The 121,896-nt window shown below is 43.4% G+C and overlaps 1 protein-coding gene across 5 annotated transcripts; it reads left to right on the forward strand.

Moving 5' to 3' along the window:
* Window positions 1-63,462: 63,462 nt before the first annotated feature.
* SPTLC1 (serine palmitoyltransferase long chain base subunit 1) lies at window positions 63,463-120,965 on the forward strand. 5 transcript variants are annotated; one of them, XR_014787726.1, is made up of 17 exons: window positions 63,463-63,545; window positions 69,746-69,853; window positions 71,971-72,065; window positions 76,386-76,479; window positions 77,353-77,425; window positions 81,139-81,271; window positions 84,776-84,905; window positions 85,600-85,689; window positions 88,888-88,995; window positions 90,726-90,821; window positions 91,671-91,767; window positions 96,893-96,947; window positions 105,955-106,072; window positions 107,524-107,597; window positions 108,863-108,998; window positions 113,475-113,526; window positions 117,110-120,965. XR_014787726.1 is itself a non-coding variant. In XM_084834026.1 (16 exons), exons 1-15 carry the CDS (start codon window positions 63,480-63,482, stop codon window positions 108,954-108,956), a joined length of 1,431 nt encoding a protein of 476 aa, XP_084690152.1. In that variant the 5' UTR covers window positions 63,463-63,479; the 3' UTR covers window positions 108,957-108,998; window positions 117,110-117,311. The 5 variants fall into 5 exon arrangements, 3 of the variants coding, with proteins under 3 accessions (XP_084690152.1, XP_084690153.1, XP_084690151.1); XR_014787725.1 differs by having other exon boundaries at window positions 113,480-113,526; window positions 117,110-120,188; XM_084834026.1 differs by lacking the exon at window positions 113,475-113,526 and having other exon boundaries at window positions 117,110-117,311.
* Window positions 120,966-121,896: the final 931 nt, after the last annotated feature.

Consider the following 121,896-nt stretch of genomic DNA (forward strand, 5'->3'; position numbering starts at 1 on the left):
TATATATAACATGCCACACCCTCCTCCAACAATGGCATATTGAACATTGCCCTGAAAATATACATAATACAAGTGTGTGTGTGTGTGTGTCCTGCTAGAAACTCTGCATATAAAAATATGTGGCTTTTGACATAAGTACACATTTGAAACCATCCTTCCTTCTAAAAAGCAAGGATATTTGCCATTTAGGTCGGACAGGCTGTCTCCTGTTCCTTCCCTTGTCTCTGCTCTAATTATTGGCCTACCCCTAACTAATCTAGCAAATTTGTATTGCTGATGGAGAGTCAGGTGAATTATTTGTGAACTGGGAGAGGACGACTGGCAGAGAATTTATTCACAAAGTGTCTTTCCTCTCCTCTCTATTGGCCACCTCCTGTTTTATTTCCACTAAAGTCTGGAAAACAGATGTGCACAGATGACTGCAAAGGGACCCCTAACCAGATGTATGGGGTTCCACTTTACAAACTTAGCCTTCTTTTCTCCAAGAAAATTGGTGCTTTCTTCTACGTAGTACTGCTTCTAAGCACAAAGAGTCTGCTTCCAGACAGAAGGAAAACCTTGCATCCAGCTTCGTCTCCAAAGGTCAAGTTTGTGTCCAAAAGTTATGGGGAGGATGAAGATTGCTTTCATTTCTTTCATGACTATTTTCTAGCTCAAACCTCCCTTTTCCATAGCCTGCCTCACCATAATTTCCTGGCAAAGCTTTTCTCCATTATGAGAGAGCTGTTCAAGTCATGATGACCCTGTCTGGAAGCACATTTGAAGCTCTGCTTCAGCTGACTTTTCCATATTAATTGGTACTGCTGCAGCGTGGGAAGAATATGGCACTGTGATAGCATGTGTCTACCCAAAATACCCCAAACTGTTATTATTTTTATGAATGATAAGCAGGCAAGTGATTGGCTGGGGTATTTTGTACCTTAGCAACTGCGCACCTGGGCTTGATTATTATTATTTTTTAAACCAACAAACAACTTTTTATTCAAGAATACCTATGGCACCCTTCCCCGACTTGCTGTCTTCCAGATGCTTTTGGATTTCAGCTCCCATCAGCCCCTGCCAGCCTTGACAATAGTTAGGAATGCTGGGAGTTGTAGTCCAAAACATGCAGAGGGCACCAAGCTGTGGAAGGCTGACCTATGGTCTTTTAAAGCCCTACTTTTTGTGAAAGTGAGATAAAAGCCACAGTGCAGATCAGGGGTGCTGAACCTCTTTCAGAGGGGAATGAAATGCCAGAAATACAGATTGTGATAATTATGTTAAACTTCAACAGTTTCACACCAGCATATTTTGGTCACTACTCAGAATTAAGTCCCATTGATGTAACCTGTAAGTCCCATTAAGTAAAAGTGAACGTCCCAGTGAGTTAAAGATAAAAATGTAGGATTACAACCTGAATTACTCTTGCATAGATCACCGTCAACACCACAAATTGCTCTGCTGCTTGGGCACGTAAATATTCCTAACGGAAATTAGTAATGCCAGTAATACTTAATTGACAATATAACTTTTTTCCCCAAAAGAAAGGGATCATGTTTAAAAATAACATTCCACTTTCTAAATGGTGACCTCACTAAATGTACCTCTAGAGGGAGCTGCAACTTCAACGTTCAGCATGCTACAATTTGAAATTCAACTCTCCCCCCCCCACACACATACACTTGGCAGGGGGCATGGGGGGGGGATTCTAAGCTTCCCCTTTTAAACTTGAGCGAATGGTGATCCGAAAGGTTGACCAAAAGAGCTTGCCCCACCTTGCATTTGGAAAAGATTCAGTTGCGAAGAGAAAGCAGATTTTCTTGCTAATGTTTCCTTGGAAAATGTTAGTCGGATTCATTACGTAACACAGATCTCTGAAGTGTTTGATGTGCAGCCAATTATTGCAGGCAATGGAGGGTACCTCAGAAACATAGGAGCTTCAGGTGAAAATAAGAGAAATTCCAATAGGTTGTGACTGGTCCAAATCATTACACTTAATGTTTTATTACTTTCAATTTAAGACAAAAACATAATCCAGGAAAAAAAATCCTTGCATTTACTGGTTTTACATATCCCCAGTCTCCATGGCAAGCTGTTTCTTTTCCATCAGGATTTCACACTTGACATCATAATTTGCGGGGCTTGACTCCATTGGTTGAAATAACACAGTGTGGATTTTTATGAAATTTGGCAGCTATGGCAATCACACGAGCCTAATACAAAACATGTGTCCTGAGATTTGTAGAGCTTAAATTCAAAATTGAATTGCATGCTTTTGTTCAAGAGGCCATTCTGTATCACGCCACATAGAGGGCCTTTCTCACAGCAAAATTCTGTCTCCTCTTATAAAAAGAAACAAGCTTTTCAGAGACGGAGTCAGCCTGAGATGTGAATGTGACGAAACATGGCAATACACAGCCACAGCTATTGATCACCTGCAGGAATCTGGACGCAGATGCTGGTATCCATTTTGCCAGTCCTTCATCAAACACACATGTTGGCCCTTGAGTTTACATTTTTAGCATTGGGGATTGTTGAAACAGTCTTGAGTCCTCATCTCTCCTTCATATTTACTTATTTATTTGTGATATTTACATATTGCTAAATCGAATACAATCCCTATGTGGTTTACATATAAATATTAAAATCACATTTAAAATACAATATTAAAACACAACAGTAAAAACAATTCCAATTACAATAAAAGCAATACAAGGCATAGCAAGATGAACGGAATTACAACCCAGAGAAAAACGGGGTGAACAAGTATGTTTTCAGGAGGTGTTTGAAAGATGCCACATTTGTTGTTGTTGTTCAGTCGTTCAGTCGTGTCCGACTCTTCGTGACCCCATGGACCATAGCACGCCAGGCCTTCCTGTTCTGCGCTCTCTCCCGGAGTGTGCTCAAGTTCATATTCATTGCATCGGTGATGCTATCCAGACATCTCATCCTCTGTCGTTCCCTTCTCCTTTTGCCTTCAGTCTTTCCCAGCATCAGGGTCTTTTCCAGAGAGTTTTCTCTTCGCATTAGGTGGCCAAAATATTTCAGCTTCAGCTTCAGTATCTGTCCTTCCAATGAGCACTCAGGGTTGATTTCCTTTAGGATGGACTGATTTGACCTCCTTGCAGTCCAGGGCACTCGTAAGAGTCTTCTCCAGCACCACACTTCAAAAGCATCAATTCTTCGGCGCTCAGCCTTCCTTATAGTCCAGCTCTCACAGCCATACATTACTACTGGGAAAACCATAGCTTTGATTAGACGGACCTTTGTCGGCAAGGTGATGTCTCTGCTTCTTACTATGCTGTCTAGGTTTGCCATAGCTTTCCTCCCAAGGAGCAAGCGTCTTTTAATTTCATGGCTACAGTCACCGTCTGCGGTGATCTTGGAGCCCAAGAAAGTAAAATCTGTCACTGCTTCCATTTCTTCCCCTTCTATATGCCAGGAAGTGATGGGGCCAGATGCCATGATCTTTGTTTTTTTAATGTTGAGTTTCAAACCAGCTTTTGCACTCTCCACTTTCACCCTCAACAAGAGGATCTTTAGATCCTCTTCGCTTTCTGCCATTAGGGTGGTATCGTCTGCATATCGGAGGTTGTTGATAATTCTCCCGGCAATCTTAATTCCGACCTATGATTCATCCAACCCGGCGTTTCTCATGATGTACTCTGCATATAAGTTAAATAAGCAGGGTGACAATATGCAGCCTTGTCGTACTCCTTTCCCAATTTTGAACCACTCGGTTGTTCCATCTCTGGTTCTTACTGTTGCTTCTTGACCCACGTACAGGTTTCTCAGGAGACAGGTAAGGTGGTCTGGTACTCCCATCACGTTAAGAATTTGCCACAGTTTGTTGTGATCCACACAATCAAAGGCTTTAGCGTAGTCAATGAAGCAGAAAGAGACGTTTTTCTGGAGTTCTCTTGCTTTCTCCATGATGCAGCGAATGTTGGTGATTTGATCTCTAGTTCCTCTGCCTCTTCGAAACCCAGCTTGTACTTCCGGTAGTTCTCAGTTCACATACTGCTGAAGCCTAGCTTGTAGGATTTTGAGCATCACCTTGCTGGCATGTGAAATGAGCGCAATTGTGCGGTAGTTTGAACACTCTTTGGCGTTGCCCTTCTTTGGAATTGGAATGTAAACTGACCTTTTCCAGTCTTGCGGCCATTGTTGAGTGTTCCAAATTTGTTGGCATATGGAATGCAGCACTTTAACAGCATCATCTTTTAAGATTTTAAATAGCTCAGCTGGAAGACTGTCATCTCTGCTAGCTTTGTTGTTACTAATGCTTCCTAAGGCCCACTTGACTTCACTCTCGAGGATGTCCGGCTCAAGTTCAGTGACCGCACTATCATGGCTATCAGGGACATTCAGATCTTTCCTGTATAGTTCTTCTGTGTATTCTTTCCACCTCTTCTTAATCTCATCTGCTTCTGATAGGTCCCTGCCTTCTTTGTCCTTTATCATGCCCGTCTTTGCACAAAACGTTCCCTTGAGATCTCCAATTTTCTTGAAGAGATCTCTAGTCTTTCCCATTCTGTTGTTTTCCTCGATTTCTTTGCATTGTTCATTTAAGAAGGCCTTCTTGTCTCTCCTTGCTATTCTCTGGAACTCTGCATTCAGTTGGATATATCTTCCCCTTTCTCCCTTGCTTTTTGCTTCCATTCTTTCCTCAGCTACTTGTAAAGCCTCATCAGACAGCCACTTGGCTTTCTTGCATTTCTTTTTCTTTGGGATGGATTTCGTTGCTGCCTCCTGAACAATGTTACGGACCTCCGTCCATAGTTCCTCAGGCACTCTGTCTATCAGGTCTAATCCCTGAAATCTATTCCTCACCTCCACTGTATATTCATCAGGGATATGATTGAGGTCATACCTGAATGGTTTAGTGGTTTTCCCTAAGTTCTTCAATTTAAGCTGAAATTTTGCAATAAGAAGCTCATGATCTGAGCCACAGTCAGCTCCAGGTCTTGTTTTTACTGACTGTATAGAGCTTCTCCATCTTTGACTGCAAAGGACATAATCAATCTGATTTCGATATTGACCATCTGGTGATTTCCATGTGTAGAGTCGCCTCTTGTGCTGTTGGAAAAGAGTGTTTGCTATGATCAGTGTGTTCTCTTGGCAAAGCTCTATTAGCTTTTGTCCTGCTTCATTTTGTGCACCAAGGCCATGCCTGCCTGTTATCCCGGTGATTTCTTGACTTCCTACTTTAGCATTCCAATCCCCTATGATGAAGAGGACATCTTTTTTGGGTGTTAGTTCTAGAAGGTGTTGTAGGTCTTCATAGAACCGATCAACCTCAGCTTCTTCGGCATCAGTGGTTTGGGCATAGACTTGAATTACTGTGATGTTGAATGATTTGCCTTGGATTCGTACTGAGATCATTCTATCGTTTTTAAGATTGTACCCCAGTACTGCTTTTCCCACCCTTTTGTTGACTATGAGTGCTACTCCATTTCTTCTAAGGGATTCTTGCCCACAGTAGTAGATATGATGGTCACCTGAATTAAATTCGTCCATGCCTGTCTATTTGAGTTCGCTGATTCCCAAGATGTCGATGTTCAATCTTGCCATCTCATGTTTGACCACCTCTAGCTTACCTTGATTCATTGATCTGACATTCCAGGTTCCTAAACAATATTGTTCTTTACAGCATCGGATTTTCTTTTCACCACCAGACACATCCACAGCTGAGTGTCCTTTCGGCTTTGGCCCAGCCGCTTCACTCTTTCTGGCGCTACTTGGAAATTCCCTCTGCTCTTCCCCAGTAGTATATTGGACACCTTCCGACCTGAGGGGCTCATCTTCCGGCGTCATCTCTTTTAGCCTTGTGATATGTTCCATGGGGTTTTCTTGGCAAGAATACTGGAGTGGGTTGCCATTTCCTTCTCCAGTGGACCACATTTTGTCAGAACTCTCTGCCATGACCTGTCTGTCTTGGGTGGCCCTGCACGGCATAGCTTATGGCTTCACTGAGTTACGCAAGCCCCTTCACCACAACAAGGCAGTGATCCATGAAGGGGATGCCACATTTCCCGCTGCCCAAACTGCATGGGGGAGGATTTCGCAAAGGGTGAGTGCCGCTACTGGGAAGGCCCGCCGTTGAGATATTGCATGGCAACATTCCACTCATTTCAGAGTGACCAGCAAGGCTTCCTCTGATGATCTTAAAGGTCAGCTGGGTATATATAAGGGAAGGTGGCCTGCTAGCTATCCTGGTCCCAAGTTGCTTAGGGTTTTGTATGACAATAACATAACCTTGTTATGGGTTTGGTAACTAACCGGCAGCCAGTGCAGTTCTTTTAGCACAGATGTGATGTGAGCATCGCTGGGTGTCCCGGTGAACACTCTAGCTGCTACCTTCTGCACCAGCTGCAGTTTCTGAACCACACACAAGGGTTTTTCTGAACCACGCCCTATGCAGAGCACATTGCAGTAGTCTAATCATGAGGTTACCTGTGCATGGATCACCATAGCTAGGCTATCTCTATCCAGGAATTAAAGTTGGTAGTGGGTGCTCAGGGCCACTGAGGTCATCTGGGCCTCCAATGACAAAGATGGATCCAGGAACATCCCCAAACTACGTACCTGCTCCTTCAGAGGGAGTGCAACCCTATCCAGAACAGGGAAACAGCCCAATTCCCAGACTGGGGAGCTGCCAACTCATAGGGTCTCTGTCTTATTGGGATTCAGCTGCAGTTCATTAGCCCTCATCCAAGCCATAACTGCATCCAGTTCAGAATGTGCACCGCCTCTCCCACTTCAGATACCACAGAGAAATAGAGCTGGGTATCATCAGCATACTGGTGACACCTTGCCCAAAATCTCCTGATGACTGCTCCCAATGGCTTCATATAGATAGTAAATAACACTGGAGACAGGATGGTGCCATGCGGCACCCCACAGTTCAACTGTCATGAGACTGAGCTGCAGTCACCCAATGCTATTCTTTGGAACCAAAGCGGAAAGTATGAGTCAAACCACTGTAGAACAGTACCTCCAACTCCCAACTCATGGAGACGGTCCAGGAGGATACCGTGGTCATCAGTAGCAAAAGCCACTGAGAGATCAAGAAGAAGTAACAAGGTCACACTCCCCCTGACCCCCTCCCAAAGAAGGTCATCCATCAGGGCAACCAAGACCAATTCCAGGCCTGAATCCAAACTGGAATGGATCCAGATAATCAGTTCCATTCAAGAGCACTTGCAGCTAAGATGCCACCACCCTGCAAGCACCTTACTCAGAAACAGAGGGTTTGTGATCGGATGATAGCATAGATCTCTGAATCCAAGGAGGGTTTTTTCAGGACTTTTTACACAAGCCTGTGATGAACTAAAGCTAAGTCCCTGGTAGGGTTCTGGAAGCTCTAACTCTATCAGCTCTCAGTTGGAATTTGGGAGTTGTTGGCAATAACGCCTTACCTCAGCTTCCAGTGCCTTGTACTCTTGTTTTGTTGAGCCTGCCTTGTTTTTGGACCTCCATGCTACTGACCCATCGACACCTGCCTGACTCTGTTTTGGAGCTGTGTTTTCATTTGACTGGACTCCTGGATTTTTTGACCTTGGCTGCACCTCAGACTTCGCTTCTGGAAACCACCTACTTGCCTGATAAAACTGTGCCTTTGACTTTTTGCCTGTTTATTGACCTGCCTTTGGATTTTCCCCTCAATTACCTTAATGCTGAGCCTGACACAGCCTGAGCGGGGATTGACTGCATCATTGTGTGATGGGGTGGTGGTGCGACCACTCCTAAAAAGGTCAAATAAGCCATGGAGGGCAAGGGTCGAGAGATCGTGTGGTGCATCATACAGATACAAGTGCCTTATCCACATCCTCAAGCTCTAAAAACTGAAATTGATCCCACAAAACAGGATAGGACAATGCACTGGACACCTCAACAGACACTGCATCAATAGCAGCGTTCAAGTCAGCATGAAGGTGAGCGGTTTTATCCTCGAAGTGTCTTGCAAACTCATCACAGTGGGCTCCTGAGGGTTCTAGTACTGGGATGACTAGGTTTAATGAAAACAACCCCTGAACTACTCAGAAAAGCTCAGGTAGAGGGCTACTCAAGCATGCAATGGAGGTGGCAAAGTAAGCTTTCTTTGCTGTTTTCACTGCTACGCAGTAAGCGCAATTATACAGTCTTACACATGCTCGATCACCTTCATGATGAGTCTTACGCCACTTGCACTCCAGCTGACCTGTTTCATTGTCCGGAGCTCCCCAGTAAACCAGGGACAAGGACCTCAATAGATCTGCTGTTTCTGGCTACTGAAAAATCCCACGTAGCATTCAGGAATTGCTTGGATTCCATAAGTCAGACCATCTTAATGGTTCCCCCACCCTAGCAGGGAGGTACTTGCACCGTGACACCAAATTTTACCGGGGCCCAATCTACACTGGAGATTTACTGCAGTGTGACTGGTCCTCGCACACTGGTGTGACACATGACATTTACTCCTCTTTGCAGCAACTGCAGATTTTCCTGCTGTAAAAGCTGCATTTTTAGAAAGAGGTTTTGTGACGGTTTTTCTCTGTCGCAGTTTCCACACGGTTCTGTCTGAGTGTGCCCCATATCCCTAAAGTGAATGCACATTAGTGGGTGTGGCTAGGGGTGTGTCTGTGCCTCAACACTGCAGGGTTTTGATGTTGCATCACCATAAGTTGTTGTTGTTGTTGTTGTTGTTCAGTCGTTCAGTCGTGTCCGACTCTTCGTGACCCCATGGACCATAGCACGCCAGGCCTTCCTGTCCTGCGCTCTCTCCCGGAGTGTGCTCAAGTTCATATTCATTGCATCGGTGATGCATGCTATCTAGCCATCTCATCCTCTGTCATCCCCTTCTCCTTTTGCCTTCAGTCTTTCCCAGCATCAGGGTCTTTTCCAGAGAGTTTTCTCTTCGCATTAGGTGGCCAAAATATTTCAGCTTCAGCTTCAGTATCTGTCCTTCCAATGAGCACTCAGGGTTGATTTCCTTTAGGATGGACTGACTGGACCTCCTTGCAGTCCAGGGGACTCAGAAGAGTCTTCTCCAGCACCACAGTTCAAAAGCATCAATTCTTCGGCGCTCAGCCTTTCTTATAGTCCAGCTCTCACAGCCATACATTACTACTGGGAAAACCATAGCTTTGATTAGACGGACCTTTGTCGGCAAGGTGATGTCTCTGCTTCTTACTATGCTGTCTAGGTTTGCCATAGCTTTCCTCCCAAGGAGTAAGCGTCTTTTAATTTCATGGCTACAGTCACCGTCTGCGGTGATCTTGGAGCCCAAGAAAGTAAAATCTGTCACTGCTTCCATTTCTTCCCCTTCTATATGCCAGGAGGTGATGGGGCCAGATGCCATGATCTTAGTTTTTCTAATGTTGAGTTTCAAACCAGCTTTTGCACTCTCCACTTTCACCCTCAACAAGAGGATCTTTAGATCCTCTTCGCTTTCTGCCATTAGGGTGGTATCGTCTGCATATCGGAGGTTGTTGATAATTCTCCCGGCAATCTTTATTCCGACCTGTGATTCATCCATCCCCGGGGTTTCTCATGATGTACTCTGCATATAAGTTAAATAAGCAGGGTGACAATATGCAGCCTTGTCGTACTCCTTTCCCAGTTTTGAACCACTCAGTTGTTCCATGTCTGGTTCTTACTGTTGCTTCTTGACCCTTGTACAGGTTTCTCAGGAGACAGGTAAGGTGGTATGGTACTCCCATCACTTTAAGAATTTGCCACAATTTGTTGTGATCCACACAAAGGCTTTAGTGTAGTCAATGAAGCAGAAATAGACATTTTTCTGGAATTCTCTTACTTTCTCCATGATCCAGAGAACGTTGGCGATTTGATCTCTAGTTCCTCTGCCTCTTTGAAACCCAGCTTGTACTTCCGGTAGTTCTCGGTTCGCATACTGCTGAAGCCTATCTTGTAGGATTTTGAGCATCACCATAAGTGGGGTGTCCCTTTTTATTATTTTTTCCTGCGTCAGCCTGTGCAGCTCCACTTCTCCACTGCACAGCACCCCTTCGGAGCTTCTGTCTGCCATTTATCATTTCGCAAGAGTTCCTATGATTCCACCCAAAATGACCCCCCCCCCATGTCAAAGAGATTGAGGATTAAGTATTTTCCCAGAAACACTACGCTTGCTCGCTGAATCTCCTACCGTCATTATACAAAGCCACAAAAGGGTGGATAGAACCTTCGTAGAACCTGATCTTGGTCCGCGGAGGGTGGACGCTACCACAGACTGCTTGCTTCTCTGGGCTGTGGCCACAGCAAGGAGAGGAAAGGAGATGCAAGAGTGGCGTCAGCTATTATAGTAATAATAATACTACTACTAGTAGTAGTATTGCTGCTGCTGCTCAGACATTCACTGCCAGGACCAGAGTAGCTCCCCAGCTTTCACCGCAGAACTACTGCAATGTCACTGGGAGGAAATGCATGTGAGAGAGGGGTGTGGAATTTCAAATTGCTTTTGGGATGACTTTTTTTTTTTTAAAGCATGGATAGCCTCTGTCTACTTGTAAGTAAATCACATTGTCTTCAATTGCACTTACTCTTTCTCCCCCTGCCTTCCCAATTCTCTCCTTTACTGGATACTTGTTGATGATGTGTCGTTCAGTCGTGGGACTCTGCCCACATATGTACAAAATAATGTGGTTTCTCCTGCTGATGTCTGCCTGATGACAGTGGTTTTTCCCCAGGTATACACTGCATTAGCTGGTAATATGTCCATGGGGAGAGCAAGTCCGAAATGATGAAAATCCAGTTTTAAACTGAATTGCCTTAGAAAGCATCTCCATGTAGATGGGGCCTAGGAAGCCTTCTGACCATGACATCCCCCCCAATATCCAGACCACCCCCTCAAACCCGGAGGCAAAGCCCAGATCAAGGGTCTGCCCTGCCCTATGAATTGGGCCAGCTACAAACTGAGACAGCCCCATGGTTGTCATGGAGGACATGAAGTCCCATGCTGGCCCTGTTAAGGCAGCCTCAGCATGGATGTTGAAGTCTCCGAAAGCTAGAGCCCTAGGGTTCTCCAACACCACATCCAAGATGCTTCAGCCAGCTTAGTCAGGAAATCCACTGGGTAGCAGGGTAGGCGGTACACCAACAGTATCCCCAATCTTTCTCTTTGGCCCAGCTGAATGTACAGGCCCTCACAGCCTGTCCCAGGGCAGAGTGAGATGGCTGAGTGAGACTGAACTTTAATGGATCATGACAACTCCCCACTCCACCTCACCCTGCCCTCCAGCCTGGGCTGGTGCTGCACCGAGTAACTAATGGGCAAAGCTGGGTCATGTCTACTGCCCAGCAAATCCACCCAGGTCTCCATGATGCACACCAGGCCCACTCCCTCATCCACAGCCATATCATGGATGAGCGGGGTCTTGTTATGAACCAACGTGGCATCCACCAACACCACAACCAGGCCAGAGGGCACAGTAGCAAGACCATCAGGGACCTGCAAGATGGGGAGAGGATCAGAGAGGGAAATGGCTTGTAGCCATATGGGTTTCCCATGACTGCAATGACATTTCCTCCCCATGATACCATTTCCTGAAATGACATTTCCTCCCCATCATACTGTCCCTTACCCATGACAACAGTTATGGGGTACCCTCTACCTCCATATCACACTCCCTTCCACCTCGACACATCCTGGCTTATAACCACTACTTTCCCGAGAAATTAGCAAGAAGAGAAGAGAGAGAGAAGAAAAAGAGAAGGAAGAAAAGAAAGGAATGAAAGAGAAAGTGGGAAAATAAGTGCCACAGGGCAAGCAGTAATAATAACACATATGCCTAAAGCGACAGAATTCTAAAATAATGAAGCCATATAAATTACCACATGTATACTGTCCTACTGTATACCTTAATGCTGTGTTAAAATCAGCATAAAGGTAAATCCAAAGGCAGGGGAAAATCCAAAGGCAGGTCAATAAACAGGCAAAAGTCAAAGGCACAGTTTTATCAGGCAAGTAGGTAGTTTCCAGAAGCAAGGTCTGAGGCACAGCCAAGGTCAAAATCCAGGAGTCCAGTCAAGTGAAAACACAGCCCAAAAGCAGAGTCAGGCAGGCATCCATGGGTCAGTAACGTGGAGGTCCAAAAACAAGGCAGGCTCGAGGAAACAAGAGTACAGGCACTGGAAGCTGAGGTAAGCCATTGTTGCCAACAATTCCCAAGTTCCAACTGAGAGCTGACAGAGCCAGAGGTTCCAGAACCCCACCTGGGGTTCAGCTGAAGTTCATCATGGGCTTGTGTAAAACGTTGTCTTCATGAGGAGTCCAGTTGCTGTGGCTTTTGAGGCGTGAGCTTCACCTCTGTGTGGTGGCCTGTGCCTCTACCTTCTGGCACTGGCACATTCTAGGGCTAGGTGGGTGCTTGGCATCCTCAGATTCTATGGGGTATGTATTGTCCTCAGGGGCATCATCCCGGGGTTCCTCAGTGTCCACTAGTACTAGAGGACCTGGTGTGACTTCACTGGAGGTGCTAGCAAGTGCCAGTGTCAGGATGATGCACGGGATCACTGGACTCCGCGATCCCAGAATCCTCCTCCTCCATTGAGTCATCCTGGCCTGGGTCAGGCATGACAGCCAGGAACCTGACAGATACGCATTCACCAGAATGAGGTGGGAATGAGGTGGCAAAGTCTGTGTGTTTTATTCTGTATTTTGATTTCTTTTCTCTTTTTATTGTTCACCACCCAGGAATCTTGCCTAATATAGATGGGTCTATAAATTTTGTAAATAAAATAAATAAAGTAAGTAAGTAAGTAAGTCCTGATGTAGTAGAATAAACTGGACCACTTTGGACTGCAGCTGATAATATCATTTCTGAATGAGCCCCCATGTTGTTGTTGTTAATCCTCTGCAAGTAAAAATCTAGCACATCAGGAAGGAAGTTCAAATTCAGTCTGATGCGCATGTGTTTTACTTATAGGGAATTTTTTTTTTAAACACCCATAACATATGAGAGCATATACTGTAAAAATGGCACTACTCACCTGCAGTCTGAAGTGGTACAAAGCACGTTACCACCTCAGCACTGCGCTCACTCACAGCTCTGCATGTGTAGAGAAGACGTTAGAGTAGCACCTGGGACTATTGAGATACAGTGCTTTCACTTCTGACAGTGCCTGGTCCAAGTGGAATCAGTTCTAAAGTAGAACGCAAATAAGAAACAATACTACGAGAATCTAGTGATTAGACTTGGACTGGGGAGAACTGGGTTTGAACCTTCACTCAGGCCCTGAAGCTATAAAATAAATCAAAGAAGTGTACCAGGCAGGATGCAAGTAAACTTACTTTCTAGTATGCTGGGAGTTACTGAGTTCCATGCATTTATATGTATGTATGTATGTATGTATTCTGTGCCAAAATAAACTGTCATTTTTTTCCCCTGGAAGCCAAGTAAACAAGTAAGAGGAAGTCTTTCTGTCATGTTTTAACAGCAGTTGATGTTGAAGGATATATGTGTCAGGAGCGCCCTGGCGGCCTCTTTTAGTCTACTCCAATAGCTAACTCAATACACAGACAAAAGGATTCTTTTCAAGGCTTTAATCCTTTTACAACTTAATGACTCTTTCAGATGCTAATCACCAGTGACTAAGCAAGGAACAGCAGAGTAGCCTATACTCCAGGTTAGGCAGCTGGTCCTTGTTTGAAGGAGAATCACGGGAAGACCCTGAACTTATGGGCTAGGGAGCGTTCCTCCCCCTTCCCCTAGGGTCCTAGGGACACGACCGTTGCTTGCGCGCCAAACGAGTGCTACGCCTCCTTTCCACGCCCTCCAGCTGTTGTCGCTCCCGGCGTCGGTGATGAGCGTCCAGCAAGCCCCCCTCCTGCACTCTCTCACTGCCAGGGTCACTATCTCTCCCAGGAATGCTGGCAGGAGGAATCTCTGCCAGCTGCTGTGCCTGTGAGAGATGAGTGAGTTCCTCTCCCATGGATTGCTGTTCCTCCTCAGAATCAGAACTGCTCGAGGGTTCTATCGGCTCAGTTTCCACCCTGACAATATGCTTCCTCTGTCTTTGATTTGGTAACTATAGAAGTAATGCCTTCTGTTTAAATTCAGAAGACTTCTGGGGAACATGAACATGAGCACCTGCTTTACTTTTGGTCTACTGTTGCCAGCTTTTCTACTTGCAGCTTGAAGAACAGACATTAACACAGGCATGGGCAACTTGTAGGCCAAAACATCTGGAGGTCCTGCAACCCCCATCATCCCTAGCCAGGATAGCCAGTTGTGAGGGATCATGGGAGTTAGAGTCATAGAATCATAGAATAGTAGGGTTGGAAGGGGACTATAAGACCATCGAGTCCAACCCCCTGCTCAATGCAGGAATACAAATCAGAGCATCCCTGACAGATGGCTGTCCAGCCTGATCTGGAATGCCTCCAGTGTGGGAGAGCCCACCACCTCCCTAGGTAATTGGTTCCATTGTCATGTTGCTCTAACAGTCAGGACATTTTTCCTGATGTTCAGCCGGAATCTGGCTTCCTGTAACTTGAGCTCATTATTCCATATGTTGCACTCTGGGAGGATTGAGAAGACATCCTGGCCTTCCTCTTTGACAACCTTTCAAGCACTTGAAGAGCGCTATCCTATCTCCCCTCAGTGTTCTTTTCTCAAGGCTAAACATGTCCAGTTCTTTCTGTCTCCCCTCATAGGGCTTTGTTTCCAGTCCCCTGATCATCTTCATTGCCCTCCTCTGAACCCTCTCCAATTTGTCTGCATCCTTCTTAAAGAGCGGAGCCCAAAACTGCATACAGTACTCCAGATGAGGCCTAAACAGGGCTGAGTGGAGGGGAACTAATACTTTACATGATTTGGAAACTATACTTCTATTAATGTAGCCCAAAATAGCATTTGCCTTTTTTGCAGCCACATCACATTCTTGGCTCATATCAGCTTGTGATTTACAACAATTCCAAGTCCTTCTCGCTTGTACTATTTTTGAGCCAAGTATTGCCCATCTTGTAACTGGGCATTTGGTTTCTTTTTCCTAGGTGCAGAACTTGGCATTTATCCCTATTAAATGTCATTCTGTTGTTTTCTGCCCAGCGCTCCAACCTCTCAAGATCACTTTGAATTCTGTTTCTGTCTTCCAGTGTATCCGCTATCCCACCTGATTTTGTGTCATCTGCAAATCTGATCAGCATTCCCTGCACCTCCTCCTCCAAGTCATTCATAAAAATGTTGAAGAGCACTGGACCCAGGACTGAGCCCTGCAGTACTCCGCTCGTTACCTCTCCCCAGTTTGAGAGAAGCTCATTGATAAGCACTCTTTGAGTCCGATCCTGTAGCCAACTGTGGATCCACCTGATCGTTGTTTCATCTAGCCCACTTTGAGCTAGTTTGCTCATCAGGATATCATGGGGCACTTTGTCCAAAGCTTTGCTGAAGTCAAGGTATATGATGTCCATAGCATTCTCACAGTCCACAAGGGAGGTTATCTGACCAAAAAATGAGATCAGATTCATCTGGCAGGATTTGTTCTTGACAAATCCATGTTGGCCTCAATTAATCACTGCATTGTTTTTAAGGTGCTTCCAGATGGATTGCTTTATAATCTGATCCAGAATTTTCCCAGGGATTGATGTCAGACTGACTGGTCTGTAGTTCCCAGGTTCTTCCTTTTTGCCCTTTTTGAAGATAGGGACAATATTAGCCCTCCTCCAGTCATCTGGCACTTCCCCCGTCCTCCATGATTTCTCAAAGAGAATAGACAGTGGTTCTGAGAGTTCTTCTGCCAGTTCCTTTATTACTCTAGGCTGTAGTTCATCTGGCCCTGGAGATTTGAACTCATTCAAAGTAATTAGGTGTTCCTTGACCATATGTCTATTGATCTCAAGCTGCAATCCTGCCCCTTCAGCCTGTACTTCACCTTTGCTAGGAGGGTCATAGACCCTCTTTCGGGAGAAGACTGAGCCAAAGTAGGAATGGAGCACCTCTACCTTTTCCTTGTCATCTGTTATCGTTTTGCCATCCTTATTTAATAGCTGAACAACCATTTCTTTCCTCTCTCTTTTACTATGCATGTATCTGAAGAAAACCTTGTTGTTGCTTTTAGCATCCCTCGCTAACCTCAGCTCGTTCTCAGTTTTAGCCTCCCTGACACCATCCCTGCAATTCTGTGCTACCTGACTGTACTCTTCCTTTGTAGCTTGGCCTTCCTTCCACTTCCTGCATGTGTGCTTATTTGTTTTCAGGTCATCTCTATGCTTTTTGTGAAGCCACATTGGCTTCTTCTCTTGTCTTCCGCCTTTTTTTCTTGTTCGAATTGTTTGTAATTATGACTTTAGAATTTCCTTTTTTAAAAAACTCCCACCCATTTTGGACTCCTTTTCTCATTAGAGTCGCTTGCCATGGGACCTTACTGATCATTGTTCTATTAAAATGGGCTTTCCTAAAATCCAGGGTACACGTTTGGCTACACTTGGCTTTTGCTTCCTTTAGAACCAAGAACTCAAGTATAACATGGTCACTTTCCCCCAGAGTTCCTGTAACTGCTACTTTATCCACTAAGTCATCTCTGTTCGTTAGGATCAAGTCAAGGATAGCCGATCCTCTAGTTCCTTCCTCTACTTTCTGTAGGAGGAAATTATCAACAACACAAGTCAGAAATCTCTTGGAGGGGCCGCATTTTGCAGAATTTGTCTCCCAACAAATATTGGGGAAATTGAAGTCCCCCATTACTACATCATGCTTCCTTGAAAGACTGACAATTTGCTTTCCAAAAGTTTCATCCTTATCTTCTCCTTGATTGGGTGGCCGGTAGTAGACTCCGACCACCATGTTCCTTTTATTCTTTGCTCCATTTATTTTAACCCAGATGCTCTCCATGGGGCTACCATGCTCGTCCTCCTGTATTTCTGTGCAGAGATATGTATTTTTCACATACAGTGCAACCCCACCCCCCTTTCTGTTCCTCCTGTTCTTTTTGAACAAGTTGTATCCTTCAATTGCTGTATTCCAGTCATGGGAGTCATCCCATCAAGTTTCAGTTACACCTATCAAGTCATAATTTCCCTCCTGCATTAAGAGTTCAAGTTTGTTCTGTTTGTTTCCCATACTCTGGGCATTAGTGTATAGAAATTGAAAACCATGTGCTTTGTAGTCTGGCTTTCTTCCTACATGTTTCTGAAGACTATTATTGGGCACTATTAGAGCTGTTCTCTCCGTTGCGGTGCATGAGCCTTCATCCATTGTTACTCCCAACTTTACCTCTCCCACCCCCGTAGGATTCAGTTTAAAGCCCTCCTGATGAAGTTCTTCATGCTGTGGCCAAACACAGTCTTCCCAGCTTTGTGAGGTGCAACCCATCCCTTGCCAACAGTCCATCTTCCAGGAAGTATAGCCTGTGGTCCCAGAATCCAAATCTGTCTCGCTAGCACCACCTTCATAGCCAATCATTCACCTGGAGTATTTTTCTTTCCTTCTCTATCCCTCTTCTAACTACTGGAAGGATGGATGAGAAAACTATCTGGGCCCCAAAGTTCTTGAGTTTCCTTCCCAAAGCTTCAAAGTCTGACGTGATTTCTTCGTAGCTCTGTTTGGCGGTATCATTTGTTCCCACATGGATGAGAAGAAAGAGATACCTGTCAGTGGGCTTTATCAGTGTAGGCAACCCTTCAGTCACATCTCTAATCCATCCTCCTGGGAGACAGCATACCTGGCGAGTCCACGGGTCTTCGTGACATACTTGGGTTTCAATCCCACGCAGCAACGAGTCTTCCACTATTACTACTGTTCTCTTCTTGTTGTTGTAGGCCTTGGTTTCATCACCTCTGCTTGACTGACCTTCAGCCTCTTGCTTGCTCTCATGCAGGTTCCCCTGTAATTCTTCCTCTGCAGGCTGTCCTCCAGTCTCATCCTCAAGTACCTGAAAACGGTTCCATCGTTCCAATGCTTCCACTGGTGTAGAGTGGCTTCTAGTAGTTCTGCTCCTAACTGTCACCCTTTTCCAAGGAGTATCCTCAACTTCATTTTTCCTCACCTCAGCATTTTCCTCTTCTGCCTCAGCTTGCTGTTGCTCTTCTAGCTTCTGTTCTTCACTTTGCTGCTGTAGTTCCACCATTCTGTCCAAGAACTCTTTGTGTTCTCTTATTTCCTGAAGGGTCGACACTAACTGCTCCAGTCCTCTTACTTTTTCTTCCAACAGTGTGATCAACTTGCAGGTGTTGCACATGTAGGCCATGTTGTTCTCAGGCAAGAAAGCAAACATTGCACACACCTTGCAGGTCACCACCACTGGAGAGTGTTCTCCTTCCACAGTCTCAATTCCTTTTATGCTTCTAGCTTTCTGATTGTACTGGAATAGCCTGTGCTTTGTCCTCTGTTCACTGGAGGTTAAAAACACAGTCCCACTGGTATGGAAGTGTGTGTTACAAGAAAAAGAAATGAAAAAAGAAATGAAAAAAATGTTAGGGGTCTCCCCCTTGACCTCCCCTGCTGAACTCCCCTGGCAAACTCCTGTTTGCTCTCCCTGTTTGCTCGCTATCACTCACTCTCTGGGAGCTTGCTTCCTTGTATAGCCCCTAGACCAGCTGGAACAGCTTCCTTTGCTCTGCTCAGCTAGGAGACAGGAAACAGACTGAAACTTCCTGCCCACACAGCTGCTGGGAGTCCTCAGGCCATGCCCCTTCAATTCATTTGAAGCTCTCAGGAGCACGTGGTGAGCACATGGCAACTCAGAATGGAAAGTCCCCTGGGCTTATGCCAGCCCTCTCACTGCTTTGCCTTTGTCTCCCTTTCCACTGCAACTCCCCTGGCAAACTCCTGTTTGCTCGCTCTGATCACTCGCTGTCTGGGAGCTTGCTTCCTTGTATAGCCCCTAGACCAACTGGAGCAGCTTCGTCTGCTCTGCTCAGCTAGGAGACAGGAGCAGCTGTAGGCTCTTGTAGGCCAAAAAATCTGGAGGGCTACTGTTTGCCCATCCCTGCATTAACATGTGAGAATGTACACCTCCTGGCTGTGAAAGGGTTGACTTTGGCACATGAAGCTGCTGTTCAGTCACAACAGTAGGCCAGGCACGTCTTATTTTCCTTGCCAGTTGGCAACACTCCTGTGGCCTGATCATGCTTTCTCATCATGCCCCTTGAAGAGCTTTTCGTGTAATTCTAGGGTAGCCACTTATGCATCGTCAAAAAAGAGGACAAAAGAAGACACCGATTTGCATAAATTTTTCTTGTGCTAATTTATATGTATAGCTGCAATTTTGGAAAAAATTATTATAATTTTAGTAGACATAAAATACATCTCACCATAGCGGGGAAGACTGAGACCAGGTGACCTGTGTGCCTGCACAGCTTGTTGTCAAGGTGCTAATTTTTGATGGGCAACTTCAAGGGCGTGTTTCCACACTATTGGCTTCACTTTGTTTGCAACTTTGTTGCAATGTTTCCCCAATCGCATCTTCTCCTTCTCCTGTTTCCACAACCTTTAAAGACCCGGCTTATCATCGCTGTAGCCTGGGCCTCTGTGCTGTTTCCACTGAGCTCTAATCAAATTATTTTCTTGATGGCTAAGTGGAGTCTGGGTTGGGTCTGGTTACCTCATCCATGTTCCCGCCTCCTTGGCCATGTTTCCAGGACAACGGAAGGAGAAGCTAATGGAGGAGTACCGAATTTTTAAAAAGGAATCAGCTTTGCTGTGAAGAGAGGCTTCCCCCCTCTCTCCTTTCCCCTGAAAGTCCAGATGCACCTGCATTTCAGAAGCAAGCCTCATTGAGCACAATGGGAGTTACTTCTGAGTAGACACACACAAGCTTGTGCTGGGAAAGGGGGGGTCACAAAGAGAGAAACCAGCCTCCATTTTAACCCAGAGGACCTCATTGACCCCAACGGGAGTTACTTCTGACGAGACAGTAATGGGTTTGTTGAGGGAAAGAGAGCAGTAAAAACAAAGACAGAAACCACCCCCCATTGTAACCCACAGGATATCTATAAGGAAGCTGTGAAGTGCTTTCTTCCTAAGGCAATTCATCGGAGCCTCATAATCCTGTAACCCTGCTTGGTCGCTTAATTGCACTTAAGGAATTGGGCTTTAACGTGTGCCATTTCAATTGAGCGGGAATCTCTGTAAGGCTGAGGTGCTCCATCCCTCCCCCCCCAAATTCTGGCCGGCGGGGGAGGCGCTCCGTCTCTCCACCCTCGAATCCTGGCTGGCCGGACCACAAATGGCGGCGGCCATAGCCGCCGCCGTTTGCGTCCCTGCAGTCAGCTGTGATAGGTTATGTAAATGTTTACGTAGCCTAACACGGCTGAGTAAAAAAAAAAAAAAAAGCACGTACACAAATGGCAGCGCCCATGGGCGCCGCCATTTGCGTTCCTTATTTTGGCACGTCTAGTCTACGTAAACATTTACGTAGACTACGGCAAAAATAAGGGGAATGCAAATAGCGTAGACGCTACGCTATTTGCGTTCCCCTTATTTTCGCCGTAGTCTACGTAAATGTTTACGTAGACTAGACGTGCCAAAATAAGGAACGCAAATGGTGGCGCCCATGGGCGCCGCCATTTGCGTACACACTTTTTTTTTTTTACTCAGCCGTAATAGGCTACGTAAACATTTACGTAGCCTATCACGGTATTTTTAAAAAATCTAGCCGTGATAAGCTACGTAAATCTTTACGTAGCCTATCATGGTTGTTTTTTTTTTTTACTGGAAATGGTGGCAGCGGCAGCCGGTCAGAAGACCGGCTGCCGCAGCCGCTGCCACCGAACCGCCGCCGGAGCCGCCGCCACCAGGAGGATTCGCCCAAGGTAAGTCCCGTCCCGGGGGGGCTGGGGGGGCAGACCGTTTCGCCACCAATTTCGGGGGGCCGAATGTGCTGGCATTCGGCCTCCCCGAGATTCGTGGCGAAATTCTCTGACATCTCTACTTCCTATGATTCTTTGTCTTTATGCTAGGCTTAGATTGGGCAGCCCTTCAAATAAAGGACACCTTCAAACAAAGAACTGTCCTTGGACAACCTTTCAAATAGAGAACTCTCCTCTTTAAAGTAGAATCCATGGACTCCCTTTGTCATTTGCACCCACACTCCATTTAGAGGACAAGAAGGAAGAGGGCCTATGAAGTATCTGTCACTGCCAAGCAGTGACCAAACAGGGGGCAAAGGTGTGGTGCCCATTGATAACAGATGACAAAAAAAAGGCAGAGATGCTCAATTCCTACTTTGGCTCAGTCTTCTCCCAAAAGAGGGTCTATGACCCCCCTGGCAAAGGTGAAATACAGGCTGAAAGGGCAGGATTGCAGCTTGAGATTGATAGGCATATGGTCAAGGAACACCTAATTACTGCATCCTAGAGTAATAAAGGCACTGGCAGAAGAACTCTCAGAACCACTGTCTATTCTCTTTGAACAATCATGGAGGATGGGTGAAGTGCCAGATGACTGGAGGAGGGCTAATGTCCCTATCTTCAAAAAGGATAAAAAGGAGGAACCTGGGAACTACAGACCAGTCAGTCTGACATCAATTCCTAGGAAAATTCTGGATCAGATTATAAAGCAATCCATCTGTAAGCACCTTGAAAACAATGCAGTGATTACTTGAGGCCAACATGAATCTTTATTACTGCCAGATGAATCTTATCAATGAGTGCTTATCAATGGGGCCTTCTCAAACTGGGGAGAGGTAACGAGTGGGGTACTGCAGGGCTCAGTCCTGGGCCCAGTGCTCTTCAACATTTTTATGAACGACTTGGAGGAGGAGGTGCAGGGAATGCTGATCAAATTTGCAGATGATACAAAATTGGGCGGGATAGCTAATAGTTTGGAAGACAGAAACAAAATTCAAAGTGATCTTGATAGACTGGAGCGCTTGGCAGAAAACAATAGAATGACATTTAATAGGGATAAATGCCAAGTTCTGCACCTAGGAAAAAGGAACCAAATGCACAGTTACAAGATGGGGGATACGTGGCTCAACAACACTACAAGCGAGAAGGATCTTGGAATTGTTGTCGATCACAAGCTGAATGAGAGCCAACAATGTGATGTGGCTACAAAAAAGGCAAATGCTCTTTTGGGCTGCATTAATAGAAGCATAGCTTCCAAATCCCGGGAAGTACTAGTTCCCCTCTACTCAGCAGTGGTTAAGTCTCATCTGGAGTACTGTGTCCAGTTCTGGGCACCACATTTTAAGAAGGATGCAGACAAACTGGAGAGGGTCAGAGGAGGACAACAAGGATGATCAGGGGACTGGAAACAAAGCCCTATGAAGAGAGACTGAAAGAACTGGGCATGGTTAGCCTTGAGAAGAGAAGACTGAGGGGAGATATGATAGCGCTCTTCAAGTACTTGAAAGGTTGTCACAGAGAGGAAAGCCAGGATCTCTTCTCTATCCTCCCAGAGTGGAGGACACAGAATCATGGGCTCAAGTTACAGGAAGCTAGATTCCGGCTGAACATCAGGAAAAATGTCCTGACTGTTAGAGCAATACGACAATGGAACCAATTACCTAAGGAGGTGGTGGGCTCTCCCACACTAAAGGCATTCAAGATGAGGCTGGACAGCCATCTGTCAAGGATGCTCTGACTTGGATTCCTGCATTGAGCAGGAGGTTGGACTCGATGGCCTTGTAGGCCCCTTCCAACCCTACTATTCTATGATTCTATGTTTCTGTGTTGTGACACTGCACCTGTGCAAAGGTCTATATAGGCCTACACAGACTGATTACATCATCCATCCTCTTGCAGAGTAGAAGAGGGCCTCCATAAGACTTTGCACAAGCTCAGCTCTGCAGCATGCGTGCCACATGAACTGAGCTGTCCCTCCATTCTAAGTCACCATGCACTAGTGCCAACCGGTAGGGGCACAGAGGCCCTTTTGGTTCATCACTTGGCATGGAGCAGGGGGAGTGCAGCATGCTCCCCAGCCCAGGCCGTTATAGGAACATGAGCCGAAGGGGAAGGACAATCTATGATAAAGAGTTGCTGCCACCACCATTGGATACAGGCCACGGGAGGAAAATCAAGAGGAGTGCAATTACTCCAGGAAGCGAAGCGAAGCAATTAGAAGCGAAGAAGATAGAGACCCCCTCAGTCTGTTATTAAACTACAGAAAGTCAAGAGGGAGCCTTTGGAAGGTTTTGCCATTCATGGCTTAAGATGCAGTGATTTGGCATGGTACATTTAGCCAACAAACAAATCAACAGAAATCTCGAATGGAAGTCCAGTGTTTAAATCTCAGCTCAGCCTTGGACTTCATGGGTGGTCTTCAGGCAAGCAATAGTTTCCCAGACTGCTATTTGTAATGTGAGGCTGATAATACTAGCTTATATTATAGGGTTGTTGTTGTAAAGGTTGGCAGTGATTTTGGAAGGGCCTTTTCCATAGCAGTGGAATCCCTTCCCCCTGGTTTTCCCCCATGCTGCAGGCCTCTCGTGGGATTCTCAAGACTCTGCTATTTGGCTGGGCTTTTGATTTGGTTGTTGTTGCCTTGCCATGTTTTACGGACCTGTGGGGTTTTTTGTTTTGTTTTTTTGCTGTTGCTGGTGTTCCATTTTATTATAGCATTTTAATTGTTGATTATAGTTTTATCTGCTAGCTGCCTTGGTGGCCTTTGGCTTTCAGGCAGAAAGGCAGCATCTGCAATTTTAAATAAACGAATAACATCAAAAAGCACACATGAACTTTAACTGTGTTCAAGAGTAGGTCCAAAATAAGAAAAGACTGGCTTGGGTTAGATCTGTACTACCGCTTTTTATCGGTATTGAAGTGCCCTGAAAGCTGTTGGGGCACATTACGTATTCCGTATATCACTTTTCTAGCATTATTTCCCGCTTTTTATTCCGTATCATCCAAAATACCACAGCAGATGTCACTGTGCATGCTATGAGACAGAAAAGCGCAAGAGGGATATCGCATCACCAGGATGAGGTCGTATCGATATGACATGAGGTGTAGATCTGGCTTAGGTGTCTGTGTTAAAATAGGTGAGTGACAGTGTTACCAAGCAACAGCAAAACGCTGGATTTGTAGCTGTACACCAAATTGCCTGTTAGTGCTGGTTTAGTGGTTCATTTAGTAGCTCAGCAGAGTTTTGGATAGTTTTTTCAATTTCACTCAAGGTGGTGACACATGACAGACAAGACGTTCTGAACTGTGGTGGATGTGGTTTTGACAGCTATTTGCTACACTCTGAAACATTCATTTTCAGAGCGGAGAATGCATGTCAAAACCACTTCCAGCACACATTAAAATGTATGTTGGTCCCCACCCTCAGTTAAGTGGTAATTGCATATATTCCATTGCAGAGGGCTGGGGAAACTGTGGCCCTCCAGATCTGCTTGGACATCAACTCCCATCATCACCCCTAACCATTGGCCATGCAGCTGGGGCTGATGGGAGTTGGAGTCTAACAAAATTTGGAGGGCCACAGGTTCCCCCCTCTGCCATAAGAAAACAACAAAATAGCAATTGGTCAGTTATGATGGTTTCAGCATGCTCTGTAACAAGGCTGTGGAATTTGAATGGAGGGGAAAGACAAGCTGTGGAATGAATCTTGTGTTCAGGATGAGTATTAGATGTGTTGATATTTCCAGCATACTTTGCTTGATCAACAAAAAGAAGCATCATTCTAAGCTCTGTCATGAGTTAAAGACTATCAAGGGGGACTTGTGTTAGCTTGACATGGTTTAAGGCACATTTCAAGTCAGCAATACTGCAATCAATTTTAAAAGTTACATTTTTGCTAAGCTATAAAAAGTCTGGTAATTTATTTTCACAGCTGGTTGAAACCTTAAAAAAATTATTTCATAGTCTCTAACTCTTCTCTGCCTTATTAGAACCAAGGCCAAATGGAGATTCTTGTACACCACACTGTGGTGAACATTCAGTGTAGATGGTAGAAGATGAGTAATGCGAAGTTGATTGCTGGGTGTGGAAGGCTGGGGAGAGGACAGCAAGGCCAAGTCATCATTACAATATTTTTTGCTGAAACAGCTGAGAATTGCCATTTGCCCTCAGTAGTCATTTAAAAACAAAACACTTCTCCGTATTTGGAATACTCTTTAAAAATTCGCTCTTTATTTTTTTTTGTACTTTTATCAGCCCAATACTGTGCATGTTTACTCTGAAGTAAGTCCTACTATGTTCAATGTGGCTTTCTCTCAGATAAATGTGTATAGGGTTGTATTTTGGGGTTGCTTCCACGCAGCCAGTCTGGAGTTATCTTTTGTTAACTCTCTTTTTACAGAGAATCTAGACAACGGCTGAATCTACACACAGCAGTTATACCATTATCATACCGTTATCATAAGTGTTGGTACACATGACACCAATGGGCACCAACAGTTATGATAACGGTATAACTGCTATGTGTAGATTCAGCCAACATTGATACCAACCCATTGCATACCAGTATTGTCCTTCCATCTTCTTTCAGACATGATTTATGGCCATTTTCCTTTTAAAACTCAGTCATAGTGCCAGTCTGTCCAATGTGAACTGACAAAGTACTACTGAGGCTTTTCAGAGCTACTGAGTCCTTAATTAGAAGCTTCCTTCTTGCAGTTTCTGCTTCCTGTTAAGTGCGGCTAATGAATTGCCCCTTGATTAGTCAGTTCCTTTTCCCATCGTTGAGTGGGCTTTTACTAGCTTTCTTTCTTTGTTTTAAATTTGTAGAATACTGCTATTTCTAGATAGAAAAGCAAAGAAAAATTAATAAATGAAACCACTAATTATAGCCCCCCACCAGAGGAACAGAAATTGACACATTAAGGGACAGCAAAATGTAATTCATTGGCCATGCTGAACAGGAAGTAAAGAGGAAGGGATCACAAGGGGGAAGCTTCTAATTAAAATGGCAAGGGACCTTTGCTGTACAGGACTTATTTCTGAGTAAATATTATGCAAGATTCTTAGCCATGGGGATGGTGATTGCTGGATAGTAAGTGCCATGTGGAACCACCATTTTAATTCCACTTCCATCTGATTGCAGAAAAGCAATGCTTCAGCAGCATTAAGTGCCCTAGCATGAAAGCAAGCCAAGTCTTGTATCTTCTTCAATGACTCAGAACTCAGTATCTGCCATCAGTGATGTGTCTTTTCTTCTTTCATTTGGGCATGATATTTCTGACCCATTGTAATGGAAAAACATGAAGCCTACTTAAACAGAGCCACGCCAAACCACCACACTGCTGTATCTGTCTGTAACGTGTGTGTGTGTGTGTGTGTGTGTGTATAGATCACTAACATAATCACATTTTCTGGGACTGCAGCAGTTACTTATTTCAAGCATGCATGAGGTCTTAGAGCCAATATTTTAGACATTTTCTTGGTGGTGTTATGCAAAGTCATTGATTTGCTTTTGTTCTACATGAAGCACACTTACTGCTACAGCTCTTCCACAAAATAGCATCCATCCCATTTTATAGACTGAAATACAAATCAGTAGCATCTTAAATGTGCAGAATTTGAAAATAAATAACTTCAAATTTAATTGAGATGACGCACACACACACACACACACGCCCAAGAGCACAAATAATAAGAATACTGTGCTATTGAACTAGATTATATGTTTTCTGTAAATTAGATATGTTGACAAGAACACAATGAAAGAGAAGGTGGTCTCTTTGCATATTGAACATCATTATTTATAGGGGAAACCTATCATCTGAAGCAAGCCTTATGGCTTCCAAAACAGTATCTGTGAGCTAGCTTAGATATTCTGCACATGGCAGGGCTTTTCCTGGGTTGCACCACTTATGTCTGCAAGTTGGGGAGGGTGCATGTCTGAATGTTGGGGAGGGTGCATGTTTGAATGCAGCCCCTTGGGGGGGAAATCTTTGCTCATAGAAAAAAGCATTACATATGGATGTGCCATGGTGGGAAAGGAACCAGTTGGATTCTGAAGAGCTTATTTACACACACACACACACACACACACACTCACTCACTCACTCACTGTACTGAATAGATTTACTCGAACGGTAAATCTAGGGTAGCCAGTCATCTTTTTGAATGGCTGCCAGAGGACCATCCTCTTCAGGGCTTGGCAAATTGTGGCCCTCCAGGTGCTGTTGGATTGCAACTCCCATCAACTCTCACCATTAGCTTTGCCAGCTAGAGCTGATGGAAAATGCAGTCCAACAACATCTGGAGGAGCACAAGTTGCCCACCCCTGCTCTGTTGGAAGGGCTGTGCAGTCCAAGACCAGCTTCAAAATCAAGAGCCATAAGAAGAGAGAGCAGCAGGGAGCTTCAAGTTACCCGTCACCTGGGAAGCCAGGCAGACTGAGCAGGCAGGCACAGAGGTCACCTTGTCACAATCTCCCCCACTATGGTGAGACATATTGTATTTCTAATTAAATTATGGTCATTATTTCTCAATGTGTACAAATTCATTGGGCAGACTCCAACAGGGCACTTGCACCCCAATTCTTTTTGGTCCCACCGATTCCCTTCCACAAGCAGTGGGCCCTGCTGACTGCATTACACAAGCGGGACTCACCACTTATGCACAGGAGATTTAACGCTTCCTAGGGGAAGCCCCCAAATAAGCAGAAACTCTTGCTTCTGGAATGAGGCATGTTGGTCGAGCTCCCTTATGCAAGCTCTGCCAACTTGCCTCCTTCCAGAAACTAGCGTTTCCCCTGGTTTTGAGTTGCCTTGGACCCAAAATCACTGTTGCACAAGCAGTGGGGGCCACTTATGCAATGCAGTCCGTGGGGCAGAAGAGAATTGGCAGAGGTGTAAGCGCCCCCATTGGATTCTGCCCATATAAATCAGCATATGCAGTTTTATGCAAATCTGTGTCCTCTTTTGCCCTGTTTTTTGTCATGCATTTCCACTTTGGGGGGCAATGCGTAAGTGGCCACCTGAATCAGGGACAGCCGGGCACAGCAGCACTGCTGGTAGTTCTCTGTTTCTGGCTGCAAAAATGAGAGAAATGTCATGCTTCCAAATGTTTGTAGCTTCCAGTTCTAGTTCGGGGGGTGGGGGTTAAAACTGAAGAATAGGGCCCCAAAATATAAAATTGATCCCCCCTTCTTAAATTGAGAATAACTCAAAATAAATATCCCAGTTCTATTATTCAACAAATAAAACCCTCTGGAAAGTTTCTAGGATCAATGTTTATATGAGCATTGATACAATCAAAGTTTTCATCACCACAATCTTCAGCACTTCCCAAAACTGGGATGGTTGCGCACGGTCCGCAGTTTCTCTGAAAATTTTAATGCTGAGGTTTCTGGGCTGCAGTGTTCTGGAAGGTCTAGGCCAATAGAGAGAATCTGTAAAGCTTTCCAATATAATCACTGGTACAAACACGCTCTGGGGCCTGGCAGATTTTGGGAGGAAGTGTCTGCATTTCTGAGTCATTCCTGCCCCACTGCATCATCTGTGATTTTCAAGATATTTGCTTTGTTTATTTTTAAATGTATCCCCCACTTCTTTGTCCTCTAGGGGTTCTCTCAATGTAGCTTAGGTCATAAAACAATAAAAACATAATTGTGACCACTTAAAAAGCATTTTAGCTAACTAACCTAAACTGGTTGCCAGATGAAACATAAGCAACTGGTTCCTAGATCTCAAAAGCATAGCAGGTGATGGGAGTCTATTTTTCTAAAAGCCCTGTTAGAACTAGTTTGTCAGGCAGGACCGTTGCAATACATTTTGCTGCCTGAGGCGGAGCAGCAATAGGTGTCCTACAGCCTTCCCCTCAAAGACAAAGACCCGGTTCGCACGATTGCAGCATGGTTAGAAAGCCACCATGGCTTGTTAACCCTGATGCTCATGCCAGTCACATGCTGGCCAATTTCTCTAATTACCCTTGCTTGCTGTGCCCAAACCCAGGTAGCATGGCTTGTTTGAGGGAGCACCAACCCTCAATAACCCATGGGCTGTTGTTGGGTTATTTGAGGGTTGCTGCCCCCCACCCCCAACAAGCCATGTTGCCTAGGTTCAGACAACACAGCAAGCCTTGCCAGTGAGGGTAATTAGGGAAATCCAGCTGGCATGCAACTGGGATGCGCAGTGGGGGAAATAATGCACTGTAGCTTATTTCCTTTGCTGCAATCCTGCAAACCAGCCCAAAGTCAAGGTGCACAGTATTCATACTGAAGGCTGGTCAAGTATTTTGGCAGCTGAGCCAGAAAATTGGACAAGCACATATCCCCATCCCTGGTAGTAAAACTACATAATAATAAACTTAATAACTAACAGCTTGCTGCCCTTTCATTACACTGAAAATTGGCTATCCGGGATGACTGCCTCTCCCTGCCTAATGGTAGGGCCATGTGAAGGAAGCTCCACAAAAGGGAAGAAGCTCAATTTCCAATGCCAGCAAATCTTGCTTCTGGTGGCAGTAACACCTGAAATGGGACACCATTTGCAGACACCATCAGGGTTGTTTGTGCGCACACAGATATGAGACAGAGTTAGAAGCAGGCATTCCCTAAGGTACCCTGATCCCAGACCTTTTAGAAATTCATGGTTGAAATCCTATGCCCCCTTACCTTGGCATTTACTGTGAAGCTAAGGGTTCTTCCAGACAAGGCTTTTATCATGCAATCTCACTGACTCATTCATGGAATTTTACCGGGGGTCCAAATGACATCATCTTCATCTTGGAACCCTCCTGTGTTTCCCTACCATTTTTTCCATCTTTTTTCTTTCCATAAAAAAGAACTGTTAAGGAAGAAAAGGCAGAATAGCTTCACAATGACTTTTGAAGGGTAGTGCCAGGAGACCTCCTTCTAGAAGCAACCTAAGTGTCAAACACAAGAGCTTGTAGTATTGGTACAATACACTTCCTGCAGCTAATGCAAGCCCAAAGCCCTGCTGCCTTATTCTGGAATCTTCCATACATCTACAAGGGCAGCTCCACATGGAGGTAATTACAGAAACTATGTTAAGAGGTTACTAAGAGATGTAAGACAGCAGCTAGATCATTATGTGAATGATGGTCCTCTTTCCTTCTGGATCAGAGGGCCAAAGGCTGAAGCATAGGCAGTACACAGTTGTTTCCTGATGCTTCTATCCTCTGAGGTGGGTTTTCTCCTCAGCTTTCTGTCTTGGTTCCAGACATTCCCTCTCTATGTAGACAAGCCCTTGAACACACACACATGCATAGTGAAAAATAAATAATTCTAAAAATCAGATTTGTTTTGCATAAATAAATTTCTGGAAATATGTGAGAATCAAACCATAATACAGTATTGGGTTTGTCACACTTCATGCCAGTACATTATTGGTAGTGAAGCCATGACAATGCTGAGGAGAAGGTAGAAAACAGCTGCTAAACAACATACAGTGTCTACTGTGCAGACCAAACATCAGTAAAGAGGACAAGAACTGTCTGCTGTTGTGTTTGATCCAATCATTTGGGTACAGCTAAGCTCAAACTGCTCAAAGCACCACCGATGATCAATCAATATGGGCCCCTAAATGCCTTTAGTGGTTGGAAACATATGCAGCATGGTTAATAATCCTAATGTCATGCTGTGTAGTGGAAGCTTGTGACTCATCAGTGTAGTCCAAGAGTGCAAGGATTTTTTGTTTTCCTCTTGGAGGTTGAGATAACATTTGGTTTGCAAGTCAACGCTTCAGTAAAATAAAAAAGGATTTTTAAAAAAATCCCTGAAGGAAAGACAATAAGTATATTGACAATTGAGTGGAACTCTATGTAAGAGATGACAATTTCTGTAAAGACAGAGCATGCTCCAACCCATTTGATTAAGCTCTAATTGAATACTCGGGACATTACCTCACTAATAACTGCAAAAAGACAAGATTCAGATACAGTTTGGCCTCCCTTCTAGCAGCAATGTAGACTAGAATACTGCCAAACTAAACACATTTATTTGGCTAGTGCGCACCTCACCTAAGGAGGAAAGAGGCCTGCTCAGTTACTACATTACTAACACAGAAAGGCATTTTTGCAACTATGTACATAGGAAAAAGCCAGAGGATACAATAAAGAATTTAATCATCTGTAAATTTGGCAATAATTGCTCCCAAACTACTTAAAGGCAGTGATATTTGGGATTCATTAATCCCCCTCTGATTGATCCAGATGTCTAGGTATCTAACTGCACTCCTATGCATGTCTACTCAGAAATAAGTCCCAGTAATTTCAAGGATTTATTCCCAGGTGTGTATAGGATTGCAGCCTAAAAGACCTAAAAGATAACCAGGCTGATCTGAAAGATTTTATAGAGGCAGCTGAGGGAAAATATTGGACTAGCCATTCCTTATAAAAATCAGTTTATCCACATGCTGAGTGGACCCATATGCTAAATTCCATTACTCTTAATTGCAGTATACACATGGTACTCTGGGGCTGAATTAATCTTTCTTCAGTATCCGCAGTGAAACGTGGACTCCCATGTATTTCCTTTTAAGAGTGTCAGCTGCACAGTTTGCTGACGTGGCAGGCCTAGGCTGCCTGCTTTCGTCCAGAGTGCTGCTAATAGGACGTTGCTGTTGCTCTTGCTACTTATTTGCTCAGGATATTAGGACGTTGCTATTGTTGCTGCTGCTGCTGCTACTTCTTTGTGCAAAGTTGTTGTTGCAGTTGTTTTTGTGCAAAGTGCTGTTTTTGCTGTTGTTACTTATTTGTACAAAGATCAAGTTCATAAGTCTGGGAAGGAAGGGAATAATGAGACCTTTGCCAGTGTCTGAAGCTCAGACTATGGGATAGTTCACACGGCACAACAGCCCACCATGGGTTATTTAACCCACAGCGAGGCTGTGGTACATAAGGGGTGTGTGCAGCCACCATTTTGTGTATGTACCGCCCGCTCGGGGGGATAAAACAGACCATGGGTTGTCTAGACCTCACATAACCCATGCTTGCTGGGTTCACATGACACCACAATCTCTGAGCAGCAGCTGGTTATGTAAAGTGGCACCCATGGGCATCACAGCTCATCACGGGTTAAATAACCCATGACGAACCATGCTGTGACATGCAAATCAGGTATATATGTTATGGAGGTCCCATATGTTTTCCCCCATATGTTTTTCTTTAAAAAAAATCTAAATCAGCTTGGGAAGGCTATGGGTTGGGGTATAGAAACAACAGACAAGAGAAGCCACTTAACCCTTCCCTATTCGATCATTTTCCAACTTACAGTCATCCCCCACCTGCTTTTTCACCTGTGGAGGAAAAGATGGGGTCCCTCCCTGTAACTTTCCCCCTGCAGGTTGCCGACCAAAGAACTAGATCAGACACAGCCAATTGGCAGCCTGTTTAGCCCCCAAAAGTTGGGCACTGTCAGGGGCATCATTAGAAAAGGCCCACTTGGGCACGGGCCCTGGATCTTTTTTGAGCTGTGCCCTGGATCTTTTGAGCTGTCCTAATTGCCATTTTTTTACATTTTTCCATTGACTTGCATTGGAAAACAGAAACGTCCATAACTTTTTTTAGTTTCTGTGATAAATATATGAAATTTTGAGACCTGTCAGCCCCATGGAGCTGATTGAACCTGCCAATTTTCAGACAGTTAGGTCCAGTGGCTTTTGTGCTAGCCATGCGTAAAGTTTCCTTTTCTCAAAGACTAAAACAAAAAGTAAAAACTGCCAAGCCCCACAGGGGATTAGAGATCCTAATCAGAAGGTATTTAAGGTGACCATTAGGAGGTCACTATCCCTAATCTCTAGTGCAGGGGGGGGTTTGTTTTTTGAGGTGCAGAAAACCTCTCGCCCCCTACTTTTCTGCTCTTACATGCCCACTGTTGGGAGCTTGCTTGCAATGAAATTTTGAAGAGGGAGAAGGAAGGGAAGAAAGAGCTCCATGTGAAATACTGGTATTTCACACAGCACCTGATTTTACTGCCCCAAAGTGGAACCTTTGGCTTCTGAAGAAATTTAGTAGCTTCAGTACAGCAAAGGATCCAATCAGCCTCCTCAAACTTCTTTCTCCCCCACCACTTTAATTGCTCCAAAATAGCTGTAGGATTCAAATTATTCCAAAGGGAGGGTTAGGACTATGTGGTGTCATGATCGAGGAACTGCTAAGGCTTTTAAACAGGTTCTACAGTTTTAAAGAAGTTAGAAAAAGCCCTCAACCACCTCACCTCATAAAGTTCATTTAAGTACGTGCAATCCTTACAAACCTTCCACAGCCTCCTAAATTCCTCTGAAGTACTACCTCTCTGAAAGGAGCCACTTGGCCTAGGGAATTCTCTCTACCCCCCCGCCCCCGCATTTCCAATCACCATTGTTCTTTTCTTCTTTCCTCCCCTATCCTGTTCTTTCTTTTTCTTCTTTATTCCACCCAGAACATAACTTGGGGAATTCTTAAACAGAATTGTCTTCAGTGGGCAAGAGAAGTTCTGAACTGTATTTGACTTTATACAAGCAGACAAGTGGGTTGGTTCTTCTCCTTCTCACTCAAGTCTTTGAGAAGAATAGGTTCACATGGTTGCAGAGAAACATTAGGGATGTGAGAATCCATCCCAGCTCGGGTTCTCCAGGCATCCGTCAAAGCGAGTTGCCCAGATTCACCACAAGCTTGGCGAGTTGCCAAAAATCCTGTTTGGTGAGCACCCAGCATTTTCCCGCCTTTGTTGTGTGTGCAAAAAGGAAGATTAAAAATGTGCATGTTTAATTATGTGCAGTTTGGGGTCTGGGAGAGCTTAATATATGCAATATTAGAGGCGGTATGCCTCTAATATTACACACATTAAGCTTTCCTGGCCCCAAACGGCGCATATTTAAATATGCACGTTTTTAACTTCCTTTTTGCACACACAACAAAGGTGGGGAAACGGCGGGCACTCACCGAACGGGATCCTGGTGAGTCCTGGAGGACGCAAGCGGGGTGCGAGCGGGCGCAAGCGGGGGCGAGTGAGGACAGTGTCTCAGCGGGCGCAGGCAGGGGGTCGCAGGCGGGGGGGGTCCTGACAGACTCCCAGACCCAGTTGGGTGCCTGCGCCATCCCTAGAAACAAATCTGGAGCTGTTTTGTTTGTCAGTTGCCATTATCCAGCAACAGGAAGGGCTGTAGCTCAGTGGCAGAGCACCTGCTTTGCATGCAGAAGGTCCCAGGTTCAATCCCCAGCATCTCCACGTAGGGCTAGGAAAGAATCCTGCCTGAAACTTTGGAGAGCCATTGCTGCCAGTCAGGGTCTACAATACTGGCCTAGATGGACCCAGAGTCTGACTCAGAATAAGGCAGCTTCCTCGGTCCTATGAACATAAAACTTTACTAAAAATAGGAGTTTTGGGTTTGTTTTTTAAGTGCAGGGGAGATAAATACTGCTTATTTATTGGAATGCCAAAGCAGGAAGTCAAGAAATCACGGGGATAACAGGCAAGCATGGCCTTGGTGTACAAAATGAAGCAGGACAAAGGCTAATAGAGTTTTGCCAAGAGAACACACTGATCATAGCAAACACTCTTTTCCAACAGCACAAGAGGTGACTCTACACATGGACATCACCAGATGGTCAATATCGAAATCAGATTGATTATGTCCTTTGCAGCCAAAGATGGAGAAGCTCTATACAGTCAGCAAAAACAAGACCTGGAGCTGACTGTGGCTCAGATCATGAGCTTCTTGTTGCAAAATTTTGGTTGAAATTGAAGAACGTAGGGAAAACCACTAAACCATTCAGTTATGACCTCAATCAGATCCCTTATGAATATACAGTGGAGGTGAGGAATAGATTTAAGGGATTAGACCTGATAGACGGAGTGCCTGAGGAACTATGGACGGAGGTCCGTAACATTGTTCAGGAGGCAGCAACGGAATCCATCCCAAAGAAAAAGAAATGCAAGAAAGCCAAGTGGCTGTCTGAGGAGGCTTTACAAGTAGCTGAGGAAAGAAGGGAAGCGAAAAGCAAAGGAGAAAGGAGAAGATATATACAACTGAATGCAGAGTTCCAGAGAATAGCAAGGAGAGACAAAAAGGCCTTCTTAAATGAACAATGCAAAGAAATCGAGGAAAACAATAGAATGGGAAAGACTAGAGATCTTTTTACGAAAATCGGAGATCTCAAGGGAATGTTTTGTGCAAATTCGGGCATGATAAAGGACAAAGAAGGCAGGGACCTCACAGAAGCAGATGAGATTAAGAAGAGGTGGAAAGAATACACAGAAGAACTACACAGGAAAGATCTTAATGTCCCTGATAGCCATGATAGTGCACTCACTGAACATGAGCCGGACATCCTTGAGAGTGAAGTCAAGTGGGCCTTAGGAAGCATTACTAACAACAAAGCTAGCAGAGATGATAGTCTTCCAGCTGAGCTATTTAAAATCCTAAAAGATGATGCTGTTAAAGTGCTGCACTCAATATGCCAACAAATTTGGAACACTCAGCAGTGGCCACAAGACTGGAAAGGGTCAGTTTACATTCCAATTCCAAAGAAGGGCAATGCCAAAGAGTGTTCAAACTACCGTACAATTGCGCTCATTTCACATGTCAGCAAAGTTATGCTCAAAATCCTACAAGCTAGGCTTCAGCAGTATGTGAACCGAGAACTACCGGATGTACAAGCTGGGTTCCGAAGAGGCAGAGGAACTAGAGATCAAATCGCCAACATTCGCTGCATCATGAAGAAAGCAAGAGAATTCCAGAAAAACGTCTATTTCTTATTCATTGACTACGCTAAAGCCTTTGATTGTGTGGATCACAACAAACTCTGACAAATTCTTAAAGAAATGGGAGTACCAGACCACCTTACCTGTCTCCTGAGAAACCTGTACGAGGGTCAAGAAGCAACAGTAAGAACCGGACATGGAACGACCGATTGGTTCAAAATTGGGAAAGCAGAACGACAAGGCTGCATATTGTCGCCCTGCTTATTTAACTTATATGCAGAGTACATCATGAGAAACGCCGGGTTGGATGAATCACAGGTCGGAATAAAGATTGCCGGGAGAATTATCAACGACCTCAGATACGCAGACAATACCACCCTAATGGCAGAAAGCGAAGAGGATCTAAAGAGCCTCTTGTTGAGGGTGAAAATGGAGAGTGCAAAAGCTGGTTTGAAACTCAACATTAAAAAAACTAAGATCATGGCATCTGGCCCTATCACTTCCTGGCATATAGAAGGGGAAGAAATGGAAGCACTGACAGATTTTACTTTCTTGGGCTCCAAGATCACCGCAGACGGTGACTAGCCATGAAATTAAAAGACGCTTGCTCCTTGGGAGGAAAGCTATGGCAAACCTAGACAGCATAGTAAGAAGCAGAGACATCACCTTGCCAACAAAGGTCCGTCTAATCAAAGCTATGGTTTTCCCAGTAGTAATGTATGGCTGTGAGAGCTGGACTATAAGGAAGGCTGAGCGCCGAAGAATTGATGCTTTTGAACTGTGGTGCTGGAGAAGACTCTTCTGAGTCCCCTGGACTGCAAGGAGGTCAAATCAGTCAATCCTAAAGGAAATCAACCCTGAGTGCTCATTGGAAGGACAGATACTGAAGCTGAAGCTCAAATATTTTGGCCACCAAATGCGAAAAGAAAAGTCACTGGAAAAGACCCTGATGCTGGGAAGGATTGAAGGCAAAAGGAGAAGGGGATGGCAGAGGATGAGATGGCTAGAGAGCATCACCGATGCAATGAATATGAACTTGAGCACACTTCAGGAGAGAGCGGGGGACAGGAAGGCCTGGCGTGCTATGGTCCATGGGGTCACGAAGAGGTAACGACTGAACAACAAATGTATGCCTACTCAGAAGCCCCATTATGTTTAATGAGGCTTACCTTCAGGAAAGCGTGCATAGGATTCCAGCACGAGTTACTTTTGCAGGGAGGTTTGCACCTTGATGTTATGCATGTTTATTCAGAAATAAGTCCTGAGTTGTGAGCATGGTATTGCAGGCTTAATACAGTGCCTACCCAATTCCATCTAATGAATTGACTACCCTTTCAGCTCAGTCCTATGCATGTTTTGTCATTTGTGTATTTTTTTCATTTTGCATGAACTCCAGCTTCAGTGGTGAGGGAAAGGCTCTTAGTACATGCTCAGAGTTTCTCCATAGCTTAGCCCTAGTTTTGAAAACAAATTCATTGGCTGAATCCTGGTGAAGTTTTGGCACAAATGAAGTTATGGGAGGAATATACAATGAGAGCTTGTGCATAACAAGGAGGATGTAGAGGAGAGTTGCACAAAACAAGACATCTGTTTTGATGAAGAGTTGCTGGAGGGATGGTTGCATGGAGGGGAATAGAACTGGTAGGGGGAGAATGCTCAGTGGTGAAGAAAAGCATTCTGCATATGTTTAGAGGCACTCTATATTTAAGAATATAAGAGGAGCCATGCTGCATCAGACCAAGGTCCATCTAGTCCAGTATTCTGTTCAAACAGTGGCCAACCAGATGCCCACAGGAAACCCACAAGCATGACATGATAGCACCGTGCCACCCATGTGCCCCTGCTGCTAACATTGATGAAATGTAAATAAATTCTAGTAATTCTAAATTGGCATGCATGTATATCCTTCAAGAACTTTGCAGGTTTGCATTTTCTTACAAATTTACCCAAAATCTAGGGTGGGGGGGTGAAGAGAAAGTAAATCACTCCCTCCCCTAAATTGGAGAATGCCCCTTCCACATGAACAGCTGCACCTATCAGTCTGAAACTTTGCTGGTTTCTTACTTAGGGACACCTCTAGACTGTCTGTAATTTTCAGGACAATGGTCCACAAGGAACATAGGGAGATAAGTATGTCCTCTTTTGGAGACCTCAAAATGTCAAGGCTACCCTTGCACAAAACCCCTGTGGCTATCATTCTGAAATTTGGCAGACAGGCTCTCCTTTGATGGGGCAATGAATCCCGAATTTTTTCCCCAATTCTTCCAAGGAATAACAATGTTATTGGCAGTTCCCTTTAAAAGAAAATCAAAATATAAACCCTGCAGCTATTTTTCTGACATTCATAGAATCATAGAATCATAGACTCATAGAACAGTGGGGTTGGAAGGGGCCTACAAAGCCATCGAGTCCAACCCCCATTGGGCACGTGTAATCCCCTTCTAGGGGGCTACTATGCCTGAAACTATCATCCAGTTCTGATCAAGAGAAAAAAGTTAGTTTTTTTCTAATTTCCCATGGTAATCAACAGGAAGCATAAAGACTCATTTTTCGAAACCTTGACTCAGGTTTGGTACTGAGCTGAAGTGGACTGACTACAAATTGGCCTGAGCAGAAGCGGGATGCTTTCCAAAATGCTGAATCAAGGTCTGAGTTGAAGGGGGGTGCACACTTCTTATGTATGTATGTAATCTATACGTGCACATGCGCACACACAATCACACTGCATGCATGCGAACACGCACACACATATTAGAGCTGCGCTTAGACTCGGACATATGCACATGCAAATCTGTGTTATGGGCCTGTGCCCCAGATCTTTTAAGAACCTAGCAACAACCCTGGTGACGGCAGCACTCTGGGTTCTCCTAGCTGGCACCAGGAGCCACAACCATATACCCCTCTGTTGCCTGGAAGACCGTGCATGGAGCAGCAGGCCAACGCCTAGCTCTGAGGGGTTCTCAGAGCAAGACATTGGCCTTCCCAGTTCTCTGGAGAGCTGCGCCAGCCACTCTCATGCTGGAGAATGCCCAGCTCTGCTCTCCAGAGCGCCACCCACCTCTAACTCTGAGAACCATGCCTAACTCTGGGAATGATGCCTAGCTCTGGGAACATGGAGTGAGACAGGCTCTCAGGGAAGCCCCACCAGCTGCTTCCCTCCTGCAACAAATTCCGTAGTAGCAAAGCAGCCCGCAAGGCTCTTCAGAGAGCCCACCTGGCCGCAGCAGCCCAACTACCTCAGTGTGAGGGGTCCTTCCTCATACTGAGGTATTGAGGTGGTCTTAGAAGCTGCCTGTGTCACAGCAGCACAGGCAATCTTCAGGGCCTTGCCAGTTAGGACTCTTCACAGCAAGGGAGGCACCCAGGCAGCAGCCAGGGGGAAGCAGGAAGAGTGGTGGTGGCCGGAGAGGATGGGGAGAAGGGAAAGAGAGGAGGTGGCGGTGGTGGCAACCAAGGGGGATGTATGGGGAAGGGAAAGCGAAGAAGAGGTGAGGAGACGGCAACAGTGGTAGTGGTGACCAGGAGGGAGGTGGAAGTGGCGGTGGAAGCTGGGTGGACAAAGCAAAGAAGAGGAAGGTAGTGGTGGCAGCGGTAATGGTGGCAGCTGCCATTTGGGGTGGAGGCAAGAGAGAAGAGAAAGCATATGGGGTGCCAAAAAAAACACCTTGCCCAGGGCAGCAAAGTAGATCAAGACAGTCCTGGTGGATGCATTTTGTGAAGAGGCCTTTCCTGTCCTTATCTCTCTCCCCATCCTGCATTAGGACCAAAGGTCAAGTTTGGAGTTTTTGTTTTGCTTCTCCTCCCCCCTGAATTTTAAAAGCTGACCAGACTGTTTCTTTCTTGTTTCTTGTTCTACAGAACCCGTGTTGTTCTGCTCCTGTTACAAAGGTCATCCTCTGCCCTGTTTGAAACACCAATAGGACAGTGAACAATGTGAAATGTAAGCAAAATGTATACTGGGTGATAGCCAGCTGAGCAGCGCCTTCCCTTTGTTGAAGGATCGTTTGGCCATCCCAAGGGGGTTCCCATTCTTGTTTCCATTCCAATGAAAGCAAGAGCTGTGATTCCACATCCTGAGACTCTGTACACTCTGCAGGAATTGTATCAGCATTTAGTTAATCACAAAAGCCAGCACTGACCCTTTTAGGAATACTCTTGTACCTTTAACATCTGGTTGGCAGTGAGAGGTTTGACAGCTGCAGTTACTCCTATCACCTGATAGAGCTGAGTTGGGAGACATTGCATCCCCACACATTTCTCCAGGTGCCTATTAAAGGAACAGGTGTCTCCATTTAGGTCAACCTCAATATTAATTTTTTGCCAGGATTTCATTTCAGTGAGCCCTTTCAATTTCTCATTATTTTTCAATAATATTTTATTAATCAGCTAGATTACAAGTCTGGTGTATTACGATCTGCCAGTCACCCGTTCACCTAGGGTGAATAGCAGTTGCCTCTGGGTAAGCCTTAAAGGCGCAAACAGCAGCTGTCTTACTGACAGGCACTCTATCAAGATCCATGAGTTTAAGATCCACATCATAGCATTAAGTTAACATGGGGCAAAAGCAGTAATACATACAGTTTCTTGTCTATTTCAGGACAGTAAGTTAGAAGAGGTACCACAACCATGTTGGCTGCACAGGCAATTTGAATTGTGCTTTTGGCCTTTCAAAGCAACCTTTTGAGACTAGAAGAGGAAGAACGAGAGGGAAACTACACATAACTGTGGCAGGCCCATTTGAGTCTGCTCGCATTATACATTAAGCCAAAGGACTGTCCAATTTTTAGAACAGAAAGCAAGCAGGGGTGAGTGACCCCGCTCCTCTTTTACTTGCAATGTACTTCTCACCAGCTCCTCTCCCTTCTCCACAGCAGTGTACTTCTCCAGCTACTTTTCTCCCAGCAGAGCTCCCTTCAGTATTGGAGCTCAGCTGAGGAGAAAAATACCAGGGATGGGTGGATTTAATATGTTGACTCTATCTGTCATTGGGGCAGGGCCAGTTTAAAAAAAAGAGGCCTGTCAACATTATGCCTAGGTTGGTACAGAGCCACACCTGTGCTGACACTGCCCCCTTGTGTTGGTGACTATGAGCCTGTTTGCATGTAACAGCAGCAAATCGTGGGTTAATTAACACACGATTTTCCGAGTTGCATGCCCAGCGCATGCCACCGCCATTTTGAATATGCAATCTCTGATAATTTGATCGGAGATTATTTCATGACATGCAAACCTGTCTGTTAATTGTATGTTAAACAACCCATGACTAGCCTTAGAACGAATTGTAGTTTAACTGTGGGTTGTTTAACCCACAATTACCCCATGGTGTCCAGGATTGCATGTGAAGAAATAACCTCCAATCAGGCTGATCAGAGGATGCATATTCAAAATGGCGGCAGCACACAACCCCAGCAAATTGTGTGTGAACCAGGTCACTGTCATGAACCAGGATGCGGGCAGCATTATTGAAAAGACTGAGCCCAAGTCCAGTTTCAGAAAGAGCTAAAGTTACTTTACATCTGTTTCTAGCTGCTATGTCTTTATAAATAAAATTCTCTACAGTAGGCAAAGGGGGCTCAATCCAAACCTTTAAACCCTTTCCCCCGTCCCCCATTCTAGAGTCCCAGTACAGATTGGGGGCCCTGTGCCTACTCTAGAGTGAAAATGAAAAAGCATGTCACTGCTAGATACAGATCTAAAGTAATATCTGTTTTGGCCCAGAGATACATATTCAGAGCAGGCCAAGATTTAAGACCTGGCTGGGAGGCCTGATTGGGAAACTGCCTCACCAAAGAGGATGTGGGTTGTGGGAGACTACCCAGTATGTGGGAGATGAGTTTGAGGAGACAGAAGGGAAAACAGGCCAGGGACTGGAGGATGCAAACAAGAAAAACCCAAGCATGGGCGCAAACAGACAGGAGTCAGGGAAGAACAAAGGTTGCAGTCCAGAGAATTACATGCAGGGATATTTGTTATACATGTGACAGAAACTATAGAGAAAGCAGAACTTAAGGTTAGCCAATTAAGCACTCCTGGGGATGGCAAGAAAGAGAAGGTAATATAATTCATGAGCTTCTCTTTAACTATTGTACTGTTCCGGTCCAATTGGGAAAGGTTTAGACTAGAGTTGCCAACACAATTTTCTAAGAAAACTCCTGTGACTGTCACAGCTGCACAGTGGTGTAGTGGAAAATTTTGAAGTGGAGGCCTTCACTGTGACAGTCCCATAACTACATCCCCAAAGACAGTCCAAAAATGCAGGAAGTTGTGTTGATCCATATCAGTAAACCAGGTTCTAGCAGTCTTGTCTCCACTAGGAGTAGATCTTTTGTAAAGCTAATGGGTCTTAATTGCCCAGTCAAGTCCAAGCCCCCCTGCCCCCCCAATCCGGCAAAATACTTTGTATTACAACAGGGAACGATATATTGTTCCTGGGAAAATTTATTTCCCCCAGCTATTGTGAGGATTACACAGCTCAGAGGGAAAAGGGAATTCTGATGGGGGTGGCAGATGACATCAGCATCCTGGCTTATAAAAAAAGTGCCAGTGCTGCGTCCCTGCAAGTCCTGGCTCCACTGCAACACTGCAGCTATATGACAAGCAGAAATTCAATTGATTAAACTTGTCCCGGCCTGAACGAACTTCACCTGTTGAATTTGCTCCTGTAATGCAGCAATTACAGGCATTGGAGCCTTGCTGGAAAAAAATTGTTTGCAGCCCTACATTCCAGGGACCCCTGATTTAAGGGTAATGGGAATTTACAATAGCATGTGCACATAGTTACTTGTAATAATGATGGACTTCTACTCCCAGGTATATGGTCCTTTCAAAACTAAAAAATTTAGCCCTTGATAGTGTTCTCATATTCAGTGGTTTATGAATATATTGGTAGAGGCTAACTGGCTTTCATGAATGTTAATGAAACAATATCTTTATCAGATATGTCCTCAGAAATACATTCCATTTATTAATGTAATAAATTTGCCTCATATCTCTAGAACATTTGAACTCTAAATGTGTGTTTGGAATGTTAGGAAGAAAGGTTAACTGTCCTGAAAATAATTAGTTTTTGGATTATCTGCTCAAATGCACATAACCTACAATACTAAAAAAAAGAAAAGAAGTTGTTCCAGGTCTAATTAGGTTTTTGATTGGCAGCGGCGGGGGGGGGGGGTTGCCATAAGAAGTGCTTCATGTGTCGCAACCTTGGAAGGTAGGACCTACTGGCAGCTTTCCAAAGGTTTGAAGCTTTATAATTTGCAAGTATTGTTGTACTTAGTGCAGAACTGCTCTCTAGTGGAAAAGACTGACCACTACAGATTATATCTGGGCCTAGCTGTGACATTCTGAAACCAGTTAAGCATTTTGCCTTCACAGACAATCTCTAGCTGAATTTCTTTTCATATTTATTTATTCTGGGTGGGATGTTGCTGCTAGATTAGTTTCTGTGAAACATGCAATTCTGGAAACTGGCAAAGCTAGAATTTCACTGGGTTGGATCCAGCTACTTTTCCACCAGCAGGAATGTTCCCTGACCAGAGTTCTACTTGGAGGGTGTCTCCACAAGTGATTTACTGCAAGTTTGCTGCATTTGGAGGTCATTCAGGGCACATGATGTCATGGCCATCCCACAGCCACTCTGGAGTTTTGCACCAAAAAACCCATTTTTCTGAGACTACTTTTAGTCCAATTGTTTTCCTTAATTCAGCTTGCCTGCACTTCTGCTGCGGTGTGCATCATAGAATCATAGAATAGTAGAATTATAGAATAGTAGAATTATAGAATAGTAGGGTTGGAAGGGGCCTACAAGGCCATCGAGTCCAACCCCCTGCTCAAGGCAGGAATCCAAGTCAGAGCATCCCTGACAGATGGCTGTCCAGCCTCGTCTTGAACGCCTCCAGTGTGGGAGAGCCCACCACCTCCCTAGGGAATTGGTTCCATTGTCGTATTGCTCTAACAGTCAGGAAGTTTTTCCTGATGTTCAGCCGGAATCTGGCTTCCTGTAACTTGAGCCCATTATTCCGTGTCCTGCCCTCTGCGATAATCGAGAAGAGATCCTGGCTTTCCTCTCTGTGACAACCTTTCAAGTACTTGAAGAGCGCTATCATAACTCCCCTCAGTCTTCTCAAGGCGAAACATGCCCAGTTCTTTCAGTCTCTCTTCATAGGGCTTTGTTTCCAGTCCCCTGATCATCTTTGTTGTCCTCCTCTGAACCCTCTCCAGTTTGTCTGCGTCCTTCTTAAAGTGTGGTGCCCAGAACTGGACACAGTACTCCAGACGAGGCCTAACCAGTGCTGAGTAGAGGGGAACTAGTACTTCCCGGGATTTGGAAGCTATGCTTCTATTAGAATCTGCCTTTTTTTGCAGCCAATTCCAAGATCCTTCTCGCTTGTAGTGTTGTTGAGCCACGTATCCCCCATCTTGTAACTATGCATTTGGTTTCTTTTTCCTAGGTGCAGAACTTGGCATTTATCCCTATTAAATGTCATTCTGTTGTTTTCTGCCCAGCGCTCCAGTCTATCAAGATCACTTTGAATTTTGTTTCTGTCTTCCAAGCTCCAGTCTATCAAGATCACTTTGAATTTTGTTTCTGTTTAGCTATCCCGCCCAATTTTGTATGATCTGCAAATTTGATCAGCATTCCCTGCACCTCCTCCTCCAAGTCATTCATAAAAATGTTGAAGAGCACTGGGCCCAGGACTGAGCCCTGCGGTACCCCACTCGTTACCTCTCCCCAGTTTGAGAAGGTCCCATTGATAAGCACTCTTTGAGTCCGATTCTGTAGCCAACTGTGGAGCCACCGGATCGTTATTTCATCTAGCCCACTTTGTGCTAGTTTCCTCATCAGGATATCATGGGGCACTTTTTCCAAAGCTTTGCTGAAGTCGAGGTATATGATGTCTACAGCATTCCCACGGTCCACAAAATTCTGCTCCAGAATTTTCCCAGGGATTGGTGTCAGACTGACTGGTCTGTAGTTTCCAGGTTCCTCCTTTTTACCCTTTTTGAAGATAGGGACAACATTAGCCCTCTTCCAGTCATCTGGCACTTTACGTGTTCTCCATGATTTCTCAAAGAGAATAGACAGCGGTTCTGAGAGTTCGTCTGCCAGTTCCTTTATTAGTCTAGGATGCAGTTCATCTGGCCCTGGAGATTTGAACTCATTCAAAGTAATTAGGTGTTCCTTGACCATATGCCTATCGATCTCAAGCTGCAATCCTGCCCCTTCAGCCTGTACTTCGACTTTGCCAGGGGGGTCATAGACCCTCTTTTAGGAGAAGACTGAGCCAAAGTAGGAATTGAGCACCTCTGCCTTTTCTTTGTCATCTGTTATCGTTTTGCCATCCTTATTTAATAGCTGAACAACCATTTCTTTCCTCTGCCTTTTACTATGCACGTAGCTAAAGAAAGCCTTTTTGTTGTTTTTAGCATCCCTTGCTAACCTCAGCTCGTTCTCAGCTTTATCCTTCCTGACACCATCCCTGCAATTCTGTGCTACCTGCCTGTACTCTTCCTTTGTTACTTGGCCTTCTTTCCACTTCCTATATGTGTCCTTTTTTGTTTTCAGGTCATCTCCAAGCTTTTTGTGAAGCCACATTGGCTTCTTCTGTTGTCTTCCACCTTCTCTTCTTGTTGGAATTGTTTGTAATTGTGCCTTGAGAATTCCCTTTTTTAAAAGCTCCCACCCATCTTGGACTCCTTTTCTCATTAGTGTCACTTGCCATGGGACCTTACTGATCATTGTTCTGATTTTATTAAAATCAGCTTTCCTAAAATCCAGGGCACGTGTTTGACTACACTCGGCTTTTGCTTCCCTTAGAACCAAGAACTCAAGTACAACATGGTCGCTTTCCCCCAGAGTTCCTGTAACTGCTACTTGATCCACTAAGTCATCTCTGTTGGTTAGGATCAAGTCAAGGATATCCGATCCTCTAGTTCCTTCCTCTACTTTCTGTAGGAGGAAGTTATCCACCACACAAGTCAGGAATTTCCTGGAGGGGCCATATTTTGCAGAATTTGTCTCCCAACAAATATCGGGGAAATTGAAGTCCCCCATTACTACTACATCATGCTTCCTTGAAACACTGGCTATTTGCTTTTCAAAAGTTTCATCCTTGTCTTCTCCTTGATTGGGTAGCCGGTAGTAGACTCCGACTACCAGGTTCCTTTTATTCTTTGCTCCATTTATTTTGATCCAGATGCTCTCAATGGGGCTACCAAGCTCATCCTCCTGTATTTCTGTGCAGAGATATGTATTTTTCACATACAGTGCAACCCCACCTCCCTTTCTGTTCCTCCTGTTCTTTTTGAACAACTTATATCCTTCAATTGCTGTATTCCAGTCATGAGAGTCATCCCACCAAGTCTCAGTTATACCTATCGAGTCATAATTTCCCTCTTGTATTAAGAGTTCAAGTTCGTTCTGTTTGTTTCCCATACTCTGGGCATTAGTATATAGACATCGGAGACCATGTGCTTCATAGTCTGGCTTTCTTCCTACATGTTTCTGAAGACTATTATTGGGCGCTATCAGAGCTCTGCGTTGCAGTGCATGTGCCTACGTCCATTGTTACCCCCAAAATTACATCTCCCTTCCCCGTAGGATTCAGTTTAAAGCCCTCCTGATGAAGTTCTTCATGCTGTGGCCAAACACATTCTTCCCATCCTTTGTGAGGTGCAACCCGTCCCTTGCCAACAGCCTCCGCATTTACTCTGGCATGAATGCCCTGTCCAGGGATGTGTCTTTCTCCTGGCCGTGACCTCATTGAACCCGGTCAAGGAGTGTTTCCCCAATGTTCTCCCCGCCTGTGTTTCCCCGATCTTTATGCTGTTTCGCACATTGAACAGGAGTAGCTATACCCCTACAGCACTACAGCACTATTGCAAAATAGCTCCTTTGAACAGATGTATTTATACCCCCTATAGCAGTGTACCACTATCGCGAAATAGCGCATTTGAATGGGAGAAACTATACCTGCTATTGCGCTACTGCAGTTTTAGAGGGGCAGTAATAAAAAAAATGGGGGGGTATCGGGCATAGGTCGTGGAGGAAAGCACAAACACACATTGGCCAGAAAACGCAGAAAGGGTGGTACAAGGTGAGAGTAGGTGGGAGTGGGTTGGAGGGAACAGGCTCTCTAGGTGATGATGTGGATGAGACTCCACCCGGTAGCCACCCAGCCACAGCCACGCCCCTTCTAAGATTGTACAACCTTGTATGATATACAGCCTTCAACTGGGATCCAAAAACAGTGCAGCTGAGAGTAAGGCAGTGGCATTTCAATTGGACGTCTGAGAAAAAATGCAGGGGTGTTAATCTTTTTCACTCACTCACACACAAACATTTTAGGTTTTCAAAATATGATACTCTATGGAAGCTTCAGCCTCTCAACTCAGCCCTCATGGACAGATCCCTTCTCATTTAAACAACCCCCTTGCACACGCCCTTAGCACCCCAACATTACCCATTAGCCTTTCCTAAGCTCCTTCGTTACATCTCTCCCATCTCGCAACAAAAATATCCACACACCCAGCTGGATTGAACCACACACACACACACACCTACCTTCTTTCTCCTCTCCCCCCAACTGATATGTTTCTGTTTCCCTTCCCTCCACCAGGGTTTGTTTGCCCAGATACATGACAACCTTGTACCAAAAAGTGTAGCTGACAGAGCAGGTCGCATTTGGGAATTCCGCTTACTGTAGAAATTAATGTTCAAGAATTAACAGTGCGGTCCAATGTGTGTTTATTTCAAATTAAATTTACAGAGATCTTGGGAAGGCAGCTAAGGCTACAGTCCTATGTACACTTACCAGGGAGAAAGCCCAATTGGCAATTGAACATAGTGGGACTGACGTCTGAGTAAACATGCATAGGATTGTGTGATAAATCCTAAAAACTGGCACAAACTAGCCACCTGCCCTGCCCCATAAGTAAATAAATAATGGTGGCAGCACACCCCCCCCCCGCGCTGCTGCTGTGGCCCGTATGTCCCCAGACAGAGCAGATCTGACTCCAGTAAAAACCGCAGCAAAGTGGAGAGTGAACTAGACCTGTCGCTGTGGAGATACCCCCTCAGAATACTCTTGTCAGTAGAAAGGGGTGGGAGGTGATCTTTGCCAATGTCCCCCTTCCTCTGCAGCCCCCAGTGCCACTTTCCCCGCAGTACAAATCTCCCCAGAGATGACTGGAGAGGGAGTGGTCTTAGGGGATTGCCAGGAGAGGGGCTAATCAACAGAGATAACTTTTCCCCTTTCCCCCAGTGGGATTTCTCAGAAGCTTCCCATGGATGGAAGAAACTCTTTTGACCCTGGAAGGCTTCTCCTAGATCAACCTTATGACTTTAATCATCTAAAAGTTGGTTGCAATGCTATTGGATTAATTCACACACCATGGCTTCCTAATAATATTTAAACAAGGGACAGGCAACCTGGTGCCTTCCAGATGTTTTGGATTAGAACTCCCATAATTCCTGACCACTGGCTATGCTGGCTGGAGCATATGGAAGTTGAACTCCAAACATTTGGAGGGCACTAGGTTGCCTCCACCAGATCTAAAAATAAGGTTCTGTAAATACGTATTTTAATATGTTTTAACCTAGTTTACAAGGTCTTCCAGACACAGTCTGTTTAAAACATAGGGTGCTTCCAGATGACGCTTTTATTGCATCACCGCCCTCCCTCGTTCACAGGATTTTACAGGAGGTTCAGCCAATGTCATCTTCCATTTGTAACCCTCCCAAGTTTTCCCACCACTTTTTCCATCTTTTTTTTCTTACTGCATAAAATCTATTAAAGACAAAAACCATGGGATAGCTGCATAATGTCTTCTAATTGGTAGTGTTAGAAGCCCGCTGTCTGGAAGCACTGATGGTCTATTTATTTTAGACCCTGGAAAGTTCATTGCTGGGGAAACTGTTCTTTTTACAATGTTATATTGAAACAATATCATTACGTGCACAGCAGTGAGAATTTCAAGCATTGAACTGCTGAGCCCAAGTTTGGAATGACGTCACTGCATGCTGATTGGGGTTTTCTATTTATTTACAAAAGTACAGGTTGAGCATAGGTGGAGGCTCACAGTTTAACACTCCAAGAGACACTCTAAAGACCACTGTACCCACATCAGAACTTCCAGAACTTTGCCCTGAGATGCTCCAAATCAATTCTCTAACTTGTTCTCATCTCTCTCTGACTCAAACTGCTTTCTTTTATATCAAAGGTGGGCAATTTGGGAGGGCCTGGGGGCAATTTCTGCCATTGGAACCCACCAGAGGCCACCCTGCCCCTGGCACTACCACTGCTGAAACTGTTCTTTTTACAATGTTATATTGAAACTATATCATTACATGCACAGCAGTGAGAATTTCAAGCATTGAACTGCTTAGCCCAAGTTTGGAATGATATCACTGCATGCTGATTGGTGTTTTGGGGTTTGCCTCCAAATTTTGGCAGCAATTCGACAGCAAGAAAAAAAGCCTCATTTTCACTTTAAAACAAGACACATGGAGGAACCCATGCCCCCTTTTTAATGCAAACATGCTCCTTGAAGCCCCAGGGAGCATGGAGCCATTTGATCTCGGGTGAGGGTTCTTCTTTAATATTAAATCTTATTGTGTATACAAGTGCAATATCAAGGTGCATCTTGGAAGCTGTAGTCTGAAATTGCAAAGTGCATCATGGCGTCATGTATCTCCACATTCTGTGGCACCTTTCTGATTGGTTGTTTTCACATGGCCTGCCTGCATGATGATGTCATGTGAAGTTTACTCACCGTTGCTGATCACCAGTATGAAGATGGACTTGCAGAATCCTCTTCCTCCTTGGAGCCAGAGCTGTGGTGGTGACAGCCGTGAGGGCATCAGCGAATAAGTTTTTGATGGGTCTAAGTGGTAGGACAACTGAAAATTTAGTGTGGGGAATCTGTGTACTACTTTACTGCACATGTTCCAAAGCTTGCAATCAATTCCAAACTTAATAACAATTCATAATACATCAATCCAGGCTCACTACAACGGTGAGCATTACAAACGGATTCCCTGGTATGCAAGCTAGATGGGCTGAGAATCTCCACAAAGGTGGGGGAAAAAACATTAAATTTGTGCAAATCTCCCTGAAGGTGGGAAAAAATGTTGCTGACTAGCGAAGTGATGAATTGGGGGAGTAAATAGACTAGTGTTATCTCAAGACATAACAGAGAGGGAATATTGTTAGCAACATCATGAGGAGCGACCTGCTTTTGCCAGGCAGCTCTGTAGCCCTTTCCAACCAGCCACACACAAGCCATCGTGCTGGGGTCACATGATACGACAAGCCACTCTGAAACAAGCCACCTTGAACAACCCAAAAAACTATGAGTTCTCAGGCTGTCTTGTGTATAGTTAACAAACCATGCTGAGGAAACTGTGCCGGGTTCAGACATCACAACAAGCCACCCTGAAACAAACAAGGCTGACAACTCACTGTGGGTAGTCGTGTCGTGCAAACCAGGTAAATGCCTTAAACCTTTATTTCCATTTTCATAAAGCTGCCTTATGGCAGGCTTTGGATATTCAAAAACTCAACTAGGCTTGCATTTCCTGATTAAATTTGTGTCCTAAAAAGTCTAACCACTATTTATTTATTTTTTTGGCTATGCCTTTTCAGTTCAAGAAAACTGATCTACAGTACAAGGCATAAGGACTGCAACCCACAAATAAATAAATAAATAAATAAATAACCAACCAACCGGTTATTTCATGCTGCAGTGATTCGTTTGACCATTGCAGGAGCTTCTTCGGGTGTGCTGTTTTCTCCCTTGTAGCAAAATTTTGTTACAGTACTAAGTTGCTTCAAGTGATCGAGGGAGTGTGAAATCAACAATAGGACATGCTCTCAGTACATGTGTGCACATGAAGGATACTTCTACACATGGAGATAAAGCTTCATCCTGTTCTAACCACAAGATTACTGCTTCTCCCTTTTCCCAAGAGGAGGAGGAAGAAATGGGCTATTTCTTGTAGTTATGGTAGGAAAAGCTCCAGTGGATTAACCTGTTAGGTCTGCTTTGACTAATAGATGACATAAACAAATGTGTGTGGCAGACTTCTTTTCCAGTGTAAACGTTTCATAGGAGCTAAATTGAAAAATAGTAAATGCCCTATGCTGGTGAGGAATGTTGTGGGAAAACTGTTCAGATATGAACTTCATAAGGCAATTCACAAGCCACTCCTTTCTTTTATCTTTTTTATTTCAGATGTATTATTGTGGATTTACAGAGATGATGCTGAGGTCAGAAACTGGCCTATAAGCCTAACATTTTGAGTAGAATGAAGGGGATATTGATGACACCACTTATTTATGGCTACAGTTTGTACATTGTTTATTACAGGCCTACTGATGCTAATAAGGCTTCTCTGAAACAAGCAGACTATGATTTTTAACCTAATTTTTACTTGCTACCCAAGTTTGCTAAGTAGTCCTGTTTTCTATTTATGTGCCACCCGCACAAAAAAGAAACAAATTGCAATCTACAGTGGTGGAAATGCTAGGGTGGCCAAGTGTTCTACTTTACAGAGGACAGTGCTCTATTTGAAGGGCTGGCCAGTCCAAGTCTGTTTTAAAGATAAAGAACCATAAAGAGAGAGAGCACCCAGGGGCCTTGAAGATGCCCATCAACAGCTAGCACCTGGACAGCAGACTGAACAGGCACACTGGTCACATGGTCAGTTGTCTCCACTATGGTGAGATGGGAATTCATGTCCATTCAAATTATAGTAATCATTTGCACATTTGCATCTATACATATAAATTAACATATGCAATTGTTATGAAATCTGTGTCCTCTTTTTTGATGTTGTGTAAGTGGCTACCCTAAGAACTCCTTTAGATAAAACAGATAAAAAATCAAAAAGGGCAAGAACTGAGAAGTACAGAGTACTATCTAAAAACTCTGGAAATCCATCAAAACATTTTGCCCACATTCGTCACTGTGTTTAAAAAATCAGCAAAGGATTATGGGAGTTGCAGAAAACATGCAATCCATTTTTATCACTGAATTACAAAAAAGTTTCCTCTTTATAATGTAATTAGTAGCTGTAGACAGAAATGTCCTTCATCATTTGACGTGCAGTAGGGGTGGTTCCAAAGCCACATTTGCTTCTACCAGAGTGTTTTTGGCATTATTCTTATACTCATGTAGAACTCATGTAGAAAATGTCAGGTAGCCATCTTTGTGGGTTTTTTATTAGGAAAGATGTGCGTGCTAAATTGCTGACAGCCGGTGTGGAAATTTCCTGGTGGATATTCTTAAATTCGTGCAGATAACCAATTCTGAGCTAACACTGCCCACAGGTTTTACTCCATACGCGGTATTCCAAAAGATGCACATGCGGTGCCTTTTATCAGCTCAGGTTGGTATCCCAGCTATGGCAATATTTAGACATGGATAACTTGACTTCAGTGATCCATGCTTGGCTCACCTCCTGTTTGGATTACTGTGATCCATTGTGCATGGGACTGCCTTTGAAGACAGTCTGGAAAGTTCAGCTGGTGCAGAACATGGCAGGGAGAATTTTAACCAGGGTCAGGCATATTGGGCCAGATCTTTCTTGCCTTCACTGGCTTCTGATTTGTTTCCAGGCCCAATTCAAAATGCTGGTTTTGACTAGTGCTGTGCCGAATATTTTGATTCTTTCATTTCAGCAGTTTCTGAGGGTTAGGAAGTGAAGACTCCAGCAAAAGGAGATGGGAAGGGGGAGAATTTCAAAGAATTTTCTTATTGGGGAGATGTTCTGTTTACGTTTTAAGGTAAAAAGGTGTAGGAGGTGGCTGAGGAGTCTTCTTTCAATTTTTTGATCTACATGTTTTACTTGTTCTTGCTTGCCAAAGGCCACGTCTTAAAAAGGTAAATGGAATCCCTACCTCCGTTCCCCAATGAGAAAATTATTTTAAATTCTCCCCCTCCCTGTGAAAGAGGCAGAAAAAGCAATGCCTCTTTTGCAGGGAGCAAAGAATTTCACAAAGTAGGGGGAAGGGTTCAGTATGGCATTAGTTTTGACCTCTAATTGCTTGGGACTTTGGTACTGTCAGGAGCACCCTAGCTGCCTCTTACAGTCCCCTCCAATAGCCAACTCAGGACACAGACGACGAAAATTCTTTCCAAGGCTTTATTCATTTATTACTTTATGACTCTTACAGATACTAATCACTAGCGACTAAGCAAGGAACTGCACTGGGGATAGATAGCAGAGTAGCCTAAGCTCCAGGTAAGGCAGTTGGTTCCCATTTAAAGGAGAACTGCGGGAAGACTCTGAACTTATGGGCTATGGAGAGATCCTCCCTCTTACCCTTGGGACATGACCGTTGTTTTAGTGCCAAACGAGCAGAGCGCCTCTTTTCTGCGCCCTCCATCTGTCGCCTCTCCCTGCGTCTGCGCTGAGCATCCAGCAAGCCCCCCTCCAGCGCTCTCTCACTGCCAGGGTCACTATCTCTCTCAGGAATGCTGGCAGGAGGAATCTCTGCCAGCTGCTGTGCTTGTGAGAGATGAGCGAACTCCTCTCCCACGGATTGCTGTTCTTCCTTAGAATCAGAATTGCTCTGGGGCTCTATGGGCTCAGTTTCCACCCTGACAGGTACCTGAACAGTACCCTATTTCAGCCCACACACACCCCATCTGAAATTCAGAGGGTGGTTATGAAGGAGAGGGCATTTTCAGTTCCGCACCCATTTGTGGAATACTCTCCTTAGAGTAAGCTGACCATATTTCCTTGAGACAAAAACGGGATATTGGGATGACAAAAACAGGACGGGGTTATGTAATATTCCGTATTCATGAAAAACAACCTAAACTTACTGCAAAAGAACATGGAAAGGGGCACAAATAAATAACACTAATTTATTGCATATACACAAAAAACCCCTCATAAATATACATATATAAAATACTTATAAAATACCACATGACCAGTAAACAAATCTGTATGGCACTGAACACTCTAATGCAGGACTGCAGTGGCCAGACTGCAAAAAATCATAAAACATACAGCAAAAAGAGAAAGAAAAAATGAATGAACACCCCAACTGCTATCACAAGCCGGTATATGCTAATGTCCCACCGGAGAGTTCCGCTGTAATAAAAAAATAGCTAACAGTCTGTTGAACCGAAATATGAGTCTGAAAAGTCCGAATCAAACTGAATGTTGGGCAGAAAGAATCTCTATGGGCGGAATGATGGTAAAAATAACAGTAAGACTCACTCTCCTGGCTCCCAAGCGCTGAATGAGGCTTAGCAATCGCCTCTTGAATTCCCCGCCACTGCAGACAAGCAAGGGGGCGGCATCTGATCGTTGCTAGCTCAAGAAGCCTGGCCCAGACTGGATAACGTAAATGGAACTTCCTCTTTCATCACACTAGTAGTTTTACTGCACACATTGATTAGCATAGAGCCTTATGATAAACGCATTCAGTTTATTACAAGAAGTTAAAAACGGGACAAAATTGACATTTATATTAAAATGATGGGATGGTCGGGAAATATGAAAGAAACGGTACTGTCCCGTTTAAAACGGTACGTATGGTCAGCCTACCTTAGAGAGACTTGCCTGGTATCTTCAATAATGTTTTTCCGGCACCAGACAAAGAGGTTTTTTTTTAAAAAAAATCTCCCAGTTCTTTTAAGTCTTTTAACATCATTTTAATATCACTTGAACATTGCTTTATTTTCTTTAAAGATTAATACTAATACAGTCTCTGCTGACTGATAGTGGTTGCTTGTAGTTTTTGAGGGTTTTTTTTAAAGCACTTTATATGTATTGTGTGTTTTTTTAAAAAAAAAATCTTGTGTGCTGTCTTTGGTTCTAAGTGTGCAATTTCATTATATTATGTTCAAGTTTTAAAAACTTGTTATATATTTAATGGATAGAGCAGGGGTAGGCAATGTGGTGCCCATGGGCACGAATACACCTCCACTGGACACCTTTCTTGGTACCCACAAATGTGCTCTGCCCTTCCCACTTTTTGAAAAAATTAACACATTTTCTTTCTAGCAGCTAGGATTGCTGTGAAATAAGTTTCTGTTGGTGCTGAATACTGCGAGTTCAAAGGAGTTTAGTGTGTTGGGGCTCAGACCCCACCTTTACCTTGCACTCAGTCTTTTGGCCAGGTTACTTGTCCTTTGCCATGCCTCCCATGGCAGCCATTTTGTGGTGGTGCCCAGGACAGTTTATTGTGCCCAGGACACAAATTGCTGATTGTGGCCACGTCTGAAAAAGGTTGCCTAGCCCTGACCTAGAGAATTTGTTATGATGCAACTAATAAATATAAATAATAAATGCAGTCCCAGAGAAGAAAAAGGATTGTCAGCAAAGGCCCATAGTCACAAATGGTGTAAGGTGTTTCTGTAATGGTGTAATGCAAATATCTGAGTTCAAGGAGGTGTTTAGCTGAAGGCATAACACCTTCAGCTTTAAGAATAAGGACATATCTTTTTATTGGGCAATATGTACTGTGGATCTGGAAGTTATTTCTCAGGCCTTACTCAGGATGGCTCCTGTATTTCCTAAGACTGGAGACAGAGGAAATCCATCATCTGTTCAAATATTCCATTCTCTGCACTCTGTAATGCTGTGGGTGTGGGTGGTGAACTTATGCAAAGTTCTTGCTGCCTGTCAGACGTGAAGTGTTGTGCCATCACCTTCATACATGTTTTACCCATAACTAGAAGGAAATCCTGTTTGCCCTCTCATCTAGATTACATGGATCTGTAAACACAGCAATGCCCTTATGAACTTACGTAAACTGGCAAGATCTACAGGTTAGCATTTTTTCAGTTGACAACTGGATTTTAAGGATACCAAGGCTGGCCTGGTCTGGTGGTCTGAGCATCAGCTCTCTGGAATTCACATTTTAAACAACTATGCAATATTGAAAATTACAGACTACGTTTGCCGTGGAAAAGCCTACGACTGCACGCTGGCATTCGAGCTTTATGGAAAGATGTACTGTATGGTAAACTCTTCCATTCCAAGTACTTGTTCTTCTGTGAGGTTTGCCCTACTGATCACCACAATGCTCTTCAGAGAAATATTATGATTTCTTTCATAATGGCTGCGGCTTACACTTGTGGTTGTAGTGAAAGGTTCATGGTGCAAATGCCTGGTTCATGGTTTTTACTATGCAGAAGAAATAAAGTACTGACTTACTTAACATCTAAATTGCTAGTCACTTCAATGTAGGGCAGGTCTTCTCAGGAATGTCCTGTATTTCTGGTTCGGTAAGTAAGCACACTTTTGGAAGAGCAGAAACAGACAGTACAAGAAGAAAAATGGCATGCAATGGAACCTTGCAAGGGTGCCTTTATGCCCACAAACTCTCATTGCTCCTGCAAGGCAGAACCTCTTCCATTTGATCATCTTCTTTGCACCAAGGAAAATTTGGTAGCTGGCCTTTCTTTTTTCTATATTCTCCATTCTGAAGGGCAAGAGTGGGGTGCCTCCCTCCTCTTGCAATGTTTTCAGCCATTTCTTCTTCATTTTTTTCATTGCCTGCTGTTCCTTTGAAGTGCATTCTATCAGCCCCTTCTACTACCACCTCGCCTCTGCCTGGGGAAGATCACACTCTCCTTTTTGTAAATGGAGGAGCAACTTAAGAGCCCAAGCCACTACCACTAAGACCAAGATTGAATGCAGTTTGAGAGCTGCAATCATGTGCATTAATGTCCACATAATGGAGGTGCTACATTGATAACAGGGGAAAGAATCCCCGCCCCCAAAAGAATAGCTGCTCATTTTGTTTATTCTATTGTTTAAGAATTTATATCCCACCCTCCAGTGTTTCTACTTTCAGGGCCTCTTTCATTTTCACATGAACCCCTCCACCATCAGCTGCTCTCCCCATCCTTTGAAGGAAATCTCTGTGCCAGTGAAGTTCTTTTGCTGGGTCATCTGCATCACCCTATGCTATACAATGCAGGGCAGAACTGATGCTGTTTTCAAGGCTGCTTCCAGATAGAGGGGTCCTACTGCTACTGTCAGGGTTCCCCTTAATCTGGGAGCTGCCCTCATGGGGGATTTGCTGCAAATTGGGAGCATTTGGAGGTTGTTCGCAGCAAATAACGTCATGGCCAATCTGTAGCCACCCCGGAGATTTCCGGTGGAGAAACTGGATTTTCTGAGACTATTTTACTCTGTATTATTTCTTTAATTCAGGTTCTCTGTGCTTCTGGTGTTGTATGCCCCTGTCTTCCGCATTTACTTCAGCAAGATAGTGCTGCCCAGAGTTGTGTTTTTTATAATGATATATGCAACAATAATATAGAATAAAGGAACCTTTAATATCATGTCAATCACATTAGAATCATATCTCTTAATCTTTATAACAGTTCACACCGATGGCATCCACAAACTTTTCTCCACATCTAGTGGCTTTCCTGCAAATACCATGATGCTTTGTATCACATATGGATTGGTTGATTGTAATAAATAACTCAGTTTCCCCTATAAACCCCATGTATTTCATTTTCTTTAGAAGAAGCTCTAAATAACTTTCCCTTATGTCTCTATATAACTGACACTCAAGTACATAATGGATCCTCAAGGACTGGTTCTCAACAAACACACAATCTATCTTCTACTGGTATACCATGAAATCATTTCATATAGTATTAGACATGTAAAAACTTTCCTATATTCCATTTTCATAGGAACTGACAAATATTTCTCATATTGGTGCAGTTGTTTGGTACTAGCTAACCATTTTGCTGTTTGATTATGTAAGAGCTGTTATATCAGTTACATCAAGCACTCTTCGTTTAAAAATATTACTGCTAGCTTTCAGCTTTGGATTTAGTGCCTGGTCAGAGAATCCAAAACCTGGGGATGGAGGGAATTAAGAGTTTTTGCAACCAAAAGTTTCTGTGTACAGATAATCTCTGTTCCTCCTGATGTTTGCATTATTTCACTTCTCCATTGTTGTGCTAAATCGCACCTCCAATATTGTGTAAAAACACTTCTTTGATGTTATATAAAATCGCTTCTCCAATCTGGCGAAGTCTCGGGAGACTGTCATTGCAAGCAGGGAGAAAGTACCCAGAGAAAGAGAAAGGGTGTGTGTAAGCAATTACTCTGTGACAGTTTGCTGGAATGGGGCAAAAATTGGGTGGGGGGGAGATGCTCTCAGGGGGAGCCCTCAGATGCTGCACTCAAAAATCAGGGATTTGGGCTTCTTCCTTGAAAGGCGTGTACATTGGGGAAAGCAGGGGAGCAATAACTCCGCAGCTGGAATGGAGGAAAAATTGGGGTGGTGGGATGCTCTCATAGGGAGCCTTCAGATGCTGTACTGGAGACTGGGGGATTTTGGCTTCTTCATGAAAAATGGGGGAAGCCTGGACAGGGGCAGGAAACAACCCCCTCTTGTTGGTTGAGCAGCCCCTGCCAGGTTGATGACATTCTGTTCTACTCCCCTCACCAACATGGAAACACATTCTTTTCAAGCACTGTGTGACCTATAAAAACCCAATTTTTAAAGATACAGCATACTTGGCTTTTCTTGCTTCAAGTGTCCCTCATGGGCCAAAGCTAATTCCATGAACATCCCGATAATACTCCAATGTGTTTCTCATTCCATTGTCATTTAGATCCACCCCCCTGAGCAATTCCTTAAGGAGCTCTTGCCTTCTTAAGAGTCTCACCTTCCCTCTTTTAAACTTCTCCTTCCCAGTAATGTGGGGTTTAGGCTGTAAGTGTAGGGCGATTTACAGGGTTTAACCACAACAGCTTACTGGTAATTTAAAGCAAGCAAATCACAACTAAAGGTATCTTTACATACAAATGGCATTAAGAGAGAATGAAAGTTGCAAAACACAAGTTCCTTTGCCCTAGCGGTACTTGACCTCTCCAGGCTACTTCTTCCGGTTCCCTCTTCAGGCTCTGGTCTCCCCAACTCTCCTTATTGGCTCTCTCGCTCCCGCTCTATACCCTCCTCCCTCAAAACCAAAAGTACTGTTTCAACCCTGAAGAAATGAAACTTAACTGAGGAAATGAAACCGCTTCTCTCAGAGATACCTCCTCCAAACAACAACAACAACAACAACAACAACTACTACTCCAGGTCTCTAGGCCTGACCTTTGTCTTTTCCTTGGCTCTGTATGCCTCAAACCTTCACAGCAACCTAAAGGCACTGTGTAGCTGTTCTATCTTTTCTGCCTTTACAGATTTCTTTTTTCCTGGTAAAAAACAATAATGATGTAAGAAGCAGTGGGAAAACAAGGGCGGGCTACAAGACCCATCCCCCGGTAAAATTCAGTGAATGAGGCAGGGCAATTGCTCAATAAAAGCCTTGGCTGGGGCCTCCCCACCCTGGAAACAACCCACTGATGATAAAATCAGAAGCAGATCCATGTAGGAGGAATGCATTTTCTGCTGCTTTTAAACAGAAGAATGTGAAGTGTGTGTGTGTAATGATAACCTTATTTATTCAGATTGTTGCTTCTAAGGCAAAGCAGGGCAGGCAAGGGAAAGGGTGTGGCTGTGCTGAGCAGCTACAAAACTGCAGTCCTGTTTCTCTGCTTGTTTTGCCCCTGGCCACCAGCTGAAATGTATTATTACTTCAGTCCCTACTCCCACACACTTTGCTTCCCATCTGGCATTATTACAAATGACTGAAATTACAATGTTTCATAAACTGTGCTGGATGTTTTGTGCGTGGGGGTTGCTACACTGGTAATTTATCACAACTGTAATATTAGCATTGATCCCACATGAATTCTTCTCTTAGGAAATACTGTGCAGGTGAGTGGAAGTCATGGGAAATGTTATTCCTTCAAAATACTGGTGAGCCGGTAGTACTAGATCTAAATTATGTTTCATCCTTTTATCTATACATGCATGTCCCCTTAAGTTGCAACAGCTTGCACAAACAAAATTAGTAAGCACCTGAAGATGAGGAAGGTCCTCTTAATAATCAAATGGCTGATTTAAATTGGGTTTAATTCTACTAATGAAAAAGGAGACTAACAACCTGAGCCTAAGTACTGCTACTCAGAAGTAAGCTCCACTGAGTTCATAGGCACTTAGTTCCTAGTAAGCATGCTCAGGGTTGCAGGCATCATCATAACAATGACTGACTTTTAAAATTAATATTTGTGTTTTTCTATTTTCTGTATGAGATATTTAAAAATATTGGACCCAATCATGTTAGGTGTTTGGAGTAAAAGTAACTTGCTTCTTCATACCCTAGTATGAGGTTAAACCTACCATGCTAGCCGTTAAGAAGGAATAACCCTTCTTTCTCTGGGTGGCAGCAGGAAGAATAGGAGCTGTAGAAATTGAGAAGCTACTCCTCCTTCCTTATGGTAGGTATGTTACTCCTGCAAATTCGTTCATGCTAGGGTGGCCATGTAGTCTACTTTCCAGAGGACAGTCCTATATTTGAAGAGCTGACTGACCCAAGTCTGGTTTAAAGTCCAAGAACCATATGAATGGAGAGCAGGAGCCTTGAAGGTGCCTATCAACAGACCTGTCCCAGGCTAACCCATGATGGTGAGATGTATCTCTATGTAAAACTATAGTAATTAGTCCTAAATTTTTGGAGCCTGGTTTACAATAGGGCCAAACCTGACACAATGCTGAACATGTCATTACAAACCTTGTCAAGTTTTCTTTTATTTAATACCAGGCACCGGGGGGGGGGAGCTCTAAATGGTGTAACCCCCCCCCCCCACACACACACACAAAGCTTATAGCAGTGGGGAGCATTTTTGTCAGGAGCATGGCTAGGGAGGGAAGGGAGAAACCTCTTGTCCCCTACTGTTATGGTCCTGATGAAAAACACCCCCATGCCTGCTATTAATCTTTTCTTCTTCTATCTTCTACTTATCATCTTCATACATACATACATATATGGAAGTGTTTGTATGTCCTCAAAAACCTACATCTGATTGTTATGAAACTTTTGGGTTTGTTCTACTTCTATCTGGGATGGGTTTAGGCACAGTGAAATTTTCATCCACAATCTTGAAACAAAATGGCAGCCAATCAAATTTTTTTTCCAGATTTGCTGCTTCAATACCATTTGAGCGATTTCAACCAAACTTGGCATGACGATTCAGCACTGCAGTGAGCAAATTTTAACCATACAAAAAACACTTAGCAATTTATTTTAAAAAAACTGAAATTGGCTGAAAAGTAATATAAATACATACACAGGTAACTCCATGGCAGAGGCAATGCCTAGGGGTTCCAGTGGGCAAGGCTTCACTCAGATGGGGCAGGCACAATGTCTCCAACCCTGACAGGTGTGTAAGGCTTTGTTGTATGGAACTAAGGGCTCTTCCCAACCTGTGCAAAGCTGGGTGTGTTTGTTAGTTAATAATAAAAACTTTGATATGGTTTGTAATGACATCTTTAGTGTTACATGCAGTTTGGCCCACAGTTAGGGTATCTCATACCCACCCTTCCTTGGCTCAATCCTGAACTCAGTGCTAAACTGTCATGGAAATACACAATTAAAGAATGTAAGGATGTCGAATGTTACTCTGTAAAGTGCCAGTGTGCACTGATTCTACTACATAAAATAATGAAAAAGAAACCATTTAGATCAGGAGTGCAGAACCTCAGGCCTGGAGGCCAAATCTGGCCCTCTGGGGTCCCCCAACTGGTCATGCCTCCTTTTCCGGCCCCTGCCCCCTTTCTCCTGACCACCAGTCTTTGGTGTTTTCCCACCCCTTTTGCATTCAGCTTAGCCCATCACTAGAATGCAGCCCCCAAGAGTTTCTCCAAAATGGAATTTGGGCCTTAGGCTGAAAGAGGTTCAACATCCCTGATTTAGAAATCCAACCCTCTGCTTTCCTTTCTCATTGTTCCCTGTTGCTTAACACTTTGCCTAATCTGGTTTTAGTTTGTCACATATGATGTGACTGCTGTGACTATCTTTGGGAAACTTTTGTAAGTTAAAGCATCCTTTTGTCACAAATACTACTTCAACTTCAGTTAAACCTGAGTAAAGGTGTAATTCTATGGCTGCTAGTCTGTGGTTAGACGGCCATAGGATTTTTCAGGTTTGGGCAACCGCCTTTCCGCCCCCTCTTCCGCCACCTCCTAGGTGGTGTGGTTCATCCCCAGCTCTGCACTCAGAAGAGAAGCGTGGAGCGGTGTAAAAGGGGGCATTCCTGGGGGGCAGGGCGGGGAGGGGAAGAATTGTAAACAGGTCAGAAGGAAATTAAATGCAAAAAAAGGGACAATTCCATGATTAATACTACATTCAGCTATGCTCACATAACATGTTTTAAAACAGCTGCACTGGCTGCCTATTAGCTACCAAGCCACGTATAAGGTTATATTATCATCATACAAAGCCCTAAACAACTTGGGACCAGGATACCTAGCAGACTGCTTTGCCTTATACATATCCAGGCAAGTCTTTAAGATCATTAAAGGCTGTCTTACTGATCTTTCCGAAATTAGCAGAATGCCACCATGCAATACCTCCACGGTGGTCCTTCTCGGTAGCAGCACCCACCCATTGGAAAACCCTCCCTTGTGGAGTTTGAGAGGGAGAAAATGTATCTTTCAAACAAGTCCTGAAAGCACACTCGTGCAGCCAGGTTTTCCCCTGGTTGTCATTAATAATGCTGCTTCATTTTACTGCGTCTTGTAATGCTTTCATTGTGAACTGGAATTGGTTTTATGTTTTAATACTGTGTTTAAATGTGATTTTAATATTTATATGTGAACCGTGTAGGGATTTTATTATATTAACCAGATTGCCAAGAGAATTACCAACAACCTCAGATACGCAGACGATACCACCCTAATGGCAGAAAGCGAAGAGGATCTAAAGAGCCTCTTGTTGAGGGTGAAAGTGGAGAGTGCAAAAGCTGATTTGAAACTCAACATTAAAAAAACTAAAATCATGGCATCTGGCCCCATCACTTCTTGGCATATAGAAGGGGAAGAAATGGAAGCAGTGACAGATTTTATTTTCTTGGGCTCCAAGATCACCGCAGACGGTGACTGTAGCCATGAAATTAAAAGACGCTTGCTCCTTGGGAGGAAAGCTATGGCAAACCTAGACAGCATAGTAAGAAGCAGAGACATCACCTTGCCGACAAAGGTCCGTCTAATCAAAGCTATGGTTTTCCCAGTAGCAACGTATGGCTGTGAGAGGTGGACTACACGGAAGGCTGAGCGCCGAAGAATTGATGCTCTTGAACTGTGGTGCTGGAGAAGACTCTTGCGAGTCCCCTGGACTGCAAGGAGGTCAAATCAGTCCATCCTAAAGGAAATCAACCCTGAGTGCTCATGGGAAGGACAGATAATGAAGCTGAAGCTCCAATATTTTGGCCACCTAATGCGAAGAGAAAACTCCCTGGAAAAGACCCTGATGCTGGGAAAGACTGAAGGCGAAAGGAGAAGGGGCCGGCGGAGGATGAGATGGCTAGATAGCATCACCGATGCAACGAATATGGACTTGAGCACGCTCCGGGAGAGAGCGCAGGACAGGAAGGCCTGGCGTGCTATGGTCCATGGGGTCACGAAGAGTCGGACACGGCTGAACGACAACAAATGTCACAAATAAATAAATTAAAAATTAACCGTAGCCATTCACAGCGTAGCTATTGCTGGTGAGACAAACTCACTGGCACTAAGTGAATGAATTGACACATTCAGGGCGCCATCCTCCGCACGTTCAGACAGACAAAAGTCCTACAACTCCCAGCATTCCCCAGCCAGCGTAGCTGGCTGGGGAATGCTGGGAGTTGTAGGACTTTTGTCTGTCTGAACGTGCGGAGGATGGCGCCCTCAGGGTGATGTTTAAAAAATCGTTCCGACTCAGCGTACAAACCGAACGGACGGCCTTCAGTCGGGCCCGCCTTGCGCCTGGAAGAAGACGAAGAGCCGGGAAGGCGGCAGGCGTCGCGCAGCCCCGAGCAGAGGCTTGCGGGCCGGGCTCTCGCGTAGTCTGCCATAACGGTCGACCGCCCCTCCTCTGCACGTCGCGTGACGTGCCGCGCGCGTCGGGACCCGGAAGCAGCTCGAGGCGATGGCGGCGTCGGCGGGCATGGGGCAGCAGTGGGTGCTTGTGGAGATGGTCCAGGCCTTCTATGAGGTGAGGGGGCGGCGGGGGCGGGCTCCGGGGCCTGCTAAGCCGAGCGCTTGGGGGAACATCCCTGGCTGTCCTGAGAGACAGGGCGGAGGGTTGGGTTGGGTTGGGTTGGGTTGAGGGGGGGGGGGAGAGAAGAGGCTTCAGGCGATGTTGGGGTTAGGGAAGGAAGCAGGAACAAGGGTCGGTGACCGCCCCCCCGCTCCCCTCCCGCCGTGCTGTGAGTGAGCGAGGCCGAGGCTCGGGAACGTAAGAGGAGGAGGTCGGACGCCTGTAGGAGCGTAATAGAAGTTGGGGGACCTTGTGCGGACGGGGGCCCCTGTCCAGTGCTTGTCTAACCTAAGCCCCATTCATTTCAGTGGGTCTGCTCTAAGGAGGACTAACATTGGGTACAGCCCACTGTAAGGAATATCCATGTCTGGCTAGCGCTGGGTGTGTAACGTGGGTGTGTTTTCACACACGCACACACACACACACACACACTCAGAAACCCCAAGCGCATCCCAATGTGAGGAGGAGGCATTTTGCAATTGAATGTTGAACATAACTGGTAATGGACGTTTGATCCTCGCTGTGACTCGACTCAGCCCTGCCTCTCGCTTTTTAAAAAAATCTCTTATGTTTGTGCCTACAAATGATGCCCCTCTGGATTGGGTCGATAAAAGTTTTCTCTCCCTCCCACTCCAAGAAATATACTTCTGCTTTTGACTCAGGAGAAGAAAAATGTCATGCCCATGTTTAACCAAACGCTGAGAGTGACATAACTACGTATATACAGTCAAAATATACCTGAGCCACATTGATCTTAGAACAGAGCAGTCTAGGTGCAGTCTTATGAATGCTTCAGAAGTAAGCCTTCCCTGTTCAACATGGAGGAGCTTGCATGCATATGACTGGACTGTAAGTTGCTGCTGTTCAAGAATTATTGGCAGTTTCCCATTAAGGGAGGGGTAAGTTGGATCTCCCCTTCATGGATCACTGCCTTGTTGTGGCGAAGGGGCTTGCATAACTCAGTGAAGCCATAAGCTATGCCATGCAGGGCCACCCAAGACGGACAGGTCATGGTGGAGAGTTCTGACAAAATGTGGTCCACTGGAGAAGGAAATGGCAACCCACTCCAGTATTCTTGCCAAGAAAACCCCATGGAACGTATCACAAGGCTAAAAGAGATGACGCCGGAAGATGAGCCCCTCAGGTCGGAAGGTGTCCAATATACTACTGGGGAAGAGCAGAGGGTATTTCCAAGTAGCGCCAGAAAGAGTGAAGCGGCTGGGCCAAAGCCGAAAGGACACTCAGTTGTGGATGTGTCTGGTGGTGAAAAGAAAATCCGATACCGTAAAGAACAATATTGTTTAGGAACCTGGAATGTCAGATCAATGAATCAAGGTAAGTTGGAAGTGGTCAAACATGAGATGGCAAGATTGAACATTGACATCTTGGGAATCAGCGAACTAAAATGGACAGGCATGGGCGAATTTAATTCAGGTGACCATCATATCTACTACTGTGAGCAAGAATCCCGTAGAAGAAATGGAGTAGCACTCATAGTCACCAAAAGGGTGGGAAAAGCAGTACTGGGGTACAATCTTAAAAACGATAGAATGATCTCAGTACGAATCCAAGGCAAACCATTCAACATCACAGTAATTCAAGTCTATGCCCCAACCACTGAGGCTGAAGAAGCTGAGGTTGATCGGTTCTATGAAGACCTACAACATCTTCTAGAACTAACACCCAAAAAAGATGTCCTCTTCATCATAGGGGATTAGAATGCTAAAGTAGGAAGTCAAGAAATCACCGGGATAACAGGCAGGCATGGCCTTGGTGTACAAAATGAAGCAGGACAAAAGCTAATAGAGTTTTGCCAAGAGAACACACTGATCATAGCAAACACTCTTTTCCAACAGCACAAGAGGCGACTCTACACATGGACATCACCAGATGGTCAATATCGAAATCAGATTGATTATGTCCTTTGCAGCCAAAGATGGAGATGCTCTATACAGTCAGTTAAAACAAGACCTGGAGCTGACTGTGGCTCAGATCATGAGCTTCTTATTGCAAAATTTCAGCTTAAATTGAAGAACGTAGGGAAAACCACTAAACCATTCAGGTATGACCTCAATCAGATCCCTTATGAATATACAGTGGAGGTAAGGAATAGATTTCAGGGATTAGACCTGATAGACAGAGTGCCTGAGGAAGTATGGACGGAGGTCCGTAACATTGTTCAGGAGGCAGCAACGGAATCCATCCCAAAGAAAAAGAAATGCAAGAAAGCCAAGTGGCTTTCTGAGGAGGCTTTACAAGTAGCTGAGGAAAGAAGGGAAGCGAAAAGCAAGGGAGAAAGGGGAAGATATATCCAACTGAATGCAGAGTTCCAGAGAATAGCAAGGAGAGACAAGAAGGCCTTCTTAAATGAACAATGCAAAGAAATCGAGGAAAACAACAGAATGGGAAAGACTAGAGATCTCTTCAAGAAAATTGGAGATCTCAAGGGAACGTTTTGTGCAAAGACGGGCATGATAAAGGACAAAGAAGGCAGGGACCTAACAGAAGCAGAAGAGATTAAGAAGAGGTGGCAAGAATACACAGAAGAACTATACAGGAAAGATCTGAATGTTCCTGATAGCCATGATAGTGCGGTCACTGAACTTGAGCCGGACATCCTCGAGAGTGAAGTCAAGTGGGCCTTAGGAAGCATTAGTAACAACAAAGCTAGCGGAGATGACAGTCTTCCAGCTGAGCTGTTTAAAATCCTAAAAGATGATGCTGTTAAAGTGCTGCATTCAATATGCCAACAAATCTGGAACACTCAACAATGGCCGCAAGACTGGAAAGCGTCAGTTTACATTCCAATTCCAAAGAAGGGCAACGCCAAAGAGTGTTCAAACCACCGCACAATTGCGCTCATTTCACATGCCAGCAAGGTGATGCTCAAAATCCTACAAGCTAGGCTTCAGCAGTATGCGAACCGAGAACTACCGGAAGTACAAGCGGGGTTTCGAAGAGGCAGAGGAACTAGGGATCAAATCGCCAACTTTCGCTGGATCATGGAGAAAGCAAGAGAATTCCAGAAAAACGTTTATTTCTGCTTCATTGACTACACTAAAGCCTTTGATTGTGTGGATCACAACAAACTGGCAAATTCTTAAAGTGATGGGAATACCAGACCACCTTACCTGTCTCCTGAGAAACCTGTACGAAGGTCAAGAAGCAACAGTGAGAACCAGACATGGAACAACCGATTGGTTCAAAATTGGGAAAGGAGTACGACAAGGCTGCATATTGTCACCCTGCTTATTTAACTTATATGCAGAGTACATCATGAGAAACGCCGGGTTGGATGAAGCACAGGTCGGAATTAAGATTGCCGGGAGAATTATCAACAACCTCCGATATGCAGACGATACCACCCTCATGGCAGAAAGCGAAGAGGATCTCAAGAGCCTCTTGTTGAGGGTGAAAGAGGAGAGTGCAAAAGCTGGTTTGAAACTCAACATTAGAAAAACGAAGATCATGGCATCTGGCCCCATCACTTCCTGGCATATAGAAGGGGAAGAAATGGAAGCAGTGACAGATTTTACTTTCCTGGGCTCCAAGATCACCGCAGATGGTGACTGTAGCCATGAAATTAAAAGACGCTTACTCCTTGGGAGGAAAGCTATGGCAAACCTAGACAGCATAGTAAGAAGCAGAGACATCACCTTGCCGACAAAGGTCCGTCTAATCAAAGCTATGGTTTTCCCAGTAGTAATGTATGGCTGTGAGAGCTGGACTATAAGGAAGGCTGAGCGCCGAAGAATTGATGCTTTCGAACTGTGGTGCTGGAGAAGACTCTTGCAAGTCCCCTGGACTGCAAGGAGGTCAAATCGGTCAATCCTGAAGGAAGTCAACCCTGAGTGCTCATTGGAAGGACAGATACTGAAGCTGAAGCTCAAGTATTTTGGCCACCTAATGCGAAGAGAAAACTCTCTGGAAAAGACCCTGATGCTGGGAAAGACTGAAGGCAAGAGGAGAAGGGGACAGCAGAGGATGAGATGGCTAGATAGTATCACCGATGCAATGAATATGAACTTGAGCACACTCCGGGAGAGAGCGCAGGACAGGAAGGCCTGGCGTGCTATGGTCCATGGGGTCACGAAGAGTCGGACACGACTGAACGACTGAACAACAAAGTTGGATCTGGGGTGTCTTCCTGCACACATTCTTTGCTTCAAATCAAATTCCAGAAGTCTTGAACATTAAGATTGTGGTAATGGTTACTGGGAATTAAACCTGTGCCCTTAGGCAGAAGCATCACTGAATTCAGTGGGACGTGCTTCTGAGTGTGTGCATCTCTATCTATTGATCTATCTTTCTATATCTAGGTTTGGGTTATGTACCACTTAATCCAGTGGGGCTGACTCTGGGGTTATTGTGTTTAGAGTTAGTCTTGGCTATGGTCTAGAATCCTTTGCTAAAATAGCACCTAGTTCTTTTCTGTAGACAAAGACCTGTTCAGGTTTTTAAAGTTCCCATTTTGTTCGTTTAAGTATTGACTTCTATCTGCTGATTCATCTTCTGTTTGTGGTTTTGTAAACCACCCTGGAATCCATTCTGAGAAAGGCTGATGTAAAAATCTGTTAATTTAAAACATTTTTATAACAAAAAATTATTAACTAAATTATTATTATTATTTAGTTTCTACTAAATATATCTCGGAGTGCAGAACTGTGGAAAGTTTGTTTTCGGCAATAGGAGAGTGGGGTGGGGGAGCTGCGAGAACTCAGCGGTAGAGCTTATATTCCATGTTCTAAATTCAGTCCCAGGACTTTCCAGTAAAGGATCTTGGGGAGTCCACGCAATAACCCCTGAAGAGACCTTGGAAAGCCATTGTCAGTCAGCACTGACATAGGGTGCAATCTTGTACATGCTTACATGGGAGTAAGCCACACAATGAGACTTATTTTTGAGTTGATATGTGTAGGATTGCACTGTTAGTGATTTGACTTCGTACAAGGCAGCCTCATGTCTATATGAGCTACAGTATCCCAATATTCCTCTGGTTTAAGCCTTTGAGGGTGTAATCCTATGCATATTTAGACAGAAAAAAGGCCTACAACTCCCAGCATGTCCTAACTAGCCATGCGGACCTTTTTTCTGTCTAAACATGCATAGGATTGTGCCTTAAAACTTGTTTTTAAAATTTTGTCAGGGTTCAGCCGGCATTAGCACAGCCTGGAATCTGAAGCTACGTTTTGTAATCCAGATTGATAGACCATCCTCACCAATAAATACAAGATTGTGCCAGCTACATAGACTGTGTGTCTCAGAGCAGTTTAGTTGGTCAATCAAACTATTTGGCAAGAAGGGATTATTCTTGCACTAGGTGAGTAGCAAACTATAAGGCTATTACAGAAACATGAACACATAATTCGTAGTTATAAATGTAATCTCTAACCAAATGAACACAGATACCGCTGTCTGAGACCTTTTGCCCTTTGCTTCAAAGGCAGAAGTATGCACTTAATCTGTTCGTTCCCACATTAGGTGTTGACCTAATAGTAGTTAGAGCAATCTTGCCTGAGTTTCATGAGAACCACTGGACTTCATGCACTTCTACAGTCTGACCCCATAATGTTGGGCCCGGCAGTCTTCCCTAATATGGTGCCCTCCAGATGTTTTGGACTTCAACTCCCACCAACCCCAGCCAATATGGTCAATTGTCAGGGATGACAGGATTGTAATCCAAAACATTTGGAGGGTACCACATTTGGGAACGCTGCATAGCGGTATAGAGATTGTCAGTGTAGAAGTCAAGTGCATAGAGGTTATGTTCTGAGCTATACCAGTAACACTGTGCACACATCACCTGGGAGAGACCTGCCTATCATGAACATGGAATTCTAATAGCATTTCTTTTTTAGTTCATGTTAGTCTCATCAGGTTCATGTTGGTGCTCCCATAATAAGCGTTTCAGTTTGAAAGCTGCAAAACACTTGCATGCGTGAGAATACATCCAGCCCCATTCCAGCATCTGTCATGAAAATTTGATTGGACAATAGTGGGCCTCCTAAAAGTAATCCTTACTCGGACATAGCAATCATGTTGCAAGTTGAGCTAAAGCATAGCAGTAATGCTGAATTTAACATGTACAATTTGAAAGAAATGGAAATCTTAGAGGAACTATTAATGTGCAGCCAATATTTTTGTTTAATTTCTAGGCTCCAGCCTACCATCTTATTCTGGAAGGTATTCTTATCCTATGGATAATCAGACTGCTTTTCTCCAAAACATACAAGCTTCAAGAACGATCTGACCTCACACCTAAGGTTTGACGCTTTAAAACAATCTTTATGCACATCACTGCTGTAATGAAGAACTAATGCTCAATATACTTGATGGCTGTAATGCCTGAAATAAGAGCTTCCAACTAATACTAACTGAGTATACAATTCCCATTCTTTTCAGTGGGATTCCACAACATCACACTGTGCTCGATTATCGCTGTTGTTGGATTATTTCATATTATTAGTAGCTTGGCTCTAAAGAAGCCTGTGTGCATAAGGTGGGGGAGGGATTGCAGTTGGCAGTCAGCATCCCCTCATAGCAGATGAGGTGCTGATTAGGAAGCAGGCCCCTCACCTTACCCCTCTTTGGTTGCAAGCCTGTGTAATAACTTGCCATGTTTAGAGGTGCTACAGTCAAAGAAAAACTGTTGGTTTCCATGTAGCATAAATGTTTGCATTGTAATGGTTACTCTTTCAAAGTGGTGAGTTAGGAATGGAGAAAACATACTAGTTTTACAATACATTAAATCTGAAATGGATGGTTCTAGGCTACAAGCAGCTTTATTTTTTCAGTGCCAGCTTAGAGACAGTTTCCACAGCCATAATGAGAAGCAGCCCACGCAACAGACAGCTACCCATCAAACAAAGCAGCTTTTTAGTACAATCTTGATGTTAATAAAGCACCTAATCCTAAATTATCCTGAAAAGGGATTGCCTAGTTAAAGCAAGCAAGGCTATTAATTTAGCAAGCACTCTCCATGGTACATAATTTTGTCACTCAGCATTTGTGCATGGGAGCATTGACATAATGGCAGAATGGCAGCATGGCTGAAAAACACCCTACCTTGCCCCTTATCAACTCCGATGACAGGCTTCTTCACAGCTGTTACTAATGACAAAGTACAGCAGGGCTATAACTCAATTAGTACTGCCAAAGGTCCATCTGCCAAAGGTCCATCTAGCTCAGCATCGATTTCCAACAGCAATCAGCCAGATCTTCGGAAAGTTCATAAGCAGGGTATAAATGTGTCCTCAGTATTTGGTGCTCAATGGTATGCTGTCTCTGTATGTTGAGTGTCTGTGTGATTATGCCTAATGACAGGCATTTTGTCCAGTCTTTTTTTTTAAAAAAAAAACTATCTAAGCTAGTGGCTATCAGCACATCTTGTGGTATAAATTCTAGGAGTTAGGAAGTTCATGAAAAAGTCTTTCCTTCAGGCTGCTAGGCATCTTCCTGAACCACTGCTGATTTATGGCCAGGGAGATCCAGCGTAAATACTGTATTTATTTTCCTTAATTACCTAAACTGCCTCTAGTTTTGAAGACAAGGAGGAAGTGTCAAAGTGGAACTGACAATAACCTTCAGTGTTGTTTTGTATGGCCTGGGAGGCAGCCACTTCTGTTCTTCCTTTTGTGAAATTAATAGTAATGATTATTTACTTATAAGTGAGATGGAGTTTTTAAAGCATAATGTGTGTTGAGGCTGCAGCAAGAACAGAATATTAATCATTGCTGCTTTCATAGCTGGTTGTGTTTATTAGATCACATCCTGAGTTTCTGCCAAACTTGTGTATTTTTCTTTGTCCTTTAATTCAACTTTTAAAACAATATTGCCCAAGTGAGAAAGTGACCATGCACATTATGTATTGCTACGTTAAAATGAGTCTTTCGCTGGGAGACAGAACTGTGATAACATGTTAGAATTTGTGGCAGTTTCAATTAAGTGATCGTGCTTTGTGCCTCTTTAAAGAGAAATCCATTAACTTCACAACCATTCCAAGTCTTTAAACAGCTGTAAGTCTGTTGGGAAAGAGACACATTTGCTGCATAATCAAATATTTTGTAATATGCTCCTAGGCAGTATAAAGGCTCTAGTGCAACCCAATATGTTGTAATTGCTATAGCAACCAGTTAGCATACATAGTATGTGAATTACGAAATAGGACACTCTATTTAAATAAATGATTTAAAGTGTTCTGTCTCTTGATGGTTTAAATAAACTTGATTTATTCATCTACCCTGATTACCTCTAACTTGTGTATCCCTTTAATTTATCAAACACATATATAAATGTTGCTATCTACTTAGATCAAACAATCTTCATCACTTATCACAGTAAAGTTAATAAAATTCAATATTTTGGCTTCTATCTGTTTTAGGAAAAGGAAGAATTGATTGAAGACTGGCAGCCAGAACCTCTTGTTCCTCCTGTATCAAAAGACCATCCAGCTCTCAACTACAATGTTGTTTCAGGGTAAACCTAGAATGAAGGAATTTCATGTTTGACTTTACATTCCAATCCTTTGCTTACTTACTTGAAAATCACTCCTACTGATTTCAGAGGCACTTGCTCTCTAGTAAGTATGCTTAGGATTGCAACCTTGATCACTTTCAGGGATCATTTGATCTCTTGCAAATTTTGAGGACCATGTTATAGCATGGATTGAAATTTGGCCGTGCCATTGAGTTCTGTAATACTTGAAGTAGTCACAAGGATATTTGATGAATGGGTCACTTTGTTTGCGTCAAACTGCTTAATAGGTAGTTACATTCTTACAAGCAGCATATACATAATTTAGAATGACTTGAGTGAGTGAATGACTGCTTAGTGGTAGCAAAGTAAATAATGTGGAACAAAATTACATGTGTTACATTGAGGAATTCACTGTGCTTTTATGGGTTATGTTAATGAGTAGCTATGTTGAACTAGCTTTAGTTTTCAGTCATAGGCTAAGAAGTCGAGTCCTCTTACAGATCACTAACTGGTCAAAGAGTAGGAAGGAGAGAATAGCAATAAATAGACAAATCTCATGATGTAGGAAAGCAAGTGGTGGAGTCTTCCAAAGATCTCTTGAGATTGGTGGTATTTAGCTTTCATAAATGAGTTGGGGGTGAGTAGCGAGGGAGCCAATTTTGCAAAGCACACCAAGACAGCCTGTGAGGAGCTCCAAAAGGATTTCTTCAGACTAGATGAGTAGGCATCAATAACAAATAAGGATCGTTGTAAGTGTAAAATGCTGTATGTTGAGGGGAAAAAATCCTAACTTCACATACAGTGCTGAGGTCTGAAGTGGCAGTGCCATAGCATTTTGGTGGTAAGGAATATTAGTTGTAGAACATAGCACCTTCTCACATGCTAATGCTCATAAAACATTGTTCCTCAGCTTGTATGATAGCCTTCTAGTGACCTAATATGCTGTGCTTGCAAAAGTGCTCCAAAAGGTTTTCTGACTGTTGTCCCACCATGGTCTCCAGTGGTGACTTGGTCCTACAGTTCAATATAGCTATTCAGATTTTGAAGAACAGGTTCTTGGAAGCTTCTTTTACCCATACAGATCAGTATTTTGGTCCCAATAATCAGTTATTTTGTTCTAGATGCATATTCCCTTAACATAAAATATTAAGACTATTAGCTTTGTAAATCAGGGCCTTCTAGTTGTTGCATATTGAAGTTAGTGACCTTCAAAACAAAGGTTTGTCAGGCTGGGACTGAATAATGAAAAGGGGACTTGCCATGTCATTCATCTGTAGGCTGTTGGAAAATAATAAGGGTCAATAGAGTAGATTAATCCTTCAGTATCGTAAGTGTTAAATACGTCTTAAACTCAGAATGAAGCTTTTAGGTCTGCCATTGAATGGATGCTCAAGTATAACCTTGTGCATTTATTCATTCAGTGTTGGAATTTTCAATTGTGTGTTCAATAATTAGACATTTCTGGTATTATTAAGTATCAGGGGGCATACTTAGACCACAGTCCAGCACCAAATTAATGCACTTAAGGCCATTGACTTCAGTTGGCTTAAGTTGTGTTGGATTGTGGTCTTGGCTAGGACCCAAAGGTGCCCTTGCATGAGTGGATGATACCCACTAGCAAACGGTAGCCCTGCCAGTTTCCACCAGTTCCCCTCTCCCAATTCTGCACCCCATCCCATGCTGTTCCAGAGGGTCCCTTGACTCTCAAACTGGCTGGTGGTGGAGGACGGCTTGGGATCACAGTGGGGAAGAGAGGGTGAGGAAACCCTTTTGTTAAGTACAGTTTTGCTAGTGGGTCTTGGGATCCAAGTCATAATAACATGAGGCATTATTCACTATACAGCAGTTATACACAACATTTCTACAGAACATGTGCAGAATTGTCACAGCCTCTTGACAAGTGATTGCTTTAGTATGATTTTCTCTACATAGTTCATTTTATTTGATTAGTTTTTATTACATTTCTTGATGGTGTACTTTGCAAGCCAGTTGACCCAGCACAGCCATCACTGAAGTGAGGCTGTCCTGTATTTTTATGAATTAAATAATGAATCTTAATGATTTCTTGGGCACACTAGAATTTCCTGAGTGTGGTAGGAAATTTTATTTACCACGTAATTTTGACTTTGCTTTCTGTATAGTATTATGTTCCCTTATATCTCTTTTATTAGGCAGCCAGCAGGAAATATTAAAACTACATTTCCTTTCCTATTCTAATATATATTATATATATATATATATATATATATATATATATATACACACACACACACACACACACACACACACTTTTAGATAAAATAATACGTTTTCCAAAAACTTTAAAAGTACACCTTGAAAAGTGCAAAGGCTTGGCTTCATCAACAGTAATGCAGTTGCCTTTGCAACTCAATATCTATGTGTGATACTAAGGTTTCTTTGCCAGAACTTTGTTTGTTATAATAATAGCAAAAGCAGACAAATAACCTTAACTAAAAGATGAGTCTCTACAGCCCCCAAATCTCCATAGTTGGGTAATTTGATGGAAAACTGCTGGGGGCAGGGCAGGACCAGTGGCATCAGGATCCAGCACTGGGCCGCTACAGCATGAAGTTTGAAAGTTTGGATCAGTCTAGAGTGCTGGAGCTCTAAATCCCCTGACCTTTTCTAAAGGCTTTTACACTGGATATGTCTTCCTTTGTGTAATATCTTTGCCATTTATAGTGGGTAGCTTATTCCTGAAACTTTTTAACTTTTTAACTACTGTCTTCCCCAGTGGTGAAGTACCAAAAGACAACCTAAGAAGAGGGCTACAAGTAGGACACCCATCCTCCACCAACAAATTATATTTGGTTTCCAACTGATACCTGGCATGTGGTATCTTTCCATAATAAGATCTATTGGCAATTTGTAACTCAACATTCCCCTACAACCTGTTGAAATATGGATTTTAATAATATATATAAAGCTGAAGTTCCATACAGAACCATTAACATATTTATTTATTACATTTCTAATCTGCCCAATAACTAATGCCATATAACAGTTAAAATATAAAGTACAGTACAAATATTTAAAAGAATAAAATACAATACAATGTAAACAGCACAGGAATCAATAGTTATAGTAACTTAGAACTAGGTTAAAATGCCTGGGAGAAAACAGAGGTGTTTGCCTGGTGCCCAAAAGACAATCACATAGGTGCCAGGCAAACCTTTTTGGGGAGTTTATTCCATAAGTGGGGTACAAGAGACATCCCTCTCTTGTCGCCACTTGCCTAGCTTTCTTTGGCAGGAGCACCTGGAGGAGGGTCTCTGAAGATGACCTAAAGGTCCAAGCAGGTACATGTGGGAAGAGACATGACTTTAGTTACTCTGGTCCCAAATTGTTTAGGGCTTTAAAGGTCAACGCCAGCACTTTCATTTGGGCTCAGAAATGGACTGGAAGCCAGTGCAGCTGTGAAATCACTGGCATCACATGATCAAATTGGCCCATCCAGGTTAGTAACATAACTAACTGAAGTTTCTGAACCATCTTCAAAGGTAGCCCCATGTGCAATGCATTTCTGTAATCCAGCCAAGCAGTTACCAGAGCACGGATAACTGTTGCCAGGCTATCTCTGTCCAGATAGGGTCACAGCTGGTATATCAACCTAAGCTGATAAAAGATGCTCCTAGCCACCTGGGCCTCAAGGGAAACTTATGGATCCAGGAGCACCCTCAAGCTGTGTGCATGATCTTCCAGGGGGATTGCAACCCCCTCCAGGGCAGGTTGAATGTCACTCAACTGGGCAAACGAACTACCTGCTAACAGTTTGTTGGCCCTCATCCAGTCTATTGCCCTGCTCAGGCACCAATTCAGGACATCCACTTGCTGCACCTGGGTTTGATGAAAAGGAGAGGTAGAGGTGGGTGTCATCAGTATATTGATGGTACCTCAGTCCACATCCCCAGATGACCTCCCCCAAGAGTTTCATGTAGATGTTAAAGAGCATGGGGGGATAAAATTGAGCTCTGGAACCCTGTGACGTTATTGTCATGGAACAGAGCAATAATCCCCCAGCACCATCTTCTGGAAGTGACCATCCAAGTAGGAGTATACACCAGCTCCATTTTTAATTGAAAATTGTATTTAATTGGACAAAAAGCAGCCTATTATCTTGTGTCATCCATAGTCAGGTAGCTAGATTTTCCATTTCTGACATTGCTTTATGTATGTGTGTGACTCCAAAGCCATGCAGAATTGAACAGAGTTGTCTTCCTAAATACAAAGGTTATGTCTGAAACAAAGTTATGGTGACAATTACTAAGCAAAACAATGTTGTATTTTTGTATTTTTAAGGCCTCCAACTCATAAAATTATTGTGAATGGCAAGGAATGCATAAACTTTGCATCATTTAATTTTCTTGGGCTTTTGGATGATGAAAGGGTTAAGGTAAGTGCTCCATAATTGCTGAAATATAGGTATTCTGTCAAAGGATTAATTCAAATGTAACCATTCTTTATTAAGCCAGGAATGAGCACTGTTCCCCTCTCTTCCTTGTATGCTACCTTTGGCATGCCTGTTGTGGTTATTTTAAACCAGGGGTGAGAAGCCCTTTTTTGGGGGACAGCATCTCCTTGTGGATAATTTGTTGGGAGCTCTGTGCTGGTGGTGGCCAGGTCCAGGGCCAAAACTGGATGGAGCCACCCCTTTTTCTTGCTTTCTCTTTTTCTTCCTACCTAGCTGGTGGACTGCTGGGGTAGGGACATAATTGTGTTTGCCAGAGGTCTGGGCTGATCTCTTTCAGAGGGTTTTTGAAACTAGGTTGCTTTACATCATAGTTTCCTGTTACATCCCAAGCAGAAGACACTGATTTAATCCAAACCATGATGTGGTCCTGTTTTCATATTGTTCAGTCGTGTCCGACTCTTCGTGACCCCATGGACCATAGCACGTCAGGCCTTCCTGTCCTGCGCTCTCTCCCAGAGCGTGCTCAAGTCCATATTCATTGCATCGGTGATGCTATCTAGCCATCTCATCCTCGTTTTCATATTACTTCTATTTATATCCTGCTTATAGCAGTGTATATGTACTTCCCAGGCAATCATTACTCTAGGCACTGAACCTAGACCTCCTTAGATTCTGAGATACAAGCTGTATCCAAGGACTTCAGACATTCTCAGGTTGTGACAGCTGTGTTGCATTGATCTGTACTAGCTCTAATATGGGAGTTTCGGTGTAACAGTACTGAACAGTACAGTAATGATTTCATTTCTGCTGTAGAATTGCACTTAACATGGCTTCTCCTGTTACGCTTCTTTAAAGAATGCAGCTCAGACATCTCTAGCAAAATATGGTGTTGGCGCTTGTGGCCCTCGAGGATTTTATGGAACCTTTGGTAAGTATAGCATGTATTTCAGTACAGTATTAAAAGTATTCATAGCTAATTCAATTTTAACTTCATGTGAAGGAATGGGCAGCCATGCATATATATTGCTAATTCAGTTAAATTGGTATGCAAGCAGGTTGTTTTGTTTTTCATGTAGCACCATCAGTGTGCATGACACTTAAAAGCAGGAGGAGGCCACCTTTTTTCCCCGTACAGGGCTGCATTTCCTCAGAGATAATGTGTCGTGGCTCATATACAGGCAGTGGGTGTAGCTGGAATCACCTCACGCTCTTTCTGTCTGGATCATTGTTACTTCGCATTGTTTCTTTCTCAAGAATATTGGGAAAGAGAAACAGGCCACTTTCGGACGATGGCAGTGGGAAAAGGAGCCATCATGGCTGCTTCTCCCACCTCCGTGTGTGTCGCATGTGTCCCATTTGTGTTACTCCCCATGCTGCAGTGCAGATTGGCGTGTTGTCCAAACCTGATGCACGTGGGGGGGGAGCTTTGTGCCCACGCTACAACCTCCACTGTGCATGTTGTAGGGGGGGAGCTTTGTGCCCACCCTACAACCTCCACTGTGCAGGTTGGTGCAATGCCATGCTGTGCAGTTTTGGGGCGACACACCCGCCCATGCTGCAGCGCAGAAAATAATGCAAATGGCAGTTGTGCATGTGGGGAGCAGTCACAATGGCTGCTTCCCCGCTGCGATCATCTGGACCTAGTCACTGTGTGTGTGTGTGGGGATGCTCTTAAGAGAGAGAGAGTGGAGTGATGGTGATCACAGCCACACCCATCCATTCACATATTGTATAGGATGCAGAGGGCTGGAATGGGATGTGTGTATCCCCATTCATCCATACGCACACTCCTCTCACTCCATCCATTCACATAGCTAAGCAGTGAAGACGGGGGCGTGGCTCCAGCCTCTTTTTTCCTTGATGGTCAATGTGGAGGGAGGAGGCTTAAACCTTCCCTCCCTGCAATCTTAAGCTAAGGGGTGGGGGGTAGTTTCATCAGGTTCATTTTCATCCCTTAGCCATTGCTCAGCTGATTGGAAACAGCTGAGCAGCAGGGGAAAAGGAGGCTGGGCTGCAGATAAAGTTAATATTTTTCTGCAGGGTCACACTTTTCCCAGCTGAGCAGCAGGGCTCTACAGCCATGCCCCCTCTTCCCCACTGCTCAGCCGGTTGATGGGGAGGGACTTGTGGCTGCATAAATCTAAGCAGTGGAAGAAAAGGTCCATGCCCCAAGCTTGCAGTCTGAAGTGTGATATGGATGAGACAACAGAGATGAGAGGAAAATGGAGCTGAGGGTAAGTGGAAAGAGTTGAAGGTGAACGGAAAGACTGTGTAGTCAATTCAGTTAAATACTCCTAAGGAAATTCAGATGTCTTTAACTTGTGAGTGCATTTTGGTTGTAGAATTTGACATTACTATGAGGAGAATACGTGGGGTCTTGTTGAGTAATGTCTCAAGCTTGTTCCCAGAATATTACTAAGGATTTAGCCCCCCCACCCTCCCATGATTGTTTACATGGCTGTGAAAATGTCATGTAGGGAGAATTGGCTGAGCTGACGTAAAGACTGAAATATGTCAAACACTGAGTGGTTGTTTTCAAAGAGGCCACAAGAGGGCAGTCTGATTTCTGGATGGAATGCTTGGACTGCTTTACAAACACTGTAACACAGTTATTGCCGACATACTATATCTGTGTGCTAATCAAGAGATTTGAATGCAGACCTGAAGCAGAGGGTTTTTGTAATCCACATCCTGCTACGAAACTCCCAAGTCTGTGTTTAATCATAGGATGAGACGGTGTTTCACGTTCCTGTTCCGCCACCACAGAGTACTATATAGACAGCAATACAGTGAACCTAAACATTTGCTTTATCTTCGCTATGGCCTGACTTTTTGAAAGTGCTAGACTTGCTGGTGTTTTTGCCCAGAGGATTAAAAATGGTTTCCATGGGGCTATTGAGGTGCCTGGGTTTCACAAGGCAAACTATGTATATTATCAGTGGCTTTTTTGGCTTGCGATTTAATATTTCACTATATGAAAATAATTTTTTCTGCCCCCTCCCCTTTTTCTTAACCATTGAATGGTAGTAAATCCTCTCTACTTTCCATTTTTGGGAAGATAGCGTTGTGGTGAAATTCTTTCTCTGACCACAGCACTGTTTTGACTAGATCCCCATCTAGATATCTGACTTTAAAGCCATATGGTCTGTGTATGGGTGAATGATTTCTTACTATGATGAACAATCAGCTGCTCTTTTAAATATGTGTGCTATCTTTTCAGCTTCTGATGTACTCTTGTTTTATAGACTAGTATCTAAAGTGCATAGGAATATCTAAAGTGTAAGATCTAAGAGTTTCCTCACATTTGTCCTTGGAATTGAATGGCAAATTCTCTTAAAAATGTTGGTAATCCAAATTGGGCCTGAAGACAAAAGGCTGTGTGTTTATTTTGAATATTTTACTGGATGAGAAAATGTGAGCTGGAGAAACTGTAGCAGTCCTTGTTGCCATTATGAAATGCATGCACAATGTTCCCTAGCCTGTTCTATAGTTTCCAAATATCTAAAGGAGTTGATCTTTATTAATAGGTACGAGAAACAGTTTATATGCCAAGCAGTGTCCACATGTGGAGGAGTTCCACAGCCCAGTGCCCCCGCCCCTTGTGCTTGGAAGGAGTGTTGGATGAAATCCACAGACCTTCCATTCTCTGCAGTGCTCAGTTGCACTTCCTAAGCTTGTTATCATTTGCTCATGTTGGCAATGGGATGGTGGGGAGGGGAGGGGAGCAGGCAACAGAATGATTTTGAGCTCTGTGGAACTCCTCTGTGTACAGGCTACCTAAGCTTGTTACCATTTGCTCATGTTGGCAATGGGATGGTGGGGAGGGGAGGGGAGCAGGCAACAGAATGATTTTGAGCTCTGTGGAACTCCTCTGTATACAGGCAGTGTATCTGTGCTCTCCTTGATTGAGCCTGTTGTTTCAAAATAGGGCTAATGTTAATTCACATTTTCCCATCATGGTTGAGATTAAATTTTAGAATGGGAACTAATATTTACTGGTTGATCTGTGGAATAGTATTCAGTATTTAAGACTAAATGTTAATGTCTTTTTCTGAAAGAGAAGTTCAGCAGAATAAAGAGTTTGGGAGGGGTTGGAAAGGAGGGTGTGTGTGGATGTGGGGAAAAAACCTGAATTGTGTGGGGCAAAATGTGAGCTAGGAATAAGTGTCTGGAGAAGAGATTTTACTCCACTGATTACTTCATTGGTTCCTCTAGCTTTTAGCTTGCACTGTGTTAATATCGAACCAAGAGAATTCTGAACAAGTCTTTGAAATATTGTCCTGTTGCTTCCCTCTGTCCTTAGTTTCCCAACAGCAGGCATATTTCAGTAATCTTTTCCTCAAATATTTCTGATAGGTATATCAGTATGGCTGTATCACTCTTAAAATATTAGTGCCCTTTTAAGGTAATGCAGTACAATGCTGAAGTGAGTTATTTTGTGCCTGGTAGAATGATAGGATATCGGTCAGTACTTGCTCCCCTTTTTAAAATGTTTTCTAGAAAAATGTGGTGCAATGATAGTTTCATACTTCTAATACTCAAGTTGTGTGGATTTTTGTGATGTTAATGACCCTGAGTACTTGTGACTCTTTTAAAATAAGCATTCTGTTTATAAATGCATGGACTACGCTTCTCAAACAGATGTACATTTGGAATTGGAGGAACGACTTGCCAGGTTTATGAGGACGGAGGAAGCCATCTTATATTCCTATGGATTTGCTACAATTGCCAGTGCCATTCCTGCCTATTCAAAACGAGGAGACATTGTGTTTGTGTATGTAATCTTCATGTTCTCAATACTACAGATAAAACTTTCAAGAGGGGGTTCTTCAGAACCTTGGTGGTATTTCTGCTACTGTTTGAAAGGTTGAGGTACTTCATAGCGCAATTAACTTATTTCTAGCTGCGCCATTCCACAAACAATAATAAACGTATTTATTTGTTACATTTATATCCCACCTTTCCTCCAAGGAGCCCAAGGCAACATATATGATCATCCTCCTCTCCATTTTATCCTCACAACAACTCTGTGAGGTAGGCTAGGCTGAGAGTCAGTGACTGACCCAAAGTCAACCAGTGAACTTCAGGCCATTTCACAGTCTAGTATCCTGGACTCTTGTGTTCATAAACATAGAACATGTGAGCCATGTGGCTGCAGTCTTGTGACTACAGCAACTGGAAAAAGTGCCACTGGGGTTATGCCCGTTCCTACTGTGTCAATGATTTGCCTGGTTCACAGATTTTGTTTGTGCACAAACATATCCAGGAATCATAGAATCGTTTGTGGATAGTGTTTTGTGTGATCAGCTGAAACCCCCCAGCTCCCAAGAAAATAAATTTCTGTAAAACCTAAGCAGCATAATCTCTTCTTTTACCACTTCTACTTAGAGCCAATTCAAAGAAAATAGTCTCAGAGCATTTACAAAAGAATTGCAGGCTTCAGGGGATAGATTTCCAAAGTGGACGAGAGTACAATTAGCGTACACATTCAAGTAGAGACTGTGTGTCTTTTCCAACTGCCTCTATGCCCAAAAGTGCATGGGGAAATGGGCATATAAGCTGGGCTGTACAGTGAGGCATCTCATTGGAACAACTTCCTCAGTTGTGGTAGCACTTCCCAGCGATGGCAATCTCAGGAATTGTTGTCAGCAGCTACTGGCAACATCTGTGTACTACTGTATACAGTTGTTATAGATTTTTCTCTGTGTGATCCCATACCTGGGAGAGAAATTACGGGAGGAAAGAACTTACAGGGATAGAAAACAGTTGCTGCCTGTATCTGTGCAAACCAACTCTTAGGATTCTGTTATCTGTTTTAGTGAATATTACAACATCTCCACCTTGATTTAAAAAGCAATTTTATGAATAAGAGTTGGATACATTAACCTCTATAAAAGTGCCTCAGTTGGCCTTGCCATAGGAGAAAGGTGGGAATGGAACTCCAACTATGAGGAAAATGGTCACATGCAATTTTTTAACACTGATTTAAATTAGACATTACTTAAGGTTTCTTATTTGATCTTGTCAGTTTCAAAGCTGTGTCTTGCTGCCATTTTAAAGGCTTGATAAAGTACGGTTTTAATCACGTATGAAATGCTTTTAAAATAACTACTTGCTTTTAATGATCCATTGCTGCTTCAAAATAAACTCTTTTAAAAATTAGTAACAGCTGTTGAAATGCTTAGTCAGTATCCCCATAGGTTACAGCCAAGCAAGGAAATGCAGTTGACAAGAGTGGTTGAAATGAATTCACTTAATGTCAGACAAAAAAAATTGTCTACATCAGTTGATACTAACTGCAATCCTATGTCTTTGTACTCAGAAGTATTGCGTTCAATGAGACTTAGCTCCCAGGCAACTCTGTATAGGGTTGCAGCCTAAGTAGTCTCTTTATTTTTTTCTTGGTCTGTGTAACCTGTGCACTGAGTGTTGCAATGGTTAGAAATTATTGAGGCATGTAAATTAATCCTTATTTATATTCAGCACTTCTGTCCTACCTTTCTAAAAAATAACAATCAAAAACTCAGGGTGGCAAACCAACAATACAAAAAGCAATTAATAAAGCAATATCAAAGTAGGCATTAAGTTTACAGCTACAATTAAAAGATCAAAAATGGGCACAAAATGGGTACATGAAATAAAAACTTATTCAAGAAACAATAACTAAAAATACCTACTAAAAAGGGCAGAGCTCACCTGCTCTTCCAGAGGTAAGCATCAAATGAGCCAGGAGAATTTTTTTTCAGAAAGGCATTTGTCTGTCTTGGCGTCACTACAGAAAATGTCCTTCTTGTCAGTCCACCCACCATATTTCTGATCACGGGGAACATGGAGGGGCTGCAGGGCAGCTAGACGTGACTGTGAGCAGCAGAACCCTCACAGTTCTCTTCATTTACCAGGCATTTGACAAGAAAATCACCAAGAGAAATCAGGAAATCGTCCTGATCCATAAGCTTCTGGGAACAGACCGTTCTAATATGGCCCCAACCCCTGTGGAGGCATGAAACCACTATGAGCCCAGTCCTCAAAGAGTAGTGATCTATTTTGTTCAGGGCAGGAGTGTGGTGATCAGTGGGTCATTCCTTTATTATGGATAGCTCAAGAGTGTGCCCTGCCCTCATGCCTTAGTGTGTAACTAGTCTAGGTTATAGTAACACACTCTGTAGAACTTCCTTTGAAGAGTTTGCAGAAATGACAACTGGTTCAGAATGTAGCCATCAGTGTGTTAACTGGGCTAGGCTGTATGGAATGTATGATTCTGAGTATAAAATGTCATCTTTGATTCCTGAGCGCAATTCAGAGTGCTAGTTTTCACCTATAAAGTTCTAATATGTATAGCTCTAGACCTCAAAGACTGCCTTCTCCCTCTATCAGGGGTCTCTAAGTATGAAGAGGTATTTTGATCTGTTTCTATTGGAATTTTAACTTTTTGTGTGTGTTTTACTGTTGCTGATTTACTTTCTGTTTTCCCGCTTTGCTTTTTGTGTGCTGTCTGCTTCCACAGTTTTAACTGAATTTAGATTTTAAACCTGTGAGCCACCTTGGTGATTTCTTTGGATCAAGAAATGGGATATAAATATTTTAATAAGCAAAAGAAATGTTGTTAGTAGCAATTCCTGTGAAAACAGCAACAAGGGACATTTATATGGTGGTCAGAGGAATTGATGGGTAATTGATTGCTCTATTCACACATACTGCTTCAGATGTAACAAACTCTGGTTTCTCTTTATACGAATAAGCCTGAGGCTCAAGCACTCTCTCTCTCACTCTTCCCCCACCCTTCTGCAGCGCAGCCACAAGGAGAAGACTGGAAGCTCTCACTTCCATTTTTAACTAACTGCAGTTTAGGGTTACAAACTGTGGTTAACGTTAACTATGATTTACTGAAATAAGCCAACTTCAAAATCTGACTCACGAAGCTGGCTTGTTTCAATAGACCATAGTTAAGATTAACCGCAGTTTAGGATTTGGATGTAATGCTAAAATGTGGTTAATCAGAAACTGAAGCAAAAGCATCCATTCTCCTTGCGTCCCCTTCAGAGTGGGTAGCACAGGAGCTCAAGGCTTGTTCACATAATGCTAAACCATAGTTTCTTGTACATCCAAAGACTGTCTTACTGACTACCTGTGCATAGCTGGGGAGAACTGGGGCTGCTTATATGGGCAAAAAGTTATTGTAATGAAGCAACTGTTCATTAAAGTACATCATGGAAAGAAATCAGCCTCGAAAAGGCAGCTTCAGCTAAGAATCTACTGACAGAACTCTGTGTATTTACAGTGATAAAGCAGCTTGCTTTGCTATCCAGAAAGGCTTACAGGCATCCAGAAGTAACATTAAGTTTTTTAAACATAATGATATGGCTGACCTTGAGGATCTACTAAAAGAACAAGAGATTGAAGATCAAAAGGTAGGGTTCCTTTGAAGAAAATGATCTGTAGTAGGATGTATTTTTTAACTAGGTGGAATATTTGAATGGTTTCATTGCTCATTATTTCTCTTCTGAGCCATTATGGAACTGAATGCTGAATAACATTTGAAGTAAGGTTTGGTTGCTGAGTTGCATTTACTGTAATAGTAATGTTTGGGAGGGGAGCAAGGTAACTTAACAAACAGAAGAAAAATCTGCAGGTCAAATTGTAGATACAGTTAATCAACTTCTTCCTGTCTTTTTAAAAAGTTGTAGAAATATGACAGGTAACCAGAAGCTATATTATTACTAATATCAACACAATGTAAAAAATATTCAATCTTTTATTTCACAGAAGAATAGTAAGGGCCATTTTTGTACCCCATCCTTGTTGACAAAACCTGTATTGAAGTAGTTTAGGTGGTGTAACAGGACGGTGTGCAGTTCTTTATACAACAACCTTAGGTTAAAAGGCTAGGAGAAAACAGTATTAAGCATGTCAGCAAGCTAGTGGGGATACTGGTCTAAAGAATATTTAAGATCCAGATCCAAACTATCTGATTAAAAATGTGTTTGATACAGTTGACCTTTGGTAATGTAATCTTGAGACTTTGTTCTCAGCATTGTCAGCTTTTGATGGCACCCTAACAAGTTCTTCAAATAAATGTAGTCATACTAAATTGTATCTCTGCAGAATCCTCGTAAAGCTCGTGTAACCAGAAAGTTTATTGTGGTAGAGGGTGTGTATATTAATACTGCAGATATTTGTCCCCTTCCAGAATTGGTAAGTAGGTTTTGTTTTAAGTATATACCCTACCAGGTTTTATGCACTGTGAACTAAAACTGGACAACACTAGGGGCAGTATCCAATGCCCACCCCTCTGACCAGTTTTGCTGCATCCCCTCAATTCCATTGTATAGGTGTTGGGTCCTGCTGATGGCGCAATGGAGATTCAGTGCTTCTAGAGGAAACCCCAATATGAGCGGAAATGCTCATTTCTGAATCGAGACAGGTTGGCGGAGCTCCGCTGACCTGCCCCATTCGTGTTAGTTCCATGTTAGAGCATGTGCTTTGCATATAGGAAGGTTCAGTCTCCAGTTGAAAAAGAAGAAAGATTAAGCAGCGGGTGCCTGAGGTCCTGGAGAGCTACTGCTAGTCAGAGCAGGCAGTACTTGGCTAGATGGACAAGTAATTGTATCCAAATGGAACAACTGACCTTAAATGGGATTTCATATTCCACTAAATGTGCTCTGCTTAGTCTGTCATAACTATTTCTAAGAAATGTCCAAGCCATCTAACGCTGATAAGTTTTGCATGCTGCATTCTGTATAGTAAATTGTTCTATCAGACAAATTTTGCATTAGAATTGTTCGCAGGATTATAGGGTAAAGCAGTTCTTTTCTTTCTTTAAATCAGGGTTTTTTTTCCCAAGCACATAATGAAACAAAAAAATATCTAGCTTAAACAACAAACTTTGAATAAAGTGTACTAAAAAGTAGGGCTGCGCAGGGACCCCCCAATTGTACTCGGAAGCCGCTTTGCAGCTTGCAAGGTGGGCCCGATCTGGCTTGAGCAGATTCGGGGGGCCCCAACCTGCCTTGGCCCCAAACCCAAGGCCCCCACGCAACCCCCCAGCTCCTTACCTGGGCCGCCGCCTCCTCTGCTGCCGCCTTCTCCGTTGCGCCACTGCCGCCACCCGCTGCTGCTGTCGTCGTCTTCTTCGCCACTGCCATGTCCTGAAGCCTGGACGCACAGCAACTGGTCCTCTTCCAGGGAGTCACCATTTTTAAATGGTGACTCCTGCTTTTAACTGGTCCCTCTGCTTTCACTGCTGCCACCACCATTGCCCACCCACCACTACCTCCTGAGGCCTGGACGTGCAGCAACTGGTCTTCTTCCAGGGAGTCGCCATTTTTAAAATGGCAACTTTCTGGAAGTTCCAGGAGGTTGCCATTTTAAAAACGGCGACTCCCTGGAAGAAGACCAGTTACTGCGCATCCAGGCGTCAGGAGATGGTGGCGGTGCGGCTGCAGTGGCAAAGATGATGACAGCAGCAACAGCGGGTGGTGGCGGCAGTGCAGTGGAGAAGGTGGCGGTGTGGCGATGGAGGCGGCAGCAGAGGAGGAGGTGGCCCAGGTAAGGAGCTGGGGGGTTGTGTGGGGGCGTCGGGCAGGGGGGCTGGGCCAGGGGTTGAAGCTCCAAAGTGCACCAAGTGCTTCAGTGAGCCCCTGACCCGCTTCAGGCCCCCTCCGCTTCACCTTGGAAGGGGCACAAAGCGGCCCAAAGCGGTCTGCTTTGACTCGGAGTTCAGGCCTCAGGCTGAAGCGGTACACAGCCCTACTAAAAAGGCGTTCAAAATTACCGAGTTCACATCATCCTTTCATACAACAAACTAAACAAAGATGCATGCTTGCAACAGTTCAGTTAACAGAATTGTATTAATATAGTAAATGTTATTAAAATAGTTGTTTTCATTATTTTAGTTAGGTTTTATGCAATTTGTCAGTTTGGCCATTGCAGGAGAGTCCCTTATTTTTGCAATCCACTTCTTTGGAGTTGGTATTTTAGATAGCTTCCAATATTTGGCACATAGGGTTGTATCCCATCTTGATTCTATTTTCAGTAGAGCCATTGAAATGAATGGTCCTTAAGATAGACTAACATTGGATACAACCCATTGGATACAGTTAACGATTGGAGCAGCAGTTGCCATATGTTTACCACTTCAAAGTGTCCATTTTTGTGTCTTTTTCATATTTTAATAGTTATTGTTATTAGTATTTATAATTGTAATAATAAAAACAGTGCATTCTAAAATTATTTCCATTAGAATCCTTAGCTTACTCCAGTATTTTTTCCATAGAGGTCAAGTTCACTACATATGATAGAATGCAACACAGTTGCTTTACCTTAAGACTCACTTTTTCTTTTTTTTAATAAATGGTTTACTTCTAACAGAAACAAACCTTGCAGTGAAAAGATAGGACACTATCTAGGTCCGTCTTTAGCACTCACCACTAACCCAGCCTTCTACATGGTACAATTCCTAATTTTTAACAACTTTTCTTCCTTTTGTGTATCTCCTTACAAACCATGAAAGGAGAAAGACAGATGTTGATGATTCTGCTCATGTGATCCACCTTAGCTTGCAGTATGACCCACAAACTGAAGACCAGTGGTCTGGGCAATTGCTTAGGACTATTTTAATAGACAGGGTTTTAAAAGTTATTTTTTAAAATTTCTCCCCCTCCTTTCTGCCCAGAAAAAGGCCCCCTAGTCAACTTCCAACTTAAAACAAATATACATTTAAAGATTACAAAAATACAACCAACCATATCAAACAAAGCAAAGAGCAGTTAAAACACCAGCAAGCAAAGAACATAAAGCTGGGTTAGCTAAAAACAAAACTCTTAACAGCAGGAGGATAACAAGTCAGAGCAAATTAAAGGCCCTGTGGCGGGGGGGGGGGGGAGGCTTTTGTTGTCCTCCTAAACCTAGCATTAGCATTAAAACTATGCAAAATATTCTGTTATGGAGAAGTTGCAAAACGTGTTGTAAGAGGGTGTTCTGTGTGTTCCTTTAAAGAAATCTTTCCCTACCTTTGCCAAAGTTTTTAAGATGCTACTTCTGTAAAATCAGAACTATTAAAATACCTTTAGATATATACATATAAATAATTGTTCCAACTTTCAGTATTACCCCACTCCTGTCCATAAAAAGTTAGCTTGAAATAAGAAAGTTAGAATGGTTCTGGTAGATGCTTAAAGCACAGAAAGTTGTATCCATGCATAATAAGTAGAACTGCGTTTTACAACCATGTCTAAGAACTAAAATACCTGATACTTAAGTTCTAGGATTAAGGTGATTGTTTACCAGAAGCAGAGATAGTGTGGCAACTTGTGCGTGAATCTAGTTCCTTGTCCTGAGCAACAGGTAATCTTATGTTGTTTTGTGTCGCTTGTAAATTGAATAAATCTGCAGGTAAAGTTAAAATACAAATACAAAGTGAGGTTATTTTTGGAAGAAAGTCTTTCTTTCGGAGTATTGGGAGAACATGGACGAGGAGTTACAGAACATTTTGGAATAAATGTAAGTGCATGGCTGTTTTGAGTGAAAATAGAATTTTGTGCCAGGAAAATGGTAGAAAAAAGCAAGGTTTGATAGATGTTTTCTTGTTTATAGCAATGGCTTTGCCAGCCATAAAAAAATATGCAAAATGTATGTATGGCAGTCTTGTCCATTACATAGTTCCTCATGCTTAATCCCTTAATCATTAGCTTTGCATAGAAATGCTAACTGTAGGCAGAATTATTACCAGAAACAAAACCATAAAGTATCTTCAGGTTATCACAGTCTTTCCTTAAATGACCTTACCTCTTGCAACTTGCCCAGCTGCATTTCTGTGAATTGCCTAGGAATCTGAATTCAGCAAGAATTTGTTTTGGACTGTGACAAAGGAATGGGAGAAAAAAATGGACATAAAAATATACCTATGCCATTCGTTTTTAACACTTCAAAGAAACCATATGTAACAATATGTTTGCATAATGTACATTTGCATATGATACAATATAAATCCTTTGGGGCATTTTACAAAATACTGGCCAGGATCCAGAAGGCTACGTGCAGTACATGGTGCGTGATCACAAGCATTTTAGCCTTCACCTTCCAGCAACTGCCGTTGACTCTTCCAAAAGCCATCCCCAAATATTGAAAGGCAGTCAGAGCAGCACCAATAGAGGTGTGACGAGCTAACACTGGAAGGGACAATTGGCAGTGTCCCTCCTCATGCAAGGGAAGTGCTTTGTGCATGGGCTTCTTGGATCCTGGATAATTTTTTTCCAGATAACTTGTTCCATCTTAATTATTCTGAGAAGCTCATGTAGCAATCTACAATACAATAACACTTGGGTCAAATGCATTAACTACATGTATTCCAGGGCTGAATTGAGAACAGTTTCGTATACATTTTACTCCTTTAGATCTTTATAGATAGAATCAAGAAATTTAAAATGAAGTATATGTCTTAACAAGACTGTTACTGACAAGAGAAATTTGTGTTGTGTTTTACTTGCATCTTGTGTCATGTAACTTACTGTGGTCACATTTTGTGTTGTTTGTAAAATTATTTCTGAGTCACCTCTTGGCTCAAAAAGAGCTTCCAAGGCAACTTAAAATTTAAAACATTGCAAACTCTAAAACAATCGCACACAACAACATTAAGAGTAGGAGAAAAACAATCTGAAAAACAGAGCGCAGGGCTGATACATTAAAAATTGCTTAAAATGCAGAACAAGAAAGTTTTAACAGCCCATGTAAAACTAAATAAAGAAGGGGCTAGTCTAACTTCCGTAGGGAGATTTCCAGCCAGCATGCCTCCAGAGAGAAAGCTCTGTCCCATGTTCCCACAGCCGAGCCCCCTAGTGGCAGCACATCAGACTTACAGAAGGGTCTCTGAAGCATGTCTTAAGCTACAGGCAGGCTCATACAAGAGGCCTCAAACGGTTTCGGGCTTTATAGGGAAAACCCAGCCCTTTGAATTGGGCCTGGAAACAAATTGGCAGCTAGTGCAGTTGATGCAAGGCTGTGTAATATGGGCAGTTAGGCACATGTCAGAAAACAATCTGGCTACCACGTTTTGCACTGGCTGCGCTTTCCGAACACTCCTCAAGCACTGCCCTGCATAGAGTACATTGCAATAATCGAATGTATCACTCGTTATATCCATTTAAAGGGTTACATGTTTCCAAAAAATGGTGAGTATGGTTACCAAACATGCAGTTTTTAAGACTAAACCATTGTCCTTTTTCATGCAATAGGTAGATGACATTGATGTTATAAGTGCAAATATGGAAAACTCTCTGGCTTCTGTTGGAGGATTTTGCTGTGGACGATCCTTCGTTATTGACCACCAGGTATGTGTAGATTCTTGAAATTCAAGGTACATTTCTTATGGAGTTAAATTCCAATAGAACGCTCTGACCAATGCAGGTATGAGGGGGAGGGGCCACACCCTACCAGTTTCGCGGCTGTTGGGGGAGATTACATGTGTCTGTAACGTGTTGTCAGCCGAGAATTGCCTCACTCGGGTACAATCCCGGGAGTATGCAGCGTCAGCATCTGTTGCTGGGGAAGGCGATGGAGCCTTCACTGAACACAGGGGAATTGGTGCTTCCCCTTTGCCATGGCTGTGCTGCCTGGGAAATACAAGGGGGAGTGGCTGACCAGGTAAGGAGATGGGGAGAAGCGGACAGGAGAAGAAAGGTGCTAGAACAGCCTTTGCCAACATGGTGTCCTCCAGCTGTGTTGAACTACAACTCCCAGCATCCCCCTGCCAGCCAGGATGGGGAAGGCTGTGCTGGAGTAAGAGAAAGCTGGCTATCTTGTTCATCTCTTGACCTGATGGCCAGAGTAATTGTGGCTATGTGACCACTGAGACAACAGGTGGAGCTTAAAAAAATTTAAGCCGCCCAACTTTGGACATTGGCAGGAATACAAGAATGCCATTGCAATTACAAGGGAGCCCAGGTTGTTTGCTCGCAGTACTGCTGAACCTCCCAAAAATGTTGGCACTTAAGATGATACATACTGCATTCCGTGGTGGGTTGGAAACTGATGCCAGTTTGGACATAGAAACAACTTTGGATTAATTCAGTTTTAGGACAGGAAAAGCTTAACATCTAACTTCACCTTGTTTAGCAGTGGATTATCCATATAAAGGGTCGCTGGAACTCCACTCAGTCAGTACTGTTTTTTCCTTCCAGAGACTGTCTGGTCAGGGGTACTGCTTTTCAGCCTCTCTGCCTCCTTTCCTAGCTGCTGCTGCCACTGAGGCCCTCCGTATCATGGAAGAAAAACCAGGTATCTTTTTTTAAAAAAACCTCAACACATTTTTAGCATAAATTGCAAGCAATGCTTTGAGAAGTCATTGAGATGTGGGAGATACAGATTCAAATCCAAATTCTGCTCTGGACTTACTAGGTGGTTTTGGTTATTCACAGTTCCCTGTAAGTTAATGGTTGGACTTGCAATTCACATTTGACATGCTTGAAACTCTCCCGGGTGTTAATGATTCTTTAAAACATCTGGAGAGGCATTCATAGTGTAGTAGTAAAGCTTGCTATCATCTGTAGACTTATTGAGGATAGTGAAATACTGAGCAGACTCCAAAGGAATCTCTCCCAAACCAGGTGACTGGGCAGAAGACTTTCATTCTATGCAAAGTGACCCACACAGGTGGGAATGGCGGGACTCTTCCAACATGTTATAGATGGGCTTCATTGCCATCAGCATGTTTTACATCTCTTTTGCTGCCATGAGTTTTCCTGTTTGAAAAAGAAAGGAGTTATAATAAATAGACTGACTGACTGTCTGTCTGTCACCAAGAATGATCATGAAGCTCAGCTCAGGGTGCTGCAGAAAAGGCTAATCCAGTAGTGGAATTTATTACCAAAGGGATTGAAAAGAGCAAGTGAGATAATGTGTTTATTCATTCAGTCGCTGCCGACTCTTTGTGACTTCATGGACCAGCCCACGCCAGAGCTTCCTGTCGGCCATCGCCACCCCCAGCTCTCCCAAGGTCGAGTCCGTCACCTCTAGAATATCATCCATCCATCTTGCCCTTGGTTGGCCCCTCTTCCTTTTGCCTTCCACTTTCCCTATCATCAGCATCTTCTCCAGGGTATCCTGTCTTCTCATGATGTGGCCAAAGTACTTCAGTTTTGCCTTTAATATCCTTCCCTCAAGTGAACAGTCTGGCTTTATTTCCTGGAGGATGGACTGGTTTGATGTTCTTGCAGTCCAAGGCACTCTCAGAATTTTCCTCCAGCACCACAGTTGAAAAAATCTATCTTCCTTCGCTCAGCCTTCCTTATGGTCCAGCTCTCGCAACCATAGGTTACTACGGGGAATACCATTGCTTTAACTATGCGGGCCTTTGTTGTCAGTGTGATGTCTCTGCTCTTAACTATTTTATCAACATTTGTCATTGTTTACTTCTTGGGAGGAGAGCATCTTCTGATTTCCTGGCTGCAGTTAGCGTCTGCAGTAATCTTTGCGCCTAGAAAGACAAAGTCTGTCACTGCCTCCATGTTTTCTCCCTCTATTTGCCAGTTATCAATCAAGCCGGTTGCCATAATCTTGTTTTTTTTTTGAGGTTTAACTGCAACCCAGCTTTTGCACTTCCTTCTTTCACCTTTGTCATAAGGTTCCTCAGCAACTCCTGACTTTCAGCCATCAAAGTGGTATCATCTGCATATCTGAGATTGTTAATACTTCTTCCAGCGATTTTAACTCCAGCCTTGGATTCATCAAGCCCAGCACGTCGCATGATGTGTTCCGCATGCAGGTTGAATAGGTAGGGTGAGAATATACAACCCTGCCGTACTCCTTTCCCAATCTTAAACCAGTCCGTCTGTTCTTACCGTTGCTACTTGGTCGTTATACAGATTCCTCAGGAGGCAGACAAGATGACTTGGTATCCCCATACCCCCAAGAACTTGCCACAATTTGTTATGATCCGCACAGTCAAAGCTTTAGAATAGTCAATAAAACAGAATAGATGTTTTTCTGAAACTTCCTGGCTTTCTCCATTATCCAGCAGATATTGGCAATTTGGTCTCTAGTTCCTCTGCCTTTTCTAAACCCAGCTTGTACATCTGGCAATTCTCGTTCCATGAATTGCTGGAGTCTACCTTGCAAGATCTTGAGCATTACCTTACTGGCATGTGAAATAAGTGCCACTGTTCGATAGTTTGAACATTCTTTAGTGTTTCTCTTTTTTGGTATGGGGATATAAGTTGATTTTTTCCAATCTGTTGGCCATTCTTGTATTTTCCAAATTTGTTAGCATATGGCATGCATCACCTTGACAGCATCATCTTGCAAGATTTTAAACAGTTCAGCTGGGATACCATCATCCCCTGCTGCCTTGTTATTAGCAATGCTTCTTAAGGCCCATTCAACCTCACACTTCAAGATGTCTGGCTCTAACTCACTGACCACACCATTAAATCTATCCCCGATGTTATTATCCTTCCTATACAGATCTTCTGTATATTCTTGCCACCTTTTCTTGATCTCTTCTGCTTCTGTTAGGTCCTTGCCATCTTTGTTTTTGATCATTCCCATTTTTGCCTGGAATTTACTTCCAGTGTTTCTAATTTTCTGGAAGAGGTCTCTTGTCCTTCCTATTCTACTATCTTCTTCCACTTCCACGCATTGCTTGTTTAAAAATAATTCCTTATCTCTTCTGGAATAATTCCTTATCTCTTCTGGCTAACCTCTGGAATTTTGCATTTAATTGTGCATATCTCCCCCTATCACTGTTGCCTTTTGCTTTCCTTCTTTTTTGGGCTACTTCCAGCATCTCAGCAGACAGCCATCTTGCCTTCTTGGTTTTCTTTTTTTGGGGGACAGTTTTTGTTACCACCTCCTGAACAGTGTTGCGAAATTCTGTCCATAGTTCTTCCGGGACCCTATCTACTAAATCTAGTCCCTTAAATCTATTCTTCACCTCCACTGCATATACATGAGGAATATTAGTGAGCTCATATCTAACTGATCTGTGGGTCTTCCCTATTCTCTTTAGTCTGATTCTAAATTGTGCAATAAGAAGTTCGTGATCTGAACTACACTCAGCTCCAGGTCTTGTTTTTACCGACTGTACAGATGTCTGCCACCTTTGGCTACAAAGGATGTAGTCAATCTGATTTCGTTGTCGACCGTCTGGTGAAGTCCATGTATAAAGTCGTCTTTTAGGTTGTTGGAAGAGAGTATGTGTTATGCACAGTGAGTTGTCTTGGCAAAATTCTATCAGCCTATGCCCCGTTTCATTTTGTTCTCCCAGACCATGCTTGCCTGTAATTCCAGGTGTCATTTGACTACCCACCTTAGCATTCCAGTCTCCTGTAATGAAAATAACATCTCTTTTTGGCGTATTGTCCAGTAGGTGCTGCAGATCCTCATAGAACTGATCTACTTCTGCTTCTTCAGCATCTGTGGTTGGGGCGTATATTTGGATCACTGTGATGTTAAATGGCTTGCCCTGAATTTGAATTGAGATCATTCTATCGTTTTTAGGATTGTATCCAAGCACTGCTTTAGCCACTTTATTATTAATTATGAAAGCTACTCCATTTCTTCTGTGGTCCTCTTGTCCACAGTAGTAGATCTGGTGGTCATCTGATGTGAAGTGGCCCATTCCAGTCCATTTCAGTTCACTGACACCCAAAATGTCTATATTTAATCTTGACATCTCCCCAGTAACCACATCCAATTTGCCCTGGCTCATAGGTCTTACATTCCAGGTTTCTATGGTGTGTTGATCTTTAGAACATCGGATTCGTCGTTCACCACCAGCACCGTCGGCCGCTGGCCACCCTTTCAGCTTTGAGCTAGCTGCGTCATCACATCTGGGGCTAGTTGAACTTATCCTCTGTTCCTCCCCAGTAGCATTTTGACCATCTTCCGACCTGGGAGTCCCATCTTCCGATGGCATACTGACATATCTCTGGTTGTGCTGATCCATTTAGTTTTCATGGCAAGGATACTGGGGTGGGTTGCCGTTACCTTCCCCAGGGATCATATTTAGTCTGACCTCTCTGCCATGACCTTCCCGTCTTGGGTGTCCCTTCACGGTTTAGCTCATGGTGTCATTGAGGTGCTCAAGCTCCAGCACCACAACAAGGTAACGATCTCCTTTGCTGGAGAAGTGAGATAATAGCATTATATAAAACTGAAGATGGCCACACCTAGAAAATTGTATACAGTATACATATTTTTAAAAAGATATTATAGATGCGGAAAAGGTGCCCAAAATGGGCAACTAAAATGATCAAGGGGAAGAGCATCTTTCCTATCAGTCCTCCAAGCATTTCCCTCTCTGTCCTTTGTAAGTGGATCAGTGTGCTGGAACAATGGCTTATGTTGCTTTCCCACAGTAAAAAAAAATGGCTCCTCTAAAGGCCCAGACTATTCCATCACTATCCTTCTTGCCTCTTTCCGCATAAGTGAAGAGAAGGGAGCCTTCTCAAAGGCCGCATTTTTTCTGCCTTTGTGGCAGTCCCTGCAGGGTTTTTGCTATTTGGAAGTTCTCCAACACTTCTTCTGGTGGAAAGAAGGGGAAGCTTTGTTTCTCAGTTGTCTGTTTCTCAGTTGTCAGATGGAGAACATTTCAGATGTGATGGCAGTGATTCCTGGGTTGTTTATGCCAGGAGTTGCGGAAACGAACGGAGTGCACAAGCCACACACTCAGTTTCCACATTTAATCAACAACCCAGCAGCGCTCCATTCCTGGGTTGTTTTGTGATGTTCAGACCCAGAAACTCTAGGTTGTTAATGGGTTAAACAACCTGGAGTTAAGACAGTAACAAACCATGGTTAGTTATTGGGTTAACTCGGGCTTGTTTAACCCATGAACAATGCAGTGTTGTCATGAAGCAACTCAGAAACAGGGACATTCCTGAGTTGTAGATTAAAAGTGGAAACAACGAGCACATGGCTGTTGTACTCCAACAGTCCCTTTAATTCCTGGGTTGAACAGTTCAGGAATTGTTGCTGTGATGTCCAAATCACCTCAGCAAAAGGTTCCACTGCAGACATGCTTCTGCAGCCACAGCTTCTGTTATTGGGTACCCACTATCTCATTCCTGATAGCCTGGGGCAGCATCTCAGGGCCCAATGTTTGTGTGTCTAAGAGCCAAGTTACAATCTTTGTATATGATATCTTAAGTAGTAGATGGGCAGATGGGTTGTAGAAGTAGCTTGGGCATACTCTAGCACAAGCCTTAAATAGTTGTTTAAGGGTGCAATCCTACGCAGTTGTAGACAGAAATAAGTCCTACAACTCCCAGCATGGCTGGCTGGGGGATGCTGGGAGCTGTAGGACTTATTTCTGTCTAAACTTGCATAGGATTGCGCCCTAAATTATCTATCTCAGTATTAGATAACGAAACTGAAACTGTTTTGTTTTTATGTTTTTGTTTAGACATTTTTCGGATTTTACAGCAAAAATGTAAGCGAATACACAAGGCTTTACAAGGGTAAGTAAATACATGTTTTATTACTTAAAGCTGAACTTTGAACAGAAGATGGCTTCTAAAGAGTTCATATTTGTTCAGACATGTAATTGTTCTTCAAAAGTAGGCTCTGTTGTAATTTGAGCCACTTTAGGAAATACAGCTTCTGCCCTTGACTGCAGTTGCAGTTATATCTTAAAGTGATAAACTTGAGAAACATTATTTTAGAGTACAGAGCAATGTCTTGAAATACAATATGGGCAAGTTACCCATAATTCATCTTTGAGTTAAAAATGCTTTTCCAAGGCATTTCAGTGGCAGAGATGGATTAAAGTGACCATAGTTCCTCCAGTAGTGCTATATTAAATTGTAGTTGAGATAAATAAATATGTCATGTGCAGGATAGCTTTTCTAGGCACTCACAGTTTTTTTCCCATAGAAGTTTATTTATTTATTATTAAATTTATTAATCGCCCATCTGGCTGGTCACCCAGCCACTCTGGGCGATGTACAACATACAACAAAACAGTTTAAAACAATAAAATTCTACAATAAAAACATTTTCTAAAATATCCTAACCCACCCCAAATGCCTGCCTGAACAACCACGTTTTTAAAGCTCGACAGAAGCTCATTAAAGAGGGGGCATGACGTTGAAGTTGAATTGTTAACAGGGAATATAGTGTTTGGATGATTCCAAAGATACAGTCCATGTTTGTAAATAAAAGTGGAGGCATAAAATGAAATTTGACAACCTGGCAGAAAGCATTACAGAGTCACTTTTTTAAAAAGATACTAATGGACAGTTATTGGCAAGACTCTTCTCTGTGGTCATCCTGAAAGATGTCCTATGCTCCACTTACAGTCATTTAACCCATGACTCCATAGAAAGACCAGTATCAAGACTTGGGTTACAGTAATCAGAACCTCTCTTGTGCAGAATTAATTTCCATGCACTTCAATAGATTTTGCATGAGAGGTTCTGCATTATGTACCCCATATCTTGATTAGGGTCTCTCCTTGCTTTAGTGTATTAAGCATTTCTTTTGGGATTGTGAGATGCCTCTTTCAGGTCTGCAGAAGAGAGCCTAGGCAACAGCATAAAATTGGTGCCTATTGAAGATGATTCCCTCATTCTTGTTTCCCCAGTCAGGCACATCTTATTTATCTGCCTACCCTTGACTTTTGCTTAAAGCCCTAGTCCCATATATTTGCTATGTTTTCTCTAGCGTGTGTGTTTATTGTGAATAGATTGTGCCGAATTCCCTATCCCTCCCTATGTTAAATACCCTTTTTAGAATATAGTTGGCATTTAGACAAAGCCAGCCTCTCTCCTCTAGCACAAGCATTAACTGACCTTTTGTCTGAAAGAGCTGTGTCTGGCTCTTGGCTTTGTTTATTGTTCCTCTCAAGCTGGATGTGTACTTGTGTCAGGTGATGGTTTATTTTAAGTAACTGACAAAAGGAACTTGGATATCAACTTGGGATTTGTATAGCAGCCTCTAGAAATAAAGAGTATATTTATGACAAAGTGCTGTTCAGGCAAAACCTGTGAATATCAAAACTTTGAATTAGCTGGAGTTCAAAGGTGATTTCTCACTTTAAAGTGCTTTTAATTGTTCCTTTTGTACCAGTTATCTTCATTTCTGAAGCATGTTAGTGTTCTGACTTAAATGTCTCAGAATTTGACATGAAGCATTAATATCTTTCTTCCTAGAATTAAGGGAGCAATCCTATGGCCCCTAGACATCATCTGAGGGGCCCATAGCATGCTGGGGATTCCCCCCTCCGAGGTTGGAGACAATGCTCCAACCTTGAAAGGGGGGAGTCAGAGGTCTGACACACACACACCACCCCCCACAGCCAGTTCAGAAGGGGGCATTTTGTTGAGCAGGTAGGGGAGGAGACTGTAGAGGCCAGGATACGAGCTATTCTGAGGCCTCTCCAGCCTCTTTCCCTCTGAAGCTCCCTGGCTAGATGGGCAAAAAAGCCCATTTAGCGAAAAATGCATGGTGGGAGGACAGGGATGCGAAATTCACCTCCGTTGTTTCTCCTGACCTGCATTGGATGATTGGAAGTCTCCAAATTTGGAGTCTTCCGGTAATCATGGACATAATTGATAGAATTGCGCCCTAAGACCTGTTTATGTACATGTTTACCTTGTAGCCTATAGGCATCAGTTGCCTTTGGTAAAATACTATTTCCCTTGTTAGTGGCTTCGAAAGCAATCCTATGGCCACTAAACACTGTCTAGAGGGCCATAGAATTTTTCAGTTTCCTGGTTCTGAATTCAGAGACAGTGCTAGGAGCCAGGAAACCATGCTGTCCTCCCCCTTGTAGGCTGCACGGAAATAACTGTGGCTGTTTCCTCGCCATGCTTGTAAAACAGAGCTCAAAAAGGGGGCGTTGAGGGGAGGTGTCCGTGGAAGTCCTCTTACGCTGCTTCCTGTGGGGTCTCCAGGCCCATTCTCCCCCCCTCTCTGAAGTCCTGGCTAGATGTGCGAAATCGTGCATCTAGCCAACAGTGCAGGGTGGGCAGAGCGCAGAGGAGGATCCCCTCCGTGCTCCACCCAACCCACATAGGATAGTCGACAGCCTACAACTTCGGAGACTGGTGTCTAACTCGATTGTGCCCTTAAGCTTTTGCATTCTTCTATTTCTAGACATTTTGTCTACTTGTGATTTAAAAGTTCCTGTTTTCTGAATAAAGTGGTAATTTAAAAACTTACCTAATGACTGTCATCGTCCAAAACAGCACTGTGTTTGGGGTTGCACCAAACTGCTCTTGATGGTGGCATATTTGTTTGTTATGAACCCCTGTGGTTCTAAGTCATTATTGAATTATTGCCCCTTAAATAGTTGCAGTTCTGGATTGTGTGTTTTTGGCAGAGGATGTGGGATTTAGATACCTACCACAATATTTAAACTACCAAGTCCCATCTTAATGTGGCTTGACAACCTGTGCAGAGTAGTTAGGTAATTTACATTGGCCCTAAATTTTCATATTAAGATGAAAGAAAACACTGATTTTTATTATGTGATGAAGACATGTTTTAAAGTGATGAGACACACAAGCCCTTTATATGCTTGTATAAAAATCTGCTTAGGGTGCATGTTTAGACAGAAAAAAGTCCTACAACTTGCAGCATTCCCCAGCCAGCTGTTCCTGTGCTGGGAGTTGTGGGACAAAGGAGTCGTAGACAAAGTAGACAGAGGCTAAGAGGTAAGTGGGCTGCAGGAAGCCCAGGGGGCTGCCCTTTACCCTTCTGAGTGGCTGTGAGCTCACCAGGTGCTTCTGAGAGCTCCAACTGAATTGGGGGGGGGGTGGCCTGAGTACTCCCAGCAGCTGAGGGGGCAGGAAGCTTCAGTCTATTTCCTGCCTCCCAGCAGAGCAGAGCAGAGCAAGCTGCTCCAGCTGGTCCAGGGACTACAGAAGAAAGCAAGCTCCCAGAGAGTGAGCGACCAGAGCAAGCGAACAGGGGAAGCAAACAGGAGTTTGGCAGGGGAAGACAAGGGGGAGGCCCCTAATATTTTTTTTCTTTTTTAACTAACTTTTTTTTTCATTTATTTGTCTTGTAACACACACTTCCACACCAGTGGGACTCTGCTTTTAACCTCTACTGAGTAGAGGAGCAGGCACAGGCTAGTCTAGAACAATCACAAAGCTAGACACAAAAAGGGAAAAGAGGCAATGGAAGGACAGGACTCTCCAGTGGTGGTGACCTGCAAGGTGTGTACAATGTTTGCTTTCTTGCTTGAGAACAACATGGCCTACACCTGCAACAAGTGCAAGTTGATCACGCTGCTGGAAGAAAAAGTAAGTGGACTGGAGCGGTGACTGTCGACCCTCTGGGGAGTAAGAGAACACGAAGAGTTCTTGGACAGAATGAGGGAACTACAGCAGCAAAGGGAAGACTAGAAGCTTGAAGAGCAACAGCAAGATGAGGCAGAAGTGGGAAATGCTGAGGAGAAGAAAAATGGAGTACAGGATACTCCTTGGAAAAGGGTGACAGGAGCAGAAGAACTAGACGCCACTCTACACCAGTGGAGCTATGGAACCGATTCCAGGTACTTGCGGATGAGACTGGAGGACAGCCTGCAGAGGAAGAATCACAGGGGAACCTACGTGAGAGTGAGCAAGAGGCTGAAGGTCAGTCAAACAGAGGCGATGAAACCCAGGCCTACAACAAGAAGAAGAGAAGAGTGGTAGTAGTGGGAGACTCCTTGCTGCATGGGATCAAGACCCAAGTATGTCGCGAAGACCCATGGACTTGCCAGGTATGTTGTCTCCCAGGAGGACGAATTAGAGACGTGACTGAAAGGTTGCCTGCACTCATAAAGCCCACTGACAGGTATCCCTTTCTTCTCATCCATGTGGGAACAAATGATACCGCCAAGCGGAGCTATGAAGAAATCACATCAGACTTTGAAGCTTTGGGAAGGAAACTCAAGAACTTTGGGGCCCAGATAGTTTTCTCATCCATCCTTCCAGTAGTTAGAAGAGGGATAGAAGGGGAAAGAAAAATAATCCGGGTGAATGACTGGCTACGAAGGTGGTGCCGACGAGAGAGATTTGGATTCTGGGACCACGGGCTATACTTCCTGGAAGATGGGCTGTTGGCAAGGGATGGGTTGCACCTCACAAAGGCTGGGAAGAATGTGTTTGGCCACAGCATGAAGACCTTCATCAGGAAGGCTTTAAACTGAATCCTACAGGGAAGGGAGATGTAAAGTTGGGGGTAACAATGGATGTAGGCTCATGCACTGCAACGGAGAGAACAGCTCTAATACCACCCAATAATAGTCTTCAGACACATGTAGGAAGAAAGCCAGACTATGAAGCACATGGTCTTCGATGTCTATATACTTATGCCCAGAGTACAGGAAACAAACAGAACGAACTTGAACTCTTAATACAAGAGGGAAATTATGACTTGATAGGTATAACTGAGACTTGGTGGGATGACTGTCATGACTGGAATACAGCAATTGAAGGATATAACTGTTCAAAAAGAACAGGAGGAACAGAAATGGAGGTGGGGTTGCACTGTATGTGAAAAATACATATCTCTGCACAGAAATACAGGAGGATGAGCTTGGTAGCCCCATGGAGAGCATCTGAATCAAAATAAATGGAGCAAAGAATAAAAGGAACCTGGTGGTCGGAGTCTACTAGTGGCCACTCAATCAAGGAAAAGACGAGGATGAAACTTTTGGAAAGCAAATTGCCAGTGTTTCAAGGAAGCATGATGTAGTAGTAATGGGGGACTTCAATTTCCCCAATATTTGTTGGGAGACAAAACATGGCCCCTCCAGGAAATTCCTGACTTGTGTGGCGGATAACTTCCTCCTACAGAAAGTAGAGGAAGGAACTAGAGGATTGGCTATCCATGACTTGATCCTAACCAACAGAGATGACTTAGTGGATAAAGTAGCAGTTACAGGAACTCTGGGGGAAAGCAACCATGTTGTACTTGAGTTCTTGGTTCTAAGGGAAGCAAAAGCCGAGTGTAGTCAAACGTGTACCCTGGATTTTAGGAAAGCTGATTTTAATAAACTCAGAACAATGATCACTAAGGTCCCATGGCAAGCGACACTAACAAGAAAAGGAGTCCAAGATGGGTGGGAGCTTTTAAAAAAGGAAATTCTCAAGGCACAATTACAAACAATTCTAACAAGAAGAAAAGGTGGAAGACAACAGAAGAAGCCAATGTGGCTTCACAAAAAGCTTAGGGATGACCTGAAAACAAAAAAGGACACATATAGGAAGTGGAAAGAAGGCCAAGTAACAAAGGAAAAGTACAGGCAGGTAGCACAGAATTGCAGGGATGGTGTCAGGAAGGCTAAAGCTGAGAACGAGCTGAGGTTAGTGAGGGATGCTAAAAGCAACAAAAAAGCTTTCTTCAGCTACGTGCACAGTAAAAGACAGAGGAAAGAAATGGTGGTTCAGCTGTTAAATAAGGATGGCAAAACGATAACAGATAGCAAAGAAAAGGTAGAGGTGCTCAGTGCCTACAGTGGCTCAGTCTTCTCCCAAAAGAGGGTCTATGACCCCCCTGGCAAAGGTGAAGTACAGGCTGAAGGGGCAGGATTGCAGCTTGAGATCAGTAGGCATATGGTCAAGGAACACCTAATAACTCTGAATGACTTCAAATCTCCAGGGCCAGATGAACTACATCCTAGAGTCATACAGGAACTGGCAGAAGAACTCTCAGAACCGCTGTCTATTCTCTTTGAGAAATCATGGAGTATGGGTGAAGTGCCAGATGACTGGAGGAGGGCTAATGTGGTCCCTATCTTCAAAAAGGGTAAAAAGGAGGAACCTGGGAACTACAGACCAGTCAGTCTGACATCAATCCCTGGGAAAATTCTGGAGCAGTTGATAAAAGCAATCCATCTGTAAGCACCTTGAAAACAATGCAGTGATTACTTGAAGCCAACATGGATTTGTCAAGAACAAGTCCTGCCAGATGAATCTGATCTCATTCTTTGATCAAGTAACCTCCCTTGTGGATCATGGGAATGCTGTAGACATAATATACCTCGACTTCAGCAAAGCTTTGGACAAAGTGCCCCATGATATCCTGATGAACAAACTAGCTCAAAGTGGGCTAGATGAAACAACGATCCGGTGGATCCACAGTTGTCTACAGAATCAGACTCAAAGAGTGCTGATCAGTGGGATCTTCTCAAACTAGGGAGAGGTAACGAGTGGGGTACCTCAGGGCTCAGTCCTGGGCCCAGTGCTCTTCAACATTTTGATGAATGAGTTGGAGGAGGAGGTTCAGGGAATGCTGATCAAATTTGCAGATGACACAAAATTGGGCAGGATAGCTAATAGTTTGGAAGACAGAAACAAAATTCAAAGTGATCTTGATAGACTGGAGCGCTGGGCAGAAAACAACAGAATGACATTTAATAGGGATAAATGCCAAGTTCAGCACCTAGGAAAAAGAAACCAAATGCACAGTTACAAGATGGGGGATACGTGGCTCAACAGCACTACAAGCGAGAAGGATCTTGTGATGGTTGTCGATCACAAGCTGAATATGAGCCAACAATGTGAAGTGGCTGCAAAAAAGGCAAAAGATCTTTTGGGCTGCATAAATAGAAGTATAGTTTCCAAATCCTGGGAAGTACTAGTTCCCCTCTACTCAGCACTAGTTAGGCCTCATCTGGATTACTGTGTCCAGTTCTGGGCATCACACTTTCAGAAGGATGCAGACAAACTGGAGGGGGTCAGAGGAGGGCAACGGAGATGATCAGGGGACTGGAAACAAAGCCCTATGAAGAGAGACTGAAAGAACTGGGCATGTTTAGCCTTAAGAAGAGAAGACTGGGGGGAGCTAGGATAGCACTGTTCAAGTACTTGAAAGGTTGTCATAGAGAGGAAGGCCAGGATCTCTTCTCGATCATCCTGGAGTGCAGGACACGGAATCATGGGCTCAAGTTACAGGAAGCCAGATTCCGGCTGAACATCAGGAAAAACTTCCTGCCTGTTAGAGCAATACGATAATGGAACCAATTCCCCAGGGAGGTAGTGGGCTCTCCCACACTAGAGGCGTTCAAGACGAGGCTGGACAGCCATCTGTCAGGGATGCTCTGACTTGGATTCCTGCATTGAGCAGGGGGTTGGACTCAATGGCCTTTTAGGTCCCTTCCAACCCTACTATTCCATGATTCTATGACCTTTTTCTGCCTAAACATGCATAGGATTGTGTTCTTAGTTAACTGTATTTCAGGCCTAGAGTTGTTTGAATGATTCTCATTATGACTAGATACTGCTTGCTTTATACAGTTATCCATTCATTGCTCCTGTGTGTATCCCTCTTGTTGATGATTTCCTATCATTAAATAGCTTTTACAATAAACTGTTGTAGCATTGCAAACTTGTTACAATATACTTTTCCAGCCATTTTAATTAATGTGTAACTGTTGGAAATTGATACTTCTCTGGAGATGATCACTGGCCTCCTCCACAGAAGTAATTTAAAGGTACTGTTAAAATCAAGTTAAGCAAAACTCGTAATACACAGCTTTAGCAGTGGTATGCAGTGTTCTTGCATCCCCTAGTTAGAACATTGTTCACTTGCCCAATCAGATGCAGTAAATCTGGGCTGGCAGAGTTTTTTGGCATCTGTTAACAGGAAAATGTATGCTTTCACTGTCCAAGGAAATGCCTTTTCTCACCCATTCTTTCTTTAGAAGTACAGTTTAGGCACCCCTTGCTTGTTACTGGGTCAGTTACCAGTGACAACTGTGGGCAAGCAGGAGCTGAAACTGCCCATAGAGTTTCAGATTTTGCCTTTCTCATATCAGATTCCATCGGCCCAGTACTGTCACCTCTGCTCCTTTTAGGAACACTAGCACATTTTTTTCATCAAAATGTTTGGCAGCTAGAGCAAGAACCCACGCAAGCTGTGAGAAGGAAGGTTGCTGCAAAAACAATGCAGAGTCATGCTAGGGGTTCTCAAGACCATTTCCAGATGTGGCCTTATACACTCCTTAGATTATTTGGACTTGGATGATGTTCTAGGAAAGTGACTGTTGGTCTAATCCAGGAAAGCTTTTCTTGCTGTAGTAGAACATGTGATGCTCTGAATTTAGGAAACTAGTTCCATTCCCCAAATTGTTTATTTTGGATATGGTGTATCTTCTAATCCAACAAGGGTTGGGAGAGAAACATTAGTCAGGCAGGGGAGATGGGAGGTTTATTTGTGCTTGTCCATGCCTAAAATGGTGAGCCTGCGTTAATGCACGTGGTTTGCTTCTGCTTTATGTGCTTTATGGCACATCATGGCTTGGTTGATGTGAATAAATGGATGGAAGAAGGTGGCGGGTCCTAGTGGATGGCGTAGTCTCCCTTGAGGTAAGGATTGGACTTGACCATGTTTTTCATCCAGACTCATAATCCTACACTACAGCAAGCAGTGCATTACATTCATTTGTATCAAAATTAATTAATTTTTACATACAGTTTTTATTTTAATTGCTGCCTGTATAGATGATTTTGATGTGCTGGCTTTTTTTAGGATTCCTGGTCTACGACTGGTGGGACAGTCGCTTTCTCCGGCATTACACCTCCAATTGGAAGAGAGCACTGGATCCCGAGAGAGTGATATGAGGCTACTGAAAGAAATTGTAGATTATGTAAGATTTGTTTTTGGAAATCTTTCAAGCTAACTATTAAAAGGAAGTAATGCGGACATTCTGTATCAGTTATGTCATCTTGAATTGCTCTGTGAGCTGAAGCTAAATGAAATTTGAAAAGTAGCAAATGGCTACAACAATCGTTTTTATAAGCCATATGAAAGACAGTCTAAAATCCTAAGTGTGAGTATACTAGAAGCTGAGCCCGACATGTTCAGAACTGTTTTATGGTACTACGTTTTCTGGAGAGTACTGCTTCAAACACAACTGCTCATCCGCAGTCTGAATTGCTCCTGTGGAAACTTAAGCTGTCGGTGGAGAAGGCTAGGTTACAAGCCTAGATCTTACCTGGCAGAGACTGGGGAAGGAATCAGATACACAATTTGAAGTATGAAGTAATACACTCACAGTAGTGTTTGTACCATGTGATCCTTCTGAACATGGAGATCAAATTTAATCCAAGTTTTGAGCCAAAGTAAATAGTGACATTCAGACATAATGCCATATCATAGTTAGGCATTATGTCTAAATGCAGCCAATGTGCTGCAGATTATTTTGCCAGTAATACAAGCCTAACATATACAGCTCATATTCCTATTATCTCTCTTCCACTAATTACCATATAAAGTTGGAGAAGAGAATTCCCTGCTTTGACTCAACTAATCAATTCAATAGGTTCTAAATGGTCAGTACTAATATACTTAACTTGAAAATTCTCAAATGACGTGGGGTGTTAATCTTCACAATACCAGACCTGTTTGAGCATTATTTCCTTCCCATCCACCCACAGATTTCTATGCATAGTGTTATCCAAATCAGCTTTGGGGTTTGTGTACTTGCTCCATACAGGTTCCATATTCTTAGCATAATGGATTTCCCATTTGAAATAAACACAGGAGCTCCCACTGCAGGCATTGTTCTAATCAGAGAGAGGCAGCATATGTGCCCAAGATGCCTCCAGATTGGCCCAAAGACTTGCTAAGAAGCATGGCTTACTTGAATAGTTTATGTTACATGTATGAGCCCCAGGCTTCTGGGTTCCCTTCTCCCCTCTCCTCCTTCTGGCACAGGTTCAAGGAGAAGATTGTAAGCCAGAATCATTAAATACAGTTTGAAGTTGGCTTGTTACAGTAAACCAACTGAATTTCAGAGGGAGGAGCTGCAAGCCAGAAGCTTGTGCATTTAATCCTGAACTATGATTTAGGATTATGTGCAAACATAGCTAAACTGTTGATTAACCTGGAGAAAGGAAGAGTGATGAGGATTGATGGAGGAGGGGTTGCAGTGTGAAAACCAGAGGTGGTGAGGATGCCTAGAGGGGGGAAAGAGTAGTGGCAGCAACTAAGACTGAAAATGCCACCGTATGTAGTAGTAGTAGTAGTAATTGTTAAATATCAATATGGCATCTTATGTTTGTAATTTGATAACTGCTTGTGTATCTATCTCCCCAGTGTATGAACAGAAGTATTGCACTAACTCAGGCTCGCTATCTGGAGAAAGAAGAGAAATATCTCCCACCACCCAGGTTAGTAGATACTCTCTTGCCTTCCTAACAAAACCAAACTGTTCAGATCCAATGTACTTCATGCATGATGGGATGTGGTGGAAAGCTTGCTGTAGCTTGTGTTGGAACCTCTGGACTGTAAAGATCACTGTTGTATTATAAGTAATGGATTGGTTTACTGCAGACTTCCCTAATTTGGTGCCCTCCCATCATCCCCAACCAGCATGGGCAATAGTCCAACACATCTGGAGGTCACCAGGTTGGGGAAGGCTGGTCTACTGAATAGGCAGACTTTCCTAAAGGGTTTACAGATTATCATTTAGGTTGCTAGTCTACCATTATATAGGGTTTGTAATTGTTATAGGATTTCCTTGAAGAGGAAAAACAGCTAAAACTATAGTGTATAAAATTTGAGTTTGGGAAAGGGGAGAAATGATTTGAAGCAGCAGAATTGGATCCATGTACATTTTGTAGCTATTGAGCCATGCAAATCACCAGTTTTAAATTTCATATTCCATACTACTGCATCAACAAAGGAAGCTGTAATATGAAGCAAGAACTTTGAAACAATCTGGGCAAAAGAAAGCAGCAAACTGTTATTGGATGGAGACCTTACTTAGGAAGTTGCCTTATTCTGAGTCATAGCACTGGTCCATCTAGCCCGATATTATTCCCGCCGACTGGCAGCGGCTCTCCAGAGTTTGACTGTCCTGTTTAATATTATTGTATTTATACTAAATTAGCGTCATGAAGGCACTCTCAGCAATGAATAATTCAATGGTTACAGTGGCAATAAACACAGCAGCTACAAACATCATAAGAAAAAGAAAGCCAGCAGCATGTGGGCCTAGGGCAAGATGGGGCGGGCCACATGCAGGCCTAGAACGTCAAATCCAGCTTGTAAACTAGCTAGATTTGACATTTTTGGCACCCCTTAGTGCTCCAGACGCTATTTTTTTTCCCAATATTTTTTTCAGGTCACCCTGCAGACTGCGGGGGAGGGCATTCTGGTGGCAAAAATGGCCCCTAGACCTCCCAAAGTTGCCCAATCCTGCTATAGCAAATACTTATCAATTTATGGGAGCAGCATTCTGCACCAATGGAAGTTTCCAAATGGTTTTCACAGACAGCCCCAAGTAGAGCATTTTAAACAGTAGTCCAATCAGTTGCATTAGTTAAATCGCATCAGCATGGCCAGGTCTGACTATATGAGTCTGTGTATTGTAAGGTGACATTTTTGCTGTGCAATAAGCAAATATTGACTGATATGTCCTTGCCCTTACCAGCATTCGAGTTGTTGTGACAGTAGAACAAACAGAACCGGAACTGGACAAAGCTGCCTTGGTCATCAGGGAAGCTGCAGAATCTGTACTGAATTGAGACTGGCATACTTGGATATTTCTTCCTCACCCACCATCATGGGTAGATACACATTTTCTACTGTCTGGTTGATTGGCTTGCACTCCAAAGGCTCAAGTGCTTCAGTTTATTATCTGATGGAACTAAAAGCTTGACTTCCACTGAGTCATTCCAGAACCAAAAAATGGAAATTTAGGAATACAAAACAAATATAGGAATACTAAACATACATTGAACGTACAGGACTCTGCTCTACTTTAAGTACCGTTGAAATTGCCATTGTTACACTGGTATCTTAGGCTGGTTTCACCTCAGTTCTTAGAGGGCCTTATTCCTTTCCCTAGTTCTCTAAATGAGTACAAACAAAATGAACTATTTTTGAGAGTTCATGTGTAATGCTAATAAGCATAAAAGAATATGAAACTTACAGAGTATTCTTAATTAACAACTCCTAATAGAATACTGTGTTAGATAAAAATTTTCCAAAAATTTTCCTATTGTCGAATGGTAAATGGTATTATAAGGTCCTGCTTTTGAATTATGTATGTAAGTAGCTTTTATTACACTGGGTATGTGGGAATTTATACACTAACTTCTTGTAGATCTGCTCATTTTTGAAATTCCCAGAAGAGGCAGTTTTCTAGCCATTTGTAAATTTTACATCAGAGTCTCATCTCACGCCAGTGCTTTCACTCCGTATTACTTGGCCTTTCCCTTGATTTGCCCATATATTTAACCTTTATACCAGTGCTATGCATACACAGGATGCTCTCTAATGTAGGCAGAGCTCCCCATTTTAGCAGATTAGGCAGCGCCATGAGCACACAGGGATTTTTGCATGGAGATGCCCTCTCCATTGAATAGAGTCAGAGAGAGTGCCTATGTGATTGGTGTGCCAACCAAAGTCCTCACAGGTGCAGAGAGAATGTCTTCATCTAGGCAAGTAGATACTAATACCATACTGTAATCTGGTAGGTGCATAAATTGATGGACAAATTAATTCCACTATGATCTTTATAGTGTACACAATTACACTATTCTTTTTCGGAAAATTTTGAACAAATTAGAAGTTTTTACATTTGGTCGCATGGGCATATATTGTCCTGTATCCAAGAAGTTCCAAAGACTCTATCCTGAAAGTACTTGCTTGAGATCTCCATTGAAGTCTGCAGGTAAGATTTGTTGATGGGTACAGATAAAATAGTCATTTATATTGCAGAAGTTACAATATGGCACCTTTTTCTTCTTCTGTTCTTCGAGAGAGTTGGCGTTTTGTAACTTGTGTAATATGAATCACCATAAGTAGTGTCAACATTTCTGGTGAAGACTGCTTCTAAGACTGTGGGTTGTTTCTACACTTTTGTGCCTTTTTGGTTGCTGCTACATGGACTCCAATGCTATATTTGAGGCATAATTTTTTTTTAAAAAAATAAAGCATATATTTGATCCAGTTTTGAGTCATACTTCATAATCTGAATATTGTTGCATAGTCATTACCTACCTTTAGCTGCATTATCTGCTATTGCATTAAGGGTGAAATAATAGGATTTAAGCTGCAATCCCATGGAAGCATCCCAGGGACCATAGGACTTTGCATGCCTTTTCTACCAGAGGCCTCATTACAGCAACAGAAGCTTCTGGTGCTGGAGCTCTATAGCTATAGAGAAAAAAGGAGTGTGTCAGGGTGGATCAAGGGAGGCCTTGGATTCACATGATCCAAAGCTGCTTTCTTCCCCGGCACACTCCCAAAACAGGAAGGACCCCCCCCACACACACACACACACACAGTGGGCACTGGCTGTAGTGGTTCCTCCGGTATGGACTCCTCACTTGATCAGTCATGGATGCAGTGTAGTGAAATCAACTTAAAGTGCTTCGTATTAACTTGAGATGGGCATCAGGCTTGTCTTCCAGTAGTCTGGGGTATGTAATCTGACCGCTGCCCTTCACATTACACTGCCTTTCTACGTAGCAATGAATATAAGATTGCAGTATTAAAGCCACTTATCCAGAAACTCATCAACTTCAGTACGATTTTTTCAAAATGTGGTTTTGGGACTGTGGTCAAATATGCCAAACAGTCCAATATAATTTAATCAGTTGCTTTAGGTTGTAGTGAAGGCTCCCCTTCTATGAAGCCTTCCCTTTGAGGCTTCCCATTTCTTCTCATGGCATTTTAGAGACAGTGGAAAACCCATTCTTACAAACCACACTTGAGTGTGGAAGAAGAATATGGCGCCTTCCATATCCCCACTCGCACCAACACTAGATCATCCACTTTTCTATGTTGCCTTAAAATGCCAGCATTTCAAAGGGTGGGAATCTGTTGGGCTATACATGAAATGAGATGTATACATAAAAGGTTTCCTGATACCAAGAACTCAAGGAGAAGCTGCAGAATGTGCAAGTAACCCGGTTGTGAATTCATCAGATTATACATTTGCTACCAATGTTCTCACAGAATTTGCATCACTTTGCTTTCTGATGCCCTAGAACAGACTTCCCAAACCTTGTGCCCTCCAAATGGGGATAATTGGAGCTGTAATATCTGGAGCGTACCAGGTTGGGGAAGGCTGCTATTGACATTTGCAGTAGGGAAAAGAGAGAGAAATGATGGGGGGGGGGGCAGCCATACATACTCCTCCCCCAAACACCCCAGCAGCTGCCCTGCTGGGCTGAGAATGATGTATTTTCAGCAAGTCTGCCTTGCTATGAAGAAGGTGGCTTCCCCTCATAGATACACCTGGCAATAGAGGCCCAGCTGATATCAATGTCTGTCTTCAGGCAGGTCTTTCTCCTGGAAGTACAGACTGTCTTGCTGTCCTGGTAGCGTCCCCTGAGAAGACATGCATTTTAATGTACTATCTTTTTCTTAAAAATCCATTTTCTTTCACTTCTTTTTGAATCCCAAAGTGGACAGCTAAAAGGACATCCTGGAACAAACACACACACACACACACACACACACACACACAAGCTAAGAGGAGGGTGAGTGCATTACCCTCTCCAGAAGGAAAAGCCAAGAAGCAGAACAAAACCATGTTTGCACCCTAACTACATTCTCCATGCAGAACAAGAAAAACACGTTTCTGTGTTGTTAATCCTTGAGAAGGGCAGCATCTCTGCAGTCCATATTTAGAGAAATACGAAAGCACTATTTTGACCAAAAGAAGGTGGCAGTCCAGCACAACACCTAGTTACAAAATACCTGATTGCTGCAGCACAAAAAAACCCTCCTTATTCTAATATAGGATTGGCCGTAACTAGCATAATTTTAACCAGATCCCTTCTCCCTGGTAGAAGGAATATTAAATATCCGGCCCTTTATCATATGGTGTAATGGGGCATAAAGAGACAGAGAAGAAGGCCTTGGGATGAGTAGGACCAGCCTGAAGCATTCCTCAACCTAGTAGAATTTGGGATGTGTCATCCCTTTCTGCAGCCTATTCTTGCAACTCTGGAATTTTGATGATTATGTTTCCACTTTTTGCTTTTCTGTACGCACCATAATTGCAGCCCTCACCTTCAAATCGTAATTTGACATTCTGTGAAGAATGTCAAACCTCTTTTAATGTTTTAACCTCTTTCATTCTGGGCACCTGGGCTAACATATTTTGGTGCTGAAACCAAGGATTGAACCAGGGACCTTTAACTATTAGCCCAAAACAACCCAAAGAGGGGGCAGTATGATTTATGGGTCAGGCATAATTTGGCATAAGGACCCCAGTCTTGTAATTGGAACATGGGATCCATGTATGTAATTCATTTCCAATATTAGAAGGAATGATCTGTCAATCACAAAACATTGAAACAGCTTTTCTGGAAGCTACTCTCCTAGGAAGATTTTCTTAGGATATAATAATGCTCTGGGCTGCCTCCGATATGTGTTTGGACAAATGTATGATTATAACTGTTTATTACTTTGTGACTGCATGAAATCAGATTTTTCATGTATGTTCTATTTCCTAATCCAATAGACTCAAGGAAAAGTTCACCTTTCTTTTTTTAAAATGTTTTTAAAGCTTAGATCTCTGCATTTGATTCTTAATCCCACTTGACCAAAGAAAATGATAGATTTGTAGTGTGGTGATAGCGTGTGGTATGGATTTCTGTTTAGATAAATGTTGGATGAGGATAATCAGAACACTTCTAGTGTTGTGATAGCATGATTGTGTGCAGCGCTGTCAAAAAAAGATTCACCCTAAGCACTTTACATAAGGCTGACCAGCTGAAGGAGAGATGGTTTGAAAGTACCTTCCTTGCCTTGGAAGCAGGAAGGTACTTGTGTACATGCGTACATGTTATCCTGCAATATGCTCAGGTGTAAAGGACCAAGTTTTGTAACGTTTCCAGTGCATTGGCAAAATGGCAGCTGTGTTGGGCACATACTAGCCAGTTCCTGTGGGATCACCAATATGCCCAATTTCCAGAATGGTTTTGCAACTGCTTTTTAAATGTTTCTGAATTGGGGGGGGAGGGGTGTGATGAGGGGTGTGTGTGTAAATTCATATATGCTATTAAAAATTGTTCTTTTTAAAGGACAGTTTGAAGCACAAGGGGAAGAGCAAGATAGAGGTGATCTAGCATTAAGGTAAACTGTGAATTTGGGTTCCCACTGTGACTGAATAACCCGCTCTTAAGGATGCTGTGTGTCCTCAACCTGTGTTGCTTTGTCACAAGGAATGTTAAGAATCACTTTTCCCCCAGCTTCTGATTAGAAGTATTCGTAAAGTGCTGCCATTGTAAGATATTCCAGAGTAAATAAGGCCACACACTCACTAGTACTTGCTTTAATTGTTTTCTAGCAGTAGCTAGACTAGACAGCAAATGTTTGAAACAGCAGTGCTTTACTGAAACTGGCTGGTGCCAAAACAGTCCTTAGGCAAGTAAATTGGATTATCTGCCAGTATACAGTTACTGCTGTTTCCTTACCACCTCAAAGACTGAAAAAAAATTAAATCAACAGAAACATTTGGAAAATAACGTGTGCTCTTTAAAGGCGGAATCTGTAATTCTCAGTTGATGCTTATATGGAGGTTAAGAGCTGTAATACACAATGAAAATTGTGTACTAGAAGCAGAGGTTTGCCAAAAAAGCTTTGATTCTCTCTCCCACCTCCCTCCCCACCCACCCTCGCTTTTGCACTTTTGAAATGTGATCCTGGTCACTGCAAAGAATGGTGGATTGTCTTCGTTTCTTCTTTTTTTGTCACTCCATCTGGTCTTTATTACTTCAAAAAGGGTTGTGGGGTGTTGTCATTTGCCGATATCTGAAGCTGCTACTGCAAACCAAGCTTGCATCCTGTGATGATTCAGAAAATGTACAGAAGCTGTAAATGCTACTCCAGCAAATGAAATATTTAAGGTTAACTCCAAGCATTTAACAATTTCAGTGCTCCAATAAAAGGAAATGTCTCTCAAGTGTGTGTGTGTGTGTGTGTGTGTGTGTGTTGTTTTGTTTTGTTTTGTTTTGTTTTGTTTTGTTTTGTTTGCACATAGTATGAAGAGAGTAGACTGGGCCTATATTTAAAAATGACTTGTTCAAAGATTTTCTTCTAGACATAGAACCATTCAAAGCATGCACTATAAAAAACATAACCCTTGATAAATCAAAATATCCATTCTGAGTACAGCATCCTTAGCCAGCTTTTATCACATCTTATTTTCTGTACCTGGTGTAGTGGCAAATTTTGAAGTGCAGGCACTCATCATGACAGCCCTCATAGCCACAGCCCTGGAGGATCCAAACATGCAGCTAGCTGCGTTGATCCATATCAATGAACTACTTCTAGCATCTTTCATCTCTACTAGGAGCAAGTCTTTATAAAGCTAGTGAGGCTTAATTGCCCATTCGAGACCAAGCCACCCCCAAAATACTTTGCATTACAACAGGCATAGCTTGCAACAATATCTTGCTGCTGGGAAAATCCATTCCCTCCCCCAGCTACTGTGATGATTGCACCAAAGGGAGCAGAGAAGCCTGAGGGGGATGGCAGTTGATATCATCCCTGCTAATCAAAAAGTCCCAGTGCTTTGACACTGTGAGCCCCAGTTCCACTACACCACTGTATCTGATGCTGCAAGACCTGGAATGCAGAAGCCAAATCAGTTGGTGGATCAGATCCACCAAATCAGTTGGTGGATCATTCTATGCCACTGTCCTTCCTTTGATGTATGCTCATTTATTCAGTGTGATGTTAGCAAATAAGGCTGCAAGCCTATGCATGTTTAGACAGAAATAAGCCCTACAACTCCCAGCATGCTCCAGCCTGCATGTGAGGCAGTGGGGGGGGGGCACTCTGGTAGTGCCCTGACTATGGAATATCCTCTCCACAGACATGCACTTGGCTCCTCTGTTCCTAGGTCCCAGGTTAAAAAATATGTTTATTTTCTTGAGCATTTGGTAAGGAATAAATGGGGTGTGTGTGTGTGTGTGTGTGAGAGAGAGAGATTTTCTGCCTACCTATTCTGCTGCTGGTGGTTCTGTTACTGTCATGTGCATGTGTTTTTGATGGTTTAAATGTACAATATACACAGATTATATTTGACATTGTTTTTCTTTTGAAATGAAACCTGCCTTGCAGTGTAAATGCAGGGTATAAATGTTTTAAAGAGTATAACGGGCTGGATCTGGAGTTAAGATGGCAGAAGTGAAGTTCCCCACCCCCTCCTTCACATGGCAACCCCTCCGGCCCTCTGAAAATGCAACACAGAGATCTGGTTCTCACAATATGACAACCCACCATGGCTTAGCCCACCCAAGAGCGCCTTTTATGCGTGGCACCTGAGAGCGCCTGGCTTTCCCATGGGTTGTTTTAGCGTTATTTGAGGGTCGTCTAATCCTCAAACAATCCCTGATGCCTGGGTTTGCACAACAAGCAGGCCAGGCACCATGCACCATTTTTCCAGGCACCGTGCAAAAATGGTGCCTGGGGCACCAAGCATGACACAGCAGCTCCCGCAGGTAAATTAAGCCATGATTGGGTCTTGTTTCATGTGAACCAGGTGTGAGAGAGACCCCACTGAATGGGTTGAGCCGGGGGGGGGGGGTGTGAAATCGCCCAAAGTTGAGTTCAGGGTCCTTCCATGAGTGGAGCCCTTTCTCTTGCAAAAGATCCCTTTCTCTCATGAAAGGCAGATCCTGGATCCAACCTAAAGTAAATAAACAAACGGGCTTTTGTGCATACACATACATGCTTGGCTATGTTCTTTGAGCCCAGCAGGACAGAGTCGTCCATCCCCCCCACAACCTCCACAAGTCAACCATTAAAACAGATTTAGGTTGAAATCCTATTGCCATTTACCTGGCCATAAACCACTGAACTCAATGGGGCTTCCTTCTTACTAGACATATATAGGATTGTGCTGTTACACATGCATGCAAGATGTCACCAGTGACATCAGGTAACCCCCAGTGCAACTATTTCCCTCTTCAAACAAAGCCAGACGTCATCCTATGAAGAATTGAGTATCCACATAACACCCCCTAATCCACATTCCAAGAGATGGGAGGAAACCCCAGAAAGGAGCATCCCTAGTCCTAAGCCAGCCAGCCATCAAAATAACAAAGTGGTGCTCATGCATCGAACATGCTTCTGCTGGGACTGGAGCTCCAAAGCCTGCAAGAACAACACTTGTTTTTCGACAATATTTCTCCCCACTTCATCTCATCCCATCCCAGGTTTGGAATTTCGTCAGACCATTTGGTTGTTGTTTTGCATTTAGCCTTAAGGACTAGAAACTTGCTTTAAAGAGCAAAACAACAACAACAACAAAAATCCACAGGATGTTAAATCTTGTTAAATCCAGTGGCTAGGGCTGGGCCTCAAGGCCAAAGTCCAGAGCCCCACCACACCAATTACCTCCCAGAGCGTGGCAGGTGATGAGAACAGTGGCAACAATTAATTTGTAATTTTTCCTACTGATGAAACGCTTTTGGGTTTGGATAGTACGTATGAATATAACCTTTTTGGAAACCAGTATTGTCACTATGTTTGTATGTAAAACTTTGGACTGTTAATTCATTGCTCTTTAAAAAAAGTCTATATGATGTATCCATTATTTTAAAAATAGTTTTTTAAACTTTTTGTGTTATATTACTTACATTAAAATTTGTTTTATCTCAGGTACATTTTTATTCCTACAAATTTCCTTATACTTTGTTTGCTTCCCCAGGAATAGTAGCAAAGCAGCCGGACATCAGCACCTCAACCAGCAGACCCCACAAAGGATGCATATGATCCTTTTCTACAACAAAATCATGCTTAATCCCAAGTACATTTGTTTAGGGCCACAGCAGCAGAAGCAAACTTCATTTCATTCCTATGGTCCTAAAATGCTATGATTTAAATGAATTTAAAATGCAAAGCTGCACACATGTTCAGAGTATTTTCTCTTTTTTTCCAATGAGGATTGGCAAACAGATTCCCCCCCCCCCCATATCAAGGATGTAGATGCAGTTTTGAAGCTTGGAATGGAGTTTAAGGGCAGAGAGAGAAGAGAAATGTTAATTGTGTGCTTGGCAACAGAAGTAATGCAAAATATCTGTCTGAAGGGCAGAGGGCATAAGACCATGAAATCCAGAGTCTAACTTTGCCTGGCTGCACCACTGTATATCCAAGACCAAGGTCTGCACTGGCCAGGCACAATTCCAAAATACACCTAAATCAGATTTAGTGGATACATGAGTCCAGGAAAGAGTGAGAAGAATGCAATGTGATCCAAAACTACACCAACTACAACTGGCAGTGTTGACATGACCCAAAGGTAGTGTTAATTGTGTCAGTAGCATATAGGTGCTATTTTCTATCACAAAATAGGTTACAGAAAACTGTTCATGGGGAAACTATTTTCATCCTTTCTTACCATCTAGTCTGCATATATTTTGGTTATGTTGTGATACACACACACATCTGTTTTGTGAAGAAACATCTTTAAAAATGTCATCCTCTGCTTGGCCTAAAACATCCTTCTGGAGTTTGTTTCAGGCTTGCTCTCTCTCTTTCAGCCAAAAGCCTGACAAGTCAAATTACATCTTCTGAACAGTGAAATAAAACACTTAATTTTCCGACAATAGTTTTGCACGTACGTATATAGGTCATTGCTGTCCGCTAACAACAAATGCAGTCCTTATTGTCTTGCTTGTAGGGCTGGAGATCTGGGGTGTGGAGCCAGGCTGAGCCTGCCTTCACAGACCCACAGGTCATGACTGCAGCCACACAAAATTAACATGCAGAGAGTGGCAGCAAGTTTTAATTGAGCAATGGAGGATCTTGTGTGCCCACATGGGCCTTTTAGTCCACCCCGCTGCATGGAGACAGGATTATCCACACCCAATCTGTACATCTTAGCTACCCAGGCACTAAACAGCAAAGAAGTCTCCATATGAAGTTGAGTACATAGCATTTGCTCATATTAACATGTTCCCACCCTTGCTTCTCCTATCCCTCTCTTTCCTAAATTTTTCCCTACTGTCAAGCGTAAGATTGTAATCTCCTTGGGGTAGGGGCTTCCAATTCTTTTGCTTATACTGTAAAGGAGGCTTCCCAAACCTGGTGCCCTCCAGCTGTTTTGCTTCAGCTCCCATCTCTGACTGGTTCACACAACACAATAATCTACATTCAGGGCTAAGTTGAGTGTGGATTGTTGTTGAAAAGTGGGTTATTGTGTTGTCTGCACCCAGCTGCACTAACAAACCATAGTTTGTTAACCATGAACAACCCATGAAGAGAACCCATGGTTTATTGCTGGGTTGTGAACTGTGGGTTGTATGTGGTTAACAAACCATGGTTTGTTAGCATAACTGGGTTCAGACAACACGATAACCCGCATTTCAACAACAACCCACAGTTGCTGTTTTTGTATTCCTTTTTTTCTGTTGTGAGCCACTTTGGGCAATTGTGTGGAAAAGCAGCATACAAATTAAAGTAATGATGATGATTTTTTGTGAAGGCCAGGATTAGAGAGCATGCTTTGCATTCAGAAGTCCCCAGTTTGATCCCCAGCATCTCCAGGTAGGGCAAAAAAACCCTCTTGCCTGAAGCCCTGGACAGCCACTGGCAGTCAGTGACTGAGTTTGCACGACATGACAACCCACCATAGGCAGCACCCTCCCCCCCTGATGCACTTATTGCTCTTGCATTCCCCCCCCTTTTCTGGTGCTTCTCGACTGTGCAGATGCATTCCTCCTCTCCCTTGGTATTTACACACACACACACACACACACACACACACGGTCCTTGTCAACTGTGTGCAAATAAGCCTATCTGCAGTCTTGCCTTGTCAGTTTCCTTGCATGTTACCTACTGCATTCCGGACAGCTGCAACATACAAGGACGCTGACAAGGCAAGACTACACATATTGGACAAGTGAAAGTGTGCTTTTGTGTACTTGCAAAATAATGGGGCGGGGGAACACATTTGTGTAATCCAGAAGTACTGGAAAGGGGTAGTGATTGGAGCGGGGAAGGGGCTGGGACAGGGAGACAAGCTGGGTTCTGCTGCAAATGTGCCTGGGATATGTGCCAGAGCTGGCTAGAGGACAGAGTGGGAGAACAAGCCACAGCAAGCCCAATTGTCTGTCGGGCATACCAACCAGCCAACCGTGGCTTATTTGCAGGATAGCTTAGCATGACATGTGAACTTGCCCAGTGTCAACAATACTGGGCTAGATGGATCCATGGTCTGACTCAGTATGAGGCAGCTTCCAATGTTCCTATGGTGATGAATATCCCTTCATGAAGATATCCTTTTTGTCTATTGGCTGCCCAAAGTAATGTGGTTCAATAAACACACACATACACATACACTTATTGGGACTAGATGAATAGTATGTGGGGAGTAATGGTCATGTAGAAATTAATCAAGTGCAAGAGTGGAAATGCAGAGTCTTATCTCAAGATTTGGTTTCCTTCTTTTAAACATGTAGAATCTCCAGAGGAAAAGTGAACATTCCCCAAAGATTCAGATGTATTTCTTTAGATTCATTTGGGTATGGTTATTTTCCCCCCTATGTATTGTTATTTAAGAAATCCTTCAGTATATTTGTGATACCTCTGTTTAGATTTCTAAGATTTGAAATGCCCTGTTGGGGTGACTTTAAAAAAAAAATAATTGAGGAAGCATGGCAGCAAATATTTGCATATTATATGTGTTACCTGTTCTTTTTCTTTTCTATATTTATTGTACATCATCTATCATTAATGGCTCAAATAAATAAATAAACATATTGATTAAGAAACCAGTTGAAATTTGCAAAATGAAAAAAAAAAGTGCAAAGACATAATTCTTCTTAGAAAGATAGATCAGCTCCAAGCTCCGGTTCAGGAACATATTGTTGACAGTGGTCATCAAGTGGGATGTGTGAGTTCCAAACTGGATGAGTGGCAGGTGAGTCCCAAAGGCATATGAGATGTATTTTGGGGGACCACCTTAATTCTTGAAGGTAATGTCTTTAAGGCAGCAATCCTAAACATACTCGCTAGTGATTAAGCCCCATTGAATAAAGTGGGACTTATGAATAAGTATGTATTGTGGTGATCCTCTTTCAGTGTCCCAGGGACCATAGGATGGCTTGGAAAACCCCTTCTGAGACTGGAGACAGTGCTCCAACCTTGGAAGGGGGAGTTGGTGATCCAACCCCCAACCCTGCCCTCTTGCCCCTGGCATGGAGAGAAAATCAGCTTCAGAGAGAGGGAAATCTGGTGGGTGGAGAGGGGAGGAGACTGGGCAGGCCAGGATATAATTGATCCTAAGCCTCTTCCAGCCTTCTTCCCTCCCCCTCCAAAACGTCCTCACTAGGTCAGCTGAAAAGCCCATCTAGTGAAAATATAGAAGATTGGAGGACGGGGAGGCAAAGCTTGCCTCCGCCGCTCCTCCTGCTCTGCTGGCTTCAGCCCACCAGGGCAGAGGAAACTTGGAAGCCTCCACGTTTGGGGGTTTCAGGGCAGCGAGGGTGCAGTCCATAGGATCAGGCTCTCAGAGGCTGGGAGAGGCCTGGGCCACTTCCATTTTTTGATGCTCCTGGTATATTAAAAAAAAGTGAAGAAATGCCAACACAGGGTTACAAAAATTGTGAAATATTTTAAAACTTTACATTTAACAAATTAATGGTTTTAACAAACAATTACAATCCAATAACATGCAATAAATTTCCTTTTTTATTTAACAAGTGGATTTCTAGCTTTTTTCTGTGCCAATTCACCAATTACTCTGGAAAAAAATAGTTTTCTTGCAATGTCATGGTTTACTTTAAGCACAGCAAGGCCATTCAAATGGTCTTGTCCCATAGTTGAACCGTAATAGCTCTTGACCAGCTTCAGCACATCAAAAAACTGTTCACCTGAAGCTACTGATGCAGGTAGACTGAGAAAAGTCCTCAATGCAACGGTGACACTAGGAGACACACCAGCAAGTCCAAGTTGGAGTATTCCCTGAAGCAATTCCTTTGGCTTACAATCCAGTTTAAAGTTATATGTTTAACATCTTTCAATTCTGTCAGTTTATCTCTGTGTCTGTATGTATAACCTCATTTGGAGATAATGTCAAGTCTAAATTTGAGGCCCTCCATGAATGTGAGGCCTAGGCCAAACGGCCCTCCTGCTGCTACCCCCCCACCCCCCGGGTGATAGTCCCTGCATAGGATTGCACTCTAAGCCTTCGAAGAGGCATTTAATCCATTTAAAATGAGGGGGGGAACTGCAAACACCGGGAAAACACCACAGTTGGGGGGAAATGGGGGGGCAGGGAAGGGAGCATTGCTATCCCAGGAAACCTGCAAGTGGCCTTTAGTGTTCTAGAAGTGACTTGCAATGGATTTCTAGCCATTTGGATCCTTTGCCCAATGTTGTTTGGTGTGTGTGTGTGTTTTTAAAACTATCCTATCCTACCTTTTAGGATTGGTAACAAACAGTTTTAAAATCCAATGTCTCAGCTAAATTGTCACGTGCAGTGCAATCATTTGC

This window comes from Heloderma suspectum, chromosome 2 (assembly GCF_057233095.1).
Source record: "Heloderma suspectum isolate Gila_16-S chromosome 2, 16-S_ref, whole genome shotgun sequence".
In the NCBI taxonomy this organism is placed as follows: Eukaryota; Metazoa; Chordata; class Lepidosauria; order Squamata; family Helodermatidae; genus Heloderma; species Heloderma suspectum.

Coding starts and splice junctions, on each gene's coding strand:
- SPTLC1 (XM_084834026.1), top strand. CDS start 63,480: ATGGCGGCGTCGGCGGGCATGGGGCAGCAGTGGGTGCTTGTGGAGATG. Junction 84,906..85,599: donor AAGAGATTGAAGATCAAAAG/GTAGGGTTCCTT, acceptor GTATCTCTGCAG/AATCCTCGTAAAGCTCGTGT. Junction 106,073..107,523: donor TGAAAGAAATTGTAGATTAT/GTAAGATTTGTT, acceptor CTATCTCCCCAG/TGTATGAACAGAAGTATTGC.